Source organism: Ovis aries, chromosome 23 (genome assembly GCF_016772045.2).
Source record: "Ovis aries strain OAR_USU_Benz2616 breed Rambouillet chromosome 23, ARS-UI_Ramb_v3.0, whole genome shotgun sequence".
Taxonomy (NCBI): domain Eukaryota; kingdom Metazoa; phylum Chordata; class Mammalia; order Artiodactyla; family Bovidae; genus Ovis; species Ovis aries.
In genome coordinates this window covers 25,753,176-25,873,677 of record NC_056076.1, presented here as the reverse complement: position 1 = coordinate 25,873,677, position 120,502 = coordinate 25,753,176, and the positions used below count along the sequence as shown (strand labels likewise).

General features: G+C 42.0%; 1 protein-coding gene across 8 annotated transcripts; it reads right to left on the bottom strand.

Annotated features, from left to right (window-relative positions):
• Window positions 1–3,099: 3,099 nt before the first annotated feature.
• B4GALT6 (beta-1,4-galactosyltransferase 6) lies at window positions 3,100–75,405 on the bottom strand. 8 transcript variants are annotated; one of them, XM_004020450.6, is made up of 9 exons: window positions 74,238–75,405; window positions 53,753–53,869; window positions 43,687–43,800; window positions 24,760–24,884; window positions 19,156–19,272; window positions 10,759–10,946; window positions 8,009–8,131; window positions 7,628–7,729; window positions 3,100–6,797 (listed from the first exon to the last, which is right to left on the bottom strand). In XM_004020450.6, exons 1-9 carry the CDS (start codon window positions 74,350–74,352, stop codon window positions 6,650–6,652), a joined length of 1,149 nt encoding a protein of 382 aa, XP_004020499.1. In that variant the 5' UTR covers window positions 74,353–75,405; the 3' UTR covers window positions 3,100–6,649. The 8 variants fall into 8 exon arrangements, with proteins under 8 accessions (XP_004020499.1, XP_042095600.2, XP_042095603.1 ...); XM_042239666.2 differs by lacking the exon at window positions 74,238–75,405 and adding an exon at window positions 63,744–72,884; XM_042239669.2 differs by lacking the exon at window positions 74,238–75,405 and adding an exon at window positions 45,528–45,668 and having other exon boundaries at window positions 53,753–53,866.
• Between the last annotated feature and the right edge of the window lie 45,097 nt (window positions 75,406–120,502).

Genomic DNA, 120,502 nt, shown 5'->3' with positions numbered 1-120,502 from the left:
CTCATACAGTAATATCACAGAACACGTACATCATCAGAGGATATTCTACTGGGCAGTGCTGGAAAGTGTCCTAGAGGGCGAATTACTGCTCAGAGCAGAGAGGGGAGGAAGAAAGGAAGGCAGAAAAAGAAGGATCTTCCAAGAAACTGAGAAGAGAATAAGTGAAGAAGCCACACCCAAAAGGTAGGAGAGAAATAGGAGTTCAGGCCCAGGTGGACGCTGAACTTCTTCAGCTGTAAGAGAGAAAACTACGGAATCCTTTCCATGAGTTCAGTATTGTAACAGGTGCTTGCCACATCATCTGCTTAAGATCAACAACAAAGCCAGACTCTCATTTGCCATACATTTCTTCTCATGACTATTATCGCCAAGTTATAATTGTGTACTTTTGTCAGTTTACTAATTGTTTACATACATTCTCCTGCATAGGGTAATCACTGACTTCATTTCCTAGCAGAATTAAGCAGCGTAGTACCATTCTTAAAATATGACCCAAGACAACTTGTATTAACAGAATTTCACTCTAAAACTGGATATTGACTTAATATAAGCCAAGTTTGTGCTCAGAGTCCAGCACTGTGCAAAGCGCTCTATGAGAATGTTACTTTAATCATTTGAGTGACCCTTGGGTAGTTCTCTCATCTTCCATAGAGACCAAGAAATCGAGGGCCACAGTAGTTTAAATTTTTGTTAAAATATCCCAGGTACCTCAGTGGTAAAGAGTCCTGTCTGCTAATGCAGGACACACGGGAGACAGGAGTTGGATCCCTGAGCTGGAAAGATCCCCTGGAGGAGGAAATGACAAACCTCTTCAGTATTCTTGCCTGGGAAATCCCATGGACAGAGGTGCCTGGTGGGCTACAGTCCATGGGGTCACAAGAGTCAAGACACAACTTAGCGACTGAGCACACAGCTAGTAACAGTGAATCTGTGAATTCAAACTCAATTCAGTCTGATTCCAGAGTCTTCACTTATCACTACCACCTTTCAACAAAGTTCTACTAAGACATAACTGCAAATCAAGGCCCACAGTTGCAGAAAAGCAATTATTTCAACTATCCTTCTGATATGTAGTGTTTCCAGCAGAGAAATAGTCTATTTCTGGCTTTTTTGAAAACTCGTATTTTAGTATAGCCAATTAACAATGCTGTGACAGTTTCAGGTGCAAGGTAGAGAGCCTCAGCCACATGTATAACATGTATCCATTCTCCCCCAAACCCCCAACCAGGCTGCCACATAACATTGAGCAGAGTTCCCTGTGCTCTATAGTAGATCTGTGTTGGTTATTTATTGGCTGAGAAATATTCTGCACCTGGAAAAAAGTTGCTCCTTCGAGACACTCCATTGGCTCTCTAATAATGCATGAGTGAACTATACAACTGATGTCTGCAGAAGGCAAAATCGAGCACCTCACTTGACAGGAAGATCCCCTGGAGAAGGGCATGGCAACCCACTCCAGTATTCTTGCCTGGAGAATCCCATGGACAGAGGAGTCTGGCGGGCTACAGTCCATGGGGTTGCAAAGAGTCAGACATGACTCAGTGATACATGGGTTTTCAAGTGTCCCATTCTGTCAGTTTTACACAGAGGACAGTAAACTCCCTGAAAGTAGTTAATGTCTGATGCTTCTTGGAGATCTTCCAGAGCACAGACTTCAGCTGACGGAGTTGAGAAGATTAAATTAACTATCGAATTCAGGTCCACCAAAATGTATCTTAGGAATGCATTGAGAAAGACACAAATTTTACTTTTCAACCCATATATTTTTCTTGTATTAATTTGTGGGTGATACAGGACTATCTTTTCTGAAGTCACTTAAATCAAGTGCACCTTAAGAAGCACCTTTTCTAAAAAAATAACTTTGGTTCAGAATATCTCCACAACCTTAAATCCATACAAGGAAAAGCCTTCTTTTGCATCTATATGAGACGATGGGTGTTCAACTAAACTTACTGTGGTCATTATTTCATTATGCTGTACACCATTATTCAGACAGTGCTATATGTCAATTATATCTCAATAAAATTGGAAAAAACAATAAAGACAACAAAAAAATATAAAACCATTACATGATGCTGGATTATTCATCAGAGGACACACTAATACTATAGCTGGGAAACTGGGGCAGACTAAGCAAACTCCATTTTCTGGCTTAGCAGGATTTGAATACCTAAATGATTAGGATTTAATAACTGGCTTTGTGATGTATAATGACAATATCCCAGTAAGTCACACTATCCATAAAAATTAATAACACTGAGAATTCATTACACAAATAATTCAAATTGACAGAAGTCATGATCTCATGATCTGGTCCCAAATGCAAATCCAGTCTCAAGGTATTTTTGAGATTTGACTTCCTTGATGCTTTTGAACTGTGGTGTTGGAGAAGACTCTTGAGAGTCCCTTGGACTGCAAGGACATCCAACCAGTCCATTCTGAAGGAGATTAACCCTGGGATTTCTTTGGAAGGAATGATGCTAAAGCTGAAACTCCAGTACTTTGGCCACCTCATGAGAAGAGCTGACTCATTGGAAAAGACTCTGATGCTGGGAGGGATTGGGGGCAGGAGGAGAAGGGGATGACAGAGGATGAGATGGCTGGATGGCATCACTGACTGGATGGACGTGAGTCTGAGTGAACTCCAGGAATTGGTGATGAACAGGGAGGCCTGGCGTGCTGCGATTCATGGGGTCGCTAAGAGTCGGACACGACTGAGCGACTGAACTGAACTGAAAGATCTTCAGATTCCTGCCTACAACACACCAGCTTACTGAAGTTGTGCAGGGAGAAGAAAGTTATTCCAAAAATGACTTCTTAACTATTCATTTTGATACAGTAAATTACTAATTGTATTGATGAACAGTATTTAAATGTCACTGTGTGTCCTCTGAGGTCCACGCTATGAGGTCATATCTAAATGCATTTAACTGACACTGCTGCACAGGTAGATGTGATCACCTCATGCTTACAGTGTAAATCCTAGTACAACCACAGTAGTCAGCAATAATCCACCTGAAAATCAGGGACACAAACACAACAAAACCCCAGACAACCCCAGAAACAGGTCCTGAGAAAATAATTACATCATCACACAAGGTCTTTAGAACATTATATTTCATAAAAGACAATGATAAAAAAGTACAAACATTTCCATGAGAAGCAAAAAAAAAAAAAAATGAGAGTACAAGAAATTACTAGCATTTATTTCAGTGCATTTATATAGAAGCCTTTTAGATCTTAATAAATAAAATAATCTTAAGTACACTTCCTTTTTCTGATAAACACTATGACCATTTCAGTTCTCTCATTGGCATATTTGCAAATACAAGATAATACAACTAGAGTACCAGCATTTGTCTGAAAAGTACACAAAGAAATATAACAGAGACAAACAAAGGCCAAATAAAATGACACACAATCTGCTTCGACTTGTACAGAACCTCCAAAATGAAGGAGAATATTGAACCGGATATTTTTCCATTTTGTTTTAAAATGGATTATCAATACCTTGGCTAGGAAAGGAGAATAAGCAAGTTTTAACACATAATTTTGTATTTACATAATATGGCAAATAAGGGTTTATTTTTATGGAACACCTTTTCACAAACTACAAACAGAAATTTATATTTAGACTAAAAAAATATTCATTAAACCCCAGTTTTGGCAAAGACTTAAATGACAATCTCCACTGTGAATGAGACATAATGTTACAGTGAATGTGTATACTTTTTCCTTTTCTTTTCTACAAACAGGCCCATTAATCATTACTACTCTCTCTAGTCGAAAGGCACTGTATAACTTTCCCAGCAGTGCTACAGGGAGCTCAGAATTATGTCTGTCTATATACATTTCTTGCCTTTGAGACTAAAAAATACAATGCATAAGTTAACAGAAGACGTTTAAATAATTTTAGAAAGGTTTTAACTTCCTTGACTTGATTTGTTTAGAACTGAAATAAGATGTTTCCTGTAGACATACCTAGCACTGTACCTAATCAAGCAGGTAATCAATACATGCACGCTAATAAATCCACTGAACTATAAAGACAGTCTGCATTTGTAATGTATTTGTTAATTTTTATGGGACAGAGTTACAGGCTGGTGGCTATAACTGGTGGCTCGGTCGGTAAAGACACCGTCAGCAAGGCAGGAGACCCAAGAGACCAGGGTTCAGTCCCTGGGCTGGGAAGATCCCCTGGGGAAGAAAATGGCAACCTATTCCAGTATTCCTGCCTGGAAATCCCATGGACAGAGGAGCCTGGAGGGCTACAGTCCATGGGGTTGCAAAGAGTGGGACACAATTTAGGTACTAAACCACCACCATCACCATGGGATAGAGTTCTTTTTATACAGATAATTGGCAAAGCTCTATCACATATATGCAAACATAAAAGTTACCATTTATATGCAAAAATCAATTTGAGGTCTGCACTTAAAAAGCAAAACAAAGGACAAAAAGCAAACTAATGAGATGGCTTTCACAGGATGCCACACTGTACCCAAAACTGAGAAAAGCAAAATAGTTATGGCCCTCACTTAAAACAAAATTACTAATAGACTTAATCCAAGAAAATAAGGCAAATCTAGTTGAAGGGAATTCTCTTGAAACTATAAAAATGTGTATCAAAATGAGAAGATTCCAAAATGTGGGCAGCTCCATATTAAAGAGAAAAATATGTTTTCCTAATAAGACTCAGAAACAGCCCCAAATTCCCCCATGACTAAAATATTTAAGTATTATTGGGTTAATTATGCTCCTATGCCCCTACTATCTTGTTAGTGATCAACAAATGTTAACTTTTTCAATCTACTTTCTTTCATTTCATCAAATTAAAAAACTACATTGGCTTTGAGAGATACACAATTTAATACCTTGCTTTCCAGAAGGTCTGACTTTTCATCAAAAAGCGAAAAACAAATATTTTGGAAATATTTCTAAGAAATAAATGTAGAAAATTTTGTTTGTCGTAACAGAGAGCTATCAGTTTTTCTCAAAGTGTAAGAATTTCAATTATTTTATGGTTTTGTTTGCAGTCATTTGTGTTATCAATATTTGCCACAGAAAATGAAAATTTTAAAATTAAACTTACAACCTGAGACATAACTAACTATATCTGTGTCAGGTGAGTGACCCATTTTGTTCCTCGATATTGAAGGTTCATTTTATAGATACATAATTTTTTGTTTTAAATTTGTGAAAATATCTTAAGACATTTTAAAGAATCTTTGGTCAATCATAATTGATAATTTTCAAAGTAAGGATACTGTTTGGTTTTGTTATGAAAATGCCATCCAAATTCAAGAATAAGTAATACACTTGATGTCAGGTAGAGGGACCTGTTTTTAGAGAAGTGTCTTAATAAAGCCAATGCATTTAAATAATTGGTAGTGTATTTTAATATAATTCTATTAATTTATGTTTTAGTGAGGAAATTTTAACACCAGAGATGTAATAACTTAGAAGTGAAAAAAATACATGTAGTTTGAATGAAACCAGCCAACATTAAAAAGGGTCCCTTCCAAACTTGAAGTTCGATGAGTCTGATAATTAAACTTAAAATCTGCTTTTATCTACTAAGCATTTATCTTCATAAAAATAGAACATTTACTGTTTTATCTAATAGTATAATTCATTTGTATGTTTTAAGTACTACTGGGTTTTCCATAACTCAATCTTCTAAAAAATTGTTTTGCTTTTTTCTTAAATGAAAATTTTTTTTGGCTCTTCTGAACTGGAAATAATAAAAGTGCTATTTACTGTGAATTAAAAAAATACAGTGCACAACCACACGCAACCTTGGGAACATTTTTTGAGGCACAAAATCCCTGACACACACACCAGAGGTACATGAGAGACGTTTAACAAAGAGGTCCTCTACATCATGTAACATCACAACTTTTAAGATTTTCTCAGTAAGACTCATGCAATATGCATAAATAATACGGTTGTGATTTAGCAAAATCTGATGAGATTGCAAGCAAGGGAAAAAAAAGGTAATTCTGGTAGGAAGAAAAGCTATTTAAGTCCTTTCTTCTTATCCTTAAAAACGCTACGGAAGCTGTGACTTCTTCCACACAAAAAGCTGAAGGGCTAAAGCTCAGAACTAGTATAACAGTGTACTGTATTAGTTGGCTGTCAATTATTGACAGTTCCTTCATTTCACACAAGGTTAACCTTTGTTTAGTGACATAAATTTACAGGGTTTTATTCCATGCAAATAAAAAATGTTTATAAAAGTCCCATAAAGGCATCACCTGTTACATGCAAAACTGTAACACATCTTATTTTTCAACAATTTAAACACATTAATTTACACCACATATGTACAAAATATGTTTAAATGGAAATAAAGCATTCTCTTGAATTAAATTATAGATTTTAGTATAAAAATTCTCTCTTCTTAGGGAGCTCCTGTAACTGCCAGACTTAACTGCATCTGGTCTCTGCAGCGCTCGCCAGGGGGTGTGTCTCGGTAAAAGATGGGTGGGCGGAAGAAGGCTGACTACAATCCCACAAATAACCACTGAGAACGCAGGCTCTTCTCACCGCGCAGAGCGCTGTGACGCATCCACTCACTGACCTCCACTAGGGGCGCACTCCCAGTTTCCGATCCAGCATTGCGGTCTTGCCAGGAGAGCTACTTTCTTTAATAGTCTTCGATTGGAGCTAACTCCGGCATGAGGTTTACAGATATATTTGTATACAACCTATCAACCAGTATTTTTGGCGTGTATACTAAATTGTTCAACCCATCGATGTACTGGCGCTCTTTTGAGTATCTGAGTAATTTATACCTACAGCATTAAAGAAAAAGTAACAGAAACATGTTTCAAAAGAAAAACATGAGAATATGCTCAAGGTCATTCTTATCAGTAAAGCATTTAAAGCTCTTTACAATTTGGGGTTCTTACACATAATTAAAAACGGTTCTACACCACATTCTAAATTAGCATTTTTACTAGTCTTAAAATGCTACCTGAAAAATAATTATTTTGTACTCTTACAACTTAGATATCCTTAAGAAATAAAATGCATTAGGCTTTATGCTAAGGAAAAACTTTATGTAAACAATTAACGAGGCTCTTTAACATATAGGGGTGTGTATGTGTGTAAGTATACATACATGTGTATGTATCTTTTCAAAACAAGTACAAGGACTTCCCTGGTAGCTCAGTGGTGGAGAATCCACCTTGCCAGTGCAGGAGACAGGGGTTTGACCCCCGATGTGGGAAGATCCCACGTGTCGCAGAGTAGCTGAGTCCGAGTGCCACACCTACTGACCCGGCATGCCCCAGAGCCTGGGCTCCATAGCAAGAGAAGCTCCTGCAACGAGAGGCCTGCGCACTGCAACTAGAGAGAAGGCCCCGCCTCGCCACAACTAGAAAAAAGCCCACAGAGCAACAGAGCCTCAGCGCAGCCAAAAACAATAAATAAATAAACAAAACTATTTAAAAAAACAAGCACAAGAATGCCTTACTTTTATAAAGAAAAACGATATCAACAGATAATTCCCTTCAAAAGTTTTTTTTTTTTTTTTGTGGGTAGTGTCATGCATTTTTAAGAAGATCTTTCATGTGTTAAATAACTTTGAAACCTCGCTATCTAAAGATGATATTAAACTTACCGTCCTAAGAACTGGACTTCGCCTCGATGGTGATGAGGAATAGATTTGTATTTTCCCAGGTCCCCCTCTGGTCTTGTTACATTATATCCAGCATAGTGAACCCTAAGATACAATATACGGAAATGAAAATACATTAAGAAATAAAATATAAAAATAATTATTTGAATTCTATTTAAAATACAAGAGAATGCTCGAATGTATGTGCTGTCAGTAATTTCAAAAGGGCACTCAATGGAAAAACGGAAAAACACAAAATAGGATTTAGGAACCACAAAGATTTTCCATCCTAAAGAACCCTTTCCTGGGATAGAAAGTATAGTTTATTTAACAGAAAGGAAATCATTAGAAATTTCAATTTAAGTAATCTGTACCTCAACATACCTATTCCAAAGGTCATCATCTTCCCCTCCCCAGCCCCAGAAGGCGTTAGGAAAACCATTGATCTTTCTGAACTGTTCCACTGTCAGTCCACTTACACCACCAAAAAACTCCTTATAAGGAAGACTACAAAAGAAAGCAGAAAACAGCATTCTAAAAGTGAAGTCAAGACAGTTCGCCACATGAAGTTGACTTTTAGATCTTCTACGTGCTTTGCAAAATATACCTCCATTTCCATATAAACAATCATGTTGATTAAATCATATTTTTGGAAGTAAACAGCACACCAAGAAACAAAGCGTCTTCATATTCTAGTGAAATAGGTACACCTAACTGTATTACATAAAACACTTGTGGTAACTGAAATTCACTGTTAAGTATTGTTACTTTGTAAGACTCAAATCAAAACCTAGGGTTCAAAAAATGGTCTATTTTCACACCAAATGTAAACTTGATCAAATACATCAATAGGTGCTAATGCAATGTTAGATGTTACCAAGCTAATTTCCTAATTGATCTTTATTCATTAAATACATTGTTAGATAGATGAGGATAAATATAAACTAGTAAAAGCAAGTCTAGCATTTAATTTTGAAAAAACAAGCTGCCTATCCCTGCAATGCTCTTCCCCAGATACCTATGAACCCTGGGATTAGTCTGTATGCTAAGTCGCTTCAGTTGTATCCGACCCTTTGAAACCCTATGGACTGTAGCCCACTAGGCTCCTCTGTCCATGGGATTCTCCAGTCAAGAACACTAGCGTGTGTTGCCATGCCCTCCTCCAGGGGATCTTCCCCATCCAGGGACTGAACCCACGTATCTTCTGTCTCCTGCACTGGCTGGTGGGTTTTTAAAAAAATTATTTATTTTAATTGGAGGCTAATTACATTACACTATTACACTGGTTTTTGCCATATGCTGACATGAATCAAGCATGGGTGTACATGAGTCCCCCGTCCTGAACCTCCCTCCCTCCCCACCCCATCCTTCAGGGTCGTCCCAGTGCACCAGCTTTGAGTGCCCTGTTTCATGCACTGAATTTGGACTGGTGATCTATTTCACATATGGTAATATACATGTTTCAATGCTATTCTCTCAAATCATCCCACCCTTGGCTTCTCCCACAGAGTCCAAAAATCCAAAAGTCTGTTCTTTATATCTTTTGTGTTCTTATATCTTTTGCTGTCTCGCATTTGGGTCATCATTATCATCCATCAGCACCACCTGGGAACTCCTAGGATTAGTCTAGGTAGATGACTTTATTCATTAGAAATCAATATTTTCAAACAAAAATTGAGAACTTTTCATTTCTATGACACTCATGATTATCTTTTAGCAAAAATCTTTATTAAAATTTATTAAATCTTCAGTAAAATTTAGTAAACAAACAGATTTTTTACCAGCTGAGCCACAAAGGAAGCCCAAGCACAAGGTAGCCTATTCCTTCTCCAGCGGATCTTCCCGACCCAGGACTTGAACCGGGGTCTCCCGCATTGCAGGCAGATTCTTTAACAACTGAGTTATCAGGAAAGTCCTAGCAAAAATCAATTTGCCTGAATATAATGTGACTCTAGCAGGCTGACCACAGTTGAGTTTCTAGAAGTGCAAAGAATCAGATCCTGAACCAGGGTGATCTTCCCAAGGTAATGCCAGACTTGGATTTCTGATACCATGGTCAAAAGGAGATTTTCTAATGATGACAATGACCAGTTGTTTTTTTTTTTTAAAAGCACTCTTTTCTCATTTCCAAGCTGATTTGCCAGGTCCTACCACAGAGACTTCCTGCTTCTCGAGCTCTGCAGGTTGGGCAGCGGTGAAACAGTGACGGAGCCAACATCTCCCTGCTCCAAGCTATCTTCTCTCCTCTCCACTTCCGTTAGCCAATAAAAACTGTGATCTATTTCCCAGACCAGGCCTGCTTGCTTTAATGTCAATTTAAGTTTACTGTCACAGCTCCAACGATGGTATCATTTCAACATATCTCCCATCACAGAACGAAAAACATGTTTCTTAATATTAAAGGCAGGTCAAGAAAACACAGCTTCAGAAGAAGAGAAAATGGGCTGCAGAAGAGAGGGCTTTCCCTGCACTGGAACATCCCCGGAGGAGGGGAACACAGGGGAGCCAGCCTGTGCCCTGCTCCCGCCTGGGCAGCCCAGAGCCTGGGAACTCGCAGAACCCATGGGTAGGCTCTCCTGCTTCCTGAACAAGGACACCAGCGTTCAGAAATGCACGTCCTGGGACAACCAAGCCCTCTGACTGCCAAATATAAAAGCCAGAAACTGGGTCCACACTTCCTTGACCATAGAAACCAGGCTTTCTTTCCTACCACCCCACGCTGAATCCTGTGTGTGAGGAAGCATCAGGATAACAAGCGACTCTATGGACCAGCTCCCTGTGAAGGTGGGCTGGAGTGACAGGTATTCTCTAGGCTCTTGGACCCCCTCAGATCCAGGCACATAAGGCTGCTTCCATTTTAATGATATAATTTTGCAGGTATGTTGCACCATATCTGGCTTCCCGGGCGGCTCAGATGGTAAAGAACCTGCCTGCGAAGGCAGGAGATGGCAGGTTCAGTCCCTGGGTTGGGAAGATCTCCTGGAGGAGGGTCTGGCAACACACTCCAGTATCCTTGCCTGGAGAATTTCACGAACAGAAGAACCTGGCGGGCTACAGCCCATGGGCTTGCACAGACTTGGGCATGACTGAGCGCAAGCATGTTGTACCGTATCAGGAAGACTGCCGTTACTTACATATACATGTATTTATCCAGCTTGGCTGCAAAGTGACGTGGCATTTCTCCACATCCATAATAGTTTCGGTCATTTTCAGGTAGATGATCCACATCGTGGAAGATGACACAGTCCCAGACGCTGTCTTTCATGGCCTCTTTGAAGCCCACGTTGAAGAGCATTGCTCGGTTAAAAGGCTGTGTGCCAGTCTACACGGAGCAAAGAAAAACAGAAATGTACTCAGGCTCCGCTATGACACTTTTCTGTAGCTTTCTAACTTGTTGAATCATGGTCAAACAGCAAAAATAAACACATCCACATCAAACAGATGAATGCTTTAGGATTATCAAATATACTATTTGAATTTTTACTTTATTTTATACTTTGGTAACACAGGAGAAAACACTATTATTATCAAGTCCATTGGGAGATCATCATATTTATATAATGATGGAATTCATGTTTCTGTTTTACTTCAAATACATCAGGATACAGGTTATTTATGACCAGGGGGAAAAAAAAAAAAAACACAAAGCCACCGAAAATAATACAGGTGGCATTTTTTAGTGAAGCTTTCCATATGTTGTCAAGACTAGAAGTGGGAAACAAAGTGAATCAGGAAGCAGGGACCCTTCTCTTACATAATAAGGCCGGGGCGGGGGGGTGCTAACTTTGTATTGCTTATAATAGACACAAAGGCATCTGCAGAGACAAAAACAACTGGAACTTATACAAAACCCAACTACCTTTCTTACAACCATTTCCCTTTCAGTTCAGTTGCTCAGTCGTGTCCAACTCTTTACAACCCCATGAACTGTAGCATGCCAGGCCTCCTTGTCCATCACCAACTCCCAGAGCTTGCTCAAACTTGTATCTTTTGAATGGGTGATGCCACCTGATGTGAAGAGTTGACTCACTGGAAAAGACCCTGATGCTGGGAGGGATTTGGGGGCAAGAGTAGAAGGGGACGACAGAGGATGAGATGGCTGGATGGCATCACCGACTCGATGGACATGAGTTTGAGTGAACTCTGGGAGTTGGTGATGGATAGGGAGGCCTAGCATGCTGCAGTTCGTGGGGTCGCAAAGAGTCAGACATGACTGAGCGACTGAACTGAACTGATGCCATTCAACCATCTCATTTTCCTTCGTCCCCTTCTCCTCCTACCTTCAATCTTTCCCAGCATCAGGGTCTTTCCTAATAAGTCAGTTCTTCGCATCAGGTGGCCAAAGGATTTACTGGAGCTTCAGCTTCAACATCAGTCCTTCCAATGAATATTCAGGACTCATTTCCTTTAGGATGGACTGGTTGGATCTCCTTGCAGTCCAAGGGACTCTCAAGAGTCTTCTCCAACATCACAGTTCAAAGGCATCAATTCTTCAGTGCTCAGTTTTCCTTTCAGTCCAACTCTCACATCCATACATGACTATTAGAAAAACCACAGCTTTGACTATATGGACCTCTATCAGCAAAGTAATGTCTGCTTTCTGCTTTTTAATATGCTCTCTAGGTTGGTCATAGCTTTTCTTTCAAGAAGCAAGCATCTTTTAATTTCATGGCTGCAGTCACCATCTGCAGTGATTCTGGAACCCCAGAAAATAAAGTCTCTCACTGTTTCCCCATCTATTTGCCATGAAGTGATGGGACTGGATACCGTGATCTTAGTTTTTTGAATGTTGAGTTTTAAGCCAGCCTTTTCACTCTCCTCTTTCATTTTCATCGAGGCTTTTTGGTTTTTCCTCACTTTCTGCCATAAAGGTGGTGTCATCTGCATATCTGAAGTTATTGCTACTTCTCCTGGCAATCTTGATTCCAGCTTGAGCTTCATCTAGCCCAACATTTCACATGATGTACTCTGAATAGAAGTTAAATAAGCAGGCTGACAATATACAGCCTTGACGTACTCCTTTCCCAATCTGGAGCCAGTCTGTTGTTCCACGTCCATTCTAATTGTTGCTGCTTGACCTGCATACAGATTTCTCAGGAGGCAGTGAAGGTGGGCTGGTATTTCCATCTCTTTAAGAATTTTCCACAGTTTGTCATGATCCACACAGTCAAAGGCTTTAGTGTAGTCAACGAAGCAGAAGTTGATGTTTTTCTGGAACTGTCATGCTTTTTCAATGATCCAATGGATGTTGGCAATTTGATCTGATTCCTCTTCCTTTTCTAAATCCAGCTTGAACATCTGGAAGTTCACAGTTCACGTACTGTTGAAGCCTGGCTTGGAAAATTTTGAGCATACTTTGCTAACATGTGAGATGAGTGTAATTGTATGGTAGTTTGAACATTTTTTGTCATTGCCTTTCCTCGGGATTGGAATGCAAACTGACCTTTTCCAGTTCTGTGGCCATTGTGTTTTCCAAATTTGCTGGCATACTGAGTGCACTCTCACAGCATCATCTTCTAGGATCTGAAATTGCTCAACTGGAATTCCATCACCTCCACTAGCTTTGTTGGTAGTAATGCTTCCAGCTGCTGCTGCTGCTGCTGCTGCTGCTGCTGCTGCTAAGTCGCTTCAGTCGTGTCCGACTCTGTGTAACCCCATAGACGGCAGCCCACCAGGCTTCCCTGTCCCTGGGATTCTCCAGGCAAGAACACTGGAGTGGGCTGCCATTTCCTTCTCCAATGCATGAAAATGAAAAATGAAAGGGAAGTCGCTCAGTCGTGTCCGACTCTTAGCAACCCCATGGACTGCAGCCCACCAGGCTCCTCCGCCCATGGGATTTTCCAGGCAAGAGTACTGGAGTGGGTTGCCATTGCCTTCTCCGATAACGCTTCCTAGGGCCCACTTAACTTTGCATTCCAGGATGTCTGGCTCTAGGTGAGTGTGATCACTCACCTAGAGCCAGTGGTTATCTGGGTCATGAACATCTTTTTTGTATAGTTCTTCTGGGTATTCCTGCCACCTCTTAATATCTTCTACTTCTGTTAGGTCCCTACCGTTTTTGTCCGTTATTGAGCCCATCTTTGCATGAAATGTTCCCTTGGTATCTGTAATTTTCTTGAAAATATCTCTAGTCTTTCCCATCCTGTCGTTTTCCTCTATTCTTTGCATCGATCACTTAGGAAGGCTGTCTTATCTCTCCTTGCTATTCTCTGGAACTCTGCATTCAGATGGATGTATCTTTCCTTTTCTCCTTTGCCTTTTGCTTCTCTTCTTTTCTCAGCTATTTGTAAGGCCTCCTCAGACAACCATTTTGCCTTTTTGCATTTCTTTTTCTTGGGTCAGTTTTGATCACTGCCTCCTTTACAATGTCACAATCCTCTGTCCACAGTTCTTCAGGCACTCTATCAGATCTAATCCCTTGAATTTATTTGTCACTTCCACTGTATAGTACCCAGGCAAAGAGTTTCTATTTTTATTATTCTTGTTTATGATACAGAGCAAGAACAATTTAAGAGACAAACAAAGTGGGAACTTACTACACAGAATCCAACTTCCTATATTATAACCACTTCCCTTTACTTACAAGGGAAATTATATAAAGGTACATTGGCAATAAAAACTTTCATTCTACAGCTAAAGAAAATTAGAGCAAAATTACCTATGCCTTAGCAATATTTCTTAGCAATCATTTCCAAAACTTACAACAAAAAAAGGATTATGACAGAAGCAAATGAGATACACAATGCAGTCATCACCAGTGCTCCCTCAACAGTGCAAAATTACTAAGTTTCAGTCCTGAGTCCTGCACTAACTTGAGATAACAGAAATCACTTTATTGTTTAAAGCTTTCCCTCACCAGTGAGATGGAGAGGATAAAAACAAAAGGCAGTTAAATTATAATGTTATTACTGGTACATCATCGGTTTGAACAAATGACTTTAAGATTTAAAAATATTGTTTTTATTAAATGTGGACCTAATATTTAATGGCTTATAATAAAAATAAGTTCTATATCTAACGCCCTTCATCTTCCAAAAGCAATACATTTATACACATCTAGAAGTTTATTCTAGACTCACCTCTATATTTCAAGGTAATGATAGTTCTAATATCCCCTTGCCTCATTCACTTTTTAGACACTATTGATTTCTTATCATGGTCACTGAGGATTTATACCTCCACACTCACTGCCCCTCCATCCACTCTCCCAACAGAGTTATGTCACAAATTTTTGTTAAATCAATGGTGTTTGCATTACTACAACTATGCAAGTATTTGTGTTGAATAAATTACGATTCTGTTTTCTTCCTCAAACTGGGATTAATAACTATCTTCACTTTTCTTAATATGTAACTGTTGTTATTTTGTACAAAAGCCCCCAAAGGTATGCCGTTTTGTTAATAACTGATGCAATCATTCAAATACATCAAACCATCTATCACTTCCTCCTCCAACCTCCAAGCTCAGCTCTAGCTCCCACTGCCCTCACATCCTGCTCCAGTCTGGCCTGGTCTGAGCAGCTGTGGCCATCATCCTGGGCCTCCTCCTGTGCTCCCTACATCAGCTGTGTCCTTCACTTGGCTCTGTCAATTTGTTGAGGAACTTCCTTCAGCAGCTTCCTAGGTCAGGATCCATGGGGAAAATTAAATATATACATACTTACATAGCATATATATGCTATGTAAATATAGCTCTCTCTCTCTATATATATATATATAATGCTGTGTGTGTATATATATACATACACATATATACATCATAAACGTGTGTGTGTGTATATGTATATATATATATATAGGCTTCCCAGGTAGCTCTAGAGGTAAAGAATCCACCTGCCAATGCAGGAGACATAAAAGACTAAAACATAGGGGTTTGATCCCCTGGAGGGGGCAGGACAACCCACTCCAGTATTCTTGCCTGGAGAATCCCATGGACAGAGGAGCCTGAGGGCTGCTCTCTATGGGGTCACACAGAGTCGGACACAACTGAAGCGACTTAGCAACATATATATGTATGTGTATGTGTGTGTGTATGTATATATATGTATATGTATATGTGTGTGTGTGTATATATATATATATATATATATATATATATATATATATAGAGAGAGAGAGAGAGAGAGAGAGAGAGAGGGAGAGGGAGAGGGTTTCCCAGGTTGCTCAGTGGAAAGGAATCCACCTGCCAATGCAGGAGATGGAGATTCCATCCCTGGGTTAGGAAGATATCCTGGAGAAGGAAATGCAACCCACTCCGGTGTTCTTGCCTGGGAAATCCTATGGACAGAGGAGCCATGGGCAGGCTACATTCCACTGGGCTGCAGAGAGTCAGACAGGACTAAGTGACTGAGCACACACATATATGTATGTATGCATGTATGTATGTGTGTGTGTGTGTGTGTGTGTGTGTGTGTATGTGTGTGTGTGTGTATTTAGCTAATGAGTGAATGAAAATGCCATCAGTCTACTTGCACACTTGATTGATACACTGACTGGGTAAAAAAATTCTAGGTAAAAATTACTTTCCCCTAGAATCTTAAAGGCATGTGGCTCCACAATCATCTAGGTATCAGCACTGCTGAGAAGGTTCATATGATTCTGACACATAATCATGAGCAATTGTTCCTACAGAATGTTTTTGTTATCTTCTCTTTTTAATTTGTATTAAAAAATTTTAAGGTAGTATGCTTTATAGATCTGTATTTTATTCATGGGTACACGTGGACCCTTTTAATCTGAAGACTCACGTCTTTGCTTCTGGGAAAATATTCTTACATTATTTCTTTGGTTGTTTTACCCCTCCCTGTCCCCCCACCTTTTGGTTTTTTTTTTTTTTGCTATATTTTTCCAGAACTCTGATTAGGAAATACATTCTTCATCAACTGATATGTAACAAATCACAGCAAAACCAGTGGTTAATCACACCACAGCATTTACAATGCTCAAAGCACTGTGATAGGAAATTCTGACAAAGATCCCTGATCACTGCTCCGTGATTGTGTGGACTTCAGCTGGCAGATCCACTTCCAAAATAGCTAAGTCACAAGGCCAGTAAGAGTGCTAGCAAGTCGATTTTCTCCTGGGGTTGCCTGAGTGTCTTCATGACATGGAAGTTGGCTTCCTCAAGAGCAAGAGATCCGAGAGACCAAAGCAGAAGCAGCAACATCCTTTATGACCCAGCTTCGAGAGGCACACACTGCCACTCCTCAGCATGCTTCCCATGGTCACTGGGGCAGGAGGCCACACAAGGAGGCAGGGCTAGTTGGGGACCATCTTGGAGATGGTCACCTCTGTGCTGTACTGGTCCTTTTTGATTAACTTTCTTAACTTCTCCTGCTCTGATTCTAGTTTAAGAGTTATCTTCTTAAGTTTGTCTACTGAAAGCTTTGTTTCACTTATCCCATTTTCTTTTCTAACTTTTTCTGATTCTCTCTCTCTCTTTTAATGAAGTCCTGTTTTCATTTCACGGGCTCATTATCTTTCCTTTTCTCTCTGTGGATAGTGATTATGAATTTGTATTACTATTAATTTTTTTCAAAAATGTGCTCTCTTCCTTCCACTGTGTCCATTTTCTATAATCCTTTTTGTTAGACTGCCTTTGTCTCCTCTTGTGGGAACTCTTGGCTTTCCATCATGGTTGAGAGTAAGGCACTAAAAAGCGAAGGGGAACCTCCACATAGGTACATGAGATTGTGGTATAGCACTCACACTCACACTCACACACACACACACACACACACACACATGCATATGCTCGAGCAAAACCAAACTGAAACAAAAACAGAAGCCCCATTTCTCCTCACTAGTATTCTGTGTGCCTACAGCTCAGAAAACGGCAACGCCCTTGTTCAAGACAAAAAGGTTGCATCCTGGTTGACCGTTCTCCATCACTCGAAATGTACACCTGATTCAATAGCAAAAGAAGGAAGAGACAGAAATATGTGTACTATCCTTCATATATAACTGGGGGTTCTGAGCTGCTCGTCAAAGGATTGGCTCTTCTAGGCACCAGTCCAGCAGGAAAATAACTTCACATTTCCTACGTGGTGAAGATGTTACTAGCTCAAAACCCCACACTATCAAATATACAAGCCTGAATTAATACTGATCAAGGCTGAGATTCAGACTTAAGAGGTTTAGAAAATAAGGATCTTAGCTGCTTTGCAGATTTTTTCATCACATACACAAAGTGATTCAATCGTGTCAGACTCCCAGACGAAAAGCCTTTAAAGACACAGGTAGCTATAGGTATCTCATCGTCCACATTATGAAGACTGACTCAAAAAAGGAAGCTAGCAGTTGGTAAAACAGGCCTAGAAGTTTGGCTACCATGTATGTGTGCTCAGTTGTGCCTGACTCTCTGTGACCCTATGGACTGTACCCCACCAGGCTCCTCTGTCCATGGGATTTTCCAGGCAAGAATACCTTTGCCCTTTCTTTCTCCAGGGGATCTTTCTGACCCAAGGACTGAACCTATGTCTCCTATATGTTTTGCATTGGTAGGTGGATTCTTTATCATTGCACCACCTGGGAAGTCCCATAGCTACCAAGAAAGTGGCTAAAATTTTTAATTTACTATCAGGTTAAAAAAGTTAATTTTGATAATATAGGCAGTTGCATTAAAAAGCACATATGCATTATATATTAATACATCATCATATGAACAGGAAACAGGCCTTAAAAGGGTGATTTACATACAGACCAAGTTTAAGTTATATTAAATACCAAGTATTTTCAGGGTGGGAAATGTAGGCAAAAAAGCTAAGAGTGAAAAAATAAAATAAAAAAAGATGGAGAATCAGCCATAAAAGAGCTGGGAAAACATACTAAATGGAACAATCTTAGGAAGAAAATTTGAATATTTTCTAATATTTCAAAAACAAAAAATCAGAACCATCTAATATAAACTAGGCCACTTTCTGTCTACTGATAAATAAGGAAATACGCTTTTAGTCAGATTTAGTAAAAAGAAGGAACAATCAGGATAAAACCAGGTCAACAATGTTAAAACCAAAAGTCTCCAAATTACAATGTATTCAAAACATGAACAAAATGCACCATTTTAGAAACAGCATATAGAAATCAGTGATAAAATTCAGCAAGGACTCTAGTGTTTGGGAAGTGAGAGGAGGGAAAGAACAAGGAAGAAATCCAAGATGACACCCTAAGGACAAAACTAGGTGATGACAGAGGAGGAAGACACAGACGTATAGAGAATATTTCCAAAAGGGTTAGGACCAAAGAAACTTCACATTGAATCCCCAGACAAAAATATTTACAGAGAGAAAAACGAGCTGATAGTACGAAGAATAATTACATGTGTATTTTACTTTAATAGGTAAGACATTAGGTTATTAAAAATGATAGAAGCATATCAACTGATAAATGGATTAACCAAATGTGGTATACACAATCCAAAATGGAATTGTATACAAATATAAAACCAAGGTAATAAGCATCTCTAATCACACAATATCTAAGAGTTTATTAAGTTCTAGTATACCTAGTTACCATTTTGAAAATTATTCTCACCTGTTCAATGACATAAAAGGCAAATTCCAGCCGCTGTTTTTGGAGCATCGGGATCAGATGCAAGAAAAAAATTGGAAGATGTTCATGGCGATTGCGGAAAGGAATGAGGACTGCCACCTTTAAAACAAAATAGTCACATATATAAACAAATACAGCAATAAGCCCTAGATGTAAAGATAAAACTGACCCTTGAAATCCTCTTACTTAAGAATTGCCTCACCAGAGATCCAACAGTGAACACAAACAAACATGGCCCCTGCTTTTGTACCATTTATGCGCCTGTGAACCTGCTGTGGTATAAACGGGCCATCCTAAGGATAGTGGTCTTTCTCCCATGAAGACAACAGAATCATGGGAAGATTTGAAAGCAGAGATATAACTGTGTCAGCAAACACTACTGGAGAGGGCAGACTGGAGAAAACCAAAAACGGATTCAGGGTGCTGGTTAGAAAATGAATGCAAAGTCCAGGCAAGAGGTGTTGGTAGCTTGAGAAGAACCAGAAGGGTAGGAGCACATGGACGTTTGAAACATTTAAGAGGCGAAGTACCAGGATCTGTTCATGGATTGGATATATAAGCAGTGAGTGAGAGGGATGTGTCAAGACTAATTCTAGGTTTTTAATTAGATCATAAGTAATAACTTTATGGATTTCAAACTGCATTCAGAAGAGATTCCACTTGAACATCTAGTATCTAATATGGCTTATCTGCCTAGAGATATTATTAATAGACATAGCATGGAAATAAATGAAGTTTGATAATTATATTAATATTTTTCATTTAATAAAAAGGTATAACAAGATATTGTAAATCAACTAGAGTTCAATAAAAGGATGCTGAACAAATAATAAATTCCAAAATCATGAGATTTTCAAAGAGTTTATGAGTCAAAATATGTCTAATAACAATGCTTATGTGTCATTCTATATTCTGGGTTTTTTTTAATAAAGCCTAATAAACTGGTTAAAGAGAAAATCTGGGATTTATTAAAACTTCAACTATACCAAATACTTTTACTAATGAATGAACAGATGCAAATAATTGACAGAACATAGGTTTAAGATCTAATCCTACTTGCAGAATCAGGACATAACATTAGAGACATAGAAAATAGTAATGTTTACCTGTGTATTTTACATTACCAGGATCATACATGAGAGAAAATTTCAGATTATTAAAATAGTTTTATTTTAAAAGAGAACAAAAGATGGTTTCAGAAAATTGACATCTGAACTAAAAACTCGGCCACTAATTTTTCCTTAATGATGACAAAGACAGTGGAAAAAGGAAGAGACCTATGTCTGCTGGAAGCTGACATTTTCATGTCCACACTGTGCCAGGCTTGGTACGTGGCAGGAACTAGAGAGGTTCTGGCGTATCTGCCAGCTGCACTTTGGGCCCCATTCTCCTTTGGTTTGCTCCATAAGGAATCTCTTGGCTTATCAGCCTAAGGATCACGAGACTGCCAGAGCAACTCGGAACCCAGAGCTAGGGCGTCCCTTCCGTTCCACACACAACGGTCACTGCTGGTGCTGGGCGCTCCCTACTGACCCAGGACTTGCTGATGGGCCTCAGGATCAACTGCTAACATATTTACAGAATTCCCGAATCTACACAACTCACAGAGCAGTTCAGGAGCCCCTAGGCTTACTCTCAGGACAGAAAACTGTTATGAAAAGTAGAAGGAGAAAAAGGAGGTGGATGATTGAGTACCAACCTCTACCACTGACCTTATCTGATTTGTATCAGTGCAGTAACTTATTTGGGCTTTCCTGGTGGCTCAGATGGTAAAGAATCTGCCTGTAATGCAGGAGACCCGATTTCTAGCAAATTAGGCTTGAGCTTGCCCTTCTTGGTTTTGAATTTGGCCACAAGTTGGCAGCCTATGATATAAATGGGCTATAAAAGCAGTTAAGGTCAATTACAGATATGGCTGCAATCCATGAGGTCACAGAGTCGGACACAACGGAGCGACTGAACTAAACAGATATTTAAGGGAGTAGTGGTGGTGTTAGTTGCTCAGTCGTGCCTGACTCTTTGCGACCCCACAAACTGTAGCCTGTCAGGCTCCTCTCGCCAGGAGGAAGAATTCTCCAGGCAAGAATACTGGAGTGGGTTGCCATTCCCTTCTCCAGAGGACCTTTCAAACCCAGGAATCGAACCCAGGTCTCCTGTGTTGCAAGCAAATTCTTCACCATCTGAGATACAGGGAAGTCCTATATTTAAGGAAAGAAGCTATTTTAAAAATGTAGAGTCAAATTAAAGACAGCTCATATTAATTAAGTACAATTAGTCTGAGTAATCAATTGAACATAAGAATAGACAAAGGTAGTCATGGCCTCTAACACAGTAATTTCTCCAACAGACCATTTAAAATACTGAGTTTTTTTTCTTTCTTAATCTTATGTGGAAACTGAGAGTTTATAAGAGGAAAAAATGCCCCACTGTCACGGCAAGTTCAAAGTTAAACTGACATTTTTATAACAAATACATGCCCACATTTTAATGAGGCAGATAATAAAGATTTTAAATATGCCTGAAGCTTTTATTAAAACAAAGCTAAACAGCATCTAAAGATTCATTTGGTATGTCCCTCCCTGTGGCTTGGAATGACTCTCAATAGTTTATAGCTCACTTTCTAGAAAAAGAAGCTCTGGGTATGTGGTGGTAATCTATTTCGAAGTTTGATAGCCTTTGTTTCAGGAGATTCTTCCTTACATGCGCCCTAATTTGCTGCTGGAGCCACTTTCCTGTTGATGCATCTCCACTGGAGATGGAGAACATCTGATTATTATCTTTGGAAAAACAAGGCATCTTCGTGAATCTCTCCACACCTCTTTAAAACTGCTAAACTTACTGAATTTATGCACCTATTCTTCTTCCCTGCTCATTTTCTCCTACACTCACCATGAAGAGATCAGCAAGAAAAATGTTGACTACATACATTGTCCCCACCAAGATTCTGTTCTACTTTCAGACTTTAATCACACCTCCTGCTACAGGGTCCCTAAATGACTTGGCTTCCGACTTGCCTACCTTAAGGGAGCACTAGCTGTCTGCGACCAAGACAGAACAGAGTAGAAGCTGACAAGCCTTCACTCCGAATGTCTGAGGAAGGAGCTCAACAATCTTCATTTTTACCAAACACCCCAGGGAGCTCTGGAGCAGGTGGTCAAGACCCATCTCTGAAGAACCTCAGACTAGAAGCACAATTCTAGGCCTCCGACCAGATAAGCCCAACAAGTAGCTGCCTGGTTCTTTAAAGCCTTCAGGTTTTAGACCAGAGTGGTTCGGGCCTTCACCTGGACCCCGAATGGAACACAGGTAACATCATAGGTAAACACTTTAATGATCTGAAAAGCATTACCTTCCTCCTCTTTCAACCTCCCTTTTAGAAACCACCTTGCCTCTATAAGGCATCTGTCCTGTGCTAAACCTTCAATGGGGACCTGTGGTGCTCAGAATACCTAGGAATTGCTGAAACCACTAGTTTTAGCAGATCTCAGTTCCAATTAACTGGCCATCAACAAACTGAGTTTGTTTGTTTTTTTTAAGACAACTTAGTTGTTGTCTTAAAAAAAAAAATTCTCAAATATTAAGAATCAACTTGGCAGCAGATGTTTCATATAAATCTAGTTGCATCTTCTCTCTCACCTCAGTTCCAAGATTAAAATGGGGCATTATCAGAATGTAAACAGAGGCTGGGGTCAGGGGGAAGGTCATTTGATTAAACATGGAAGTACAAGTCATCTCTGAGCTATCTCCAAATTTCCTCCCATACCTTGAGCTGCATAGCTCGGAAGCTGAGACTAGACATAACTCTAATAAGAGCAACAGTACCATATAGTTCTTGAATAAAAATAAGCTAATTTTTAGAATCCTGAATTAGCTGGCTCCTGAAACACCACTTTCAACAGTGTTACCTATCCATCCACTGGAGTTTACAGTCTACTAAAATCTGTAAGTAGGAGCTACCTATGTGTGATACATACCTCTCTCCCAGAAAATGAGAAGAAAACAAACCCTAAAACACTTTAAAATGCAACATCTGATATAGACCACTAGAGAGAGGACAAAATACTCAATTTTTCTGACCCCAAGTTATCCCTTGATACCGCACAATGCACACCTGAGGGGGATGCATCACGCGTATTAACACATCTGAGGACCAACCTCCACACTCTCCCACAGCCTCTGTGATTGAGGACACTTTCCCCATTAGCATTCAACATACATACTCATCACCCAAATAAGAAAAATAATTTATTTTGCCCAGGACATTTAAAAAAGTAGTTATTATGTAAACTGGGCCATATTTTATACACAAACATGATAAAACCAATCATGAAATCAATTTATTATCTGAATCTGCTCTGGAAAACAGCATAAGGCAACTGTAAAACAGAATGCATTGCCAACATTTGTACTGGAATCCATTTCAGCAGTTTTACAACTTTTTTGAGGAAAAAAAATGATTTAATAATTTATAACAAGGCATTTATCTGTCTCATAAACTCAACTCGGCAAAGCTGGGTTTAGTGCTTACCTTACACAAGAGACTGGTGTCTACATTAGGGAAGCCAACGTGAGTAATACAGATCCCCAACACCCCAAACACAAAGGACTCAAGGCCAGTCAAGTCAGACAGCTTTCATCAGAAGCTCAACAGCGTACAATTCTCCTTCCCAGGAGTGATTATCATTTTTTGGTACCAAAGGATAAATATTTTAACAAAATACTAATATTAAAAAATAGTAAAAATACTAAAATACTAAAAGAAGAACTGAAAAATGTTCCCAGATTAAGGTTACATCACAGCCCTTCAGGATATAACATCCAATTTAATCATACATCTGATTTAATCATATGCAGTTTTCACTTGAATGGCATAAATGCTACTTCTTATTCAAACATAACAACATTACATCGGCATGTACTTATTAATCAGTTTCACAGTATTGAGAGCAACTCTGACTTAAACCACGGTTTTCTTTTTTTTTTTTTTCAAGCAGCAGGGCATGCTGACTCCCTTACAGTTTTTCAAACACAACATTAAAAGTAGGATTCTGACATATCAAAAAGATGAAAAGCTTATACTCTGCTTTCTGAAATAGAGGCGAAAAAGGGCCCAAAGTTGTTCTGTGTGTCCTGCAGGGACCGCCAAGCAGCCTCTTTAGAATCCTGGGACTCAGGAGCCCCAATGCTAGACCCAGCTGGAAACCACTGGCTCCAGGCCTCAGTGGGGACACGCCTGCAGGTGTCAGTAACCATCAGGGGCAGCACTGGGAGGCAAAGAAATCACTGCCTCTCTTCCAAACAGAACAGAAAACCATTTGTTTCCCAAGCCAGTCCCAAGTGAGGAACTTATCAGCAGGCTCTCTGAGAGACTGAACACAGGAGCCTAGTATTTGTGTAAGCACAGGTGTAGCTCATCTTCACAGGTAACACAACTAACCCACATCTGAACTGTCAATACTTAAACACTAAACACCAAACTGTCTTCATTTATCAAGACACAAGGAGTCCACTATATATTCTGAATTGAAAACACTTTTCTCGAATGCATAGTAACAGTCACATGATTTATGAAACAATGGACCTCACCTTCCACCTGGGTTTACAGTCTTTAGGCCTCCAGTGACCTCCTGGCTCAATATCTAAATCCTTGGAGAAGAGCTGATGAATTTCATCAAAACTGACTTCACTTACATTGACATTGAGGAATCCCCCTAGAAGGTGAAAAATGTGAAGAACCACTTTAATATGAAGTCAGACAAACAACATTCAGTAGCGTGCTGGCGTAACATATTTGCTGGCATAGTACCATTTAGTCCTGTTTTCACCATATAATTGTTAATACCACCTTTCAGTGTTACTTTGGATGATAAATCATATGGTTACCCTACTATCTTTGGCAAATCAGCCAAAGAAAACCAAAGCACTTAAGCTTTTTAATATGATGAATATTACAGTATTCTTTAGTAAATGTTTCCAGCCATTACAGTATAGCTTATCATTTCAATTTAATCAACTATTTAGAAACCATTTTTAATTTCAACATAATCAACATAGTAGGCATGAACACCCAGTATATAAAAGTTAATTAAGCAGTTAGTTTGGGAGGTGAATCCTAGCTTCTGTGTCTTAGGGAAATTACTTAACTTCTCTGTGCCTCAGTTTCCTTATTTGTAAAAAGAGATCTGCCTCCCACTGTGGCCATGCCCATTAGATGTGGGCACAAAGGTACACCGGCAGGAAATCTAGCTGTGACTACTGTCATCCAGTTTACTGACATTTCTTAGAGAGAATCTGCAAACACAATTCAACAAATTTATTTTGAGCACCTACCATGCATTACCATGACATGCAAAATGAAAACTATAAACTTCTAAGATGTTCCTGGTCTGCTAGGCACTCTCTCTTCAAATTAACAGATAAATTATATTCCTGGAGCTGTTTTACTAATAGTTTTTCTAACATATACTATGGAAACAGGAACGACTCTTGCATGGAAAACCATTTCCATTAACTCAGTCAAAACCAACCAAGAACTACAGACGCATACATATATCTATTCTTCCCCAAATTTCCCTCCCATCCAAGCTGCCACATAATACTGAACAGAGTTCCCTGTGCTATATGGTAGGTCCTTGCTGGTTATCCATTTTATATACAGCAGAGTGTACATGTCCATCCCAAACTCCCTAACTCTCCTTTCCTGCCATCCTCCCCCTGGCAACCATGCATGAATGGCTGAGCCCCTTTGCTGTTCACCTGAAATGATCACAACACTGTTAGTCAGCTATACCCCCAATACAGAATAAAAAGTTACAAAAATTAAACTTAAAAAAGCAAACAAGAACTAAGGACTAACAACTAAGTTCTTTCACCTCCTTGTCTCATAAAATGCAAACCAACAAATATTGAGGCTTCCTATTTCAAGGTGTCTGAGCTCAGTGGCCATGATTCCATACATGCAGTCAGCCAGCCCTCTATATCCATGTGAAGTCACTCAGTCATGCCCGACTCTTTGCGACCCTATTGACTGGGGCCTACCAGGCTACTCTGTCCATGGGATTTTCCAGGCAATAGTACTGGACTGGATTGCCATTTCCTTCTCCAGGGGATCTTCCCAACCCAGGGCTCGACCCCGGGTCTCCTGCATTGTAGACAGACGCTTTACCGTCTGAGCCACCAGGGAAGTGCATGTATCCATGAGGTTGGCTGAAATCTGTGAATGCAGAGCCTACATGTGGAGGGCCGACAGAGTAAGGGAAAAACATGAACATCCTCATATTTTGGCCCTTGATCCAATGCCCCTCAGATACCAAGGGACAACTGAAAAACACACGGTCGCTCTTCAAGAGAGCCCCTTTCCTTTCCTCCTGCTACTTTCTATTCTGTAAGATTTCACAGCCACCCGTCTTCCCATCTCCCTCCTCAACCTAATGAGGCAGGAACACAGTCACTACCATTAAGCACTCAGGCACTACTTGGTTCATTTGTTGTGTGCATTCTCGGTCATGTCTGACTCTATGAGACCTTGCGGACTATAGTCCTCCAGGCTCCTCTGTCCATGGGCTTTTCCAGGCGAGATACTGGAGTGGATTGCTATTTCCTACTCCAGGGGATCTTCCCCACCCAGGGATTGAACCAGCATCGCTTGGATCTCCTGCACTGGCAGGCACACTAGAGAGAAGTATTTCAAAATGCAAATGGCTTTGCTACCTAGAGTAAGCTAGGAAAAAATCTAAAATCCTCTCGCGGCTGTTCCTCTAATGTGTGCTGTGACAAGACATGCAAAGTAGCTAATCTTAGAAAGGGCAGATTTACCTAATCTATGAACTTGCAGAGGAAGGACAGATCAAATGTAAGATCCATCAGTCGATGTCAGCACAGACTCTCATGACTCAGCTGACAGAAACAGAATCTATAACTGTAATCAGATAAAATTCACACAAGTAAATCTGATGCATTTCTTGGTATGCATGATTCCCCAAATGACAGTAATTAGACTAAATAAGCAGTTCATATAAGGAACCTAAGTTGGTATTCTTTATGCACTGTTAAACCAATTTTTTTGCCTTTTGCCCAGCTTTATAGCTTCAACAGCTGCAATCATCATTATTGTCAGCAGTCTGCTCTAGCATAATTTGTAGTTTAATTTTCATTTTGAACACACATGCGCCAGCAAATTAAGAGGCGGGCCTTATATCTTTCTCCTCAATGGGGGAGGGGGCTTCAGTGTCCATCACTTAACAATCTCTGATGCCTGAGGCACCCGAAGTTCACCTTCCTCCCCCCAGCAGCCCCCCATTCACATTCCTCAGAGACCCTCAGCATCTTTTCTATGTGCTTATTGCTCTTTGCTCTGAAATCTTAATATTAATATCTTATGGGCTGAGGCCAAACATGACCCAGTGGCATGAGGTTGTCATGCCAGGAGTAATAGCAACCTCACTACTGGGGGGTGGGTATGAAGGGGTGGGGGACAGGCTCCAGGACAGACACCACCACCACTGGGAACAGCAAGAGTGTGATCACAAAGAGAGAAGGAAAAATAAACACTGATTAGTGGAGGTGGGGTGGGGTGGGTTGATGAGAAAAACCAACTTCTGTTTCTCTGAAAACACAGCCATTTCTTTCTGAGTTGCTGCCTATGCATTTCACAGTGTGACCACCCTGCTCACACCCGGAGTCTGGACATTTAGATAAGAACTTGAGTGCAAGATGCCCATCACTCTGCTTTTCCTGGGGAAGCTTCTCAAATAAACACTCAGAGTTAAGCCTCCACCCCAACCACCTTGTAAGTGACAGGTGCATGTTGTCCTGCTCTCCATCTGCTGGCTGGTGAGCTGGGACGGAGGGCGGCCCCCACCCCGCAGCTCCCTGGGCCCTGGCCCCCTCTGGAATCTGTGAGTAAATCCTGAGACTCTACTTCCTTTTTGTGGTGTACTGAAACTGCACCTTCCATCAAAATGACCCCCGAGCTCCACTTCCCCCAAGTGAGAGCTCAGATGCTAAGGGAGCCACCTGCCAACTAGTATGGGTGGCCGGTGCCCCCTCATTCAGGAGGTCATCATCTCCATGTTCTTAATACACCAGCTCCAGCTGCTCAATACACTTGAGAAGGAGGATGGGATGCTGGGTACGGCTGGGGCCCCATACTCCTAGATGCCTAGGAGTTGCAAACGGCTAACTTCCTCCTCCAGGTTGTTCAGTCTCTCGGGGAAGGAACCACTGCTGGCTGGAGGTCGGCTCCTCTGAGTTGCTGTGTGTCGCTGATGCCAGGCCTGGCAGAGAAGCCTCCCACCCCTGCCGAACTGCTGGTGCTGTGCCGGGTCAGCTTCCCCCGCAGAGCCCGGCCAGCAGCCCCTAGGCTGAAGCGCCTCTGCTTCCCTTTATTCTCTGAATGAGACCCCACCTGGCGTCGGCTGTGGAGGTGATTGGCTACGACCACCTGTGGAAGTCTGGGCGCTGGATGGTAGGGCTCTGCCTCTCTCTCTCTGGGCAGAGGCGGAGGCATGGGCCCTGAGGCTCTAGGAGCCAAGGAGAGCTCCCTGGAGGCCTGGAGCCAGAGGGGGAGGCCAGCTACGGGGCCACTGTGTTGGGCCAGGACTGAGTGCTGAGCTTGGAGAGCTGCTCTAACCCTTGAGAGGTGCAGCTCTACCAGGGCCTTCATGGCACCCAGGAGGCAAGTGCATCATACACTGTTGAAAGCGGGGCCCCAAGCCCTGGGTACCAGCTCCTCCCAAGCCCCCAGAGGAGGTGAAAAAACTACTAGAGGGACTTCCCTGGCGGTCGAGTGGCTAAGACTCCACGCTCCCATTGTATAGAGGATCCGGGCTCAATCCCTGGTCAGGGAACTAGATCCCACATGCCGCAACTAACACCAGGCACAGTCAAATAAATAAATACTAGAAGAAAAAAAAAAAAAAAAACTACTGGAAGCTTGTAAGATCCTCATGATCTGGGCATTACTGGTGGCATATGCACATAGCAAGTTGTGAACCTACGTTCTCAGTGTCTGGAGCTTTCCCAAATGTGTCTGTTAATGCTGCACTAATAGAGGCAGGTCCCGACCCCTCGGTGGTCGACTGGGACCCCCTGGAATGGGAGGTGGCAGCACAGGAGTTGGAGAAGAGGTGACTTCTGCCCTAGGCGTTCCTTGTTACTATGCAGCATATACCAAAACGTCCAGCAACGGCCAGTGTGAGTGAGGAACAAGACACCTAGCTATACCATGATAGAAATGCAAGAGTTTGTTTTTTGTTTTTAGGAAAATTCATTCAAAGGGAGAGGGAGAGGGCACCAATTGGCTCTTAGAAGTCTTTGGAACTGGTTCCGGGCTCTGTTCACAGCGAAAGAGAACCTTCCAAGCCTATAGAGACAGAAGCAAGCAGCTTGGCCTCCCTCACGAGATGAGCGACAGGCTCCATACTGGAGCTCTGGAGATCCAGGTCCCTGGTGACTTAACCTCGGGACAGCCGAACACAAGTTAGATGCCTCTGTCCAGGTGCTCTTCAGCAGACGGTGGTCCCATCCTGGAGGAAGCTGCTGTCACCTCTTGCGGTGCTATGCCCCAGAAGCAGAACCCAGGATCCCACACCTGATCCCTGAGAGTGACAGCCACCAAGACCCCTGCCGTAGGGACCCTGCAGGTCCCTGAACTTGTCCCTTCCTCTGGGGGATGATCACCTGTTCTCTAATTATCCAGTGGGATGTTCTCACTGACACTGGAGGCCAAATTGCATTGCTTCCCTGGAACTGCTCCAAACAGATGTGAAGGGCACCCTGTTACGAGGCGTAACAAGTAGGACAACAGATGTCACTACTGAAACCATCTTTCTTAACAACCTCCTGGTGGTGGCCATCTACCCCGACCCTTTACTGGCACTGATATGGATGCCCTGACCACACCCATGGAGTCCTAGGACCCAGACCTGGTCCCAAGGAGTATAATCTCCGCCATCTTGGGTCTCACAGCACAGCCATCTTGGGTCTCACAGCGCAGCCATCTTGGGTCTCACAGCACAGCCATCTTGGGTCTCACAGCGCAGCCATCTTGGGTCTCACAGTGCAGCCATCTTGGGTCTCACAGCGCAGCCATCTTGGGTCTCACAACGCAGCCATCTTGGGTCTCACAGCACAGCCATCTTGGGTCTCACAGCACAGCCATCTTGGGTCTCACAAGGCAGCCATCTTGGGTCTCACAACGCAGCCATCTTGGGTCTCACAGCTCAGCTATCTGGGCCTCACAGCGCAGCCATCTTGGGTCTCACAGCTCAGCCATCTTGGGTCTCACAGTGCAGCCATCTGGGGAAGACCCCTGACTTCTCCTTCCCTCCACTTCCCTGCACCCGTTTTCACACCAGGGCCCTTCAGTCTCCCTGGGAACACCTGCATCACTGAACAGAACCCCGCAATTCTTTGTCTGCCCCTTCACGTCAAAGCCTGAGACATTCAGGCCATTACACTGGGAGTAGGTCAGCCACCTCCCTCCCTCAATGGGACTGAGGTGACTCAAGGTGCCTCCGCTCTGGGCACAAAACAACACGTCATTACAGCAAATGCCAACCTGTGAGCCGCCGCGGCTGAGCACACCGCACAAAGCCCAGCCTTCAGGCAGCAGCAGTGGCAGTGAGATTCTTCAGCACAAATGGTGTACTCAGTGGCCCAGGAAGGTGTGTGCATGCTGTAAGTGGAACCCCCTCTGTGTGTACGTCAATAATTCCACACAAACTTTACACAAACATTCAAAAGATGGCCCAACAGGTACTAGTGTTCCACAATCTCGCCTGGGTTTTTAAATCAAATACCTACCCGAACGTTATCCAAGGGCTTAATTTTTTTGGCTGGATCCCAAATAATGGAGTGGGTGGCTACAAAGGGACTGCAAACTGGCATTTGTCTATTGATAATGCCAATGGCATTTCTGCTTTGTGTGCTGGTGAACAACACCCTTGCCAATGGCCTTTAATATCTCCACCATTCACACAGTGTCTGTGATCTGCCCTGAAGATTAATAATGCTGAGGCATCACGGGATCAATTGTGATGAGAAAAACAACCTTTGTTTTCCTGAGCTGCTGCCTCAGCATTTCACTGTGTGATAACCCTGCTCACATCCTGAGTCTGGACATTCAGATAAGGGGTTGAGTTTGGGATTCCTGCCAAAAAGCTCCCACTTTGCTTTTCCAGAGGCCCCTTTAATAACAACCACTTAGAACTAAGGCCAAGAAAACTCAGTGACCTCTGCCCCAACCACCTTATCAGCAACAGATCCCTGGTGCCTGCTCTCTACCTCCAGGGGCGGCAGGCCACCCTTCCACCAGCTCTCTGTGCCCCTGCCAGTTTCTGGGATCCGTGAGTAATAAACCTCATGACTCTTCTTTCCGTGTGAGGTGTACTGAAATGGCACCTTGAATCAAAACAATCCTGTGGGTCCCACTTCCCCAGAGTAGAAGCTCTGATGCTGAGGGAGCTCCCCGCCAACCACGTGTCAGGAGCTTGTGCCCCTTTATTCAAACAGGTCATAATCTGCCTATTATTAACTTCATACACCAGCCGCAGCTACTCAACACGGGGTATCAGAAAAAAATACTTATTCCCGTGCACAGAAAGTGAAGGAAAAGGGACATATTATAGAGAGTGGCCAGGAAGAGGCACAGCACAGGTGAGCAAGTGGTGACACGGTTTCCAAACTACCCTCAGAGGAAAGAACCTCACAGGTGAGCCTGTGGTAGGACCCCAAGTCCCTCCTCCCACGGTACCCACCAAGGCTACTCTCATCTCCTTACATACCCGGTGTTTCACTCAAGAAAGTGTTCCACCCTCCAACACTATTGGTGGGAATGTCAACTGGTATAATCACCACGGAAAACAGCATAGTGAAAGTGTTAGTCCCTCAGTCGTGTCCGACTCTCTGAGACCCCCTGGACGGTAGCCCACCAGGCTCCTCTGTCCTTGGGCTTTCCCAGGCAAGAACACTGGAGTGGGTAGCCATTTCTTCCCCCAGGGGATCTTCCCAACCTAGGGATTAAACCCACATCTCCTACTCTGGCCGAGAAGTTTCCCATATACTGTACTTCAACGTCTTTCTAGGATATCACCCCAACTCTTCATTTTAAGTGAAACACTATTCTTAAACTGTGCTCATTGCTTAGTCTCTGAGCTCCACAAGGTTGGGGTGAGGCAAAGAAGAAGGTACACTGCAGACTTATACCTACACTTCATAAAAAATCATTACTTTCTTTTTTCATAAATTTACTTCCTTTGAAGTTTCTGGCTTTTAGCCAAACTACCTTTCAAAATGCAGCCATGTTCAGCGACATTCACCTCCTTCCCTGGACATCCTCCTGGTAACACCAGCTCTGAATTCACACCCTGAACCCCACCGTCACCTAGAATGACCGGCAGCGTCAGCGGTGACAGCCAGCCAGTTCTGGCTTTACATTCTCTCTGCTCTCCCCATTTTTTCTGTCTCCCCGGTCTCCTAAAAAAGCAATAGCTAATTTTGGTGCAGTGGCTGAGGATCACCAGGCCTGCCTGTTGAGAAAGAAGGTCTCGGGCCCATTCTCAGAGCTCCTGTGTCAGTAAATGGTCATGTTTGTGGGCAGCCAGCTTTACATGTCAACACATTTCAGGGCTTGCACAACTGCCCACTGTTGAGTCCTACCTCCCAGAGGAAGAAGCTAGAACCTCTCCCAACCTCTCAGCAGAGAGAAGCAATCAAGTGATGAGATGCACAGATGGTGACGCTGAAGCAGACGTCACAGTGACGGCAGAAGCTTCTGGTGTCAGGGGCCCCAGGAGTGGCACCTCTGGTCCCCAGACCTACACAGGCGTAGCAGGAGCTGCGATCCCAGCCACATGGCGGCAGGAGATTCTTCCCAGAGTGGTCTGGGCCTTGCTCTGGCTGCTCAGCCTCTGAACCGAACTGTACCGCCACCCAGGTTTTCTGGGGCTGACTGATATCTCTTTATGGATTCCCTTTCCTCTTTAACCCAATCAAGTTACATCCTGTGGTTGGCAACCCAGAAACCTTTCTTTACGGCTCTGAGCTTTGGCTTAGAGCAGGGGTCCCCAACTTCTGGGATCTGATGCCTGATGATCTGAGGTGGAGCTGATGTAATAATGGAAATATGTGCACAATAAATGTAGTGCGCTTGAATCATCCTGAAACCATCCCCCCACCATTCCATGGACAAACTGTCTTCCATAAAACCAGCCTCTGGTGCCAAAAAGGGTGGGGACTGCTGGCTTAGAGGCCTGCATTTTTAACCCTCCTCCTCCTTGCTTCTGGCACACATTGATCATCTCTGGACCACACTTGGAGCAACACAGCTCCATGAGTTTCACCCAATCACAGCACACCTGTGGAGAAATGGGCTGAATGTATGTGGTCCCCCACCTCCAAATTCACATGGCAAAATCCTAACCTCAAATGTGGCGGTGTTAGGAGGCAGGGCCTTTGGGAGTGATTACATCATAAGGATGAGGCCCTCGTGAATGGGATTAGTACCCTTATAGAAGAGACCCCAGAGAGACCCCTTACCCCTTCCACCACATGACGCCAAGCAAGAAGACAGCCATCGATGAACCAGCAATCAGGCTCTCATCAGTTATCAAACCTGCTGACACCCTGAACTCAGATGTCCAACCACCAAAACTGAGAAATAAATATCTGCTGTTTAAGTAATCCAGTCTAGGGTATTTTTGCTTTAGCAGCCCAAACAGACTAAGACACACCCAGATACTCAGACACTGTTATTTTCCCTCCCTTCCTGACCTGCCACATCTGGTCAACAATTTCCCATGCTCAAATTCATCACCTGAGAAATGCCACTCAAATTCTTCCCCCTAGAAAATCAAGTAAGCACACAGATTAAACTCATCATTGAGGTGATAGTACCCAATTGATTGCCTTAAACAGAATAAGCTTTCAACAGAAAGAGAGTCACATTGTCCGTAGCTTCTGACCACCCCTGTGTGGGGAGGGCTCTCTTGGCTAACAGGTAAATCAGCACCTTTTAATGTATGATTTATTGACTCCACTTTGCATTCCCTACAACTACTTTTTATTTTTATTTTTTTTGTTTTTGTTTTTTTTGTTTTGTTTTTTTTTTCAAATTTTTATTTTTATTATTTTTTTAATTTTAAAATCTTTAATTCTTACATGCGTTCCCAAACATGAACCCCCCTCCCACCTCCCTCCCCACAACATCTCTCTGGGTCATCCCCATGCACCAGCCCCAAGTATGCTGCACCCTACGTCAGACATGGACTGGCGATTCAATTCTTACATGATAGTATACATGTTAGAATTCCCATTCTCCCAAATCATCCCACCCTCTCCCTCTCCCTCTGAGTCCAGAAGTCCGTTATACACATCTGTGTCTTTTTTCCTGTCTTGCATACAGGGTCATCATTGCCATCTTCTAAATTCCATATATATGTGTTAGTATACTGTATTGGTGTTTTTCTTTCTGGCTTACTTCACTCTGTATAATTGGCTCCAGTTTCATCCATCTCATCAGAACTGATTCAAATGTATTCTTTTTAACGGCTGAGTAATACTCCATTGTGTATATGTACCACAGCTTGCTTATCCATTCATCTGCTGATGGACATCTAGGTTGTTTCCATGTCCTGGCTATTATAAACAGTGCTGCGATGAACATTGGGGTACATGTGTCTCTTTCAATTCTGGTTTCTCGGTGTATGTGTACTAGTTTTGCATTCCCACCAACAGTGTAGGAGGGTTCCTTTCTCCACACCTCTCCAGCATTTATTGCTTGCAGATTTTTGGATCGCAGCCATTCTGACTGGTGTGAAGTGGTACCTCATTGTGGTTTTGATTTGCATTTCTCTAATAATGAGTGATGCTGAGCATCTTTCATGTGTTTGTTAGCCTACAACTACTTTTTAAATATTTTACATCTCATGGTTCAAGTTGCCCAGTCCTTCATGGCCGACCCCTCATATGCATGTGGTCCCTACTCCATTGGGAACGTAGAAGCAACAGGGCTGAGCCCCCTGGACTTTTCTCCCCCTCATCTCCAAATGGGTCTCACTCCTGCTTGGAGGAGGCGGTGTTCCTCCTAGTCCCTACCAGTTCCTCCCCAGGAGCACATTCTGTCTCCTGCCACTTTCGCCATGATCCGGGCTCCCTGGACACCTCCCTCCTCCTCCCTTCACTCGCATCTCAGTCTGTCCACAGCGTCCTCCCCATGGAGCTTAAAACTCACTTAAGCCCATCTCCTCCTAAATCGTTCTTCCCTTAACGCCACTTTGTCCACAGACTCCTTCCCCCAAGTCTCCTTCCCTTTCCCACAAAACTTCTTTTTGGTCATGACCTGAGGCGTGTAAGGATCTTAGTTCCCTGACCAGGGGTTGAACTTGTACCCCACTGCATGGAAGCACTGAGTCCTAACCACTGGACCGCCAGGGAAATCCTGAACTTCTTTGTTTTAAACCAACTAGTTTTTACACGCTTCTGGGTCAGGATACCTGGCCTTCTCAGGACAGGATACCTGGCTTCTCATGTCACCACCCCACTGAATCATGCTGGCTGTGGTCCCGTGAGTGTAAGATGTGCCCAGTTCAACAGCCTCTCACAGACACTCCCTTTACTGCTCTGAGATATGGGACAAGGCAGAGCCTACTCCTTGTCCTTTGGGACACGTCCCCCGACCCCCGCCATCCCCCCTTCCCTGGCTTCTTTCCCTTCTTTGCTGACCCTCGGGCTCTGATTTTCTTCAAGGGCCCACTCATATGCAGCCTTCTTCCAGGCTCACTTGCTACCACCTCCAGCCCAGATCTCTCTGAAAAAATTCAGACCCCAAACAAAGTCTCCTGAGCTTTCAACAAGCCCAACACCGAACTCAGTCATTTCCTCGTTCTCCCAAGTGTGAGGTTTATCCTGCCATCTGCCTTTCGGTTAACCACCACTGAGCCAAAACCTGGAAATCAACCCTGATCCCTCAGTTGGTCACCACACTGGACCAAAAGCATCTCTCTTCTCTTTAGCACCACTGCCGGGCACGTACCCCAGCCGCCCCTCCAGGCCATGCGGGGAGCTCCGAGTGGCTCTTCCAGGGCCTGATACTTCCCCACTCTTATTCATTCTCAACTGCTCATCCAAAGCACCTTTCTGAAGCCCTGTCCTAGTCCCACCACGCATCTCCTGAAAGCAGGTAAAGGTTACATTTCCCAAAGCAGTGTTTTCCACATTGTTTTACCCTTTTCTGTCCCTGGATTCTTGGAAAACCATGCACCTTTTTAGATGCACCCCTGGCTGGAAGTGAACCCTCTGCACACGCGCTCAGGGCTCCACTCCCCTGATGCCCACCTCATGGATGCCCAGCAATTCATGGGACCCAGGCAGCCCTCGGACTGGTGAGTCCTTTACACAGTGGCTCAGATGGTAAAGAATCTGCCTGCAATGCAGAAGACCCTGGGCTGGGAAGATCCCCTGGAGAAGGGAATGGCTACCCACTCCAGGATTCCTGCCTCGGGAATTCCATGGACAGAGGAGCCTGGCGGACTACAGTCCATGGTGTCATGAAGAGTCAGACACGACTGAGTGACTGAGACTACGACTATTTCACCTTGCTGTGTAGCCTCACCTCCCACACGTCTCACAACACACCCACCCCAGTCATAGCCGACCACTCCCCACTCTCAGGATACAGAGCCTCCTGTGCCTGCCCTTCAGCTATCTACTAAACCATGCTGCGAGACCCACTTTCAGCGTGCCCCCTCTCTCTGAAGTGTCTCTTTCCTTACAGAAGGAAGTGCTGTCTCCCTTTTGTCACAGCCTCTTCTCTGGCTGTGTCGCCTGCTCAGCTGGCAGGCACGTACTCAGCTGCGTTTCTCCCCACCAGCCCCCTGAACAACAGAGGCCCTGTCGCAGGCGGCTCACGACTCTGCGACGGCTCCCGTGGCTTTTCTCTATGATAAACACAGGCATGACGGTTTGTTACAGTAAGCACTACTTGAGCTTGTCTGAAGTTTATTTGCTTATCTTTTCCCTCTCTGCTCATTTTCATTCGAACTATTTAAACTCATCTCAAAAAGTCCTTGTGGCTTTTGTTGTAGTCCTAAGACTAGCAACCATAGAAACTATCAACGCTAAACCAAAAAGGCAACTATTCCAAAAACGCTAGGACTAAATGCATTAAGGGGTCACTACAGAGGCACTCTCTTTGAATAGGAATTGAATGACGGGAAATCTACAGGCAAGTACGTATGTCTTCATTTTAATGCAGAGTGTACAGCTGACATTTTCTATCACTAACCTCACACAGACAAATCAAAACATCAATACTAAGCATTATTTTTCAGCTCCAGATAAAGTGAATATTATTAATACGGAGTGCTTGCTCAGGCACTCAGTCCTGTCCGACTCTGCAACCCTAAGGACTGTGGCCCGCCAGGCTCCCCTCTGTCCATGGAATTCTCCAGGCAAGAATACTGGAGTGTGTTGCCATTCCCTCTTCAGGTGACTACGGAAAGTCTCCTGTAAATTTAATAAAGCTGAAAATGGATTTGCCCTCTGGAGAATCTATAAACCCTAACAATAAAGAAGTATTCACTCATATTGCATAAATAATATCTAAAATAGATTTTATAATGTAATTGTGAAATAAATGCTGAAACCCATGCAGTCAACTGTATGTGAATTCCAACTGGAGAAGTTCACTCTTTATGGTAATCAAGTGCCAGAAAAGTCAAAAAAGTTACAGCTAGATAATCAAACAACAACTTTAAGCCCTAACCTTATTTTCAGTGATTACAGGGAAATACAGTATCATTCCTACCTGAATGGTTTCCATCTAAGTAGATCATCTTTTTACACAGTTCACTTCAGTTCAGTCGCTCAGTCGTGTCCGACTCTTTGCCACCCCATGAATCACAGCACGCCAGGCCTCCCTGTCCATCACCATCTCCTGGAGTTCACTCAGACTCACGTCCACCGAGTCCGTGATGCCATCCAGCCATCTCTTCCTCTGTCGTCCCCTTCTCCTCCTGCATCCAATCCCTCCAAGCATCAGAGTCTTTTCCAATGAGTCAACTCTTCACATGAGGTGGCCAAAGTACTGGAGTTTCAGCTTTAGCATCATTCCTTCCAAAGAAATCCCAGGACTGATCTCCTTGCAGTCCAAGGGACTCTCAAGAGTCTTCTCCAACACCACAGTTCAAAAGCATCAATTCTTTGGCGCTCAACCTTCTTCACAGTCCAACTCTCACATCCATACATGACCACAGGAGAAACCATAGCCTTGACTAGATGGACCTTAGTCGGCAAAGTAATGTCTCTGCTTTTGAATATGCTATCTAGGTTGGTCATAACTTTTCTTCCAAGGCATAAGTGTCTTTTAATTTCATGGCTGCAATCACCATCTGCAGTGATTTTGGAGTCCCCAAAAATAAAGTCTGACACTGTTGCCACTGTTTCCCCATCTATTTCCCATGAAGTGATGGGACCGGATGCCATGATCTTTGTTTTCTGAATGTTGAGCTTTAAGCCAACGTTTTCGCTCTCCTCTTTCACTTTTCGTCAAGAGGCTTTTTAGCTCCTCTTCACTTTCTGCCGTTAAGGGTGGTGTCATCTGCACATAAGAGGTTTTTTATATTTCTCTCGGCAATCTTGATTCCAGCTTGTGTTTCTTCCAGTCCAGCGTTTCTCATGATGTAGTCTGCATATAAGTTAAATAAGCAGGGTGACAATATATAGCCTTGACATACTCCTTTTTCCTATTTGGAACCAGTCTATTGTTCCATGTCCAGTTCTAACTGTTGCTTTCTGACCTGCATACAGATTTCTCAAGAGGCTAACAGGTTAGGCCGTCTGGTATTCCCATCTCTTTCAGAATTTTCCACAGTTTATTGTGATCCACACAGTGAAAGGCTTTGGCATAGTTAATAAAGCAGAAATAGATGTTTTTCTGGAACTCTCTTGCTTTTTCCATGATCCAGCGGATGTTGGCAATTTGATCTCTGGTTCCGCTGCCTTTTCTAAAACCAGCTTGAACATCAGGGAGTTCACGGTTCATGTATTGCTGAAGCCTGGCTTGGAGAATTTTGAGCATTACTTTATTAGCATGTGAGATGAGTGCAATTGTGCGGTAGTTTGAGTATTCTTTTGCATTGCCTTTCTTTGGATTTGGAATGAAAACTGCCCTTTTCCAGTTCTGTGGCCACTGCTGAGTTTTCCAAATTTGCTGGCATATTGAGTGCAACACTTTCATAGCATCATCTTTCAGGATTTGAAATAGCTCAACTAGAATTCCATCACCTCCACTAGCTTTGTTCATAGTGATGCTTTCTAAGGCCCATTTGACTTCACATTCCAAGATGTCTGGCTCTAGATTAGTGATCACATCATCATGATTATCTGGGTTGTGAAGATCTTTTTTGTACAGTTCTTCCATGTATTCTTGCCACCTCTTCTTAATATTGTCTGCTTCTGTTAGGTCCATGCCATTTCTGTCCTTTATCAAGCCCATCTTTGCATGAAATGTTCCCTTGGTGTCTCTAATTTTCTTGAAGAGATCTCTAGTCTTTCCCATTCTGTTGTTTTCCTCTATTTCTTTGCATTGATCGCTGAAGAAGGCTTTCTTATCTCTTCTTGCTATTCTTTGGAACTCTGCATTCAGATGCTTATATCTTTCCTTTTCTCTTTTTACACAGCCTCTCCTTAACTATTACTTGGAGAGGTATAGAATTCAATCACTTTCTGTGACATTCTGACAAGATTTTTATAATTAGGTATTTTATTATGCTTTTCTCTGTCACTGATGGGAAAAAAATCTGCTAATTAAAAAAAAATTTAAGGATGCATAGATAAGTAAAAATAAATGCCTTCACTCTACACATTTCTCCTAGGTTTCTTACGCCCCTGATCATTGTAAAATCTGGCTCCGTCATTCAAAGAAATGAGGAAAAGGAGAGGGAATAGCAAATTAACAACCACCAAGCTTCAGGCGCTGTGCTTCTCTTTATCCTCATGAAGTTCACATATGATTCCAGATTTTACAGACAGGCAAACAGGCTCGACTGTGCAGCAGTCACAAGGCTAATGAAGGGGTCTCCAGGGTGCCTCACACCAGCCCTCTTGGTAGAAGCCTCAATATGGTAGCTGTGCCCGTGGCCCCCTCCTCAGGAGTTTCTGCATGTGATGATATTTTCTGTTAAACGTCCCATCATGCTGGCCACAGCTAACTGGACAAGGGATTGGAGCTGGATGCAAAGCCAACAGAGCCCTGAAAAGTCCTTCTATGAAAAAGTGACTAGACAAATTGATGTGATCTTCTTCTTCAAAAGAATGTAAGACTGATGGAAGCAGAGGGAACGAGCAGACATTCCGAGAAAGGCAGGGAGGGCAGCTGTGACACCATCTTTCAAGCCCGTGACAGGAGCGTTCATGAGTTACGGTGCTGGGGGAAAGGGCGGGGACGGGACGGGGAACAGGATGGCCTGGCCAGCAGATGCTCCGAAACAAGACTTCAATTAGCACCCACAAAGCACTAATTAAGAAAGTGGCAGCTAAACCAAGAACACAAAGACTTCCTAAAACTCTCAACCCCTGAATATGCAAATTATGAAAATGAAATTATTATAATCAATATTTCAACAGAGCATCACCCAGTGGTTTCAGCACTGCACAGACAGAAACATTCATTTTTAGAAGGCCTAAACTGCAATGACAAAGTTGACAAATATACAGGCACAAACACCACAGCTTCAGCCCCTATTATGAGACAGTAAAGGAGGTTACTGGAGAAGGCAATGGCACCCCACTCCAGTACTCTTGCCTGGAAAATCCCATGGACGGAGGAGCCTGGTAGGCTGCAGTCCACGGGGTCGCGAAGAGTCGAACGTGACTGAGCGACTTCACTTTCACTTTTCACTTTCATACACTGGAGAAGGAAATGGCAACCCACTCAAGTGTTCTTGCCTGGAGAATGCCAGGGACAGGGGAGTCTGGTGGGGTCGCACAGAGTCGGACACGACTGAAGCAACTTAGCAGCAGCAAAGAAGGTTACAGTACTAGAATCAACAAGCAACTTAGCAGCAGCAAAGAAGGTTACAGTACTAGAATCAACTGAGATTTGAAAAGAAAAAAAAACCCAATACTGAGGCCCCAGGCTTCCCTGATGGCTCAGTAGTAAAGGATCCACTTGCCAGTGCAGGAGACACAAGTTCGATCCCTAGTCCAGGAAGACCCTGCATGTCGAGAGGCAACCAAACCCGTGAGCCACAACTACTGAGCCTGTGCCCTAGCGCCCAGGAGCCGCAACTGCTGAGTCCACACGCTGCAACGACTGAAGCCCGTGCCCCGCAGAGCCTGTGCTCCGCAATAAGAGAAGCCAGCGCAACGAGGAGCCCCAGCTCTGCAGCTAGAGTAGCCCCCCTCACCGCAACTAGAGAAAAGCCCTCGCAGCAACAAAAACCCAGCACAGCCAAAATAAACTAATTAATTAAAAAAAAAACCTGAGGCCTCACATTCAATTAATAAAAATCAGAAACTCAGGGATTGGGCCCAAGAATTATAAACGTTCCCCAGGCTACAGCGCAACCAAGATTGAGTCCAGATCAGTGAGTCTGTGGCCCAAGGATCACCAACATCAACGTGACCTGGCAGCTTGTTAGAAGTGGAACTTCTCACACCCCACTCCACATCTACTGACCAGAACTCTGAGGGCTGGGCACAGAAACGTGCACTTTACAAGACTGTCCAGAGATTCTGAAGCACCGAAAGTGTGAGAGCCATGGCCTTAGATGGTGAGAAAAGGTGACTCTTACTCTTAATTATAGTTATACACTATCTATCAAAAATACACTGAAAAATCCTACAAATACGCCAGGCTAACTTCCTCAATAAAGAAAAGTTATATAAAGACATAAAAACACACTTACTTAGGACATTAAAAATAAGCAATTCCAAATAATGTTTATTTAAATTTTAACTATACAAAGATCAAGATACTAACTTATATGTATGAAGTATGCTTAAAATCGGGGCAGGGGAGGTGCAGATACAAACAATGAAAACCTGCAAATAACAGCTCCGTGGCTTCTGAGTGATTACAGAGCTTTTTTTTCTTTTTAATGATAATGTATTATCTTCATAATTTTGAAAAAAAGACATAGTATCTTGCCCTTATCTCACATTATACACAAAAATATGAAACAAAATTATTAGAAGTAAATAACAGAGTATTTGTATGGCTTTTGGGTAACAAGGAAAGCTTTCTTGAGACCAAAAAAAAGTGAAAGCCTTAATGTGACTGATACACTTAGAAACATAATTTTAAAATACATGATTCCATAAACAAAATGAAAAGACAAGCCAATTACAACACAAATAGCAGACAGTAGGACACCGCTAGAATATATAAAGAACTCCCACTGATCCATACAAAAATCTAACTAACCAATAAGGAACCAATAAAGCAGTGACTGAGTCACAGGGGAGAAAATTCAAAACTACTCACAAACACAGGAAAAGTCACTCAAGGCCGCTAGTAATGAAGAAAAGTAAACACTTAGACAAGATATCTTTTTAAATTTATCATAATAGCAGAAAGTGTTTTATCCATAAGAAAGGCAAAAATCTTAAAAGTCCATCAGTATCAGAGCAATGCATTCGTGCTTTGCTCCTGGGGATATCAATGGGGATAGCTGCTGGGCAGTGCAACCTTGCCAGCCAGCCCAGCAATAATGCTTCTAGGCACAAGGAAATGCCTGATGCTGTCCTTACAGCGCTGCTTTGTGATAGCAAAGTATTAGAAACAAACTAAATTTTCATCAGCAGAGAGAAAGGTAAATGAAATATCATACATTTATTCAAAAATACACTCTACAGTGGGCTTCCCCCGTGGCTTGGTGGTGAACACACCACCTGCAAGGCAGGAAGACACAGGAGATGCAGGTTTGATCCCGGGGTCGGGAGAGACCCTGGAGAAGGACATGGCAACCCACTCCAGTATTCTTGCCTGGAAAATCCCACGGACAGAGGAGCCTGGAGGGCTACAGTCCATGGGGTCGGCCACGACTGAGCACACACGCACACAGTTCACTTTTTTATACTGCACGATAGTTAATGACAATAAATGTATCAACATGGACAGTTCTCAAAAAATAATTAAGAAAGCAAGTTACAGGAAAAAATGCAGTTTTAAAACCACTTATATAAATTCTGAAAGCCTTTGCAATATTCTAATTTTCTATCTATATAAAAGATATTAAAGTCACTCTAAGAGTAATTTTAAGAATACACATGAAACTCACAACAGAGGTTATTTCTGGGTAAGTGAAAAGCTTTTCTTCAGGTTTTCAATCCTCCTCTTCACTACAAAAGAATTGCTCTGCACCCCCAAAAGTCAAATATAATAACATGCTACATGATATGAACATGAGCACCCTGATAATGACCTGAGGGTGGTGTGCTCAAACCATGTGAATTTTATTATGTTATTATAATACAAGCACATACTTGAAGTGAAAACGAGATGAAACTTACGCATGTAAGGCAGTTTTTCTGGGCAGGGGAGGTATGGTGAATATGTGAAGTTTTCCGGAAGATATGTTGTTGTTTGAACAAGATAATCACTTGAATTATTGCCTTCAGGATAATCTTAGACAGAGAGAGAGAGAAAAAAAAAGTTACAACCAAAAAATTGCCTTTTGCTTTGCTCCTAGTATGAAATATGTTGCTGTCACTGTGTAAAGACTACACTCTGCGATCCACAGCAGCACTTAAAAGGCAATTATCTAGAAAGAACTCAGGAAAAGCAAACCACACCTGCCAGGACTGCTCTCCCATTCACCCTTCACGGCTGCCAGAAGGGACCTCTCAGCATGATTTCCCCGGGGACCCTGGGATGAGTCTGGGAGCAGAGCAGCCAGGTCCGTGCCTGTACACACACAGCAGACTCATTTGCCACCAGCAGAAAACACCTGCTCCCATCCCTCCCCCAGCCGAGCTAGATGCAAAGGGGGAGTGAAAGTATACCAGGGGGGTGAGAGCGTCGGCTCAGCAGTTGTGGTGCTTGGGCTTAGTTGCCCTGTGGCATGTGGGATCTTCCCCAACCAGGGATCAAACTGGTGTCCCCTGCACTGGCAGGGAGATTCTTAACCCCCTGGCCAAGGAAGCCACCACAATGAGAAGCCCGTGCACCACAACAAAGAGTAGCCTCTTCTTGCCACAACTAGAGAAGGCCCACGTGCAGCAATGAAAACCCAGCACAGCCAAAAATAAAATACAGTAATATATATACATATATATTAATATATATACAAAGAAAGTGCTCCAGGGGGATGATCACCACTATCAGGCAGCCCAGGGTGCTCTGGACACCCACATGGCCACAGCACGCTGCATTTGCAGCCAAAGAGAGTAGACGGTGGGAGTAATGTTTTCCTCACCGCCTCACACTTAAGAAACTGAGATTTACCCACTCAACTGACTTCTGCAATACAGCCCAGTTAAAAGTCTTAAATTGGTCATACTCAACCCGTGGGCTGCAGTTTCTGGAGCACCCTGGAGCTATTATTACATTAGGTCTATTATTTTTAGAGTCAGCAAATTATGGAACACAGAGGTACTGGTTTAGAGTGCCAAAATCAAGTACTGAGTTCAAATCCTGCGCCAACACGCACTAGCTTGGTGGTACAAAGCAAGAGAAGAAAAGTTTCTCTTCTGCACCTGCCTCCTGTTGTCATTTTCAGATTTCAGAAAGGTAAGTATACAAAGTGCTCAGAACAACCCCAAGTCCATATGCATATTCACGAACTTCAGCTGGGAGTGACTGCTTTAGAAATGAGCCCCTCAACCTGCAACAATCAAGAGCCTTAGGAATTTTTTAACTTGGAACCGAGGAGATCACATCTCAGTCCCTTTCTGGAACAAAGTTCTGAGCAATTCTGAGATGCAAATCTGGGAACCATGACCTGATAGCTTCCTGCTATGCAAGAGGAAGGTGGCGTAAGAGAATGAGACCAGCACGCAGTAACAGCCGAGAAATGGAAACAGCTGATTACACCACTGTCTCTCTTCTGGATCACAAACTCTGTACCCACAGGAAATAAAGTTCCAGCAGCCACTTTGGAAAATATGAAGACTTTATTTCAGTCCTCAGTAATCTGCTCTAATGAAAAAGGCATTCCTATAAGAACTGGCCAGCAAGAAGAGAATTAGGAAAGGGGAAAATGGACATATGACTTAAAAGGGAGGTCTGCCTACCAGTGACCAGCAAGCAGAAGAGTGAGGGTCAAAATCACTGCAAAAGTTAAACCTTCTCACCGCAGACTCCTGGAAATTGAATATGAAGCACCTGAGAAGAATCAAAAAAACCTAAATACCTCTGGTCCATGTCACGACCTAACAAACATTCATGCATCATCGAAATACAATGAAGGGAATTCCCTGGTGGTCCAGTGGTTAAGATTTCTTGCTTTCACTGCCAAGGGTCCAGGTTCAATCCCTCATCAGGGAACGAAGATCTACAAGCCACAGGTGTGACCAATAAATAACAAAGTAAACTGAAGACATTCTTAAAAACAAACAAACAAACAAACAAACAGTAGATGGAGATGCAGCCTGGGAGCCAGGAAGACACTTTGGAGCAAAGACACACACCCTTCAGGCCTACCTGCTGGGAGGGGGCCTGCAGACCAGAGCCCCTTATTAATAAGTGGAAACTCCTCATGAATTTCGTAAGTTGTCAGTCAGGTTTGAAGGTAAGTGTATTACCAGAAAACCTCAACGTGACAAATAGGACCCAGTGACGGTACAGTGGCTAAGACCTATTCCAACAGAAAGTGAGAAAGCCCCAGTAACAAAGTCCTCCCCGACTCATGCCTTTCTCCAGGGAAGCCTGCAGACCGTTTTGTAAGGAAAGCCCTTGAAGACAGAGGGCTGAGGGGTTCAGTGGACATTACCGGTTTTTATGCCAATACATGCAGGGACAGACAAAAATGACAAAAACAAACCCCTCTAGGAGGCCACACCTGTATCTCATCCATAGATACCTTAAAGATTTAAAGATACGAAGTCCCAGATGTTCAAGCTGGTTTTAGAAAAGGCACAGGAACCAGAGATCAAATTGCCAACATCCGCTGGATCATCGAAAAAGCAAGAGAGTTCCAGAAAAACATCTATTTCTGCTTTATTGACTATGCCAAAGCCTTTGACTGTGTGGATTACAATAAACTGTGGAAAACTCTTCAAGAGATGGAAATACCAGACGACCTGACCTGTCTCCTGAGAAACCTGTATGCGGGTCAGGAAGCAACAGTTAGAACTAGACATGGAACAACAGACTGGTTCCAAATAGGAAAAGGAGTACGTCAAGGCTGTATATTGTCACCCTGCTTATTTAACTTATATGCAGAGTACATCATGCGAAATGCTGGGCTGAAGAAGCACAAGCTGGAATCAAGATTGCCGGGAGAAATATCAATAACCTCAGATATGCAGATGACACCACCCTTATGGCAGAAAGTGAAGAGGAACTAAAAAGCCTCTTGATGAAAAGTGAAAGAGGAGAGTGAAAAAGATGGCTTAAAGCTCAACATTCAGAAAACTAAGATCATGGCATCTGGTCCCATCACTTCATGACAAATTGATGGGGAAACAGTGGAAACAGTGTCAGACTTTTTTGGGGGGGGGGCTCCAAAATCACGACAGATGGTGACTGCAGCCATGAAATTAAAAGACGCTTACTCCTTGGAAGAAAAGAGTTATGACCAACCTAGATAGCATATTTAAAAGTAGAGACATTACTTTGCCAACAAAGGTCCGTTTAGTCACAGCTACGGTTTTTCCAGTGGTCATGTATGGATGTGAGAGTTGGACTGTGAAAAAAGCTGAGCACCGAGGAATTGATGCTTTTGAATTGTGGTGTTGGAGAAGACTCTTGAGAGTACCTTGGACTGCAAAGAGATCCAACCAGTCCATTCTAAAGGTGATCAGTCCTGGGTATTCATTGGAAGGACGGATGCTGAAACTGAAACTCCAATACTTTGGCCACCTGATGTGAAGAGCTGACTCATTGGAAAATACCCTGATGCTGGGAGGGAATGGGGGCAGAAGGAGAAGGGGACGACAGGGGATAAGATGACTGGATGGCATCAGTGACTCGATGCACATGAGTTTGGGTGAACTCCGGGAGTTGGTGATAGACAGGGAGGCCTGGCGTGCTGCGATTCACGGGGTCACAAAGAGTCAGACACGACTGAGCGACTGAACTAAAGCATGACACAAGTGTGCGTGCCGAGTCACTTCAATCATGTCTGTCTTTCTGTGACCCTATGGACTGTAGCCCACCAGGCTCCTCTGTCCATGGGATTCTCCAGGCAAGAATTCCAGAATGGGTTGCCATTTCCTTCTCCAGGAGATCTTCCCAATCCAGGGAACAAACCCTCATCTCCTGCAATGGCAGGCAGGTTCTTTACCACTAGCGTCACCTGGGAAGCTTCAAAATAAGTGTCAGGAAGTCCAGGAAAGTTCTGATTCTTTTTTCAAAATCCTTTAAAAACTGTGTGTGTGTACATATATATATATATATATATATATATATAATTTCTAGTAAAACAAACAAACTCTTCTCCTTTTATTGGGGACTCAAATGATGCCAGCCAAGCATCTACTCTATACTGTGCATTTGTAGGAGCTGAAAATAGAAGATAAATAAGCTTGTCCCTGGGAGTCCACTGCCTTTCTGTGGTCCAAAGGCCCATTTTCTTATAATCCCAAAGAAGACAAATATTAACACACAATCCCAAAGTAATTTCTTAATGTCATATAAATTTAAATAAGAGCATTTTCTTACTATACATAATTTATTAATTCTTGTCATTAAAGCCCGGGCCCCCTCTTTTAGCCACAGACTCTGACTCTAAATCCACATCCAAGTCACAAAGGTTTAAAGCTCTCCAGACCTCGCTGCAAAACAGACTGTTAACATGGCTCTCTCTGGGGAGTCTCGTGTCAATGGGAGGGCTGGAGGACTGTTTTCACTTTTTATTTTCATGCTTAAATGACTGAATTTGTCACGAAAGAAACCATGGATCCCTTTTATCAATTTATAAAGAATCAATTTAAAAAAACCCTCAGAGACATGCAGTATCATTAAATTTTATCCTTTAAATACAAAGTTTTTTAGCTAAAACATGTGACTCTTGACAACATCCTTATAAATGCTCACAAGAGCACTAACTCACTGTCAGGCTAATAAAAATGTCTGTACCCTTCAGTAATGCATCCAGTGGTAGTTACATCATCCCAGTGTATTGTGTATATAAGAACTATGCACCCCCTTGCCATGTCTGTGAATCTCTTTTAATTGAAATCAAATTGCCTTTGATTTCTAGCATCTAATACAGCATCTACAACACAGAAGACACTTACTACAAACGAATACTTCACAACTGAGAATGTGGCCAACAATGATTTAAACTCTGGGAGACTATGATGTAATAAACCCACAAAATTGTTATTCCTACCAAAGTGCTGAGGCCCATGTAGCACACCCCCAGCTTCAAAACCCAGGAGCTTTAAAAGGTGATGCATGACACATGCTCCAGAGGCTGATCTACCACAACCGCTGTAAAATGCAGACACTATTTCATCTAATGAACGGATGAAAACACAGTGAGACCTGGGCCCCTGCCTTCTTCCTCCCTTTCAGAGCTACACCGGAAAAAAAAGGAACCCAGAGTGAAAACTGTTAGACAAGCCCCTCCTTGGCTCTCACTGGATCTTAGGAGAACAGGCCAAACGAGCCCTCTCCAGGGCTTTGTTTCCCTTGCGGCTTAAAGCAGGTAATGGAAACCCAGTGAGTGTTCTGGCCTATTTACTGCTTGCCGTGTCAGGCTGGCCAAGTCCGAGGGCCTCCCATCATACACCCGCCAAATGAGGAAGTGTGCTGGCTTATTTCTAACAGGCCTACTGGCTCTAACAGCACGTGACCTTTGTCATCCGTTCTGATAACTGCCCACTGAATACATTTTGTTTTCCTAATTTGACTGACTCCAAGGCAAGGTACCATTTGATTATAAAAGTACATGATTTCTTTACAAAAGTTTTATGTAAATCTCTTTACACTTGATGCTTCAGAATGTCAGGCACAGGTTAAAAAATCCTATTTGGAATCAAATGTACTTAGAAATATCACAATTTGCCACTAAGTGTTAAATATTATGCTTTTTGCTAACTAGTTTTATTGGCATATAACACTGTATTGTTTAAAGTGTACCACATAATGATTTGATACTTGGATATATTGTGAAATGATTATCACCAGGCTAATTAATTAACATCCATCACATGGTTACATTTTTTTTCTTATGATGAGTATTTTAAAGATCTAATCTGAGTGATAAATTTTCAGTGAGTCAATACATATTCTTCAACTCTTCCCTGGAGCCCAATTAGTCCTTTGTACACCTTACTGACCACTGTCTCTTTTTGGGCAGATTTTATCTGTACACATCTGCACAGAAATATATCACTGCATTATAAGTAGCTATTTACAGTTCCATCTCTCCCAGAAGATCTCCTAGAGATCGTCCATAAAATGAAGATCTTTTATTCTTTTTGGGGTTGGGGGGTGGGGGAGGTAGGAATCCTTTATTTTTAAATTGTACTATCTGCCTTTGGGGCTTTCCTGGTGACTCAGTGGTAAAGAATCTCCATGCTGATTCAGGAGATTTGGATTCAATCTCTGAGTCAGGAAGACCCCCAGGAGAAGGAAACCGCAACCCATTCCATGATTCTTGCCCACAATCCCAGGGACAGAGGAACTTAGCAGGCTATAGTCCGCAGGGTTGCAAAAGATTTGGACATGACTTACAATAATATCTGCCTTTTACAGTGAATGCTACATGCCAGATTTTCATTTTAGTCTTATAATTCTATGAAACAAGGTAAATGAAAAAGCTGGGCATAAAGAACTTGCAGAATCTTTTAAATATTCACAGGTTAGTTGGTATAAGAACAAGTACTAGATCCAGAATCTTTTGATCCTTAAACCAGAGAACATCAGCAGTAGGGAAGACAAGCTCTCGCCCTGGTTGACCAGTTACAAGCTGTGCAGCCCTGGGTCGGTCACTTCATCTAGGCTCTGTCGTCCCAGATGTATAATAATGGGGTTGAAGCAAGTGATCTCTAATGGTCCTTCTAGATCTAAAGTTTCAAGATTATTTTCCCTAAAAAATGTAATGTGGCAACGTGGGAGAAAGACCATGCTGTTGGAAAGCACAGTTTCGAAAGGATATTTCTCTTCATGTTGTATCTCCAATATCAAGCTGAGTATTAACTATACTAGCTGCTCAATATAAATGAACACGGCAGTGCTTCATAGCTACCTATTCAAACTCCATTTTCCCTTTCTTCCTAGGTAAAATGAAAGTGTTAGTTACTCAGTTGTGTCTGAATCTTTGTAATCCCATGGACTGTAGACTGCCAGGCTCCTCAGTCCATGGAATTCTCCAGGCAAAAATACTAGACTGGGTTGCCATTCCTTTCTCCAAGGGATCTTCCCAACCCGCATCTCCTGCATTGCAGGTAGATTTTTTACTATCTGAGCCACCAGGGACAGAATCCCAATTTCATTCAGAGCACCAGGAGCCCAGCTCAAAGACTATCATTCCCAGTCGCCCTCACAATTAAGTATGTCACTTTGCTGACAAAGGTCTGTATAGTCAAAACTATGGTTTTTCCAGTTCAGTGCAGTCGCTCAGTCGTGTCCGACTCTTTGCGGCCCCATGAATCGCAGCACGCCAGGACCAACTCCCGGAGTTCACTCAGACTCACGTCCATCAAGGCAGTGATGCCATCCAGCCATCTCATCCTCTGTCGTCCCCTTCTCCTCCTGCCCCCAATCCCTCCCAGCATCAGAGCCTTTTCCAATGAGTCAACTCTTCACATGATGTGGCCAAAGTACTGGAGCTTCAGCTTTAGCATCATTCCTTCCAAAGAAATCCCAGGACTGATCTCCTTCAGAATGGACTGGTTGGATCTCCTTGCAGTCCAAGGGACTCTCAAGAGTCTTCTCCAACACCACAGTTCAAAAGCATCAATTCTTCGGCACTCAGCCTTCTTTACGGTCCAACTCTCACATCCATACATGACCACTGGAAAAACCATAGCCTTGACTAGATGGACCTTAGTCGGCAAAGTAATGTCTCTGCTTTTGAATATACTATCTAGGTTGGTCATAACTTTTCTTCCAAGGTTTTTCCAGTAGTCATGTACAGATGTGAAGTTGGACCATAGAGAAGGCTGGGTGCTGAAGACTCGATGCTTTTGAACTGTGGTGTTGGAGAAGACTCTTGAGAGTCTCTTGCTTGGACTGCAACAAGACCAGACCAGTCAATCCTAAAGGAAATCAACCCTGAATGTTCACTGGAAGGATTGAAGCTGATGCTGAAGCTCCAATACTTAGGCTACCTGATGCGAAGAGCTAATTCATTGGGAAAGAGTCTAATGCTGAGAGAGACTGAAGGCCAGAGGAGAAGAGGGAGGCAGAGGATGAGACAGATAGCACCACTGACTCAGTGGACATGAATCAGAAAATTCCAGGAGATAGTAAAGGACAGGGAAGCCTGGCATGCTGCAGTCCATGGGGCCACAGAGCCACACACGACTTAGCAACTGAACAACAGCAACAAGACATGAGTGGAATTACCACATGGGACGTCTGGGAAGGATCTTTACCAAGGGGGAACTGTTTCTTTTCCCTTTCTTCCACTGCTCCTTCTAATGACCCAAGACCAGCATGAAGCCTGGAGACCCCCAGTGTCTCAGCCTGTGAAACCTGACAGAGCAGAAGGGGAAAGCGTGTGAAGAGTTTCTCAACAAAAGGAAGTTATCCAACCTCCAGACTTCATTTACACAAGAACATAAGCCTCGTGTGTTTAAACCACTGTAGTCAGCTTTCTCTTACAACCAAACCCAATTCCTAACTGACAATTACAGTCTCCTGAGAAGAGCTGCACCATCAGTAAAGGAACCAACTGAAAGGCTTCCAAAGGTTCATAAAAAGCAAACTTTAATCAATCAAAGGATGCATTCGTTGTTTGGTCTTCACTGAAACTCTAATTTAGTGAGGGGAGGAGGTAATTTCTTTTCAGTTGTGAAGTACTGCAGTTGGGGTTGGAGGTGAGGTTCATCTTGCCCAAATAACTAATTCTCCTAATGAAGCACAATACTCACACATATAACTTATTCACACCCTGGGAAAAGAACCTAATTATACACAGATTTTATAAGCACTCACTCACACAAATACAGTAACCTAAAGATGCTTAACACTTCTGTTCAGTTGAACGAACTTTTAATGAACACTTTCACAACCAACTTATTCAACCAGGACAAATCCCAGTGAAGCTTTTAAAACGTTTCAACTTCTCTAAAATTGACCTATTATTCAGAAGACTAATTCAGGCAGAAGACCAGTTCATGAGACTTTCACTGTACTATTAAAGTACCAACTCAGATGAGACCATCCTTCTGAAGGAAATTTCTTTAAAGTTAAAAGGAAGAAGAAAATTAAGAGTGATTAAAAAACATTGATTGGTGGCATCAAAGCACAAATTAGGCAAATGACTAGAACAGATTTTGTAGAAGCATGTGAGACACTGAAATTAAGAATCAATATGCAACAGTCTTGAGATCTGAGAAGGGTCTAAAACTATTACCCACCTTAACATACATTTTAAAAAAATGTACCTATGACTGGGAGGGACAGTTGGGGGTGCATGTGTGTGATTTATAGTGACACAATGAATGAAGACCTGGTGACATAAGTTAAATCTTGAATTTTAACTGCTTAAAATAAGAATACAGTGGATGCAACAACTGACAATCAGCCGCTGAACCCTTAAAATAGCATCTAATACAGCTTCCAGAGACAATGTGGAGAACACTGCTACAGAGGAGCACATGCATTCTTCCACAACAGGAGAGCTACTCACATTAGCTCTACCATCATTAAATCATGAGTTGGGCCTATTACTGAGGCTTTAACTTCCTGTGATTCTGATGGAGAATCTTCTTCTAAGTTATATTTTAAAAAGGCAAGAGCAGCTACTGATTTCCAATGTTATATGATTTCTTCCTTTTGCTCCTAAAAATGCCATACAATGATTAACACTCTTCTGTAACTGGAACAAGTATTTTCTACACAAAGTTGGCAAATCATCTTAGGAATTAAAATGGGCACGAAGAGAGATGGCAGCAGGGCTAAGATGCATAAGTGACTCTCTTTGTGGTTAATTTGTCTTTAATATGGAAGGTGAATTGAAAAATACAAGTTATTTTTCATATTTTGCTTATGCTTTCAAGAATTAACCTAAGTATCTTTATACAAAACCCCATCACCTGGGTGATCACATCTTTTACGTCCTAGAATACTTGACAGTCCTCACAGTGAAGGGCCCTCCCAGTGCAGTCAGGAGACCTTCCTCTTTAACAGAAAGTTACTTGGAGGCAAGACAAAGATGAAGAGATTTGGTTTACTAATTTATGATGACAAGGCTAAGAAGCAGAAGTAAAGCAAAATTAAAGCAGGAAGCAGTCTTACCTGTACCGTTGAGTGTAGTGTTTTTATTTGTGTACAGCCTGATCATATGTCCTATTGTTTTCACATTTTCTCTTAACATTATTCCTCGAGCTTGTACCATAAAGAGATATGTGTTGGCTATAAAAGAAAAAAAAAAAAAGAATGACATGACTCAATTAGCTTTTTTAAATTAAAAAAATAATATTCAGAATTGAGGAACTGCTCAACAGACCCGAACTGATTCAATCAGGACATTGAACGGGAAAACAAATATAAAATTACTATTTCCCATTATCAAAAACTCACAAAAACAAACTCCTTTTAAAACACACTAAAATGAAAGATTAAAAGTAGTAATATCCACCCGTCAACTAGAATGAGACTAAATGAACAATCCAAAATATTATAATTCCTTTATCCACATATGATTTTCCACTATAAAATATACTCAGGAATCTCAGAAAGGCATTCTTTACCACATAATTCTTTACCACATTCAACCACATAATCCTAAAATTCATTTCCTCTAATTCTGTATTAATACCCTCAAACCAAGGACTGCACAGAGATAAGAATTCCCTCATGAATCATAAACATATGTCACAAATCTCCATGTCTAATCTGGATACAGATCTTTCACATTCTCAGTGTTGAGGGGCACACATAGGATAATCTCGAATCACAATCTCTTTTGGCAATTTCTCTTGATCACCTGAAATTTTACACTCTCAGTCACCAGTCTACCTACCAGGATTGTAAAAGCAGACAAAATCGAAACCAACGTGGCAGCACTATTTACAACAGCCAGCACATGGGAGCAACCTAGACGGCCAATGGCAGAGGAGTAGGTGAAGCAGACATGGCACCTATGCACAATGGAATACAACTCAACCCTCAAAAGGAACAAATCTGAGTTGGTTGTAGTGAGGCGGATGAACCTAGAACCTGTTACACAGAGTGAAGTCAGAAAAACGAATCATCTATTATCATGTATAATATCATCTATTAAAGCATTCATATGGAATCTAATGGAGAAGGAAATGGCAACCCACTCCAGTATTCTTGCCTGGAAAATTCCATGGACAGAGGAACCTGGCAGGCTACAATCCATGGGGTTGCAAAGAGTTGGCCACAACTGAGCACGTCAGCATGCAATCTAGAAATAGTACTGATGAACCTATTTACAGAGAAGAAATGGAGACACAGACGTAGAGAGTGGGCTGTGGAGACAGCGGGAGAAGAGGTGGGACAAATGGAGAGAGTAGCATTGACATGTATACATCATGTGTAAAACAGATAACTAGCCTGGCGCTCTAAGATGACCGAGAAGGGCGGGATGATACATGCATAGTCATGGCTGATTCACATTCATGTATAGCAGAGACCTCCACAATACTGTAAAGCAACTATCCTTCAATAGGAAAAAAAAATTTTTAATACATCATTAGTGGTCTCATTTTAATTTTAAAAAATCAACGTGGCATTTTCAAGTTGTTAATTTCAATCTCCAAGGTAAGTGCTTCAAGAATAATTTCTATTTTTTCCTCTGGGAGAAACTGGTAATTGGATAAAGATTACAAAAGTCACTGCCTTTTGAGACGCCAGGCCTCCTCAGAAAATCACAGAAGTCGCAAGACCCTTTCCTTCTTTGTCCTGATTCTGCTAGTGCTGGGCATAACTCTGGACAGTGCACCAGATCTCAGCTCTCTCACCTAAAAATGGCAGTACTTCACTGGGTTTCTCAGAAGCCCCTTCTACGCTAAATGCTCCAGGCATAAAGCTAAAAATCATAAGCTCCATTCAGGCAAGAGGAGGAGGCTCATTTTCACAGCAAAACCAGGAAACTGCAAGGCTTGGTTAATGACTCTTTCAATTTTAAGATAAGCTGTCTCTCAACACACTAATGGCACTCTTGAAAAATGAATCCTGAATTAAAAGATAAAAAATGCCAACTCATTTTCTGGGCCCAGTTCTGCCTCTTTGAGATGGCACAGGGAGATGAGCAAAATGTTTGCTACCTCCTTTCTCCTTTTATTGAAATCTGAACTTGCTCGAAGTACAAATGAGCAGCGAATAAATAGAACAGAGAAGTGGAGTACACTAACACTTATTTTTTCACCTTTAATCCATAAGAGAGAAACGCAGCTTTCACATAAGCTCCCGCTCAATCGTTTTTAGGCGCCTGTCCGGAACCTGCCTGCCAATGCAGGAAATGTAAGGCATGGGTTCAATTCTTGCGTCAGGAAGAACCCATGGAGAAGGGCATGGCGACCCACTCCAGTATTCTTGCCTGGAAAATCCCATGGATAGACAATCCACACAGGGCTGCCAAGAGTCGGACATGACTGAGCGACTTGGCACATATGCACCACATCCTCTCTGGAAATCAGTCCTATAATTAGATCTAACTTGTTTAGGCTTGAATTTATTAAACCAGGCTTACAAACCCCACAAGTTTTTATTAATTTTTGTTTTTTTAGTGGACTTTCAAAGACAGATGAGACAAAGCGAAAAATGAAACTAAAGAGAACAGCCAACCAAAAATGTGGTAAAATGTTCAAGAAAAGCCAAAGTGACATTAGCAATTCTACCTAAACCAAGATTTCAACTGAAACGATGCAGAGAAAAAAATGAAATGGATTACTTTACCATTATCTTGGATCATTTAATCCTAAAATTATATATGAAATTTGTTATCAGTGGTGTAAATAGCCTATACTATTTGTTAGGCACCAAACTGGGGCGGGAGGGGAACCTGGAGAACGAGGACTGAGTCAAGAGTTATTAGGCCAAGATCAGTACTGGGAGAAACAGTACTGCCCCAAACAAGGATACACAAAGTAAGAATACATGTGTGTCCTGGAAATAGAATTTTCACAAACTACATAGCTTTTTCTTTTAATTAACATACCTACTCTAATAGAGAAAACTGCTTGAATCTTGTGTGCTTAGTCGCTCAGTCGTGTCCAACTCTTTGCAACCCCATGGACTTTGCCTGCCAGGCTCCTCTGACCATGGGCTCCTCCAGGCAAGAATACTGGAGTGGGTTGCCATGCCTTCCTCCAGCGGACCTTTCCCCACCCAGGAATCAAATCCAAATCTTGAAACCAAGTCAAATTTAGGAAACAAGGACAACAACAAGCATAGAAAAGGACAAAGTCAAATTTTCCTAAAAACCTTCAAAATATCAGGTAACCAAACTGTTAAGAAAAAAAGAAAGAAAAAAGATTACTGATGGCACCTGCGACAAGGATGATTTACCAAAAGCATGTGTTTACTATGCATTAGACAGATGGAGAAAAAATCAAGGTGAGACACCAAGCTCTCCAAACGGAAAATCTATTAGTTTATTTTAAATCATTCACAGCTAATTGAGTTACATTCCTTAGGTTAATGGTCCTCATGGGTTTAATCCCTAAAGATCAAAACCCATTAAGGAATGAAGCTGTATTTAAATAGAGGCACTGTTAACAGGAGGAAGGCCATGTGTCAAAGTGTTTCAAGGCATAAGAAACCAGCATGGAATAATCCAGACTGACTACCAAACATCATAAAACTATAGTAACCCACACTCAGGTAATTCTACATGCCTGCTAATCATCATTATTGTAAAATAGAATGTCTTATTGGCAAGCCAGGAAATCCTTGTCTAAAATTTCTATTCCAGGGACTACTCTGGTGGTCCAGTAGTAAAGACTCCATGCTTCCACTTCAAGGGGCTAGGGGTCGATCCCTGGTAGGGGAATTAAGAAGCCCAAATGCTGCAAAAAATAGTATTTTTTAAAAAAGAGATTTTTCTATTCCAGCTTACAAGTGACTACATTTCAGAAAATAGGCAATTCTTCCCCATGCTTGCCCTTTGGTCTCAAGACGAACACTAAAAGCCAGTCCTGCTTCATTAAAATGATGTCATGTTCTCTAATTTAGTTCATTTGCTATTTGCCTCTGCACTGTGAGACATAAATTTCACTTATTTACCTGGTCTGTTTTCCAGGGGTTGGAAGGGAAGCTATACCTTACGGGGAAAAACACTTCAAAAAATCAACACTTTACAATAGCTTGTAGGCATCTTACCCTGGGTTCATAAGGAAGAGAGTTATGAACATGCCTCATTCTCAACGTGAGAAAACTAGGGAACGTATCTGCTGTAAAGTTGTGTCTCCACACCCTTTTCCACATGCAGCTTCGCTCCTTCAAAGCACAGAATGGATTCAAGTCAAGGAGCTCTGCAGTCTGCAGTGATCTGGCAAAGGCTTCCTAGGCTCTGAAGGATTCAAACACAACATCCCTCTGACCTCAACATCCTTGTTCCTGACTGCCACAATCTCCAGGTCCTTTAACAAATCAGAAGTCAACTGCACAGCTGATTCTGAGAGGGAGTCTGTGTTGTCAGACATTCTCACACACAATTATAAACACAGTGCTAGAGCTAAGAAGTGGAGAAGGTGATGGCACCCCACTCCAGTACTCTTGCCTGGAAAACCCCATGGAAAGAGGAGCCTGGTAGGCTGTAGTCCATGGGGTCGCAAAGAGTCAGACACGACTGAGCAATTTCACTTTCACTTTTCATGCAATGGAGAAGGAAATGGCCACCCACTCCAGTGTTCTTGCCTGGAGGATCCCAGGGACGGGGGAGCCTGGTGGGCTGCCGTCTATGGGGTTGCACAGAGTCAGACACGACTGAAGCGACCTAGCAGCAGCAGAGCTAAGGAGAGTGGGGTGCAAATACAATTGGGAGAAATGTTCATACAAAAGCAAAAGTGGGAACCACGATGATGAATTACCACAGGAAAAATTATCTAGAAAGGAGATAAGAAGCTGGAGTTCAGACCACAAATAGAAGATATAAAACTAAAAGACCTCAAGATGAATTAATCTGAGCTGGAACACAGTGAAGAAGCCACTGGACAAAAGAAAAAGGGAATGGTCAACCATGACAAATGTCAACACAGAGGAGAAGACAGACAATAAGGAAAAAAAGAAAGAAGCTTAAAAAGTGAAAAGCTAATACCTAGCACTTACTCTACTGGGCCTCCTTAGAAGTTCTTTATATAAACTAATTGACAACCTTGTAAGGTAGATACTAATATTCCTATTTCACAGATAAGGTAAATGGAGTTCCGTGATTTGCTGAAGGTCACACAGTAATTTACCAGCACGCAGTGGAAGTAGGATTTACCCCCAGCAGACAGCGCCAGCAACCCAACTCTTCATCACCGTCCCAGTCAGCCTTTTAAAATACTACTACAGGGACTTGCCTGGTGGTTCAGTACTGAGATCCTGCTCTCCCAATGCAGGGGTGCCTGGGTTCAATCCCTGGTCAAGGAACTAGTTCCTACACGCTGCAACAAAGATCCAAGATCCCAAATGCCACAACTAGGACCTGATGCAGCCAAATAAACATTTTTTTTAAACAAATAAATCAAAGTGCTATTAGATCTTGGTCAACCTTCAAGAGAGCAGTTTCACCCAACTAATGGGGAAAAAAAGAAATTAGTAGAGAGTTGTGCAGACAAAGTGAAAACAGTCCAGTGCTGGAACAGGTAAGAGAGAGCCAGGTCAAGGGACGTTTTCTTGGGCAGGAGGGACCGCAGCATGACCTGAGCAGAGCAAGGACAGAAGAAATTTAAAGTGAAGGCTCTAAGCGAGTAAGACGAAAGAGGGAGAACGTCTCCACTGGTGGGACGGCACGAGCAGAGGCTCTGGGAGGCACAGCTGCAGAGGACACTCGGAGATGAGCCATCCAACCTGAGGAGCGCTGGCAGCAATGGACAGTAAGCTCTAACGGTCCCAGGAGGTAAATGGTATGAAGAAACAGAAAGGCGAGGAGAGGATTCGGGGGTCTCTGTGAAGATGAGAAATAACATTAATGGGGACTTCCCTGGTGGGCCAGTGGCTAAGACTCCACGTTTCCAACGCAGGGGACCTGGGTTTGATCCCTGGTCAGGGAACTAGTTCCCACATGCCACAACCAAGAGTTCACATGCAACAGCTAAAACAAATAATTTTAAATACTTCCCTATGACCAGTTAACTAGGTTATTCTCAGCACTAAAAAAAAAAGTAGTAGTAACATTAATGAAGGTGAGAAAGTCCCAGATGTAGAAGGTCAGGAAGACTGTGGTCTGCAGAGAAGGGGGACGGGGTGGAACAGGAAGGCTCTGAATTGAGCATAACTCAGAAATCATCCCAGGTGTGGAATGTTGGAGGGCGTGGGTTTCTAAAGAGAAGGGAAATGAATTAACATGAATTGAATACCTCCATTCATCAGGCACTGAGCTAAATGCTATGTATTACATTTCATTTAATTCTTCTGTAGCAGGTTGAACAGAGACCCCCCCAAAAGATGTGTGTGCACATCCTAATTCCCAGACCTGCAAATGTTATCTTATTTGGAAAAGGAGTCTTTGTAGATGTAATTAAGTTAAGGATCTCGAGATGAGGAGATCATCCTGGATTATCTGGGTTGGCCCTAAATCCAATGAAAGTACACATACAGAGCAAGGCAGAGTGAGACTGCTACACACACATACATGCACAAGAAAGTAAAGTGAGGACGAAGGCAGGTTAGAGGGACTGGCCACCAGCCTAAGAAGCCAAGGAATGCCAACAGGCACCCAAAGCTAGAGACAAGGGAGGGTCTCGCAGGGCCTTCAGAGGCTGCACAGCTCTGCCGACTCCTTGATTTTGAACTTCTGGCCAACGAAACTGTGAGGGAATGCCTTCCTGCTTTAAGCCACTCAGACTGTGGTAATTTGTATTGCAGCCCTAGGAAACAAATATACCCTCTCAGGAAACAGGCACAACTTTCCGCATTTTAAGACCAGAAAACTGACTTCCCTGGTGGTGAAGTGGTTAAGAATTCACCCTCCAATGCAGGGACATGGGTTCAATCCCTGGTCTGGGAAGATCCCACATGCCTCAGAGTAACTAAGCCCGTGCACCGTAACCACTGAGCCCGCATGCCGAAACTCCAGAACTGCGCCGCAAGCCACAACTGGCTCAGATGGTAAAGCATCTGCCTGCAATGCGGGAGACCCGGGTTCGATCCCTGGGCCGGGAAGATCCCTGGAGAAGGAAATGGCGACCCACTTCAATACTCTTGCCTGGAAAATTCCATGGATGGAGGGGCCTGGTGGGCTACAGTCCATGGGGTCACAAAGAGTTGAAGACGACTAAGCGACCTGTCTTTCACTGTCACCACAATCAAAGAATCGGTGTGCTGCAGTGAAAGATCTCCCACGACGCAAAGATCCCACATGCTGAGACTAAGACCTGCTGCAGGCAAGTAAATAGACGTTTTTAAAAAGAGATCGAAAGACAAACTCGGAAGTTACACAGGTAGAATTTTAAAAACTCAAGATTCAAGGACTGCTCTGAACGACACTGAGGCAGCAATCTGGGAGAAGCGATGATTGGAAGTCCTACAGGAGAGAGAGAGAGAGAGAGACTAAGAAAAAGAAAACTCTTCAGTGCAAAAAGTTATGAGGGAAGTGACAACAGAGGGGATTAGCAGATTGCAACCAATGCAAGGAAGATATCAGTAGTAGTACTTCAAAGCCACAGGAGAGAAAATGGTTTCCCGTATAATCTACAGAACAATGCAATGAAATAAACAACATGGAAAAAAGCAAACCACTTCATATTTTTGTTGTTGTTCAGCTGCTAAGTTGTGTCCAACTCTTGGTGACCCCATGGACTGCAGCCCACCACACTCCCCATCCTTCACTATCTCCCCGTGTTTGCTCAAATTCATGTCCTACCCTCTTCACCTTTTGCCTTCAATCTTTCCCCGCATCAAGGTTTCTTCTGGTGAGTCGACTCTTCACGTCAAGTAGCCAAAGCATTGGAACTTCAGCATCAGTCCTTCCAATGAATATTCAGGGTTGATTTCCCTTAGGATTGACTGGTTTGATCTCCTTGCTGTCTAAGAGACTCTCAAGAGTCTTCTCCAGCACCACAATTTGAAAGCATCAATTCTCTGGCACTCAGCCTTTAGAGCCCAGCTGCATATATACATCCCTTGATAGTAACCACAAACACTTGAATCATGTATTCTATGAACTGCTAAGAACTCACAATAACCTTTTAAACATCTATTTCACATGCCTGTAAGTTTTCTTCTTTCCACATCTAGCCCCTTGTTCAATGAGTTCCCAGAAATTACTCATCTGAGTCTGTAAAAGCTAAATATATTATCTCCTAATAACAATGCCGTAACCTCCACATGACATATGAAAAAGAGTCCATACTTTGCCTAAAACCAAAGCATTGCTTAAGTTAAAAACAAAACATAACAGACTTCTAGGCTGTGCAAATGATTCCCTTTATGTCAAAGCACTTTTTAAACATACCATGGTGATAATAATTCAAAGTCAAGTATGGGCTCAAGAAAATCTGCAGAGCAAGTAATTACTAGCTTATAATATCCTCCTCCCCATCCTTCCAGTAAATCACAGACTGACTAATAAGTAGAATGAAAGAATTCTGTGCTCAGAATCCCATTTTATCAAGCAATCATGAATACACTGATCACATACAGTGTAGATCTATTTCAGATCTTAGCCAATAGCTCAAGCTTTGCTGATGTAGGCACCAAAAATTAACAAGAAATTCTTTCCGACAGGTGTTTTTTACCACTTCCACTCTGCAGTTTAACAGCCTTAAGTTATTTGAGGATAACTTTTCTAACAGTCTTGTTAAAGATGTTCAAGGTAGAGACATGTGTTTATTCACAATAAATATGTGTTGAATAACCACCAACTGCCAAGCAGCGTCAGCAACTAAGGAGCCATGGGGCCCCTCTGTAAAAACCAAAATCCTAAGAAAGGGTAAACTGCCTAAAACATCGGAATTACTTCTACAACAACCAGATGACAAGCTCAGCCTGGTTTAAACTTAGCTGAAAATTCAAAAACCAGACTCTGAACACATGATCTAACACATGACAGCTTTCAGCACTGTCCTTTGTTAATTCATTGTTACTCACTTAAACATATGGCTTCTTTACAGTGCGACAGGAGCCTAAAGACTCAAGAGTTATAAACCACATGGGAGAAAAGTAGAATCAGGAGGAAATGAGGGAACCAGGAAAGGAAAAATGCAGGCAATTACATTTTTAATCTAATCAGTAAGGAAACTTACCTAATGAAATTACAGACTAAAGGATGAAGCTGTAAATAAACACACCCAGGAAACATTGTAAATCTGCTGAAAATAAATGACTTCAGAATGGACTTAAGGTGAATGAAATGAACCACTACCCACTTGAGAATGCTATCATAATGAAGAGGACATAAAAGGGAGACCTATGTGAACTATATGCTTTATAATTATCCACAATTTCCCTGTATTTTCACAATTAAAATACCGTTCATAATCTCAACTTACTTATTCATGAAAGGAGAATGACTCTAAAACAAGCAGGAGAGAAGGGGACACAGCATGGAAAATAAATTTCAATGATTTCTGAAGCCAGAGCATACTCTCAAATTAAAAAACAAGGCATCTTTTAATTCTCTACCGCTGGTCCCCTTGAGTGAAATGAAAATGAAGTCCGAGTTCTCTTCCTCCAAGTCAAGCTGGACACTGCACTATGATTAGAAGTCATAATATCTGAGCCATTACTTAATTACCAAGAAGGCAATATATAAAACATGATTTCAGTAAAGAATTATTAACACTAGCAAGCCTCAAATACTTAAAAAGAGATAATATTTCAATCAAGGCGTGATGGTACAGTAACAAACTTCACAGAGGTGCTTAACTATGAATATGTTATAGAGAGATTTTTATAAGTCTTTTGTTTTGAAATTATTTCCACTGGCTAACATGTAGGGCCATCAGTTCAGTTCAGTCGCTCAGTCATATCCGACTCCTTGCGACCCTATGGACTGCAGCACGCCTGGCCTCCCTGTCCATCACCAACTCCCAGAGTCTACTCAAACTCATGTCCATTGAGTTGGTGATACCATCCAACCATCTCATCCTCTGTCGTCCCCTTCTCCTCTCACCTTCAATCTTTCCCAGCATCAGGGTCTTTTCAAATGAATCAGCTCTTCGCATCAGGTGGCCAAAGTATTGGAGTTGCAGTTTTAGTCCTTCCAATGAATATTCAGGACTGATTTCCTTTAGGATGGACTGGTTGGATCTCCTTACAGTCCAAAGGACTCTCAAGAGTGTTCTCTGACACCACAGTTCAAAACCATCAATTCTTGGTGCTCAGCTTTCTTTATAGTCCAACTCTCACATCCATACATGACCACTGGAAAAACCATAGCTTTGACTAGATGGACATTTGTTGGCAAAGAAATGTTTCTGCTTTTTAATATGCTGTCTAGGTTGGTCATAACTTTCCTTCCTAGAAGCAAGCGTCTTTTAATTTCATGGCTGCAGTCACCATCTGCAATGTGTTTGGAGCCCAAAAAATAAAGTCTCTCACTGTTTCCACTGTTTCCCCATCTATTTGCCATGAAGTGATGGGACCAGATGTCATGATCTTAGTTTTCTGAATGTTGAGCTTTAAGTCAAGTTTTTCACTCTCCTCTTTCACTTTCATCAAGAGGCTCTTTAGTTCTTCTTTACTTTCTGCCATGAGGGTGGTATCATCTGCATATTTGAGGTTACTGATATTTCTCCTGGCAATCTTGATTCCAGCTTGTGCTTCATCCAGCCCATCATTTCTCATGATGTACTATTTATATTGATCCTATTAACTGAATTATAATGTATCTCTCTAATAATTAAAAACATTAAATAACAAATTCGGGATCAACCTATAGCTCAATCACATAGTGGGTTCATAAACACATGATCCTAGTTGCCTTAAGTTTTCTGTACATTCTGCCCATTTTTATCCTGGAGGAAAGAAATTCTTCACCATGAAAACTCTTTTTCCAGTAACATACAATGCTATAAACAAATTACTCTGGTTTTTAACAGGTAAGATTAGCTAGATGAAGGATCAAATGAGATAACCAATTTCAAATGTAAAACTATTTCACACTAAAGGATTTCCCAACTGTTTGGGGTGTGTGCCAGAAATAAAGTTCCCAGGGTGAAGGACTAATTAAAAAAATCAATCAGGGACTTCCCTGGTGGTCCAGTGACCAACACTCCATACTCCCAAAATTGGAGGGTGAGGCAGGGTTCAATCCCTGATCCAGGAACTAGATCCCACATACCGTAACTAATAGGGCACATGCCACAACTGAAGATTCTGCATGGTAGTTTCATTCCCAGCATGCAGGATCGTTTACTTGCCACATGTGAACTCTTAGTTAAAGTATGTGGGATCTGGTTCCTGGACCAGGAATCAAACTCAGGTGGGAGGGAGGGAGAGACACGTGTATACCTATGGCTGATTCATGGCAGAAACCAACACAATATTGTAAAGTAATTATCCTCCAATTAAAAATAAAATTTTTAATGCAAAAGAGAAAAAAGACCCTGCACACAACTAAGACCTAATGCAGCCAAATAAATAAATATATTTTTAAAATCAATCAGGATCCCAATTAGATTCTCTAATGATAAGACCTCGGTTGCCTGAAATAAGGCTTGAGCACCCTCATGTTTGAAAACTACTGCTTATAGTAATTCTCTAAACATCACTAACATTTGTAACAGGCCAAAAAACAGAAGTCTCCTTTCACAGTTTAACTTGTATAAATACATCCTCTTTTATACAGCTTCCTAATTTATGTGCAATTCATTCAGACAATGAAGAATCTATGTTTCATTCTCAAGGAGTATGCAACATAAAGACTGGATTGAGAGCCAAAGACTTTTACTAACTTGAGTATTTAATCATGAAAACCAAGATGTAAGTAAAAAGTCATATCCATTATCCCTCTGGAGGAAAAAAAATTAATTACAATTTAGATTTAAAAGCACTAAGTTATGTTTTCTTAAACATTTTGCCATGCCACATAGCCAAAAATAAAACATTTCATAATTTCAATTTACTTATTCATGAAAGGAAAATGCCTCTAAAACCAGGAGAGAAGGGGACAGAGCATGGAAAATGAATTTCAAAGATTTCCACAGCCAGAGCATACTTTCAAACCAACAAACAAGGATAAACATCCTTTCTTGCCTACTTTAACTGAGGAGGGTTTTTGCTGTGGCTTAAACCAAACACCATCAAGTTCTGCTACAACCAAAAACAAGTATGCCCATGAAACACAACAAATCTAGTCGGCCCAATGTAGGATATACATGCTACAGAAAAATAAAACTGGAATGCTACCTGAAATTCTCCAGTGGGTCTAAAACATGAGGAGAAAATACCTAATAATAACTGGAGTAAAACTCTTGATTTCCCAGTGGCATGTTAATGGCCTTGTACGTATTCTCAGAAAACTTACTTTTAACCTTCAACTGACCCAATCTTCAACTCTAACCACAATATTACCCACATATTATTCTGTTATTATCCTGAGAAAAGGCAGAAACATATCTTTTATATACTCAATCACTGGGTCTTTTGGGAATTAAGAAAAAAAAATGATTCAGAAGAAAAAGGAGAAAGAAGAGGGAGAAAGAGCTGGGGGCAGGCTGCTGTGATGAAACCGGTCAAGTGCAGTTCAAGCAGTGGTGACAAGACTCAGTTTGGTCTCAAGTGGCGAGGGAAATGGACCAGAGGGAGAAAACCGGAAATACACAAGGCCTGTGGGGCTCTCCATTGACCAGGAATGCCCAAGCAGCACCTAGGCAATCCAAGTTCTAGAACAATCTCTCAGAAATGGATACAGCAGGGGAAGGAAAGGGCGGGATGAATGAGAGAAGCACTGAAACAAATACATTGCCACATGTAAAACAGACAGGAGTGGAGAGCCTGGTGCTCTGTGACAATCAAGAGGGGTGGGGTAGGGTGGGAGGTGGGACGGAGGTTCAGGAGGGAGGGGAACGTACGTACACTTATGGCTGATTCACACTGTTGTAGGGCAGAAACCAGCACAATATTGTAAAGCAATTATCTGCCGATTACAAAAGAAAATTTACTCATAAAACAGTAACATGGACAATGGTGTGAAGCACTGTGAGATTTCAATGAATTCATTTTCCCTTTAAAACTACCTGATTCCTCACAAGATCAAAGAATTGAGGTTCACTTCTGCAGGAACAATACAGCTGAATTAACATATAGGCTCAAGAACGGTGGCCAGAAAATAAAGTAAAAATAAAAGAATGGCAACCTGATGGAGGTAAGCAATTTCTGAGATGGCTCCCCAGCCCATGACTGTGCACTGGCCCAAAATGACTCTTTTCTGACAAAGACAATATGGCCAAAGTGATGGGGTTGTAAATACCCAGTGGAGAGGCTCCGGGGCAAGGAACTGAGTGAGGTCTCTAGCCAACTACCAGCAAAGAACCAAGGTCCTCAGTGCAACAACCCTCAGGGGGCAGAATCCTACCTGAGTGCACATGGCTGAACTTGGAAGTGGATTCTTTCCCAGTGGAGCCTCCAACCACAGCTCTGACCTACATTCTGTAGCCAAGTAAGAGACCTTGAACCAGAGCCATCTAGCCAAATCATGTCCAGATTCCTGGCCACAGAAACTAGGAGATAACATATGTTTGTTGTTTTAAGGCCCTAAATTTGGAGGTAATTCCCTGGTGGCTTAGTGGTAAAGAATCCGCCTACCCATTCAGGAGACGTGGGTTCAGTCCCTGGGTTGGGAAGATCTCCTGGAGAAGGAAATGGAAACTCACTCCAGTATTCTTTCCTGGAGAATCCCATGGACAGATGAGCCTCCACGGAGTCACAGAAGAGTCAGACACGACTTACAGCGACCAAACAGCAAACAGGCAACAAAATGATGGACCCTGGCATCATCCCCTGGAGAAAGGCATGGCAACCCACTCCAATACTCTTGCCAGGAGAATCCCATGGACAGAGGAGCCTGGCGGGCTACAATCCATGGGGTTGCAAAGAGTCGGACACGACTGAAGCGACCTAGCATGCATGCTTCAGCTCTAGGAAAACAGGGACCACGTGGATCCTGTTCAATGCAGAACCAGACAAACATGTATGGAGGAGTAAATCGATGCTTTCAGACTGTGGGTCCTGCAGAAGAGGCCCGAGAGTCCCTTGGACAGCAAAATCAGATCAGTCAATCCTAAAGGAAATCAACCCTGAATATTCACTGCAAGGACTGATGCTGAAGCTCCAATACTTCAGCCACCTGATGCAAAGAGCCAACTCACTGAAAAAAGACTCTGAGGCTGGGAAAGAGTGAAGGCAGGAGAAGGCAATGACAGAGGTTGAGAGGACTGGGTGGTATCACCAACTTACTGGACATTATCTTGAGCAAACTCCGGGAGATACTGATAGACAGGAAAGTCTGGTGTGCTGCCGTCCACAGGGTCGCAAGGATTCAGACACAACTGAGCGACTGAACAAGATCACGTCATAATTTGTTCCCTTCTTCAAATCTTTAAAGCATATCCTCACTCCCTGAAAATCCACATAAGCTCAGGTCTTTCCATCTTCTAAGATCCCTTTGATCCCACTTTCCTGGAAATCAGCCACTTTCATCTGACTTTTATTAATACTATCCAACCTCAGGCAGTCTTACTGGTGCCCTCTAACAGCACAAAAACAGGTCCACTAGTGGCCGTCACAGAGTTCCTACTTACCAAATCCATGATTCTCCTTCAAGACTTTACCCTACCCCACTGCAATGCTTGTCTTGCTGATCTTCATTTTCACTTGTCGATGGATCCATTTTTGCAAAGGCCTCTAACTCTCTTCATTTTCATGGTACCTCTCTCCCTTCATTTTCCTGTTTCTATTTCTTCACTCACCCTAGGCTGATGGATTTCATCCCTGGCTACCTTGTCTTCAGCCTCCACAAGCTCTCCTTGGGTGGCCACCTGAACTTTTCCACAGTGTTGATCACACTACCCGCTTTGGGGGCCGGGGAGTGAAAAAGGTAACAGCCTTATGGGAAATCCTTCAAACTACACTTGTTTAGTCACTCAGTGGTGTCCGTGGACTGCAGCCTGCCAGGCTCCTCTGTCCATGTAAGTTTCCAGGAAAGAAACTAGAGTGGTTGTCACTTCCTCCTCCAGATGACCTGCATCTCCTGCACTGCAGGCAGATTCTTTACTGCTGAGCCACCAGAGAAGCCCTCAAACTACACTTGAGCCTCCATCATAATCCCATCTGACACCTACTGTTCCATATTTACGAGTAACTAACTTAGTGAGTCACTTGCATGAGTTTTATTAACTCAGATGTGTAGGGGAAAACAGGTATCTATCATCCACCTATACGCTGATGACATCTCTCTCCTGTTAGACCTCTGTCGTGGGCTCTAAGCCCTTTTTTCCATCTGCCCACCTGCTGACAAGTTCTTCCTCGCTATCCTACAAGCATCCCAACTCAATTTCTCTAAGAGCAAAATGGCCCCCTCAAGGCACCTGCCTTTCTACAGCCCCTTCGCCCCACTAGAATACAAGTGTCTAGGCCACAATACAAGCATTGTCTTAAAGCATCTACCTTTCCTTCAATTCCACTGTCCATATTCTTCAAGTCTGCCTTGATTAGGTTCAAGACTTCTATCGCCTGAGCCACTGAAATAACTTCCCACCTGGTCCCTCTGTCCTGTATAAACTGTACTCCGGCTAGAAGAACTGCTCTAAAACAAAGGATTCCAGCATTCCCAGGTTCAGAATGTCTGATGTCTCCTGCTACTCACAGGACAAAAACATTAGCCTGGGAAGTCTGTCCGGTAAGAGAGGCCCACAAAAAAGAAATGCCCAACATGTGGCCCAACCAAAAGAATCCTCAAAAGGAGTCACAGTGAGTGACCAGAGAACTTGGTGAGGAAAATAACTAAGAGGAACTTTGAAATACCAAGCAAAGTGTAACAGCTTAAAACCACAATCAGGCTCACCCCCAGGAGGGTGAAAGGCTGTGATGAGAAAGCTGCTGCTGCTGCTGGTAAGTCGCTTCAGTTGTGTCCGACTCTGTGAGACCCCATAGACAGCAGCCCACCAGACTCCCCCGTCCCTGGGATTCTCCAGGCAAGAACACTGGAATGGGTTGCCATTTCCTTCTCCAGTGCATGAAAGTAAGAAGCAAAAGTGAAGTTGCTCAGTCGTGTCCGACTCTTAGCAACCCCATGGACTGCAGCCCACCAGGTTCCTCCATCCACGAGATTTTCCAGGCAAGAGTACTGGAGTGGGGTGCCATTGCCTTCTCCAATGAAACAAGCTACTCTCTGAGCAAAGTGACAGAAACCAGCCAGAAATGTCAGGGAGGCTCTGAGCAAGGCTCTACTAAGCCATACCCTCCCACAACACACCCTCCATGCCCAGCCCATCCATCAACAACTCCACCTGTCCCAGCCAGGCATCCACCCACTTGAGAGCCAAAAAGTGAGGCACACAGCCCGGTAATTCCTCGAAGGCCCCACAGGAATTCACACCAAACTGATCCAACCAGATTCTTCCTCTGCTCAAAGAAAGAAAGAGCCTATCAGCGAGTCAAGCAAAGGTCAGGATGGCTGGTGAGTCAAATGGACAGCAAAATCCCCACTCCCAGGGCAGCTGAACAATCTTCCCCATGATACTGCCCCACTGAGTCAAGGCACATCAACGCCTTAATCACAGACCACTTTCATAAAGCTGTGCGAATCGAGGCCAGTCACTCTCAGCCAGGAAGTTTAGGGACCTAAAGAGCCAGAACACCAGGCTGGGCAGGGGAGACCCACGAGTCTTCCTGGTCTGGCCAATCCACCACCCCACACCTTAAGTGGTATCAGACGGAAATATTCCTACTTTCTGGAACCGACCTTTGTTCCTGCTGCTCCCTCCAACTAGAATCCCTCTGCTCAGTCCAGATAAATCCCATCTGTCACCTCCTCAGGAAATCCTTCACCAGCCTGCACACTCCACTGCGTGCTTTCTGAGGACTGGCTGCAGCCCTTGCAGGGTGCTCACCCCACCACATGAGGGAAGGTGGCCTGTCTTAGCCATCTGTCTTCCTCAGACAAAGTCTATCCCATCCAAGGTGCTCTATTCATGTTAGGTGAATGAATCTAAGTCACTTCACCTACTCCTCTGATATGACAGCAGGAAAATGACAATGCTATGTTATATTGGAAACATTTCCATGCTAAATGGAATTCCAGTTTCAATTCAGCCAAGGCAAGACCTTTGAGGGAAACTTTGCTCATCATTTTGCAATCACAAAGGAAGAAGGGGCTTCCCAGGTGAAGAATCTGCTGCCAACGCAGCAACACGGGTTTGATCCCTGGATCAGGAAGATCTCCTGGAGAAGGATGTGACAACCCACTCCAGTACTCCTGCCTGGGAAATCCTATGGACAGAACAGCCTGGTGGGCTACAGTCCATGGAATCGTAAAGGGTCGGACACGACTGAGCAGATGAGCACGCGTGTACTACTATATAGTACTAGAGAGGGAGGGAGGAACACGGGCGATGGAGACTAACAAGAGTCACTAAAATGACAGGACTGTCTGGGGGGAGGCACACAAGAAAAATGAGTCTCTGGGCAGAAAAGTGAGGAAAATACAACTGATGGCTACTAAACAGGTTGATGTGGATACAGCTCATATGGATTTTTTTTTTTAAACAAGAGATTTGAAACATTTCAGATCAATTAAAACAACTCTCTTATACAACATGTATTTTAGTCATAAGAAAACTCTGCTCCAAGATGTTAACCCAGGCTAAAATATGAATTATTTCCAAAAGAGTCTATGGACATCTAATGTAAACTAGCCGTAAGAAACTACTTAGTTTAGGGTATGTCTCATAAGATATCTGTGACGCAGAAGTAGGAAATCAAACTTATGGTTATCAAGAGGGAAGGGGGAGGGATAAATTGGGAGATTCCGTCAGGCTTTCCCGAACGAACTTTTTGGCCAACCCAATATCAACTAGGTAACTAATAAGGATCTACTGTGAAGCATAGGGAACTCAACTGAATACTCTGTAATGACCTGTATGGGAAAAGAATCTAAGAAAGAGTGGATATACGTGTATGTGGAACAGATGCACTTTGCTGTACAGCAGAAACACAACATTGTAAGTCAACTATACTCTAATAAAAATTAAAAACAAAAGAAATCTGTGATGAAATGGGAAGCACACGTAAGGCATTTCAGCAGCATACCAAAGGACCGTGGTTATCTTGAAAATCAAACCGTGTAATAGATCATTGCACTGTGAGCTGAACTAGCCACATTTTTCTCACGGAACATCATTTTTACTTAAAGGTACAACTGAAGAGTCTCCCTGATGGCTCAGTGGTAAAGAATCCACTTGTCAATGCAGGAGACATGGGTTTGATCCCTCATTCAATAAGATCCCACACGTCTTGGAGCAACTAAGCCCATGGGTCACAACTATTGAGGCTGTGTTCTAGAGCCCAGGAACCGCAACTACCGAAACCCACACACCCTAGAGCCCGTGTTCCGAAACAAGAGAAGCCACCGCAATGAGAAGCTCACACACCACAGTGAAGAGTAGCTTCCAATCGCCTCAACTAGAGAAAAGCCCGAAGAGCAACGAAGATCCAACACAGCCAAAAATAAACCAAAAAAATTTAACGTGACATTAGTTTTTTTTTTTTTAAAGGTAAACTGCAAAACTATGGTTATTTAATTTCTGTATCTGACCTACATTTTCCCAAAAAGTAAGCAAAATGAGCTTGACATTCTGTCAGAAAAACTGATAGTATGTGTTACCAATGACAAAATCAGAGCTTTCAAACAAAAATATGAATTTTGGAAAACTGCTTCTCAATAATTAAAAGATAAGCGGGCTTTTTTTTTTTTTTTTGCTAAGTAATACTAGTTTGAGAAACAGATTCAGTTTAACAAATCCTTAACATTAAGTTTTGGTTTTCATTCTTCTTACTGGTTTCAATCAATCTTTTTAAGAATAAATTCAAAGACCCACAAGAATAATTTTAATCTAGTTGCCTAGAAGACAACTGCCAAAATTTTTATGACTTATCAGTGGCTGTTCTATGGTAAATACTAAGTATGCAAATAAGGAAAATGTCTAAGTATTTCACACCAACAGAACTTTAAGAATATATACACAATACATTAATACAATAACAAAAACTGGCTGATTATGAAGTGAAAAATGGAATTCTGAGTTCCTTTGGTTAGCTTTTTGAGTAACATAATTGTAATGTTACTCAAAATACCAAGAAAGTAACAAAACTGTTAGCTCAGTGCAAAAAAAAAAACCTTTTTTCTCCAAAATTTCTCAAACTTGAAATATCAGATAAACTAACATCCCCCAATGATGTCCAATATTTAAAGAGCTACAAGTAAAAAAACTGCTGTAGAATGAGTAGTTAATTGATAAGATTTCCAAAATGGCAGAGGATCTTAAGAAAAAGCCTGCTGAGTATTTTGGCTAACAACTCTGGAATCCACTGAGCTATCGCTGTCATTTCTGCTACAGGCTTCAGGAGGTGTCTGATTTAGCCTAAAGAAAAAAAAAAATGCAATAAAAGAAAATACTGTTAAAATATTCACATTTTTTTCAAACTTTTAACCTCAAACTTCTATTTTGGGTTATTAAGGTTTCAACAATTTATGCCTTCTCAAGTATCATTCTGAGCCTATACATCTTACTTGAACCTGAAAATTTAATCAAGAAATGTCACAGTGATTTTAGGAAATTCAACAGTCCTGATGAGGTCTGGTGATGGTCTGTTTCTTATGAGAATGCCACACTGGTACCTTTTCAATCAAAGGTGCTGAGAAACTAGGATATTTAATAAAGAGGCTAATTCAAGCAGATTATACAAAAGTGTGTTCTGGACCAGAAACAAACAAACAAAAACAAAAAACTAAACAGTTACCATTTAAGCTATTTTACATAATTGTTCTTTTAATTATTATTGTATTTCAGAATTCATCCTGACAGGTAGCAGAAGTTACCTACGCTTGAAAAACAACCCAAGCAGACTAAATAATGGAGCATTGTTTTTAATAGACAACTCATCGCCTAAAAATTCCTGAAGTGAGGCACAAATGTTCACTGACCCCATTCTAAAAAAGTGACCTGGAACACTACACTAGTACATTCTTGAGCTCAATCACATTCCTTACTGTGGGTTTCTCCATCGTATTTACAACCAGTTAACATAACTGAGGGTATTTGAATAAGCACTAAGTCTAAGCTTAAAAACTTAATATTAAATGGATAAAAGTGTCAGGAATACTCAACAAACCGTCCAGGGGTATCTCAGGTCCATCAAAATGAGGTCCATCAGACCGCACTTTGCTCTGTCCATTTAAAGCAGTCTTTTAAGTTAGTTAAACGTTCATTAACAAAACTCACGTGCCAAAACCATGCCCCAAAGCGGGTTATATGACACGTCTCATTTGAAATAAAATGCTTTCTGCCGGGCCCCGGTACATACCATACAGCTTCCCAATCCCATAAGTAACATGCTACACTTCCTTTACCGCTACCGTGGGAAGGGAGGGTGCCTCGGTGCTTACCGATGCCCGGAGCCACATAGATGAAGTAGAGGCAAGACGAGGACAGGGAGAAGAAGAAGATGAAGGCGAGGAGCGAGCGATTGGAGACCCGCATCATCCGCTTAAGCACAGACATCTTCCTCTTCCCGGCCGGCAGCTCGGGCTGCACTCTCAGGCCGGACTTGGGGGCACCGTCCAGGCCCTAAACTTCCATGAATGTGCTAAAAAAACACCACCACCCCGAGACTGCAGCGGGGCCGCGCGGGGAGGCTCTGGGGAAGCGGGAAGGAGGAGAGAGGAAGGAGCGGACGGAATGAATGAGAGGCTGGGAGGATGCGGGGCGGGGGAAGGGAGCGGACGCGGGGCCCGGGTCCGGGGACCAAAGGACCCGAGGAGGCCGTGGAAGGGCGAGGAGCGGCGTTCGACGCGCCCGGTGGCGGCGGGAGGAGGGGCTGCAGGTGGGGAGAGGCGCTGGCTGCGCGCCGCGGCGCCCCTGCGGAGAGGCCGGCCGACTGCAGCACGCGCGGCTCCCCCGCGGCTCCGGCTGTCTGCGCCTGCCGGGGTCCAGGTCGCGAAGCCCCCGCGCTCGGGGTCCGGGCCGCCCGCGCCAGGCAGGCCTGCGCCGCCGCCTCCTCCTCCTCGGGGCCGCGGCGTCTCGTGCCTGCGCTGGGCTAGCGTGGGCGCCGGGGCCGCAGCCGGCGCGCGCGAGGCGCGGGGGCCCGCAGGGGCCCTGGGGGCCGAGGAGCTGGGCGCTCGCCGGCGCACAGCCTCCTCCTCATGCCGCGCGGGGCCCCGGCGTTCCCCGGCGGCCGCGGGAGCCGAGCACAAGCGAGGGCGGCGTCCCGGCCAGCAGCGAGCGCGCTCCGGCTCTGGCTCCGGCTCCGGCTCCTGCCTCCGCCCGCTGTCCGCCCGGCCGCAAGGGCGGCAACCGCAGCAGCATTACCGCCGCCGGCCCGGGGTGAAGCGCCCCCGCCGGCGCCGCCCCCGCACGGCCCGCGGACACCAGGCGGAGAGCCGCGGGACGACTTGCGCGGCGGGCAGGGCCGAGGAGCCCAAAGACGGGGGAGCCCGGAGCCGCGTCCGGGTCGCTGAAGAGGCGAACTCCAGAGGGCGGGGGGAGCCGCGAAGGAAATCGGGCCCGGCGACGCGTCCGGAGACCCCCGGGGGCTCAGCGCGCTCGCTCGGAACTGCAGGCGGCGCTGCGGCGGCCGCGAGGAAACCTAGCGGCCCCCGCCCACCCTTCCCTTCCCCTCCCCTCGCCCGAAACACCGCGCCTCCTGATTGGCCCGCGCCGCCACCCCCGCTCCCCGCGCGAAGACCCGCGCCCCGACCGCGTCCTGCGTCACCGCGGCCCCCGCCAGCGCACGGGGTCCCCGGCGGTCGCCGCGCTCTCGGGGGCTGAGGGACTGCTCTTGAGCCTCGGATACGTTCCACCCTGGGGATCGATAATGAACTATGCTGTGCTTGTATCTCAACGAGGAGGCTTCAGTGATGTGCGTTCCTCCCGAAATACACTCTCCGGAAACAAGGTGTTTTCTGATCCTGGATTAATGAAACCTCCCATCCCGCACTAACTATAGAGATATTACCGTCGGGATGTGATAACGATCTACGTATATCTCTCATAATAGAACTTGCCTTCTGCTCTGAAGGTGAGCCCTGGGTAGCCCTGCTTTAGCTGTATCCGTTCAGGCGGCACAGAAAAGACTTCTGTGCAACCAATGTACCCTTAAATGCTGCCGTACCAGCCAGCTTCAATGGGCAAATTGTTTTACTGCACCTCCAAGGTCGTGGTCTATCCTTTGTTCAAAAGCTACTTTTTTCCTACTAGCTATATTACATTTTTCCAAAGTGTGTTTGTGGGTGTTTCTTTTGCAACTAGTCACGTAGGAGGTGGCTGGATGCCCCCTGCTGCCATTACTTGCTCAGTATTTCTAGATGCAGTGGTATTGAATTAACCGCTTGATTGCCAGGAGATTTAGTATCTTAGCAAGAGACCCATGCCTTCCATCGACTCTGATATAGCACTATGCTCTGTGGAGCCCGAAATACCTGAGTTTATAATTCTGCCAAGACCTTTTATTAACTGAAACTTATGCCAAGCCACTACCCTCTCCAAGCCTGTCTTCTCAGTCTTCAAATGGTGGGTGTGATACCAACTTGCAGGTTATGGGATTAAACCTGATAACCGTGCAAAACCCTAAACATGAGTTCTGGCACCTAAGGGGTTTCCTTACATCTCTTTAGAGGGTCGACTGGATAGAATCAGCAAATTCATCTTCATTTTGCTTTTTGGAGTACATACGAGTTATTCAACTTCTCTGGCTAATTTGATATTTAGTGTGAAAGTACATGACATTTTTGTAACAGTTTTGTAACATCTGAAATACAAAATGGAGCAATATATAAAATAAGAGATAAAAATTTCTTGTAAAAAAAAATAACCTATACAAGTGAGAAAGAAATCCATGAATAGTGAGAAAGCAAAATTGTCTTGTTTCCCTCTCTCACCCTGCTGACTTTTATCTGTCTTTATTTTCACCACGTCAGCTATTGTTTACAGTGCTTAATACCACTAATACCACTGCTGGCTTGGCAATGGATAATTCTCAGGGAAGATTGGGTTTTTGAAAGGAAAGTTTACTATAAAACTGAATGAGCAGATTAACATCTTAGAAATTAATGATTAATCTTATTTTAAGAACTCTGAAGCCTCTGTATAGATGGGCTTGGCTGGCATAGACAACTGCTATTGCTATCTATCCCTGGTTCACTGCAGTACTTGTTAGAACTGATTAGTTCTTCCCTGGATTTGAGCAAGTACTAGAAAACCAGTTTAGTCGGTGTGCTCTTTAGCACCATTGGTCACCAGCCACACAGAGAGGTAACCATGCCTCTTGCCTAGCAGCCTGGGGTTGAATCTCAGTCATTCTGGTCAAGTGACCTCAAAGGTTACTTAAAACTCCCTGCGCTTCCACTCTCTCATAAGCTAAAGAAAATAACCATAGTACCTGTTAGGATCATCGTGAGGATTAAATTGAGTGAGTCAGTGCTTTAAAAAGCTTGGGAGAACCTGGTACCTAATAAGCACTATTTGAATATTTGTTTAAAAAAATTTTTTTTAATCTTTCCTTTAGATCACTCTGTGCCAACAGTAACAAGTTGTGCTGGTCTATTCCTGTTTAAAAACACCTACTGAGTCAGCCTTGAAGTCTCAGTCTCTAATAGTCTGAAGTATGCCTCAAAGTCTCAGCTTATTTATAAAGCAACGAGCAACAAAATACTCAGGACCAAAACTTTTCAGCCCAAATTATCACCTGATCCTTTCTTAGGAGCCCGGTAACGCCCACAGCAGAAGGGTGACCTACTCAGTTTCATTTTATGATACCAAAGAGACCTTAAACTTCAGATGGTGAGACCCAGTAAATGTCATGTTAGCTGTTTTGAGCTGAAGTGAAGGGAAAGTCGCTCAGTTGTGTCTGACTCTTTGCAACACCACGGACTATACAGTCCTTGGAGTTCTCCAGGCTAGAATACTGAAGTGGGTAGCTGTTCCCTTCTCCAGGAGATCTTCCCAACCCAGGGATCGAACCCAGGTCTCCTGCATTGCAGGTGGCTGCTTTACCAGCTGAGCCACCAGGGAAGCCCAAGAATATTGGAGTGGGTAGCCTATCCCTTCTGCAGTGGCTCTTCCTGACCCAGAAATTGAACCAGGGTCTCCTGTGTTGCAGGCAGATTCTTTACCAGCTGAGATACTGAGCTGAGGAGAGAACCACCTTAATTAAGTTATAACTAATGGTTTTCTATTTATATTAATCAAAAATATGTTACTGAGATTGTAATTACCATGAAAAAAAAGGAAAATGTACTTGTTTAATGAGATGGGTGACATTTCACTTGGTTTATGCTAAGATAAATAATATCCATTAAGTGTTTTGGCCTTGCTCATAACCTTGGTTAAGTAAAAATCAGTAAGTTTTTTTCCTTGTGAATTGGGGGGAAAGAAAATGAAAGAGCACATAGAATCTCACTTCTATGATTGCTTAGGGTTCAGACCTCCATATTACAATCACTGATTAAGTATAGTAATTTTACATGTTTAAGTACATGGTCTCAGCATCTAAGATTCATTTCAAGAAAATTGTTAGGTTGATAAATTGTGCTTAGACAGTTGAATTTTTTTACTTACATAATTGGAATGTAGATTGTATGAGTTAGATATTGGCTTTATTTATAAAATGGAGTACATATTCCAAAATATTATTACAGAAACTTCCCTTAAATAAAGTCCATTTTCCCACTGATTTCCATTATAAATATAGTCAGAGTTCTGCTGAGAAAAAAATATTAGTCCCTATCTTTAAGTTATCTTACATTTGAGATCAAACATAATCCCCTTAAAGCCAAATTTTAAAAGTTGTATATATAATTTTATTATTGCATTATATTATACTTAAAGTTGAAAAAGAAAACCACCATAGTGGCAACAATCCCTAATTCAGCAGTTGACCCAAATTTCATACTCATCTTACATTGCCTTAATCTTTTCATCCTGAATCCAAGATCATTCTTCCACATCATAAGAATGCCTGGTAGCATTTTCAAATATTCAAATCACTTTCCTATCATTTTCATAACATCCCTTTGGGGTAGGCATGGCAAGTATTATTAGTATATCATTTGGGCGTGGGAAAACTAAAGCTCAGTGAGGTACAATATCTGGCCTTGGGTCACATGGTGATCAGTAGTAACAGAACTGAGGAGAGAGCCAGAATGTTAACAGCTTCATTCAGTGCCCTTTCCACAAACTACACTGGCTCCCATTTTCACACATATTTCTTTCCCTATCTGGGCAAATGTTTGATTTGCTGCATATTTTCAATTTTTCTAGAAATGAATATATGCAATCCATTTTTTTCAAACTTTCTCTACCAATTTTGTCTCAGACATCTGTTTCAGGAACTATATTCATTGGATTGGAACCCACTCTAGTATTCTTGCCAATAGAATCCCATGGACAGAGCAGTCAGGGGCGCTACAGCCCATGGGCTCTCAAAGAGTCAGACACAACTGAGTTTCTGAGCATAACAGCGTGGTGCATAAAGTTAGGGCCCAATTGTTTAGTCCTTGCCTGTCATCAGTTGTTAAGTCAGAATGAGAAAAAGAATTGATCCTGTTGGCTCCATCCATTCTTCTCAGTTTCATGCTAGGTTTAGTCCACAGATGGCTGCTGCTGTTGCTGCTGCTGCTGCTAAGTCACTTCAGTCGTGTCCGACTCTGCGACCCCATAGACGGCAGCCCACCAGGCTCCCCCGTCCCTGGGATTCTCCGGGCAAGAACACTGGAGTGGGTTGCCATTTCCTTCTCCAATGCACGTACATGAAAAATGAAAGTGAAGTCGCTCAATCATGTCTGACTCTTCGCGACCCCATGGACTGCAGCCTACCAGTCTCCTCCATCCATGGGATTTCCAGGCAAGAGTACTGGTGTGGGGTGCCATTGCCTTCTCCACCACAGATGGCTGGTTTTGCCTTAAAGGGAATCTGAGCAGCCACTGATTTTCCCCCTGAGAAAGAAGCCTACCAACAGCAATGGGATTAGAATCTGTTTGGAAAACTTGGAGGGTAGAGACAGACGACAGACGACAAAAAGCAAAGATAGGAGATTGAAAAAGTAGGCAAGTCACATGCCAGGCAGTGCACTGTGCCTTATGTGGAGAGGACACTATTCTGGCTTCTTCAGGGTAAACACAGAGGCTGTCTCCGGACCTGCTTGAGGCTTCCTCTGAAAGCTGAGGAAAATCAGAGTCCTGGCACATGGTGATGTATACACCAGCTGGGCAACTCAGCCCTAGAGAGAAGACCCATAAACTTGGCTACTGAAGAGACAAATATACACATTCCTAGGGCAGCCTAGAATTCTGAACAGCAGTTAGTCCTGGGTAACTCTGAGAAAGACCTTTCTTGTTAATATACATATCCATAATATAAAGGCTTCCCTGGTGGCTCGGCTGGTAAAGAATCTGCCTGCAGTGCAGGAGGTCTGGGTTTGATCCCTGGGTTGGGAAGATCCCCTGGAGAATGGAACAGCTGCCCACGCCAGTATTCTGCCTGGAGAATTCCATGGACTGTATAGTCTACTAGGTTGCAAAGAGTCAGACACTGAGCAAATTTCACTTCACTTCATAATATAAAGAAGGAAAAAACAATGTCTTGCTTGATGCAGTTAAAAGAATCTGCTCATTAGAGTCGAAAGAGCCTACCCTCAGTCACTTGATTTTTTTAAGAAGTCATTTCCTGAACATGATTCTATTTTGATGATTTATAGTTATTTCCCAGGACTCAGTACAAAAGTAAGACAGTAGATAATTAGTGAATTAATTAATTAACACAGTCTTAACTTTTACACAGTTATGTATAGTCTTTTCAGTTTAGTGTAACAAGGAGTACAAGTTAGTTAACCTTGTCTCTTCCAGAGGTTTTTTATCAAAAGGTCCATCTTTGTAGGTGAATGACTAAGAAAAGTAGAGGATAAAATAAATAGGTGAAAGATGTATGCTATGAAAGTGTTCTCTCATATCAACAATCTTAATAGCTGTGACAGACGAAAGCTTTTTAAAAAATGAAATTATGACACAGAATAGCTTTTAATGAAGGACAGTGATAGGCCACTTTCTATCCATTTATTTTCATGTTTAACATATGCCTCACAGGATTTTCTCAGTCTGACTAAATCATTCTGGGAAAAATACTGGTTTCAGAGCTTAAATGGGTAAATGTTGAAGTGATAAATAGGTCTCAGGTAAATTCAATAAAGAATTTCAGGGCCTCTGTGTCTGGAAATGGAATTTTGGAATACTGAGGTCCTGGCACGCTGAAATCCCCGAGTTCATATCCACATGCTCGATGTAAGTTATTGTAACAAGACATGTGAAAAAGGAAGAACTTGAGATACATCAGAGCTAACTGAAAGAAAGAAAGAAACCAAAATGTATTCATCCTAAAAAGTATGAATACTACCAGCCTACCATGACCAATAAGGAATGCCTCCGAAATGCAACCACCTGGCAACATTAAACAAATTATTGACAGGTTAGAGAAAAAAATACAGTGTCTTTTTTCAATAGGTGAATGTATAAATATAGCACAATTTATTTACCTACCTTGTGTGTTAGTCACTTAGTTGTGTCCAATTCTTTGTGACCCCATGGACTATAGCCTGCCAGGCTCCTCTGTCCATGGAATTCTCCAGGCAAGAATACTGGAGTGGGTTGCCATTTCTTTCTCCAGGGGATCTTCCTGACCCAGGGATAAAACCCGGGTTTCCTGAATTGCGGGCAGATTCTTTACCCTCTGAGCTACCAGGGAAGGCTATTAATTGTTAAAGGACATGGCTTTTCAGTTTGACTCAATCATGAATAAAAATATATTAACATATACACATACTATACATTTCATTTTGGTTATATACCTAGTAGTCAAAATTCTAGATTTTATGATATGTGAATGATCGGATTTCAGAGACAATGGCAGACAATTTCCCAAGATGATTACACCAGTTCACAATCTCTTCATCAGCATTTGAGTTCAAGTTGTTCACTTAACCAACACTTAGTATATTCAACCCTATTAACATTAGCATTTCAGGTAGAATGTGATGAGTGTCTCATTTTGGTTTTAATTTGCACTTTTCCTGAGGGCTAGTGGGATTGAATAATTTTTCATAAATTTATTGACGTACAATGTCTCCTGAGGCTTGAAAAGCATAGGATACAATGAAACAATTTCTGATGTTGAAACTCTTCATAAAATAAAGATGAAGATATGTTCTAGTTTGTAAAGAGCTATTGCAAGCAAATTGCATCAGTATGATTAATGTAGAATCATACTCACTCGAGTCACAAGAAGATTTGGATTGGAAAGAATTAGCCAATGCACTTGGATAATAAAATTAAGTGCTAAAAATAGAAAGAATGTGATAAGAAAAATTATTATTTATAGGTTTATGATTACCATAAAAAGCATTAACTGGAAAACATATTATATCTAATAGAGATTAATAAAGAGCCCCTCAAGTCAGAAGGAGAAAAAACAAATATCATATATTAATGCATACATATGGAATCTAGAAAAATGGTACTGATAAACCGATTTGCAGGGCTAGAATAGCGATGCAGACTTGGAGAACAGACTTTGGACATGGCAGGGGGAGGACAGGGCAGGACAAATGGGGAGAGTAGCATTTACATATATACCCTACCGTGTGTAAAACAGAGCGGGAAGGAAGCCGCAGTACATACAGCACGGAGAGCCCAGCTTGGTGCTCTGCAGTGACGGGTGAAATTCCAGGGTAGGAGGGAGGCTCAAGAGGGAGAGGATGCATATGTAGACCTATGGCTGATTCCCATTGTTGTGCAGCAGAAACCCACACAATATTGCAAAACAATTAAGCTCCAATTAAGCTTTAAAAATTAAAAAATACAGTTGAAAAAATAAACAGCCACTCATATATATATATATATATATATATATATATATATACATACACACTACACACACACACATACACACACATAGTTCAGCATGGGGATGCATCCCTACATATTAGAGCTCTAACTGGGCTTGATTATACAGAGTCCCATAGTTCCTATGGAGAAGTATTTTAAGCATTGTATTTAAGCAATTGCCCAGTCATCTCAGCTTTGCTTGTTTAGGATGTCCTTCAAAATGTCAAAAGATTTCTACCAATCTCCTAATTATCTTTATCCTCTGCTTCCTGAAGCATTTCCTTAAATCATCATAAGTTGCCAGAAAATTTATGTTTCTAACCTAGTGCCTAGTCCTTCACCCTTTTCCTTTTTAGTAGGTAGAGTACTATGGTCCCATAACTTTGGAAGTCAATTCGTGTCAGAATTATTTACCAGAACTCAAAATAAATCTCTGGAGAGGACAGAGCAGAGAAAACAACATATACAATAGAATTATTCATCTCAAGACAGCTAGGACATCCCTCACTGTTTATGATTAGTAGCAGTGTATTCCACTGGTACCTCATAGGGCTAACATATGATGGCACTCAGAGCATAGAGAAAGCCTTAGTAACAGGATGATATGATAGATTATTCTATATCTAAATGCATTGCTTATATATATATAGCATATGTATAACATATGCTTTTAAAATGTAAAGACAGGGAATTCCCTGGTGGTCCAGTGGTTAGGACTCGGAGCTTTCACTGCCAGGGCCCTGGCTCAGTCCCTGGCAGAGGAACAAAGATTTCTCAAGCCATGTGGCACAGCCAAATAAGTAAATAAAAATATAAAGATGAATAGCAAATGGAAGCTATAAATACCTGATTATATTACAAAAATAGATAAAATTGAATCAAATTACCTGGCACAAACATTAACCTTGGAAACGATATAATAAATACACAACAACAAAAAGAACTCAAGAACAGCAGAAAATACATGCAAGTAATATTTATAAATGGACTTCCCTGGTGGCTCAGGTGGTAAAGAATCCACCTGTAATGCAGGATACCTGGGTTTGATCCCTGGGTCAGGAAGATCCCCTGGAAAAGGAACTGGCAACCCACTTCAGTATTTTTGCCTGGAGAAATCCATGGACAGAGGAGCCTGATGGGCTACAGTCCATGAGGTTGCAAAGAGTGAAACATGACTGAGCAACTAACACACATACATACACAATACTTAGAAATAAACTGTAAAGGAAATGCATAAAAATAACATGAAGAAAAAAAATGGAGACTAGACTTAAGGAGCTTAGAAATCACTATTCTGTCCCATCAACAAGCAAAACACTGAACAAACTGGAAAAAAGTCAAAAACTTTTCTTGGATTCTTAAGAGAGATGAGGATACACGATAAGCTGCTATCCCCAAGTTTGGAGAAACAAGCAAATACAGGGAGTTAGGACTTCTGGAGGCAGAAAGTGATAAGCAGAAATCATCTATGGAATCAGTGCTGGTGTAGGAAAACCTGACGGTAACTATTAATAACAAATTGCTAGCAGCTCTGTGGGCTTCCCTGGTGGCTCAGATGGCAAAGAAATCTGCCTGCAATGCAGGAGACCTGGGTTCAGTCCCTGGGTCAGGGAGATCCTCTAGAGAAGGGAAAGGCTACTAACTCCAGGATTCTTGCCTGGAGAATTCCATGGACAGAGGAGCCTGACCGTGGGCTACAATCCATGGGGTCACAAAGAGTCAAACAGGACTGAGCGACTAGCACACACACACACACACACACACACACACGCACACACACGCACACACACACACACACACACACACAGGCTCAATATGAACAAACCTGAGGGTTAAAACCTCTAGGGGGCCAGTCATGGAGGACTCCACACTTTTGTGACTGTTGTGTCCAGGAGCTCAAACATGTTCCCATAATAAATATCAGCAAAAAATCCCCTCATGATTACAGGAGAGCATTATGTTCTTAACAAGGCATGCCCCTAGGAGAAACTAGCTAACCAGAGTCTGACTGATTGAGGCATTATCAGAGTGTAACTGTCCTGGGGAAGGGAACTGTCCAACTCCAATCAGTTCCAGTCATCTGGTCCCACCTAAGGGGGAGGAAAAACAGCTGAGAAACACTTGTGAAGTTCATAGCCCAGAGGCAGAGACTCCCTAAAAGACTGAGACCTACCCGTCGGGGCACAGAACACCTTCCCTTCCCCCACACCAATTCATTACTACAGGCCTACTTATAGTAGTTCCTTTTGTGTAATACATCTGTCCAACCATCAAGAAAAAAACACTAGGCATATGAAAAGTTAAAAAGTGTAACTTGAGACAGAGCAAGCATCAGAATCAGACATGGTGGGATATTGGAATGATCAGACAGGGAATTTAAAACAACTGTAATTAATATGCTAAGGGCTCTAATTAATAAAGTAGACAACATGCAAGAACAAGTAGGCAATGCAAATCCTAAGAAGTAAGCAGAAATGCTAGTGACAAAAAATACTTTGAGAAAAATGAAGAAAGTCTCTCATGGTCTTTTTACTACAATAGACACAGCTCAGGAAAGACTCTATAGTCTTGAAAATATATCAGTAGAAACCCTTCCCCTCAAACTGAAAAGTGAAGAAAAATAAGACTGAGAAAAAAAAAAAAAAAAACAAAACAGAATATCCAAGGACTGTGGGACAACGTACACATAATGAGAAAACCAGGAAAATGAGAAGAAATATTTGAAACAATGATGTCTGAGAATTTCTCCCAAATTAATGCCAGACATCAAACCACAGATCCAGGAAGCTCAGATAACACCAAGCAAGATAAATGCCAAAGGAAACTACACCTAGAGATATCATTCTCAAACTGGAGAAAATCAAGGAAAAAAATTCTTGAAAGAGCCAGAGGGAAAAAATACCTTACCTATAGATGAACAAAGATAAGAGTCATCTTTGATTTCTGCTCAGAAATCAAGAAGAGAGTGGAATGATGTAGTTCTTGAAAGATACTAACTACCAAAATGCACACAAGAAGAAATAGAGCATCTGAATAAGCTTATATCTATTAAAGAAATTAAATCAATAATTAATAACCTTCCAAAACAAAAAGTATGAGGCCCAGATAGGTTCACTGCCAAACTTTCAAGAGAGAAATTGCACCAATTTTGTACATTTTCGTCCAAGAGGTAAAAGGAGAGGAAATACTTCTTAATCCATACAATGTGGCCAGCATTATCCTAACACCAAAACCAAAGATAGTACAAGACAAGAAAATTACAGACCAATATCTTTCATGTCCACAGATGCAAAAATCCTCAACAAAGTATTACCAAATCAAATCCAACAATGTCTAAAATGAATCATGTGCTATGACCAAGATGGATTTATCCCAGGTATGCAAAACTAGTTCAATATTTAAAACTAATGTAATCCTATCACATCAACAGGCTAAAAAATAAAAATTACAGATTATATCAATAGATACAGAAACACATTTGACAAAATCCAACACTAACATCCACTAATGGTAAAAATTAAAAAAAAAAAAAAAAACCTCTCAGTAAACTAAAAATAGAGGAAAACTTCCTCAACTTGATAAAGACTAGCTACCAAAAAAAAAAAAAAAAAACCCCTACATCTAGCATCACATTTAATGATGAGAAACTCAAAGCTTCCCACTAAGATCAGGAGCAAGGCAAGGGTGTTCCTTCTCACCACCCATTTTCAGCATCATACTGGAAGTTCTAACTAATGCAACAAGGCAAAAATAAAAGGGGGGGCATAAACGATATACAGATTGGGAAGGAAGAAATATAACCGTCTTTTACAGATGACATGATCAATGTAAAAAAATCCAAAAGAATCTACAAAAAGCAAGCAAACAAACATTTGAAATGAATCAGCAATTATAACAGGTTTGTGAGGTACAGGGTTCATATAAAAAAGCCAATTACTGGACTCTCCTGATGGTAAATCTGCCTGCCAATGAAAAGGCCAGAGGTTAGATCCCTGCTCCAGGATTCCACGTGCCACAGAGCAACTGAAACCCATGAGCAACAGCTACTGAGCCTGTGTGCTACAACTCCTGAAGCCCGTGTGCCAAGAGCCTGTGCACTGCCACAAGAGCAGCCACCACGGTGAAAGGCCCATGCACCGCAGCGAAGAATAAGCTTACTCCCCGCAACCAGAGAAAGTCCACGCACAGCAACAAAGACTCACAACCAAAAACAAAAATAAATCCTTTTTTAAAGTCAATCACTTTCCTGTATATCAACAATGAACAAGTGGGATTTGCAATTAAATACATAGTACCATTTACATTGGATCTTAAAAATTTAAAAACTTAGGTATAAAATTTAACAAACAATGTACAAGGTCTATATGAGGAAAACTACAAAACACTGATGAATGAAATATAAAAGCTAAATGGAGAGATATTTCTTCTTCATGGATTGGAAAACTTAATATCGTTAAGATGTCAGTTATTACCAAATTGACATACAGACTCAATGTAACACCAATTAAATCCCAGCAAGTTATTTTGTAGATATCAACAAACTGACTCTTAAAAGGCAAAAGACCCAGAATTGCCAACACAATATGGAAGGAGAACAAAGTTGGAGAACTGATACTTCCCAACTTCAAGACTTATTATAAAGCTGTGATAATCAAGCTAGTTTTAAATTGCCAAAGAACAGACAAGTAGGCTCACATAAATTTAATCATCTGATATTTGAAAGGGAGCAAAGCAATAACATAAAGCAAAGATAGTCTGTTCAACAAATGATACTGTAATAACTAGACATCCACATTTAAAAAAAATTAAGCTTATACTCTTCATAAAAATTAACTCAAAATAGACCAGAGACCTAAATGTAATATGCAAAACTATGAAACTCCTAGAAGATAACGTATGAGAAAAACTAAAATCCCTTGAATTTGATGATGACTTTTTAGGTACAACACCAAAAGTATGATCCATAAAAGACACAATAAGCTAGGCTTAAAGAAAAATCTTCTCTGCAAAAGACAATGTCAAGAGGATGAGAAAACAAGCCACAGTCTATGAGGAAATATTTGCCAAAAATACATCTATCAGATGTATAATGACCGTTATACAAAATGCGCAAGGAACACTTGGTGCTTACCTGGTGGTCCACTGACTGAGAATCCAATTTCCAATGCAGAGGACACAGGTTTGATCCCTAGTCAGGGAACTAAGATCCCACATGCTTCACGGCAACTAAGCCCGTGAGCTGCAACAAAGACACAATGCAGCCAAGAAAACAAAACAGAATATACAAGGGACTCTTAAAGCTCAATATTAAGAAAACAAACAACTCAATTAAAAATAGGGCAAAGACCTTAATGGACATTTCTCCAAAGATTATAGATAGCAAATAAGGATATGCAAAGATGCTCCACATCATGTATCATTAGGAAATGCAAATTGAAAAAAAAAGCAACAAGATACTACTACAAACCTATAAGAATGTCCAAAATCCAGAATACTGACAATACCAAATGCTGATGAAGATATGGAGCAACTGGAACTCAAATTCACTGTTGCCCAGAATGGAAAATGGTGTAGCCTCTTTGGAAGACAGTTGGGCAGTTTCTTGCCAAACTAAACACACTTTAGCCGTATGATGCAGCAATCACACTCCTTGATACTAACCCTAAAGAAGCTGAAAACTTATGTCAACACAAAAATCAGCAGACAGCTACTTACAGCAGCTTTCTATTTATAACTGTCAAAACTTAGAGGCAACCAAGATGTCCTTCGGTAGGTGAATGGATACATAAACTGTGATCCATCCAGACAATGGAATATTATTCTAGGCTAAAAGGAAGTGAGTTATCAAACCATGAAAAGTCATGGAAGAAACTTAAGTGCTTATTACTAGATGAAAGAAGTCAATCTGAAAAGGCTACATACTATATGATTCCAAAACTCTGAAGACAGTGAAAAGCCCCGTGCTTGCCAGGGTTGAAGAGAGGAGAATGAATAGGCAGAGCACAGAGTGTTTTTAGGGCAGTGAAAAATACTCTATTATACTGCAGTGGTGAATGAGTGTGTGTGTGCGCACGCTCGCTCAGCTGTGTCCAACTCTTTGGAACCCTGTGGACTGTAGCCCACTCAAATCCTCTGTCCATGGGATTTCCCAGGCAAGAATAATGGACTGGGCTGCCCTTTCCTTCTCCAGTAATGATGAATATATGTCATTATGCATGCCTGCTAAGTTGCTTCAGTCGTGTCCCACTCTTTTCAACCCTAAGGACTGTAGCACGCCAGGCTCCTCTATCCATGGGATTCTCCAGGCAAGACACTGGAGTGGGTTGCCATGCCCTCCTTCAGGGGATCTTCCCGACCCAGAAATTGAACTTGCGTCTCTTTATGTCTCTACATTGGCAAGTGGGTTCTTTACCACTAGGGCCATCTGGGAAGCCCGTATGTTACTGTACATTTGTTCAAACCAGTAGACTGTACAACACCAAGAGTAAACCCTGATATAAACGGTGGACTTTGGGTGATAATGATGTGTCATTGGAGGTTCATCGATGGTAGCAAATGCACCGCTTTCTGGTGGAGGATGTTGATGATGGAGGAGGTTGGGGAGATATGAATAAGTGGAAGCTGGGAGTACATGGAGAAATCTCTGTACCTCCCTCTCAACTTGTCTGCAATCCTGAAACTGCACTTGAAAAGCAATTTTTAAAAGGCCAATCTCTTAAAATAAGGGGCCAATTTAAAAATCAGTTTAGGGACTTCCCTGGTGGTCCCGTGGCTGAGACTTTGAATTTCTAATGCAGGGGATCCCTGATCAGGGAACTGGAGCCCACATGCTGCAATGAAGGTCAAAGATCCCTCATGCTACAGCTAAGAAGTGGCACAGCAAAATAAATAAAATGAGTTTAATTCATGTTGAAAATCAGATTTTTTTAAGTTAATTTGCTTCCCCCCAAATGGAGATCAAATAGAAGGCTTGAAAATGGAAAGGGTGGGAAATGCAATATGATAAAGATAAGGATCTCCTTAAACGTGACAATGAATGTTAGAGAATGACCAGGTTAGAGAGTTACAGTCACTTCTCCCAAAATAGATGCTTTAAGACAGGACACACAGAAATAAGCAGGCCTCCAAACCAAGAGACAACTCTCAAGATGTAAAGTAACAATATTCATGCGTGCATGCATGTGTGCGTGCTAAGTTGCTTCAGTCATGTTCGACTACTTGCAATCCGATGGGCTGCAGCCCACCAGGCTCCTCTGTCCATGGGATTCTCCAGGCAAGAATACTGGAGTGGGTTGCCATGCCCTCCTGCATGGGATTTTCCTGACCCAGGGACTGAACCCACATCTCTTCTGTCTCCTGCATTGGTAGGTGCATTCTTTAGCACTAGAACCACTTGGGAAGCCCAACAATATTCATAATCACTACCAATTATGTTTCCTGTATTATTCATCTGACAAGACAGGAATGATATGGTTATTGTGAGGGTGAGAAAGATGATTGATCTATCTTTAAATAAGTGGACTTGCTCCTTCAGGAAGATGTAAGGTGAAGAGGAAACATTTCCCAGCTAATCAGCTCAGGTGTCTGAGATGGAGAAGGTCAGCACTTGTAAACAACACTTTACCTTCCTAGGTGGAAGCATTATTGCTTGCACTAAACATAATACCCCTTTGCTCATTATCCAGAGCACAGATACATCCCCAGCAAGACTGGATATCTGTAAACACATCAACCTTTTCAGGAGGCTAGAGGATAGAGAATGATTGCTTATAGTCTCTCCAGACTTCCCAGTGGGTTAAAAGAGACAAAGTACCAAGGAAAGTACCTCAGTGAGTTCAGAGTCCTTTACTGTATGATCTTCCTTAGTCAAATGATAAGCATCCATAGGGTTTTGTTTTTTAAGATATTTTTGATATGGACCCATTTTTAAAGTCTTTATTGAATTTGTTGCCAAATAGCTTCTGTTATATGTTTTGGTTTTTTTAGCCATGAGGCATGTGGGATCTTAGTTCCCTGGCCAGGGATCAAACCTGCAGCCCCTGCATTGGAAGGCAAAGTCTTAACCATTGGACTTCCAGGGAAGTCACGATCTATAGGGTTTTTGTTCACATGGATATTCACAACAACTGGCCATTATTACTGAGTTATTGTTGATTTAGGTTCTGGTCCTGATATAAGTTTTTTTTTTAAATAACTTGTTTCAGTGGAAAGAAAAACTCCCTATTTTGGCTTAACCCCAAACCCCACGTTATCACAATAATACGCAGAGCTGAGAAACTGGTAGGATGACGTGAAAGAACTGAAATGTACCTTTCCACACTTCACATCCAGGCATCCCCACACCTCATGTATCTTTAAATTGTAAATGGTAGAATTTTATCAACATGAACTTCATGGCAGTTAATAAAGACACTTAATTTTAAACACTCTCATTGAATTCCTGACTCAATCCTATTTAAAATAACATTAAAATCCCCTAGGAGCCTTTATCATGTATGGCAACTCTCAAGAACCATGCAGTATGCGGAGAGGGAATATTAATACCATGAAATTAAAATTTCATCAAAATGAGATGGCCTTGACTTTTTTCCTATCTTTAAGAAAACAATTCTGGTCAACCCTCTTCCACTGCCACAGAGAAAAGGGGCTGAAGCAATAAAAATATTACACATGTAGCAGAAAGAAAGCTTGTTATTAAAGGCCAGGTTGGCAGAAAGAAGTTTCCAGTGTAAACCAATAAAATGAAAACAGTCTGCCACCTCTCCTGCCTGAAATCAACCAAAAATAACAAGGAGTACAAGAAAAATCTTCACTGATGTTGGAAAATACCTAAAACTCTGAGCAAGCCTATAGGAAGAAAGTCTGGGAAGACGATGCCCCATCAGAGAGAATGCTGGCAAAGGCTTCCTGCTCAGAACGTTTGAGACAGAGGTGTCAGAGCTCGGAGTTCTCTGAGGCTTGGAGCCCTGAGAGGCAAAACCAACACTGCATCCGTGGAAGGCAAGCTGGTGCCAGGACGCGGAGACAGTCTCCCTGACTTCTTCTCACAACATGGCAGGGAAAGTATTCAACAGCAAAATATAGCCACACCATTTCTCTAAGAAGCAGGCTGTCGGTGTGGCCTGTGGAGACAAAACCTTGGATGACTTGTCGTCCTGAGATGCCAATATTTTATAATCTGAAGAGTTCAGTTCAGTTCAGTCACTCAGTCGTGTCCAACTCTTTACAACCCCATGGACTGCAGCACGCCAGTCTTTCCTGTCCATCACTAACTCCCAGAGCCTACTCAAACTCATGTCCATCTAGTCGGTGATGCCATCTAACCATCTCATCCTCTGTCATCCCCTTCTTTTCCTGCCTTCAATCTTTCCCAGCATCAGGGTCTTTTCAAATGAGTCAGTTCTTCGCATCAGGTGGCCAAAGTATTGGAGTTTCAGCTTCAGCATCAGTCCTTCCGATGAATATTCAGGACTGATCTCCTTTAGGACTGAATTGTATGATCTCCTTGCAGTCCAAGGGACTCTCAAGAGTCTCATTCAACACCACAGTTCAAAAGCATCAGTTCTTCAGTGCTCAGCTTTCTTTATAGCCCAACTCTCACATCCATACATGACTGCTGGAAAAACCATAGCTTTGACTAGACGGACATTTGTTGGCAAAGTAATGTCTCTGCTTTTGAATACGCTGTCTAGGTTGGTCATAGCTTTTCTTCCAAGGAGAAAGAGTCTTGTAATTTCATGGCTGCAGTCACCATCTGCAGTGATTTTGGAGCCCCCAAAAATAAAGTCTGTCACTGTTTCCATTGTTTCCCCATCTATTTGCCATGAATTTATGGGACTGGATGCCATGATCTTCATTTTCTGAATGCTGAGTTTTTTTTTGTTTTTTGTTTTTTTTTTTTTTATATTTTAAATCATCTCTACATTACTTTATTTTTTTAATTTATTTTTTTTCTTTTTTATTTATTTATTTATTTATTTTTTAAATTTTAAAATCTTTAATTCTTACATGCATTCCCAAACATGAACCCCCCTCCCACTTCCCTCCCCATAACATCTTTCTGGGTCATCCCCATGCACCAGCCCCAAGCATGCTGCATCCTGCGTCAGACATAGACTGGCGATTCAATTCACATGCTGAGTTTTAAGACAACTTTCTCACTCTCCTCTTTCACTTTCATCAAGAGGCTCTTTAGCTCTGCTTCACTTTCTGCCATAAGGGTGGTGTTATCTGCATATCTGAGGTTACTGATATTTCTCCTGGCAATCTTGAGTTCAGCTTGTGCTTCATCCAGCCCAGCATTTCACATGATATAGTCCACATATAAGTTAAATAAGCAGAGTGGCAATATACAACCTTGACGTACTCCTTTCCCGATTTGGAACCAGTCTGTTGTTCCATATCCAGTTCTAACTGTTGCTTCTTGACCTGCGTACAGATTTCTTAGGAGGCAGGTCAGGTGGTCTGGTATTCCCATTTCTTGAAGAATTTTCCACAGTTTGTTATGATCCACACTGTCAAAGTCAAAGGCAATCTGAAGAGTGGTAAACGCTAAGCCACACGTAAGCATACTAGGAACTTAGATTATACGGAAATTCATGAAAGAGCAGTGCAACATCTCCTAACCTGGGTTAGAATCATGCCACAAGGCAAAATTCCTCATGAAAATTTTTGTAGGGAACACCTGGTCATGTAGACCCTCCTCAGGTGCACTCCTTGACCCTCACCCCTACTAGGCTGAGAGTGTGTGTGTGCCTACTAAGTCACTTCAGTCATGTCCTGCTCTCTGCAACCCTATGGACCGTAACCCACCAGGCTCCTCTGTCCATGGGATTCTCCAGGAAAGACTACTGGAATGGGTTGCCATTCCTTCCATAGACTGGGAGTAACTCCAGACAAAAGAGGATTGATCAAGAAGGGGCAGCATAAAACACAAGAAAAACAGGAGGGGGAAAAAAAAACCAAGAGTGTGAAAGATTATATCATAAAAGATTATACCATGAATGAGATCAGTATAGATTTTTTTTAATTAAAAAGAATATTCATACACACATCTGGAATATAAATAGAGAAAGAAATAAGAGTTCAAAGAATGACTCCAGGCTTCTCCACAGGGACCCTGACTTCTTCAATAATTTTCAGAAGTCACCAGGGAAAGAAAATATCATGCACTAATTTTATACCCAGAGAGTTTAAAGTTTTAAACACAAAAATATAAAAAGTGAGATGGTAAAAATACTGGAAGAAAGAAAGGTGAATCTTCGTTATAGAATGAGCAAGGTCTTTGTAACTGAGACATTAAAAGAGATGATTAAGAAATGTTACAAAGCAAAATTTCAAATGTCCCTTAAGCAAAGATAAAAACCAAGGACAGGGCTTTCCTGGTGGCTCAGTGGTAAAGAATTCACCTGCCAGTGCAGGAGACACAGGTTTGATCCCCAATCTGAGATGATTCCACATGCCTCGGAGCAACTGAGCCTGTGCACCACAACTGTTGAGCCTGTGTGCTGTGGAACCCTGGAGCTGCAACTACTGAGCTCATGTGCCGCAACTACTGAAGCCCTCGAGCCCTAGAGCCCGTGCTCTGCAACAAGAGAAGCCACTGCAAGGAGAAGCCTGCACACCGCAACCAGAGAGTAGCCCTTGCTCACGGTAACAAAGACCTGGCACGGCCAAAAAGAAATAAATGAAATAAAGAATTTTTAAGAATCAAGGACAATCTGAAAATAAATATTTGAAACACATAAAAGAGACAAAGTATTAATTAGTATATTAAAAAATCACTTACATATCAATAAGAGATATAAGGAAAGGAAGTTCTCACGGGAAAAAAAGTTTTAAATAACCAGAAAGTTGTTGTCTTTTACTCAAAATGTTAAAAATGCAAATTAAAATGGCAATGAGATACCATATTCCAACGACTGGTTTGAGAAAGAATCAACCGCATTATCAAGTGGCAGTATAAACTAGTACAAACCTCTACGGGGGCAAATGTCAGCATTATATTAACGTCTTAAATGCATATAGTTTTTGGTACAGCAATTACTAATTTTAAAAAGTATCCTCCAGTCCTACTTGTACCTATATGCAAAGAAATGAACACAAGGATATACGTTTGCAGCAACATTATAAGCATAGAATGACTGGAAATAACCTAACTGCCAACAATAATGGATTGGGTGGAAAAATTATACCAGTGCAATTGAAAATTATGCTTGTAAAGGCCTAAGATCAATTTCGTATGAGTCAGTACAGCCTGACATCACAGTTCCTAAAACTCATGCATTTGGTGCTCCCATTTACATCTTCAGGATTCTAGCAGGCAACACTCAAACTGAATATCTAAAGAGTTTTCAAAGGAAACTGCTTATACATTCTGGACAGGGGTTTCTCTAGAAACCCCTAGAGGTAGTACTACAAGGCACAGTATAACCACAAAATAGACCTGAAGAGGGGAAGGAAAGGCCCAGTTACGTGAACTGGAAGGAGAGAGTGGTTGGAGAGAGCCACCAGGGGACCTTAGGAAGCCAGGCCAAGGCCCCATCTCTCTCTTCTCCCACTTAGATCTTTCAACCTGAAGCCAGAGGTGAGGAAGTCTGAGGATGAATCAATTACAGAGCTCTAATGAGTGAACAAAAAGTACAGAGTAGGTCTGGAGGGGGAAATGGGAGATACGCAGAGCTCTGTTTTCTGGAAAGCAGAGTTATACACATACTTAAGCACCCAAAAATCTGGCATGAGGGGCCTTTGGAAAGGAGAATCATATAAAAATAAGAGTCTTTGGTCTTCCTTGGTGGTTGAGTGTTAAGAATGCACCTTCCAGTACAGGGGAACAGGTTTGATCCCTGGTCTGGGAAGATCCCACATGCCAAGGAGCAACTAAGCCTGTTTGTCACAGCAACTGAGCCTGCACACCCTAGAGACTGTACTCCGCAACAAGAGAAGCCGCTGCAACGAGAAATCCTGGCACCACAACTACAGAAACCCTACAAACAGCTACGGAGAGCCAGCTCAGCCAAACATAAAAATAAATAAATAGAAAAATTTAAAAAAAGGAGCTGTTGAAGTATAAAAGAAAATCATATTTTCTCTGCATTCTTTTTATCTTCATTTTTATGCATTTTATTTATTATTTTATTTTTATTTATAAACTCATTTTATTTATAATTTTATATTTGTTTATTGTTGAATTTTTTGTAACTACATGTGTATGTATACATATATATATGTGTGTGTGTGTGTATATATAATTATCTTAAAACTAGCTGGTGGCAGAATTCAGGGAGAAAACTGTTGGTAAGTTATCCTGGCTGAAGAAAAGGGTATCAGGAAGGCAAAAAAGAAAGACAAAGAAAAACAAAAGAAAAATTATTTTCATAACAAAATAAGAATCCTTTGGAGAGGGCAAGGGAATCCAAGAATAGGTAGACTATAGGGAGAAGTGAAAAATTCGAGGAGAAATACAAGGGCCTGGAAAACGCTGGGTGGCTGAGCCCGAGGAGAAAGAAGACCAGGTCGAACCAGAATTGAAGAACGGAATGTGTACATGCCATTTTGTGTCACCCCAATCCTTCAGAAAAACCTTGTGTTTATGCTATGTGGATAGGGTAGGTGGGAGAGATTAAAGGAATAGAAATTCTGTTTGCTATTCCAGCTGCTTTAGAATAAGAGTGAAAAAGAGTTACAGATGGACAGACATTAACATCAAATTTCATCCTAAACCAGATACAAGGCGAGACTTTGAAAAACATAAGCCCCTAGAAAGTCTTCATCGGTATCACATTTAAGGTCAGAGATCACACCAGTATTAAGAGGGAGCCTATATAGCTGGAGCTCTGAGAACACCTGGGGAAGCTGTGTGATATAAATAGAATCAAGTGAGAGCCAAATAAGTGTATTCAAGGACAGACCTGACTCGGGTATATTTCGTAAACGTCTAAGAATATATGGAGGAATATGTAAAGCTCTGAGCGGCTAATTTGCACTGGTTCTTTGGCATATTGGGCTTCCCTGGTGGCTCAGACTGTGAAGAATCCACCTGCAATGCAGGAGACCTGAGCTTGATCCCTGGGTCAGGAAGATTCCCCTGGAGAAGGGAATGACAACCCCACTCCAGTGTTCTTGCCTAGAGAAATCCACGGACAGAGGAGCCTGCTGGGCTACAGTCCATGGGGTCACAAAGAGTCAGACATAACTGAGATACTAGCACACTTTTTTTTTTTTGCATAGCAGTAGGGTTAAGAGGTTTAAATATTATTCTGGGAGCTGAGAGTCAGTGCTTCATGACTCAAGATAATGAACTACCAAAACTTTTCTGTCATAATAAATCATGTACCCAGGCCCTGGGACTTTAATCCTTCTTTGTTATCTCTGTTTTCAACAAAAATGATGACGTTAATGACAATGACAAAAACTGAATGTGAAAAACTAGCCCTGCAAGTTTTGCAGTAAATGATAAATCAGAATATCAAATACAAAACATTAATAATAATTTTACAATTAATTAATAATCTGTATAACTTAGAGGACTTTAAGATACATAGAAAAATAGAACTGGATGAGCAAAACCAAGATAATGTATAAAGGGGCATGAAAGAGCTTTTTCATATCAAAAAAGGCCTGCATCCTTCCTTACTAAAGTTTTTTACATGCCTTGTCCCAAATATATAAAATATGATAAAATCAAGTATTTGGACTTAATTTTCTAAGAGTGATGATGGATTGAATCTTTAGAAGACATAATATGTAGGTTTTTACTCTCTCCTCACCACTTATACATATTTGTGAATTAACCAATTGGTTTAGGAATGCAGACAATGGTTATTGAAGAGTTTTTTATATTAGAATCAAGCAACCCATATGGACCTCATTTGTTGACAATACATACAATAATCAGCTGGGCTAAGTGGCTCTGGGTTTTGGCAAAGAGGAAAGAGTCACGTGATTAGTAATTAATTTACAATAGGCATACAAAGTTCAATCTTTATAGATAAAACTCTATATTAATATTGTTTACCCATCAAAAGAATTTGGCATAGCCTGTCATTTAAAAATCACAGATACAACAATGCCAAATCAGTCAAATAAGACAAAAGCTAGGTAATAAATATGAAACTCTATGGATTTGGTTATTGTCTATTTATAGATATTAATGGTAATGATAGCTATTTTCTATTTATAGATGGGAATATAGAGTAGAATATATCTGCTCTACCTCAGATCGCTTCATTGCCTTATAAAATATATGTGATTTTGCTTATTTGAATCTGATTTATCTCTACCAAATTAATGAGGATAATAAAATTATTTACACAATTTTGTTGTTGTTTTAGTTGCTAAGTCATGTCTAACTCTTTTGCAACCCCATGGACTATAGCTGGCCAGACTCCTCTGTCCATGGGATTTCCTTTGCAAGAATACTGGAGTGGGTTGCCATTTCCTTCTCCAGGTGCTCTTCCTGACTCAGGGATCAAACCCACATCTTCTGCATTAACAAGTGGATTCTTTACCACTGGATCACACCAGGGAGGCCCCCACTTACACGACAGGGTGTGTTAAAAGATACGATATGATCTAAAACTTGACTATAAGGCAACAAAGGAACATGGGTTTAGTTGTCCCTCAGCATGTGGGATCTTAGTTCCCAGACCAGGGATCGAACTCATGTTCCCTGCATTACCACTACGGAAGTCCTAGCATGAGTTTTCAGTGTCATACGCGGACACTGTTTAATCAGCCCACTCATGGATTATTTTATTATCTAGTGTAACTTTCCTTTGTTTTACATTTGTACAGAAATTTTGGTATGAGTACATGAATTAAGATCTTAGACTCTTAGGAGATAAGTGCTAACTTGAAGGTAGCTACAGTGGAACCACAAGTAATTTCTGTTGGGTAGAAAAGATAGCCCCCAAAGTAATTTTTTTAATTGCCCTACTGATCAATCTTATATTAACATTTCTCTCTCGTTGATATTTAGTCCCTAAGGCATGTCCTCTTAAATGCCTATAAAAACCTACTTCTTGAACAGCTTTTTTATCCTGCTGATTCTCTCACTAATGAGTTAATAAACATTTTAGCATGTCTTCATACTATTTTGAAATGATAATCATGTTTTTAGCTTCTTGAAAATTTTATTTAGACAGGTAGTTATGATGGTTAAATAAGATAATATACCTAGAACATAGTAAATGCTCCATCAGTGTTAGATTTTATCAAGTTTCAGGCTCTATAAAAGAAAAATGTAACGCTATTCACAGAGGGAATGAATATATATACATACGGTATATAAATCTGTTCAATACGTATACATGCATACATACTATATCTATTATACTGTTATAGGTATCATATACATAAAACATTTACTATAGGAATCTTAGATAACTTCTAGGAAACCTCCATATTTCCATATTCCTATAATTGACTTTAATATTTTATAGAAAATATTAATATTAATAACCAATACCAATACACTCAAGTCTGATTTTGGCTTTATATCTCTGAACTGAACGTGCTTAAACAGATCAAAGTAGAAATAATAGCAGTACCATAAAGTTAACTCTGAGAACTGTACTAATTCAAAGAGGCACTTACAGACTTCTTGAGAAATACTAACCACATGACCTGCCTAAATCACAAGAATCACTCATTTATGAATATCCATCTTGAACAGACATTTACTCATGTGGCCAAGGTGTATGTAGGGGAGGTGGATAAAAGGCAGGAGGAAACAGCACAGAAAAAGATAAATAAGCACTACTTGTCTGTACTTCTCTCTTGGTCAAAGTAACCACAGAGTATCTGGGAAACTATTTATTGGGTTGGCCAAAAAGCTCGTTTGGGTCCCCATAGCATCTTTTGACTGAATGAACATTTCGGCCAACCCAATGCCTTGCAAATAAAAATATGAAGGAAGACTTATCCTAAAACTTTTTACTCAGGGAGGCACCCAAAATGATTAACTATATCTCTAACTATGAGAAACAGTCAATCAATTTATTTTTAAAAAAATTTTAGGCATTTAATTTCACCTAGGGAAACAGGAGCTTCCCTGGTGGCTCAGTGGTAAAGAATCCACCTACAAGGCAGGAGACATGGGGTCCATCCCTGGGTCAGGAAGATCCCCTGGAGAAGGAAATGGCAACCCACCATAGCATTCTTGCCTGGGAGATTCCATGCACGAGTGAGCCTGGAGGGGTCCACAGAGTAGCAGAGAGTCAGACGCAATCTGGTGACCAAACAACAAGAGGAAAAAGAATCTGTTTCTCCCTCGTCAATAAAATAGTTACCTGGCAGAAACCAACCCAACCTTGTAAAACAATTATCCTTCAATTAAAAAAAATTTTTTAATAGTCATTTATATTCCAAGATTCTATAGTGTTCAGGTCAGTTCAGTCGCTTAGTCCTGTCTGACTCTTTGCAACCCCATAGACTTAGTACATGGTAAAATATTTCAGTAGTGCCTGTGACCCAATGTGTCTGCCTTGAAAGATGATCATTTTATTGCTTCTTCACTCACAGAAGCTGATCAACTGATGTCATTAAGAGTTTTCACTTTCACCACAATGAATAAGGTGGGAGGGAAATTTTGTATTCTTCCCTGTTCTAGTTGAAAAGGTTAATTTAAAGGACAAGTTAAACATGCGCTATCTGTAATTTAGAACATTTGTAAAGAGTAAGGTCAGGAAAGAGATGAATAAAACACTTTTCACAGTAGTAAATTATTTAAATGGTATTAACTAACTTAATCCTCTGAAGAATCTTCCCTGGCATTGTCGTTTAAGGACAAGGGCTTCTAGGCAGTTACTTATTTTAATATTTCCCCCCAATTATACATGGTTCATAATAGACTCATTATAAAAACGTGAAAACAGAGATATATTGAACGAAGAGCAAAAGTCTCAATACCACTGTAGAACACCATCTGTATTTTTTTTTAATATTATGCTTCTTGTTGTTTTATTTTTTTTTTTTTTTTTTTTTTTTTTTTTTTAGACAAAATAGGCAGACTGTTTTAATGATCTTTACCAGCCATCTCATCCTCTGTCGTCCCCTTCTCTTCCTGCCCCCAATCCCTCCCAGCATCAGAGTCTTTTCCAATGAGTCAACTCTTTGCATGAGGTGGCCGAAGTACTGGAGTTTCAGCGTTAGCCTCATTCCTTCCAAAGAAATCCCAGGGCTGATCTCCTTCAGAATGGACTGGTTGGATCTCCTTGCAGTCCAAGGGACTCTCAAGAGTCTTCTCCAACACCACAGTTCAAAAGCCTCAATTCTTCGGCGCTCAGCTTTCTTCACAGTCCAACTCTCACATCCATACATGACCACTGGAAAAACCATAGCCCTGATTAGACGGACCTTTGTTGGCAAAGTAATGTCTCTTCTTTTCAATATGCTATCTAGGTGGGTCATAACTTTCTTTCTAAGGAGTAAGCATCTTTTAATTTCATGGCTACAGTCACCATCTGCAGTGATTTTGGACCCCCCCAAAATAAAGTCTGACACTGTTTCCACTGTTTCCCCATCTATTTCCCATGAAGTGATGGGACCACATGCCATGATCTTCGTTTTCTGAATGTTGAGCTTTAAGCCAACTTTTTCACTCTCCTCTTTCACTTTCATCAAGAGGCTTTTGAGTTCCTCTTCACTTTCTGCCATAGGGTGATGTCATCTACATATCTGAGGTTATCGATATTTCTCCTGGCAATCTTGATTCCAGCTTGTGCTTCTTCCAGCCCAGCATTTCGCATGATGTACTCTGCATAGAAGTTAAATAAGCAGGGTGACAATATACAGCCTTGAAGTACTTCTTTTCCTATTTGGAACCAGTCTATACGTTGTATGTATTATACATATGATATATATTATAAAAATAAATGAAATAATTTTAAATATATTATTCTTTAACCTGACCTTTTCACTCACACATTATAGACATATATTAGTGTCAATTCACATGGACCTACACTGTCCTTTTTGGTAGCTGCATAATATTCCTTTGTATGACTGTATCATGAAATAATTTAATGTATTAATTAACAAATTGCAATTTACATTAGGATCACCTATGAGGTTTGGTGATTGTCCTGCTTCCAGTGTCCAAACTTATACATATTTAGATTCAGGTCTAGTGTTTGGCTCAAATATCCATATTTTTAAGAGTGTTCAGAAGAGATTCTAATACAGGCCAAAATTTGTGAACCACTTAGTTAACAACTTTCTTGTTGGTGGATATTTAGTTTCTTTTTTAAATTTATTTATAATACTGTAAGAATATTGACATCTGAAAACAGAAGCAGAAAATTGTTTTTCAGTTGCTCAATCGTATCCAACTCTTTGTAACCCCATGTATTGCAGCACACCAGGCTTCCCTGTCCTTTACCATCTCCCAGAGCTTGCTCAAATGCATGTCTATTGAGTCAATGATGCCATCCAACCATCTCATCCTCTGTTGCCCCCTTCTCCTTCCCTCAATCTTTCACAACATCAGGGTCTTTTCCAATGAGTCAGCTCTTTGCATCAGGTGACCAAAATATTGGAACCTTTGTTTTAGCATCAGTCCTTCCAATGAATATTCAGGATTGATTTCTTTTAGGATTGACTGGTTTGATCTCCTTGGTGTCCAAGGGACTCTCAAAAGTCTTCTCCAATATCACAATTCTATAGCATCAGTTTTTTTGGTGCTCAGCCTTCTTTTCAGTCCAATTCTCACATTCATACATGACTACTGGAAAAACCACACCTTTGACTAGACAGACCTTTGTTGGCAAAGTAACGTCTCTGCTTTTTAATACGCTCCAAGGTAGAAAGTTAGGAAGAATCTAATTTCTCTCCCTCCCTTTATTCCTTTCCAGCTTTCCTCCTTGTTTCTGCCCTTGTCTCTGATTTTCCCACTTTCTCCATAGTAAAAGATTGGATAGATTTAGGAGAAAACAAAGTGCTGAAGGAAACTTGGACCAAAAAAGGAGTTCAACAGATAATAGTGGGAGATACTGGCAGAAGGGAAGAAAATAATGTTGTCAAAAAGGCAAAGCATTCATTAATTTAACCGATGCATTTAATTAGAAAGATGCAAAATGGTGATGTAATGAGGTAGAGAGGCTATCCTCAGGTTTTGGAATTAAGTGACTGAAGAAACGTGCGACCGGGTGGGTTATTTTAGATGTATCCTTATGAAACAGAAATGCTTGTTTCAAGCCGGTTTTCGTTTCATCAGGACGTCTACCTCATGCATTTAGTTTTCACAACTGTTGCAAATGTAAGCAGTAAAAGCAAATGAGTTCTCTTTCACTTGCTAGCTGTGTCATGTTCAGCAAGCCCATCTCTCTTGCGTCAGTTTCTCTGTCAAATGGGTGAGCTAGCTTAATCTACAAGCGTCATTTGCCTCCAATATTCTTTAATTCTATGAGACAGCAGTTTATTTTATTTTGTAATTAACCCCATTTCAGAAAAAATAGGCTTTTCTTAAGAGAGATGCAGATATAGAGAACAGACTTGACACAGCGGGGGAAAGAATGGGACGAATGAAGAAAGCAGCGCTGACATAGATGCATGACCGTGCGTACAATAGGGAGCAGGCGAGAAGCCAGTGTGCAGTACAGGGGGCCAGCCTGGTGCTCTGCGACGACCGAGAGGAGCGGGATGGAGAGGGGGGAGGCTCAAGAGGGAGGTGACATACGTATAATTATGACGGACTTGCCTTGTTGTAAGGCAGAAACCAGTACAACATTGCAAAGCACTTTTCCTCCAGTCAAGGAAAGAAAGAAAAAGAGCCTTTTCCTTTTCTTTTTTTAAAATTTTTATTTATTTATTTATTCTTCCTTTTCTTTAGTCTAATTTTAAAACCCATGGGCCTTGGGGTATGTGACTATGGACATTTTGCAACCATAAACGTACATCCTTCTATAACCTTTCTCATTCAAGATGCATCAGATACCACACGTTATTCTAACACAGAGGCCCAGAGAGAACTCCTCGACTGTGGGAAGGTTTTAATAGCTCAGTGGAAATCAAGCCACAAAGAGTTACAAGTGGGGAAATGATATCTCTAGGATAGGGACAATTTTAAACAAATTCTAGGCAAATGGAAAATTTAGGCTTAAACTCAAAGATTACCAAATGACAACTCTGGGACTTTTCATCTTTCTGCAGTAAGAAGTGCATCAGTGAAAATGGTGTTTTTCTTAAAAAATAATTTTATTTATTTATTTTTGGCTGTGCTGGGTCTTCATTGCTGCGTGGGCTTTTCTCTAGCTGCAGTGAGCAGGGGCTCCTCTCTAGTTGTGGTGTAAGGGCTGCTCATTGCGGTGGTTTCACTTCTTGCAGAGCATGGGCTCTGTGGTGTTCAGGCTTGACCAGCTGTGGCACACGGGCTCAGCAGTTGTGGCTCCTGGGCTCCAGAGCACAAGCTCAATAGTGGTGGCGCTTAGTTGTTCCACAGCATACGGGATCTTCCCAGATCAGGGATCAAACCCGTTTCTCCTTCATTGGCAAATGGATTCTTTACCACTGAGCTACTGCTGCTGCTGCTGCTGCTAAGTCGCTTCAGTCGTGTCAGACTCTGTGCGACCCCATAGACGGCAGCCCACCAGGCTCCTCTGTCCCTGGGATTCACCAAGCAAGAACACTGGAGTGGGTTGCCATTTCCTTCTCCAGTGCATGAAAGTGAAAAGTGAAAGTGAAGTCGCTCAGTCGTGTCCGACTCTTAGCAACCTCATGGACTGCAGCCCACCAGGCTCCTCCATCCATGGGATTTTCCAGGCAAGCGTACTGGAGTGGAGTGCCAGTGCCTTCTCTGACTAAGCCACTGGGGAAGCCCAAAACTGTGTTTTTCTTATTAAAGCAATTGACTTGTCAGGATACAGAGAAGGCAATGGCAACCCACTCCAGTGTTCTTGCCTGGAGAATCCCAGGGATGGCAGAGCCTGGTGGGCTGCCATCTGTGGGGTTGTACAGAGTCGGACATGACTGAAGTGACTTAGCAGCAGCAGCAGCTTGTCAGGAAAAGACCAAACCACACAGTATAAAACGAAGAAAGACTGCTTAGGCTGAAATAAACACCAAGTAAGTGACAAATAGTTCAGCATCAGTGAACCATAAGCCAATACCATATGTTGATCACACAGGGTCAGACGGGAGGTTCCTGCTTGCTTGTTGGCCCAATGGATACCATGACTCCTCTTGTGGTGGATTGAATCATGGCCCCCAAAAGATATGTCCACCCAGGACTTGTGGTTGTGACCTAATTTGCTGCAAGGTCTTTGCAAATGTAACATGTGCTGCTGTGCTGTGCTCATTCAGTCATGTCCAGCTCTTTGCGACCCCATGGAGTGTAGCCCACCAGGCTCCTCTGTCAATGGGACTTTCCAGGTGAGAATACCAGAGTGGGTTGCCATTTCCTTCTCCAGGGCATCTTCCCAACCCAGGGATGGAACCCACATCTCCTGCATTGCAGGCAGATTCTTTACCACTGAGCCACCCTAAATCCAGTGGTAAGTGTGTGCATAAAAGAGGAAGAGATGATGTGAAGACAGAGGCAGAGAGTCAATGGTGTCTATAACCCAAGGATTGCCCATGGCCACCAGAGGCAGGAGAGAGACCCAGGATGAAAACCCTGTCTAGAGCCACAGGAGGAACCAACCCTGCTGATGACCTTGATTTCAGCCTTCTGGATTTCTGGCCTCCATAAGAGTGACAGAATTCATTTTTGCTATTTTAAACTATCCAGGTTGTGGTAATATGTCACAGCAGCCCTAGGAAACAAACACACTCCCTTAGAAATATAGTTTCCAAAAATACTGATCTGCTCAGGGTTCCCTGAACACACTGTACAAAGGCACATGAGATATAATCTCTGAGTCCTTTAGGGATAAGTGATGCTGGCCTAAACGCTACTTCCATGACCTCTTACAGTCACAAACCCTCCTCCATGCATACTATCTCACCATTGAGGGTTGCCACATTGGGTTGCTCAGGCTGTGCACAGCAAAACGGTGTGCAGCCATGGGGGCAAGTGGGAGCTGCGACGAACTGGCACTTTGCCCTCAAAGCTGTGCCCCTGCTGTGGGGCTACAAATGCCTCTTTTTGGCACAAAGCCACCACCCAGTCCCAAAGAGGTTTCTTTGTAAAATTTGTACAAAAATGACATAACATCAGCCGTAGTCTTAGTGGTTCTTTGTGTCTGTCCTCTTGCCCTGATCTCATGATCTTGGCTCTTTCCCAAGACTGGTACCCATAAATAATTCCCAAACATCAAGCATTTCTTGAGACTATTAGAATTACCCAGTTGGGTGAGGGTAGCGTAGAGGAAAAATACATCACATACCGTACAATTTCAACATCGTGCTGTTTTCCCCTCATGTTATCCTCTCCTTTCCAAAATCCCAAAATCCGTACACAGACGTCTGCTCCTAGTATAAGCCATCCCACCAATCTTCTCTGTGTACCATACTCTGGAGGGTAAAATTTTCTCCATCTTTTATTCACTATTTTACATCTCTGAGCCTTTGAACATGCTGGTCCCTATGCTTGTTATCACTTTCTCCCCTTGTCCACCTGGTAAATTCTTATTTACCTATTCCCCCTTCAAACCCCATTTATAAATGAAAGAAATTGAATGATTAAAAAGTGAAGATTAGGCAACGCCTCTCTGAATTCACCAGTCGTCATCTATCTTTTACATATGATTCTCTATTTACTCCTACCTCTCTCAGCTTGATGATAATTCTTTGAGAGCAGGGCCCTGACTGATTGCTCCCATTTCCCTGCACTTAGTTTATGCTCAAATGTTTGTTTCCTAAACATTCTTAAATTACCAAATATCTTAAAAGAATTATAGTCACTCAAGTTTAGACTCTTGCCATTCTTCAAGCTTGACGAGTTTTGCCTGCCGTCCCTTCCGGTGATGTAGACAGTCTATAGTATAAAGTCCTTTTCTTGTTTACCATTGGGTTTCTGCAGCAGTTTGTGGTCGCCACTGGTTTTTGCTCCTCTATCGATACATAGTCTTTTATTTTGCTTTCCTCACATAGTATCTTTCAGGAAGACTGTTTTTACTTCTTCCTTTGTAATTTGCTTTGTTGTGCTCACATTTATATTTATTGCCCCATGTTTAAGGGCTTTCGGTGATGTTGAATTCCATCTGAATTTTATTTGTTTTCAACTTTTGGTTTCTTTCAAATTCCAAAATTAGCAATGCCACTAAGCAAGGAAAAGTGTGTTCATGAGCTAATTCCATCTTGAATTAACTCCTCAAAATGCAGTTACTTTTTGTGAGGTATATTAGATTATGACAGTGAGTTTAACCCAGGAAACATATGAAAAGAACCTTTTCTAAAAATTTCCTCTATGTGGTTGTAGCACTTTATTTCTTCCTTTATTAATGAAGAAAGTTTTTTCCAGGCACTTAGTTCTCACCAGTTTCTTTCAAAATTGATGTTATCTAAATATAAAAACTATGACTTAAATGAAAATGTTACTTTCTAAATTTTAAGCTTATTATTGAGTGTGGCTATAAAGTTCTTTATATACCTCACTGTAGAACAACCTCATAACAACACCAAGAGGTAGCTACCATTATTGGCTTCATTTTATAGGTGGAGAAACTGAGTTTCTGATAGGCAAAAGGACTGTTCCAAAGTTGTCCACATGGGACATGAGTCATCCAGCTTGCTATCCTGCTTTGACAGAGCTTGAAGCTACTTCTTTCCTGTACGTGGGCCCCCTTTTTTAGTCAGTGTGAGAGGCAGCTTCTAATTGATATTTGTAAAAAGCACCTCAAAGTTAGTCTTTAATTCATTTGTTTTCATAAAGGTGAAACCAAAATGCTGCTTCTCAAACAGGGACCCCCAAATCAATGCCCACGGCAGCCAGGCAGATAAAATAAATGAGGAAAGCAGGCGGGGTGTAAAATAAATCAAAAGCAAAACAACTGCTGATAAATTCAAGTTAATGGGTCAAATTTGGAAAACTCAGCAGTGGCCACAGGACTGGAAAAGGTCACTTTTCATTCCAATCCCAAAGAAAGGCAATGCCAAAGGATGCTCAAACTACCACACAATTGCACTCATCTCACACTCTAGTAAAGTAATGCTCAAAATTCTCCAAGCCAGGCTTCAGCAATACGTGAACCATGAACTTCCAGATGTTCAAGCTGGTTTTTGAAAAGGCAGAGGAACCAGAGATCAAATTGTCAACATCCACTGTATCATCGAAAAAGCGAGAGAGTTCCAGAAAAACATCTATTTCTGCTTTATTGACTATGCCAAAGCCTTTGACTGTGTGGATCACAATAAACTGTGGAAAATATTGAAAGAGATGGGAATACCAGACCACCTGACCTGCCTCTTGAGAAACATATATGCAGGTCAGGAAGCAACAGTTAGAACTGGACATGGAACAACAGACTGGTTCCAAATAGGAAAAGGAGTACATCAAGGCTGTATATTGTCACCCTGCTTATTTAATTTCTATGCAGAGTACATCATGAGAAATGCTGGGCTGGAAGAAGCACAAGCTGGAATCAAGATTGCCAGGAGAAATATCAATAGCCTCAGATATGCAGATGACACCACCCTTATGGCAGAAAGTGAAGAGGAACTAAAAGCCTCTTGATGAAAGTGAAAGAGGAGAGTGAAAAAGTTGGCCTAAAGCTCAACATTCAGAAAATAAAGATCATGGCATCCAGTCCCATCACTTCATGGGAAATAGATGAGGAAACAGTAGAAACAGTGTCAGACTTTATTTTTTGGGGGTCCAAAATCACGACAGATGGTGACTGCAGCCATGAAATTAAAAGACACTTACTCCTTGGAAGAAAAGTTATGACCAACCTAGATAGCATATTCAAGAGCAGAGACATTACTTTGCCAACAAAGGTCCGTCTAATCAGGGCTATGGTTTTTCCAGTGGTCATGTATGGATGTGAGAGTTGGACTGTGAAGAAAGCTGAGCACTGAAGAATTGATGCTTTTGAACTGTGGGACTCTTGAGAGTCCCTTGGACTGCAAGGAGATCCAACCAGTCCATTCTAAAGGAGATCAGCCCTGGGATTTCTTTGGAAGGAATGATGGTAAAGCTGAAACTCATTGGAAATGACTCTGATGCTGGGAGGGATTGGGGGCAGGAGGAAAAGGGGACAAAAGAGGATGAGATAGCTGGATGGCATCACTGACCCGATGGACGTGAGTCTGAGTGAACTCCGGGAGTTGGTGATGGACAGGGAGGCCTGGCGTGCTATGATTCATGGGGTTGCAAAGAGTCGGACATGACTGAGTGACTGAACTGAACTGAACTGAATGAGAACCTTCTATATAGCACAGGGAACTCTACTCAGCACTCTGTGGTGACCTAAATGGGAAGGAAATCCAAGAAAGAGAGGATATGTGTATACATATAGCTGATCCACTGTGTCATATAGCAGAAATTAACACAATATTATAAAGCAACTGCACTCCAATAAAAAATTTTTTTAACTTATTTCTTGGTTGTCTGACTACTAGTCAAATGTAAATAATGGATACTTGCATGGATACTTGCCTGATGCTTCTCTATCTTTTCCTTGGTTGTTTACATTTGCAGTGTATACAGTTCTAAGAAGAAAATGTCACAGCCGTGGGTGGTGAGGCAGGACTTTCTATTCTCATAGGAAGACACCATGATCTTCTCACCGTGGCATCTGATGTCCTGCCATGGAGTCAGTCACCCCATTTTCCTGGCTCTCAATGAGGCCCTACTCAAGATCCAGGTCAGAAGTTTCAAAAGCAGCTCACTCATGAGGATCACCTGTGTAGAATCACCAGCTTGAGCAAGTAAAATACAAAATTCCCGGGAGGATTCTTTACCAGCTGAGCCACAAGGGAAGCCCAAGAATACTGGAGTGGGTAGCCTATCCCTTCTCCTAGGCCCTTCTCCAGCGAATCTTCCTGACCCAGGAATTGAACTGGGGTCTCCTGCATTGCAGGCAGATTCTTTACCAACTGAGCTATCAGGGAAACCCAAGTTAAATTGAGTTTCAGCTAAATAATGAGTAACTTTTTAGTATAAAGAGGCCCCACATGCTGTGCAATGTGTGTTTGATCTGGAAATCCTGTGGTGCTCTTATAAAAATACTGTTTTTCTGACCCTACTAATTCTAAGTCACTCAGATTTAGGCATGATGGCCCATAGTCAATTCACATGCCTTTCAGCCATGTTTCATTTCTTAGTCAAGTCTCTATCACATTTAGAGCTGTCTTTTTCATGGAATCATAGTCTCCTATGGTGAAATATAAAGCTAAGCATGTCTGTGGCCTTCATTATGATCTTCACAACAACCCTGTAAAGTAAGAAAGGCAACAGTCTCTCCATGTTGTCAGTGAAAAAACTGAGGCTCAAAGAATTAAAGAAATTTCCCAGGCACAACCGCTAGTAAATAGCAAATCTAGGGCTCACACTCAAGTTTTCTGGGTTCCAATTTCAATGCTCATTCAACTCATCAGGATGAGAGTGAAAGGGGATCAGATTAATATCAGATACAAAGAAAGAAAGAAATTGAATTAGAGAATGTTTCATCAAAAGTTTGACAACCAATTGTTGTTGTTCAGTCACTAAGTTGTGTTCGACACTTTGGTGACCCTATGAACTATAGCCCGCCAGGCTTCTCTGTCCATGGAATTTTCCAGGCAAGAACACTGGAGGGGGTTGCCATTTCCCTCTCTGGATCTATTGGACCCAGGGATCAAACCTGCACCTCCTACTTGGCAGGCGGGTTCTTTCCATTCTGTTAACTCACAGCTCTCACTCTCTCTTTTTCCAATTTATTTGACTGCTGAGTCTTAGTTGCTGCATGTGGGATCTAGTTCTCTGACCAGGGATCAAACCCAGACCCCCTGCATTGGCAGTGCAGAATCTTAGACACTGGGCCACTAGGGAAGTCCAAACTCACAGTTCTCTTACCCACCAGTCAACTAAGAGGCTGAAGGGGCAGACTAGGGACCCAGAATTCAAAAGGTCCCAAGTCCCCAGGAATCTTGGGGTCTCAGAGAGAACTCAGAACTAGGTAATACAAAAAATAGTCTAGAAATTGGCTTTGGGACTAGTAATGAGAATGATGACAGAGAATGCCTGAAAGAATGTTTTGTGCTCAGAACAGTTGTTAAACTGAGTAATGAGATACTCTGCCTGTAATTTACCTCAACCACCTAGCTCATACCCTGGAATTTCCTCACAGTAACATAATGAATGGCTCTGCACCTGAACTGACCCTTTGGGCTGCCTTGCCGTAAACAGGGTCAGAGAGGGGTTACCACTGGGGAAGAAGGCAAAGTAGAGAGACCTGGTAAACTAGGCTTTTAGGCATCAGAGGACAGAAAACGGCTTCACTGAAATGAATGCCCGGAGGGAATGTCAGAAGCGGAGCTGCCTCCAGAACTCATACCCTTAAGCTCTTTGCTGTTGAGAGCGATTTACTGCAGGTGCCTCAAGTCATCACACATCCATAATAATATTGAACATTAATGTGCTACCAGACGAGATCTATTCAGTTCTGAGAAATACAATTAGTAAAGCAAATTTCCAGAAGAATTAGAGGAGTTGAAGCAGCATCTATCCATTTTAGTACATCTCTTGTTTAACCTTTTCTCTGAGCTATTAATATACTGAATCTTGGGCATGTGTGCATGCTAAGTCGATTCAGTCGTGTCTGACTCTTTGCAACTCTATGGACTGTGTCCATCAGGCTCCTCTGTCCATGAGGATTCTCCAGGCAAGAATACTGGAGTGGGGTGCCATGCCCTCTTCCAGGAGATCTTCCCGACCCAGGGATTGAACCCACATCTCCCGTGGTTCCTGTACTGCAGGCATATTCTTTACCACTGAGCACCACTGGGGAAGCCCACTGAATCTTGAAATATCCCTGAATTCTGACACTTGATTGAGAGGTCCCCACTCTCAATCAAGTGTCAGACATGTAAGCCTGGATGTCATGTTCCATCAGCACATCAAGCATGGGAGAACACACACTCAGCATCCTGTTGTTCCTCGTTAATGTTCTTAATAACTAAACAATGCACCCTTATTGGGTTGTAGCAGAGTGAATGAGTTATTATGAATAGACATGTGACCCTCATGAGAAAAGCTCAGACAGAATCATTTTGGAAGTCTCTTTCTCTGTTAACCTCCAAAGCACTCAAATAGTGCTCCTGAATAATATATAATACTATCAGTACTTCGCACGCAAAATGCACCAAATACTTAGATTTGCAGTCAGCTTTCTCCTTCACTCTTTCACGGTAATGAGATTGAGAATTTCTAAGCTTGCCAAGAGCCTGAGGCACAAGAAGCCTAAAGCATTGTTTCCTGCACGCGACCAGTATTGGTTTGCAAACTGGCCCCCGTGCACAGAAGGCAAGAAGAGATAGAAGGAAGATGTAGACCATCCAGACTGGCAGTGGCAGGTCCAATAAGCAAGGGAACTTACTGATGCGGCTTGTCTGGGGTACTGCAAGACAAGTAGATCTCTACACCTGCCCACCAGAATCTTACAAGTTTACGTAGACGTTTTCATGGGGTTCTATGATGTATACCATCCACATGGTCTCAACGACATCTTCCTCCCTCATGACTGTGTCCTCAGAACAGTTACCCCTGTGGGAACAGTGGCAGAACATTGATTTCAAGGTCAGGGGCAGGGGTGAGGAACCTCTGATCACTCAGGTCCAGCTTGTAGTTGAACTGATGGTTGTGTCCTTTCGATGACCTCCTCCAAAAACCAGGGAAAACAACCTAAAAATTATTTTCCCAAGGAATTTCTTCTGACTGAGGCTAAAAACATCATGCTCTTGCTTTTAATAAGACATTAGAGTTTTTAAAAATAGGGTCTATGAGCTTATGTGCTGGTTGGTTTAACAATAGTCCTCCATGGAAATAAAAAGGTTAGAGATCAGAGAGCTTTAGAAGTTATTTCCAGACTCATTTCCAGACCCATATTACGTGAGCAAATGCACACTTACCAAAATAAAACGTTTAAACAGCAAATATGCGTTCCTGCCCCTGCTGATGCTGCTGATAAGTCGCTTCAGTCATGTCCGACTCTGTGCGACCCCAGAGACAGCAGCCCACCAGATTCCCCCATCCCTAGGATTCTCCAGGCAAGAACACTGGAGTGGGCTGCCATTTCCTTCTCCAGTTCCTGCCCCTAAACCAGCATAAATGGGAGACGAAAGAAAATAGCCAGTGTGTTATCTCTTTTGAGGAAAATTTCCCACTAGGTCCATTCTGATATTGTACCAAGAATAATCATGATGCTGACAACTGGTCACCAACTAGGCTCAGGGTTGAGAGTTGAAGTTGCTAGGTAACGAAGAGCATGTGCATAGGCAAGTGAGAGGTCAGACCTCCAGGATGACAGAGGGCATAGCCACTGTGGGAGATAGGGCATCAGGAACTGAAGCAAGAGGGCAAAGAGGGAGGGCTTCTAGAAATCTCTGGGCCCGAATGCCCCAGTATTTGCTGGAGATAAATGCTAGCCTTTAGGCTGGCACAACTCATGCTTACTCATTTTCTCCCAAGCTTTAATACTTGTTTCTCTCTTTACAAAAATCAGTGTGATTGTGTCTGCTGTCGTGATGCCAACTCCATGCTGATGAAGAAGAAAATCTATGTTGTGATTGGCTGTAATCGTTTTTTCTCCTACTGTTATTTCTTCTAGAAGCTTGAATTTGGTCTCTCAGGAGACCTGTGTGTGTGCGCATGTGTGTGCATATATGTGCACGTGCTCAGCCATGTCTGACTCTTTGTGACCCCGTGGACTGTAGCCCTCCAGGCTCCTCTGTCCATGGGATTTTTCAGGTAAGAATGCTGGAGTGAGTTGCCATTTCCTTCTCCAGGGGATCTTCCCCACCCAGGGATGGAACCCACATCTCCTGCACTGGCAGGTGGATTCTTTACCACTGAGCCACCAGGGAAGTCAAGATCCCATAGCCAACTGGAAGACAGACCTCAGATTTGAACCCAGGCTTCCTGGCTTCAAAACTACACACTTATCTACTACAATACAGTTCCTACTCCCATCCATCTTCAGAGAAATTAAAATAAAATTCCCCCTAGTTCTACTCTGCTTAGGGGAGGGGACCCACAGGGCTACGGTATCCCACCTACCTAATTTATCTTGGATGCCCTGAAGATATTTCACTAGTGAGCACAACTCCAGCCAGGGTGAGGGGTGACAGTGCCAATCAGGATATGTTTACCTTGACCTCCAAAATCCAGGATGTGGCATGATGAACAAATACATCATCTAAATAATAACGTGACCAAGAAATACACCTCTTTAGCTGGGTAGAATCCATGACAACAATTCTCTCCAATCGATCTTCTACAATACAATCAGAGTTATCTTCACAAACACAAATTTTAGCCTGTTACTCCTACAGTGAAAATATTTGAGACTTTCATCATCTACCCAATAGAGTCTAAATAAAATAGTTATTTTGCAATGTATACAAACATCGAATCATTATGTTGTACATTCCAATCTAATATTCAACATGCTGCTGCTGCTGCTGCTAAGTTGCTTCAGTAGCGGCCGACTCTGTGCGACCCCATAGACGGCAGCCCACCAGGCTGCGTCATCCCTGGGATTCTCCAGGCAAGAATACTGGAGTGGGTTGCCATTTCCTTCTCCAATACATGAAAGTGAAAAGTGAAAGTGAAGCTGCTCAGTCGTGTCTGACTCCTAGCGACCCCATGGACTGCAGCCTACCAGGCTCCTCCGTCCATGGGATTCTCCAGGCAAGAGTACTGGAGTGGGGTGCCACTGCCTTCTCCAGTATTCAGTATAACGTATGTCAATCATGGGCTTCTCAGGTAGTGCTAGTGGTAAAGAACCTGCCTTTCAATGCAGGAGACATAAGAGATGTCGGTTCGATCCCTGGGTCAGGAAGATCCCCTGGAGCAGGAAACGGCAACCCACTCTAGTATTCTCACCTGGAGAATCCCATCAACAGAGGAGTCTGGTGGGCTACTGCCCATAGGATCTCCAAAGAGTCAAACACGGCCGAAGCGACTTAAGCACTCGCTTGCGCGCATGTGCGCGCACACACACGTCAATAATCTTCAATAGAAAGAAAAGAAGGAAGGAAAGAAGAAAGAAAGTTATATTTGGCCAAGATCTTGTCCCAATTTAACTCGAATTTCACACCGTGCTTTCCTAGTCACAAAACCTTAATTTTAGCCCTTTCTCACCTTGTTTGCCTAGATCTTTACTGTATGTCCTTAGAAATCCAGTTCAACCAGAGCAGAATGTGAAATTTTCACATGTGTAGATATTAAAATAGCCGATCACTGGAACAGAAATAGAGTTGAAGAGAATAACAGTCATTCGGGAACTTAAAAAAATAGAGAGAAATGAAGGAATGTGACCTGGGGGCTGGTGGAGAATACCAGCAAAGAAGAGAAGTGGTTGAAAAGCCTGGTGACTTGAGATTTAAGAATAGGTATTTGGGGAGGAGATAAAATCACCTAGAAGAGCCAAACAAGAGAAAAACAATTCTTAGCACTCTTCTTGCCTACAGAGAAAGCAGTGTCTTGTTGCGGGGCGGGGGCAGGGGGAGGTAGGCTAGGAGGGGAATGGAGAGGCTTTCTCAGGAAAGATTTAGTTTACAGAGAGAATTTAAAGTTTGAAGGAGATGTTTTAAAAATCAAGTTCAGTATCATTTTCCCCTCCTTCCCCAGCAAAATTAAGAACAGCCTCCAAAACACTGTAAGATATGACTCAGGTGGAGCTATTGCTATTGCTAGTGAAATTTTACATGTCTAAGGTCCAGCAGCACTGCAGAAACAATTAAGTGCCCTTCACTGAAGTATTACCTGGAAAATTATGCACCCTGTAGCTAGAATTTGCAGTCATAAAGAAAAAAGCTCTCTATCCTTACACTGAATTTTATCCAAAGCAATATTAAGTGGAAAAGGCAAGATACAGCATAACATATATGGAAGTTAATGTTTGTATAAAAATAAGGGAGAAGATGGGGCTTCCCTGATGATTCAGATGGTAAAGAATCCACTTGTCAATGCAAAAGACCTGGGTTCGATTCCTGAGTTGGGGCCATCCCCGGGAGGAGGAAATGGCAACCCACTCCCATATTATTTCCTGAAGAGTTCCATGGACAGAGGAGCCTACAGTCCATGGGGTCTCAAAGAGTCAGACGCGACTGAGTGATTAACACTTTCACTTCAAGGGAGAAGACAGGGTGATACACACACACACACACCACACACCACTGCCTCTGGAAAGATATATAAGGAATTGGTGATGTTGGGTTGTTGGGTAGGGAAGTGTTAGTTGTTTCTGGGGAATAAGAATATTCTTTTGTAACTTTTAAATTTTGTAAAAATAAATCATGAAAACATCAATTTGAAATGAAGTTGAAAAGCAGAATAACATTAAAGAAAGGATGTAGAATCCTGAATACCTGTACAGAATTGCTAACAGGCTTGTGATTTCTCTGCCCTCTAGAGGCTGCCTTGAGAAGAACCTGAAATACGCTTACTGCGGACCCCTCACCATCCAGCCTCCAATTAGTCTGGGAGTACAGGCATGCAGTGATTGTTTACAAGATGGTTTTCCCCTGCCTACAAGCCAGTGGTTCCTGTAATGGTGATGTCAATGACTACTAAAGCAAGAGGAATCAGAACTTCAAAAACCATAGCTCTGTTGAAATCTTAGAATCACACATGTTAAAACAGAACTGAGCCTAGGTCTTCAGTCATGAACGAAATACTGATAATTTTTTATTATGTTCAAAAATAGAAAACTAGAAAATAAAATTGTGGAATGATTTTTCTATTTATGAGGGTAGCCTTTGACATAAAAATGACTTACATAATAAATCATGGATGTCAGATTTTAAATCCTGGCACACACAAAATATATAGAAAGAATTTTACAATCACATGTCCTCACTGAAAGCTACAGCTGGAAAATAGAGTTTTTTTAAACACTTAATTTTTAAAAATTTACATAATTTTAAACTTAATAATAATATATTTCCAGCGTCGCACAGTCATTGATAATATTTTTCATATTTGCTTCCAACTAATTTCTTCCTTAAAAAACTAAGATATATTTTCCAATTAGAAAATGATGACAGATTCATTATTGACAATGTCAAAAATATGGAAAATTTAACACTGTTATCAGGAGTAATTAAAACAATATGAAGCTGACAGAAATAAGTCTACTGTTTCTGCAACAAGACTTTTCAAGTCAAGGCGCATATTCCTAACTTTCAAAAGTCTCTTCTAAAAGATCACCAAAGACTATTTAATCCTGTTTTGTGCTAAATTCTTTGCACGCTATTACATAAGGATATATTTCAGTAATAGTTTAAAGGAAGAAGAAGCAACTTAATTTATATTAATTGTTTTGTTGTGGTTGGTCCGTCGAAAGTCACGTCTGACTCTTTGTGACCCCATGAACTGCAGCACACCAGGCTTCCCTGTTCCTTGTGAGTAGTCTCAGCAGTCATCACTGAGCCATCTTAAGTAGCTGGGGAGCAGATAGACTGGTTTGGGTCTTTGTAAACCCAGTTAAAGACACACCCTTTGATTTTCCAGTATATAAACTCTTACCAGTACCTCTCCTCTCTCTGAAAATTAAATGTTGCTGAGCCTCGAGATTCTTTCCTAGATATCCTGTCCTCTATAAACTTGTAGTGCAGGTTCCTTGCGGTCTCCGGGCTTAGCTGTCACCTGCATGTGATACCTGGATCACTGTCTGCAACTCTAGACTCCTCACTGACCTCCAAGCTTGCTGCATCTTTCCATACACATATTCCCTGGATGCATCTAACTCAACATGTCTAGAAGTGAACTCACCATTTCCCACCCCCCCACCCCGACTGTTCCTTCATCAGTGTTCGCTTTCACCTGCTTATTCAGCCTAGAGCCAGTGAGCACCCTTTGCTATTCTTCCTTGCCTTCATGTCAGATTTCTCAAGCCTGTTCAATTTTACAACCTAAGCATTGTCCATTTTCCTGCCCAAGATCAGGCTCTGAACATCTCTTACCTGCATTATTTCAATCACTTCCTAATTATCCTTTCTGCATCCGAGTTTAGCTTTCTCTGCATTCATCCTCAATGCCACCAGAAGGTTGCGTCCAAAATGCACTTCTGGAGAGAAAATACCACTTGAGGTCATAAAATCTGGTCTATGAAAAAGCATGAAGGCAGATAATCCTACTGTTTCTCCTGGTTTATTAAATGTATACTTTTTTAACACATGGATAATGTTATAAAGTATTAAGAAAAGTTTGTAAGGTCATTTACAACATTAAAACGCCTGATATATAAACATCTCTTACCCGGACATAGGTGTCTCATCAAGAGTCTCTTCCTCCGATTTCCTGCAGAGCCTCCACTTGTACAACTCCAAGGGCATTAGATTCCCAGTGAGGGGCGCACCTTCAGCTACAATGGTGCTCCCTAGTGTTGGCCACAGAGAAGTACTAGCTGGATAACTTCTCCCTACAGTGCTGTAGCGAGTGATTCAGAGTCAGTGATTCTTTCCCCTTCTCTGCTGCTTGCTTCCCCATCACCTTTATAGTAAGTTCCCTACATATGAACCTTCAAGCTGCAAACTTTCAGAGATGTGAATGTGTGCTCAAATGTCACATGTTCCTGTGTCTGGTGTACATTGTCATGCGCGTGCATTCTCTACAAATGGCTGTGCTTTTGTGTACTTTACTGTGCAGTACTGAATAGAGTACAGAAGAACAGTATCTTTATTTCAAGCCCAGGAGGTCTGGAAGCAAACATTAAAGCAGCAGTATTTAGCCGATTATGTTCATTGGGCACCAAAGCTAACTTTGTTGGACTTAACGAATGCACTTTCAGAACAGAACTTGTTCATCTGTAGGGGACTTACAGTAATTCCCATTTCCTTGCACAGCTGAGGACACGTGTCCCTTCCTGATGGTTCTGGGGAAGTACGTGTGTGATTCCCTACTGCCACTTTGATTATCAGAGCCCTATTTGATGGCTCAGGGCTCTCTCTGATATCACAAGAACCCTGGAAACCTCGCTGTTGGATGCTGCTTCTGAGGCTACAAAGCAGCAGAACCAGAATGAGCTGAATGCAGAACAGGAGAGAGGAGGGTGTAAACAGACCCCACTGAGTGGAACCCAGAATTGACTTCCTCATAGAAATAACGCTATCATCCTGGTTATGTGCTATTATTAATACCATCAAGTACAGAGGTGCCAAATAGGACTTTGAAGGTCATTCTGGAAAATTGGTGCTAGTGGTAAAGAACCTGCCTGCCAGTGCAGGAGACATAAGAGACGCGGCTTCAATCCCTAGGTCAGAAATATCCCCTGAAGGAGGGCATAGCAACCCACTCCAGTATTCTTGCCTGGTGAATCCATGGACAGAGGAGCCTGGAGGGCCACAGTTCATGGGGTTGCAAAGAGTCAGACACGACTACAGCGACTTAGCACACCCGCATGCATAAGAACTACAGTTGTTGGAAAATGCATTCTGAACTGACTTAGAAAGGAACACTTGAGAACTTCCCTGATGATCCAGTGGGTAAAACTCTGCATTCCCAATGCAGGGGGCCTGGGTTCAACCCCTGTTCAGGGAACCAGATCTCATATGCAGCAACTAAAAGAACCTGCATGGTGCAACAAAGATCTGGAACAGCCAAATAGATAACCCTTTTTTAAAAAAAGAAAAGAACACTTGTAATCAACTGATATTTGGGACCAAATAAATGAATCTTAGAATCGTGTTAATGTTTAAAAATCCATCTGAGGCAACGCACATGTGAACTATAATAGCCATCTTCATTAATAATTGTATTTCAGGAGTTTTCCCTAGTACCCAGAGCAGTTGTTTACAAGAGTGGCCATTTTCCTGGAATTAGGCACACTGGGGTCAGACTTAGAATATTTTTTTGGAGTAGTGCAGACATCCTGGAATATGAAATGAAGTGGGCCTTAGGAAGGATTACTAAAATAAAACTAGTGGAGGTAATGGAATTCCAGCTGAGCTATTTCAAATCCTAAAAGGTGATGAGGTTAAAGTGCTGCACTCAGTATGCCCTGTACATTTGGAAAACTCGGCAATGGCTACAGGACTCTAGATGATCGCTTTTCATTCCAACCCCAGGCATGCTGCAGTCCATGGGGTCACAAAGAGTCAGATACGACTGAACAGCTGAACATAGACACGAAGATACATATCCAGAGTCAGTTCTTAACGTTATTCCTCTTGCCCCTCTGCTCCACTCTGACTGCATCTCTTGAAAATACCAAGGTCCAGTCCACCTTTCAGTGCTCCTGTTGTTCAGAACACTTCCCAAGATTTTTGCTCGACTCTCCCCACACCTACACGTGTCCTCTCCCCAAAGACACAGTAGCTGAGAACACCATTTCAAATAGTCTCCCATCCAGCAACCTTGCTCCGCTTTATTTTTCTTTAAAATGCATATTTACCTGAAAGATATGTCTGTCTGCTTCTTTTCTGCTCCTTCAACTAGAATGTGAGACTCGTGGAGGCAAGGAATTTGTTCGCCGTCTTCCCTGATGACACCCCAGGAGGCCAGTGCAACACACGGTGGATGCATAGGAGACATAGCAGAAGAAACACACAATTTTAAAGAACGAATGAATTCATTTGCCATCTGAATGTTATGCCTCTTGATGAAGGTGAAAGAGGAGAGTGAAAAAGCTGGCTTAAAACGCGACATTCAAAACACTAAGATCTTGGTATCCATCACTTCGTGGCAAATAGATGGGGA

Bases quoted from the DNA above. Each gene is read 5' to 3' on its own strand.
- B4GALT6 (XM_004020450.6), bottom strand. From the start codon at position 74,352: ATGTCTGTGCTTAAGCGGATGATGCGGGTCTCCAATCGCTCGCTCCTC. The intron at 8,132-10,758 runs GTAAGTAACGGC...TTTCTTTTGTAG, and splicing joins CTGGATAAATACATGTATAT to TCTTCCTTATAAGGAGTTTT. The intron at 6,798-7,627 runs GTAAGTTTAATA...TTAATGCTGTAG, and splicing joins GAAGTCCAGTTCTTAGGACG to GTATAAATTACTCAGATACT.